At 54.1% G+C, this 141,365-nt stretch overlaps 2 protein-coding genes and 1 long non-coding RNA gene across 3 annotated transcripts; all 3 read right to left on the reverse strand.

Moving 5' to 3' along the window:
* Positions 1 to 2,342: 2,342 nt before the first annotated feature.
* On the reverse strand, positions 2,343 to 10,821 carry LOC117004524. Its single transcript, XR_004419633.1, has 3 exons — positions 8,273 to 10,821; positions 7,702 to 7,805; positions 2,343 to 4,108 (listed from the first exon to the last, which is right to left on the reverse strand). It is a non-coding gene; the product is annotated as an uncharacterized LOC117004524 (long non-coding RNA).
* A 436-nt stretch (positions 10,822 to 11,257) lies between these two features.
* Positions 11,258 to 19,243, reverse strand: AAR2 (AAR2 splicing factor). Its single transcript, XM_033075117.2, has 3 exons — positions 18,443 to 19,243; positions 16,683 to 16,912; positions 11,258 to 14,159 (listed from the first exon to the last, which is right to left on the reverse strand). The coding sequence occupies exons 1-3, from the start codon at positions 19,188 to 19,190 to the stop codon at positions 13,995 to 13,997; spliced, it is 1,143 nt and encodes a 380-aa protein (XP_032931008.1). The 5' UTR covers positions 19,191 to 19,243; the 3' UTR covers positions 11,258 to 13,994.
* Positions 19,244 to 20,516: 1,273 nt separating this feature from the next.
* EPB41L1 (erythrocyte membrane protein band 4.1 like 1) lies at positions 20,517 to 83,518 on the reverse strand. The gene is given in 24 exon segments (XM_033074961.1): positions 20,517 to 23,434; positions 25,155 to 25,271; positions 26,150 to 26,230; positions 27,047 to 27,142; positions 28,030 to 28,092; positions 28,269 to 28,349; positions 28,736 to 28,828; positions 30,202 to 30,600; positions 40,512 to 40,703; positions 42,388 to 42,423; positions 42,909 to 43,057; positions 43,424 to 43,599; positions 43,750 to 43,847; positions 44,512 to 44,664; positions 44,903 to 44,993; positions 45,083 to 45,116; positions 45,119 to 45,297; positions 45,457 to 45,532; positions 46,207 to 46,249; positions 46,327 to 46,431; positions 48,529 to 48,693; positions 49,257 to 49,447; positions 75,866 to 75,915; positions 83,433 to 83,518. Coding segments are annotated over 22 exon segments (2,610 nt in total). The 5' UTR covers positions 49,431 to 49,447; positions 75,866 to 75,915; positions 83,433 to 83,518; the 3' UTR covers positions 20,517 to 23,425.
* Between the last annotated feature and the right edge of the window lie 57,847 nt (positions 83,519 to 141,365).

The following is a 141,365-nucleotide window of genomic DNA, read 5'->3' on the forward strand; positions in this document are numbered from 1 at the left end:
TGGCTTCAATCATCATCCCAAGAGTGCAGGGCTCCTCCAGGAGCAGCTTCGGGCATTGCTGTGAGAGAATGGAAAATCCACCAGATGCTGTCCAGGCAGGATGGAAGGAAATCAGAACCACTCCAGGAAAGGTCCCCTCAAGGAAATGCTCCTCCTGTTGTCCTCTCCATGAGCTCTCCTTGCGTGGAAGGACATGAGAAGAGTTATTTCTGAAGTCTTCACTGCACGTGGCTCCTGCACTGCCTGAGGCCTCTGCTGCCCACCAAGGGGGCACAAGGAAGCACCAGTGCCCCATTTTCTGCCAGGAGGTGCTGAGACATCTGGGGACATCCAGCCTAGCCCTTTCCACCTGCTGTCCTTCCTCATGCCAGACACGACCTGCCTTGCCTCCCCCAAATCTCACTGCTCACACAGGTCCCCATCTTACCTCACCCCCTCATACATCCCCCAAAACTTCCTTCTTCGTGTCTTCTTGCTGAATCCCAGCATTTGCATTCCATCTGCTCAAACCTGCTCCTGACCCATGTCTTGATGCCACGGGCCACCTTTCGCACCTGGGAAGAGCGAGGCACTGCTCTCATCCCCAGGTCTGCAGGGGCTCAGTGCTCTCCTGGAAATCCCACTTGGTGTTTGCTTGGGCTGCCAGTGCCACACAGGGACGCCAAAGCTGTGTTATAAATTACTCACCAAAATCAGGTGGGTCAATCAATAAGGCAATTTATTACTTGTCGATAAGGAACAGGTGAGCAGTGCTGGGGACATAGGGAGTCTGCGATGTGCCAACACGTCTGTCCTACCCCTGGTCACTGCCCCATTTCTAGGCAGTCTCTGGTGGGCTGTGACATGCCCACCATGCTGGGGTACAAGTTTGAGCAAGCCTGAACATGTTAGCCAGCACTCAAGCAGCAGTGGGTACAACGCCCCACCAGGTCTGGACAAGGCTCGAGCATTCTCAGGTTACCCTCCTAGCAAGCCGGTAACAGCAGGGACAAGTTTGTTTCTGTTCCTACAAGCCCACATTTCCTTAGAGGTAAAAAATGGATACAATTCATGATTATAGTGGCAAAGTAAAAAAAATACATAAAATCAAAAAGTACAGCAAAGTGATTTTAACAAATATAATGAAATCATTATATTTTCCTGTGTTTCATGTCCATGCTTTACTTTGAATTCAGTATTCTTGTTTATATTGATCTCATGGTGTATTTCTATAATGACACGAATCACTATGTAACATCTCACAGCTGGGAAGGAGCAAAATACTTCCAGCACCTCCTGAGCCCTTGGTCCCTCCAAGTCCTCAGCACCTCCACACATTCATACTGCAGCGAGCCAGGTCTGATTTGTGCCTCCATCCCCGGTTTGCTTCCATGGGTTCTCCAGGACAGAAGGCTCTTCTGCTGATGCTGTGACACCGTGCTGGTCACACCTCTGTGCCTCATCACACAGGACAGGCTCTTGTAACATGTCCTGGGCCAGCTCTCTGCAGCCACCACACCCCGCAGGGGCCCGAGGACAAGGGCAGGTGCCTCGGGCACCTGCACACACCCACTGCCTTTCCCTTTGGGTCAGGAGGCACAGAAAGCTCAGAGCTCTCTGCATTTCCCCACTGCTCCACAGCAGCAGGACAGGCCGGGATAAGCACCAGAGGGAGAAACCAGGGAAGTGGGGAGGAGGAGAAACAGCTTGGAAACCTGGGCACAGACACAGGGGATGAGTGCACAGCAGCTGGATCCTGTTCCTGGTTCCCTCAGCCCCACTCCCTGCAGGACAAGTGCAGCCGCTGCTGCCATCACCTGATGGCCACAAGCCTTTGTCAGGAGCAGCACAGTGAGGGCTGAGCAGCTCCTGTCCCAGCAGCCAGGCTGGGTGCGGCCAGCCCTGTCACACCCTGAACCAAGCCCAGCTCTGTGCCTGGGAGCAGTGTGATTGCCGGGACACCTGGGGACACCCAGCCCCGCCCTTTCCACCTGCTCTGCACACCTGGGGACACCCAGCCCCACCCTTTCCACCTGCTCTACACACCTGGGGACACCCAGCCCTGCCCTTTCCACCTGCTCTGCACACCTGGGCTGCAGCCAGAGGCCCCGCGTTAGCAGCAGCCCTGGAGCTTTTCCCAGGGATTCCTCTCTCCATCCTCTCCCCTCTGAGGGGCACTGCGAGGAACCAGGGGGAGAACCTGAGCCCAAACCCCCCTATCTGCCCGGGACCCTCAGCTGTGTGATTCACACACTGGAGCTGCCCTTTCTGAGCACCTTGGGCTGCACACGCAGCTCTGAGGGACCCTCCTGGGGGCACAGGTAAAGCCACCAAAAGATGCGTTCACTGTGTTGGAAAATATAGCAAGTTTAAATGGTTTTATTTTATAGCTTCAGTCAGGTTTGTTCACCTTTGCCCGAGGGGAAGGGAATTGAAGTTTCTTTTCAGGGGGCTGTTCCTCCAGGTGGGGTCGGATGAGTTTAACATCTCAACAGACTGAGAGCAGCACAGAAGATACACAAAAGATAATGACCATCAACAACCACTAACAACCATTAACTCCAAACATCACCCCTGGCATGGTCGGGAGATACCCGGTCTGGGAGAAGAGAGAGAAGAAAACCAAGAATGAGAACCTAATTAATATCAAAAGTGAAGAGATTGTAACCAATAGGAAACTGAATACTGAAAACTGTGCAACATGGGACCAGTGTACATTGAACTATGCATTTTGCTGGGTTTTGACCATGTAAGTACCTGAAAAATCTAGTAAAATTCAAGAGTGATGGAATTATTTTCTCTGCACACCTGGGCAATGTGTGGATGAAATTACGTTTTGTACATCCTGGCCAGAACAACATCCTGGCCAGAATAAAGTAATGCCTTGATCCTCTTACATTGAAAATGTTGTTGAAGAATTTTGGTTTTCCCACAGTTTTGGTGACAACTGGGTAGTGACCATGAAAAAAAATTGATTTACTGCCGGCACACAACAAAACCTTCCTTCTCCTAGTCCTCAGGTGTGGGGAGGCTGATGATCTGAGTCTCACGAGACCTGGATGTGGACCCCTACCACAATCAGAGCAGTTGTCTTGTCTTTTGAAGTAGCAATAAATGTTTTTCCACTGAAGAAGGAAAGGGAGAGGAAGAAAAAAAAAAGTAAATCAAAGGTAGTTTTTCCCTTGAGAGTTTAAAAGAATCTTTGCAGGGAACAGTGGATAATAAGGAAGGTGGAACATCTTTCGCTAATGCAGGAGAGCTCTTGACCTACCCGATTCTGCTGAGGAATGAAACGAGTGAGAGCCCCAGAAGGAACATTAGATACACTGGTTATCGGTCTTGTTAAGAAATTCAGTCCATTAAATGAGCCACTTGGGCAGTGAGAAGTTCCAGCAGTGCTGAACATGCAGAGCCCTCCCCAGCGAGCTGGTGCTAATGAAATAAAGCATTCGAGGCCCCAGTGAGCAGGCAGCACAGCTGGGTGACGTGTTTCACTGCTCCCTGCTGCACTGACTCACAGGCAAGGCCTCTCACAAGTCTGTGGAGCTCAGCAGATTCTCAGGTGATGCTTTTCAAATCGTGAAGTGGCTGTCTGAAAAACAAAACAAAAATACCTCCAGACAGGAGACTGTGCTTCACACAAAATGAAAAATCAAGCCCAAGGGGCCACCCAGCAATTCTGCCTGACTGCTCTCCTGTCCCAAGGTTTGCCAGCTCATGCCTTCACCATCCCTTCCTGCCTAGATGCCAGGAATTTACTCCAGGGACATTTATGGATGTCACAGAAGTGGTCAGGCAGTGCTGTGGCAAGACCTGTGTCACTGCCCTGGCCTGGAGCAGGGGATCCCATGATATGGGAGGTGTGTGAGCAGCTCTCATCACTCTGCAGGGCGCAAGAACTTACCCAGAGAAGGATTTCAGCACTGAGTGAATACATCTTAATGTGGCCCAATAAAATCCTCCACTGAACCTTCTTAAAGGAAAATTCCCCTTCTGTCAGTGGGAGCTCTGCCTGGAGGGAGCAGCTGACCCAAAATGAGATTCTTGCAGGGCTGGAGGCTGCAAAGGCTGCCCTGGTGCTCCCCAGATCAGGCAATCCTGGGGTCTGGAGCAGCCAGCCCCTGCCACACTGGAAAAAACAAAGTGCAGTCTTTGGAATATTTAAAGGTTTAATAATGGATAAAAAGTTACACTATCCAGTGCTGGGGTGTTTGGCAATCTGCCAAAAATACAGCCTTAGCTTAAAACAATGTTCTTATGTACAGTAATTTCACGATTATAAGCTGCACTGAGTGTAAGCCGCACTTCTGGGTGCCAGCAACTTTTCCTTCTTTGTCCATACATAAGCCGCACCTGATTATAAAGCCGTCCGTTCCAATACAGAGTGTGATAAAAGGTATCTGTTCTATCACCATCTGTTGAGGGTGGGGACAGTGATCCTTACCTCAACAGCAGATATTCTGCTAATGGGCCATCCATTGAAACCAGGCGGGGAAGTGTTCTTTATCTTTTCACAACCCATCCTTCCCCCAGCGAGTCATTTTCTGCTCATGGCCACTGAGTCCCACTGTGGGACTGATAAAATTATTGCATCCCATTGGGAGTTGCTCCAGCCAGGGGGAAGAGCCCAACATTTCTTACCAAGATAAAAACAGAGGTTTTGGGACACTAAGGGAGCCCCTTTCTCCACTGGACTCCAGAGGAAAACCGGATTTCTCCACATCACCACTGGACCTTTAGAGGGAAACTGCACCTTGTACAGGAGCACTGCTCCAACTGAGCCACATCTGTCACTGCAGGAGGATGCAGCCACCATTTAATGGGACTGCTACCAACACCCTGCCTGACGGGGTTTCAGGTTGTACTCTGACTTTGTCAGGGTTTGGAGTTTGTTTCTTTGTAGTGCTGTATTTCTATTTTGATTTCCCTAGAAAAGAACTGTTATTCCTAATTCCTATATTTTTGCCTGAAAGCCTCTTGATTTCAAAATTATAATAATTTGGAGGGAGGGGGTTTACATTCTCCATTTCAAGGAGAAGTTCCTGCCTTTCTCAGCAGACACCTGTCCTCCAAACTAAAACAGAAACTTTTCATTCTTCGTCCATATATAAGCCGCACCTGATTATAAGCCGCACTTTGGGTTCGGACCAAAATTTTAGTCAAAATGGTGCGGCTTATAATTGTGCAATTACTTACTTCTATATTACATGGGTTAACGCATATTCATGAGTGTTTATAGATACTCAAACATTTTTGTGAGTTTAGATGCTCCAGAAGCTTTTTCTTTGGTTTTAACCTTTGACTTTTCTGCATGCCATCCTGTGGATTAAATCAGTCTATTTTATTTCTTCTCAAAGCTCCCTTCTGTTGTTTCTACACCTCTTGATAATGGAAAGTCAGTAATTTTTTTCTCTTGGTGTCCTGGTTTTTGTCACTGTTACCATTCAGATAAGATAGTTCACAAATGTGAGAAACAGCATAGCTATTTTACACTATTATTTGATTTAGTTACACAAATAATAGCATTTTAACATTGCACAGTTTCTCTTTTAATATTATGCCAATGTCTAAAATACAATATATATATATATTTATCACACTACTATTTATGCAAGCTATATGGTACATACATAAACTGACAGATTACACTATACCAAAAAGTCATAAAAAGGAAGTACAAATCGAAATCTTTGTGGTTAAGAATAACAATTATATTATAATAATTATTATTATTAATAATTAATAAATAAATTTCTGCATTAGGCTAATACAGAAATGTGAAAGCCAATACTAAACTGTAATTTCTAACACACACCAGGAGGAATTGGGGCAGGTGGGGAGCACCAGCTCCCAGCTGGGGTGCCCAGGACAGCTCAGGGCCTGTCCAGTGCTGGGCCATGAGGCAGCACTTTCAGGATAACCCTGGCATAACTATTCCTTGGAATGGCTGCAGCAGGGCTATCTCCTGCCAGCTGTGCCAGCCAGGCATGAAGATTCCCTGTGTGAAAAACAAAGTTCGCTCTTTAGAATTTTTAGAAATTTAATAAGGGATAAAAGGGACAGTTTCCAGCATTGAGGTTAACTGTAACACTATATATAACACTATAAACTATAACACACCCTTAACTCTAACTACTCTTCTTATATACTCTCATTGCTTTGGTCAAATGCATATTAATGAAGGTTATACATATTCAAACCTTCCTTTGAGTTTACATGTTCTGGGAATTCTTTATCTTAGTTTGACCCTGACCTCATCTTCTTGGAGCAGGAGCTACAATGCAGATGTGAATTAGAGAGTCTTGTATTTTATTTCCTCACAAGGCCCCTGCTCTGTGGTTTGACAGTTATTGATAGTTGAGGGTTAGTGGATTCTTCCTTGTGCTTTTACTATTATTTGTCTGGTTCTTTTCAACGTTACCTTATCATACAGATGTTAATTTTTACAAATATGTACTTTTGATCAACATTAGCTATTTCATTGTCAGTTAGTTATAAAAATGTAAGCATGTAATTTACATAATCTCTATTTTAATATTATTCAAAGGCTAAGCTATAATATATTTATCACATTTCTATTTATATAAGCTATATGGAACATATAAAAGCTGACAGATTATACTACATCTAAAAGCAGTTACAAGGGTTTACAAAGTATACTATCTCCAAATCGTTATGATTAATAATAACTTGTAAAAGCTAATACATAAATGCAAAAGCCAATATTTATATCGGCGTTTATAACACCTGCAGCCGAGTGCTGAACACATCCGCTGCCAAAGCTGTGAGGATGGAGCCACCCAGAGGTGCCTCTCCTGCCCTGACACCCTGCTCGGCACAGCAGCAGCTTTCCCTCTCTGCAGCGAGCATTTGCCCCTGCCGGCCACATTTTAACAGCAAAGCTGGATTTGAAACCCCTGAGGATGCTGCTTATGGGACCCCTCCCCAAAAACGCAGCACAAGCATCCCCTCGCTCCCAGCACACAAGGAAAGGTATTTATGGGGAAGCAGTAAGAACTCCCACCATTAATAGGCCTGCTCCTGGAACATTTAACTCAGGAGTTTCTAGCCAGGACAGGGAAGGGGTGAGCAAATTGCACAAGGAAGGCAGAGTGCCACAGGGAATTCCTGTGCTGACTGGGGATCTTAACGATCAACCACCTTCCACTATCCCAGGTTGTTCCAAGCCCTGTTCAACCTGGCCTGGGACACTTGCAAGGATCCAGGGGCAGCCACAGCTGCTCTGGGCTGCTGTGCCAGGGCCTCAGCACCCTCACAGGGAACAACTCCTTCCCAATATTCCATCTAACCCTGCCCTCTGGCAGTGGGAAGCCATTGTCCCTTGTCCTGCCAGTACATGCCTTTGTTTAAACAAAGATGTCATTAAAAAAACCCAAAAACCCCACCCAAAAACAACAAACCAAACAAAAAACAAACAAAACCCACCCCAAACAAACAAAAAACCAAAAACAAAACAGAGAAAAAAAAATCTTCACAGGATGAAACAGGTCAGATTCTCAAGGAAATTCCTGTCCTCCAGAGATCCTTTCCCAACAGATATGGCCACCTTTTTTCTTGCTTAAGTGGAAAAAGAACCCCCAATTCTGTTCAGTCAAAAGAAACAGCTCTTGTGCATCATCTGAAACCTCTGCAAATCCACATCTGCTGGGAAGGGATGTCTTTTCCAAACCCAGCTTTTCAAGAATGATATCCTTGACATACCTCTTTTCCAAACCTCTCCAGTCTCCTGTGTGCCCACAGCTATGGCTGGGTTAAGCTTTCCCAGATGCTCCAGGCTCTTCCTTGCACTTCCAGCTGCTCCTTAGCTGAGGGAGAAATCAGGGATTTTTGAATAAAAAACAATGACAACTTGCTTTTATTTTATTTTATTTATTGAGAAGCTTGAAACTTGCTTTTGTATTTACTATAATGTATAAAAACCACTCTTTGTGTTGCTCTCCCCCAAAACCTGTGCAGGCACAGCCATCACAGCTGGGGGGGTGGTGGGGGGAGAAGCAGCTTTTGCTATTAAAATTGAACAAATGTGGCTAAACTTGCCTTTGGGGAACGAAAAATTACTAAAAATGCTGAAACCTTTAGCATAGGATAGATAGGGATAGCTAGGGAGCCCAACACATGCCATGGGCAACCAGTGCCCCCCAACCTCCAGCCCAAGGCATTTGAGGGGCTCCAGGCTCCCTTTCCTCATCTTCCCACTCTTCACTATCCCTCCTTTACAAATACCAGCTGATTTCCTGAGTTATTTAATGGCTGTGGTGGGAAGAGACCTCACCTTTGCAGGTAGACACGGCGAGCACATTGCAGAGGGGCACTGGTGGGGCATTCCCACCTGCAGGCACCTTCCTCCTGTCCACTCAGCCTTGCCTGGCCCTGTGGGGGAAACATCCCAGGGTTATGGTTTCACGGCTCTCAAGACTGGGAGATGTGCCAGCAGCCCTGTTAAACATTCCCAGTTTGTTCCAGGCAGGAGGCACAGCCCTGGCATGGAAGGGAGCCTGGTTCCCCTTCCAAGGCCTGGCAGGGGCTACGGCTCAGGGTTTTTGGGTCCCCATCCATGGCTCCCTCGAGCTTAGAGTGGCCAAGGGCTGCTGGAACCCCAGCTGAGCTCCATGGGCAGTGGGAGGTGCCAGCCCTGCAGGATGCTGGACAGTAGGAGCGAGACCAGGGAACCCAGAGCAGCGGCTCCATGGATTTTTCATCCTGTTAATTAACCCGTATGGGGTTTATGTGCTTGGAGGCTGCCTTGCAACTCAAAAGCGCTGTCCTAATGAGGTAGTCAATGCCTCCCAGGCTCTCTGGAGCACCCCCTGTCCCTGCTCCAGCTTCACCCTAGTTTGTGTCACACTTGTCTCCACGGGACAGCTCCCAAATCCCAGTGCGGAGCAGGACAGGAGGGTCTGGAGGAGAGCAGGAGTGGCTGTGGAATAGCTTAGCACTGCAGGAAGGAATGGCCAAAGACAACACATCCTTTTTCCAGGACCAGGGCTACCCAATATGCCACTGTGGCTCTATTTGACAATTAACAGCAGTACCAGGAGTAAATTATTTCCTTTCTCAGAGACAGGGATCAAGGCGCTGCTCCACTCCATCTTTTTCCATGTTCCAGGAGCTGGGTGCCAGCCAGTCCATCTGCAGCAGCTGGGGCAGCTCATGTCCAGCTGCCAAAGCAGTAGCAGATACAAAAGTGGTGTGTGTCTAAGAGACCCTGGAAAACCTTTCCCTCCTGGGAGTTGTTGGAGGCACAAACGGATTTCTATTGTGTTACTACTGGAGAAAAAATAAGGGTACAATAATAATAAACACCAGAAAAACCTAATAAAACTAGAAAAATACTGGAACTGAACCACAGTGGACAGAGACATGCAGAGTTGCCACAGCAAAACACTGAGCAAAGAACAGAAATTCCCCATCAAAAGAAAGCCCCAAGGAAGAGTTGCTGGTTAAAAAAAAATTAACCCTGAGCTGACTTCAAAAGCACAGCACCACCAAGCTTTCTACACCTTCCCCTCTTCACCTTCAGTTTGCTTTTAGAGAGCAAGAACTTCCCTGGCTCACATCTGAGACCAATCAGTGCTGCTGAGGGCTGCACAAACCCAGCCTGGGCTGCAGAACTACACCAGGAGTGATTCCCAGTGCCACAGTGGAATCACAGGCACCAATCCACCCCAAAAGAGAAGTGGTCTGGCTGCTGCCTCGGCAGTGGGCAGGGGATGCTGGAAGTACCAGGGAAGTGACCATCAGAGCAAAATGTATAATTTCTCTTCCCAATACTAAAAGGGAATTTTTTTCCTGCCATACTGCGACAGGAGGGCAGCTCCCTAAAGCCCCAGGCAGCACATTGCTCATGTTCAGATTTGCAGAGTGGGTGAAAGAAAAAGCAATCTGTGGTGTGGTGAAGGACAACCCAGAGGCCCCACACCAGGAAACCGTCCCTGAGACTGAAAACTCTGGTTTGTCCAACACCAGTGAGCCTGTGGGGGCAGGCAGAAGGGATGGAAGAGCAGTTTGGGGGTTGGGTACCCTCGCTCTGCACAGTGACTGCGTGGGGGAGGGGTACCCTACTCACGCCCCTGCTGATTCCCACAGGATTACTCTCACCTGGGCTAAGCAGGGCTTTGTTCCAGCCCAGCCTGCAGGGAAGCACTGCTCAGGGAAGTCTGACCCCTGGCACAGCCCTGCCAGCTGGACAGTTCTCCCCAAGAGGAGGTGGATGGAGCTCATGCCTCAGTGCCCCTGCACAGTGCTCCTGATCCAACCCAGCACAGAACCAGAGCTGCAAACACATGCCAAATTCCACTTCATTGGCTTGCACAGTGAATAACATTAATCTCAGCTGGAGGAAGGGGCAGCCTTACCATCCCCTAAGGCCTTTGGGAGGGCAAGAAATTATTTCTCTGTTCCATGTTGCCACTTATACACACCCTCCTTCCTGCTGACTCCCACTCTTTCACCACCCCCAAATTTATATCCCCACCTTGTAAACATCCAACATGCCTCCTACATGCCTGCTTTTCCCTCAGTGTGCAGTGGGATCACATAAAGCAGTTGGATTCTGAGCACCTCCACCCGCATTTAGCTGAAGCTTTGCTGCTTGTCTCCTACCCTGCAGAAAGACAGTGGCCCCATGGCCTGGCTCCTCCTCAACTGTTTAGTGGTCTAGTAAGAGGTAATAGAGAGAAAAGGAGATATAAGGGGGCTTATAAAGAGGGACAGGGACATTTTGTAAGGTCAGATAGTGACAAGAACAAGGGGAGTGGCTTCCCACTGCCAGGGGACAGGGTTAGATGGGATATTGGGATGGAATTGTTCTCTGTGAGGGTGGTGAAGCCCTGACACAGGGTGCCCAGAGCAGCTGTGGCTGCCCCTGGATTCCTGGCAGTGTCCAAGGCCATGATGGATGACGCTTGGAGCAGCCTGGGGTATTGGAAGGGGAACAGGACACAGGATGGTCTGTAAGGTCCCTTCCAGCCCAAACAATTCAGGATTCTATAATTAGCTGTCCCTACTACAACCTTGCAAAAAGAAAAAAACCACCACAATGGAAGTACAATTACAGCAATTTTACGAGTATAAGGCGCACTTCTGGGTGTCGGCAATTTTTCGTACTTTGTCCATATATAAGGCGCACTTTCGTTCGCAGTGAAGATCCATGTGCAGCTTTCACAAAATTGCCAATTAGTAACAGAACCGCAGGGACGCTGGGTTTATCGGCAGGTGCCGACCTTTTTTCCAAGCGAAAAAAGATACAGACAATAGCTGCGGCAGTGCACCCTGCAAGCTTTATTTACAAGCGAAGAAAGATACAAACAATACCTGTGACCATGCACCCTGGAAGCATTATATCCAAGGGGAAAAAGATATGAACAATAGTAATTTTGCAAGCATTTCCAAAGGATCCACGTTGCCTTTAAACAGCCACATGGCCGCTCAGCTGCACAAGACTGAAAACACCGAAAAAAACAGAGTAATATCACTCATTTTGATCAAACTTTTAAACAGCTTCCTTTTTCATTCGGCCTCATCTTCCATGAAACCTTCGAACTCTTTGTCCTCCGTATCGGGAATCAGCAGTTGGGCAATGGCGGCATCCAGCAAACCCGAACCAGTATCGCCCGTATCTTCATCCTGAGAGTCATCTGTTTCGGTGCTCTTGATCCCGTCACTGGTCAGTCCAGGAATGACGTCGGCCCTCACGAACCCTCGGATGATAGCTGTGGCGGATGCTTTACGCCAGGCATCCAGCATCCACTGGCACACAGTAGCATAACTTGCTTGGCGCAGCCTCCTGGTGTGTAGGAATGCTCTCCTTCCACCATCCAGTTTTCCCTCAGAAGTTGCAGTTTCGCCTTGAAGGAACGAATAACGCTTATGTCCAGTGGCTGCACTTCTTTGGCCAAACCACCTGGTATTACAGCCTGCTCCAAGTTCATCTTTTTCACCATGGCTTTCACGCTTTCGGTTTTGTGGGCATGCATGGAATCAAAAATCAGCAGTGCCGGCAACGGATGAAAGAAGCCATCCGGTCTGCGAGCATGAACTTCTGTTAGCCAAGTCCTCATCACCTGTTTGTTCATCCAGCCTTTTGGATTCACTCCAACAAATATTCCATCTGGAAATTTTTCTTTAGGCAATGCTTTTCTTTTAAAGATTACCAGTGGGTGTAATTTCTGCCCATTTGACAAAATGCCAAGGACGACTGTAAAGGACGTCTTTTTGTTCCCTGGAAGTGCCCATTCTCTCCACGGTTCGCGGCATATCGAGCGTGAGGGGGACTTCATCCATGTTGATTATGCAATATGGCTGTATATTTTTTTCAGAGATCTTGCTTTTGCAGTAACTCCAGAAGGTGGTTAACTTTTCCTCATAATCTGCCGGCAACTGCTGAGAAACTGTCGTTCTTGTACGGACAGAGAGCTGCCGTTGTTTCATGAAACGGAAGCACCAAGAAGGTCATGCTTTAAATTCTTCAATATGCAATTCATTTGCAATTGTTTTGGCTTGTATCCGAACGGTGACAGTTGATAAGCTTCAGCCAGCTGCCCTTTGCTCAGAGATCCAGCAGTCAAGTCTGTCTTCCAGCCCTGGCCACCTTGCTTTGCTGCCATGAAAACTCTTTTTTGTCTTTCTTGTAAGACAAAGTTTGTCTTCCTGCATTCTCCATTTGGTACCATGGATTCATTAATGCTGAATTCTCTAGCTGCAGATCTATTCCCATGTTCTTTTGCATAGTTGATTGCTTTCAATTTAAACTCTGCATTGTAACCAAATCTCCTTTGTGCAGCCATTTCGGAGTAACTCACCCCGTTAACACCCCCCGCCCCACCGGTAATGCCATCATCCACAGGCAGGCAAGAAGCTTTTCTCTGATTGGTTTATCATCTGAACAACGGAAGCTAATAGATTTCAACCCATTTTTGCTCGGGACAGGAGTGGCGCGGATATCAGGTAAGGGCAAATCTCTGAACTTTGTCCATATATTGGATGCTCGGGGGTACAGGGTGCACCTCCGGGTTCAGGCCAAAATTTTAGTCAAAAGGGAGCACCTTATATGCGTGAAATTACTGTACATTCTCTTAGCTGCTAAAAGTGCAGTTCATCATGGGAACCTGACTATTACAAACTGTTAATTTTCAGTCACTGTTTTTGAGCAAAAACATAGGATTTCCAATTATAACAAAGCAGAGGATCCAGTTCATGTGGAAATCTGATCCTTTATCTCATGCTGGCTCTGCTCTTTAACACCTGGGTGACTACAGTCCAGTAACTATTTCCTGTCACCAAAGTGTTCACTTTCTTTTACACCAGGCAAAATAGTGTCAGCAGTAAATACAAAAGGGTTTAACACAATGGGAGGAACAGAAATGAGACACTGAGGTATTGGGTGAATGAAATTAGAGGAATTTTGCTGTGGCTTTAAGCCACCTACCCAACATTTAAATCACAGTGAGCATCCCACACAGCAGTGCATCAGTTATGGTCACACCAGTACAACATGAGCCCAGGAAGAGCTGAACTTCAGTTCACAATCTGGTTTGAGCTGCCAAAACCACTCCATGGGCTTTACAGCCCTGAACCACATATGCTCTCCAAGCAAGGCATCACCTCCAAGCCAGCAGGACAGGGGAGCAAGGACGCAGAGGACAGCTGAGTGCAGGAGGATTGTGGCAGTGTTAGATTTAGAGTTAAAATCCATGATATCAGAACTTTTAAAACTTTAATGATTCTGTGACTTTGTATGTGGTTTGTGTTCTAGGAGGAGATGCTACAGAAGGGCTGGGAAAACTCCAAGGCATCCAAAGCAGCCACATTGCAACACTCAAACTCCTCCAACACCTCTGGTCTCCTCACAAAGCTCAGCATCCACCTGAGTTTATCATGTGCTTCTCCAGGAGCAGAAAGAGGATCAGCTTCAGAAACAGCCTTTAAGAAGCTGGCAAGGCTGGAGAAGAGAAGGGTCATTTTAGAAGCTGTTTGCTCCTAAGGGGGCCTTTAGCTCAGTCTACCTGCACACCCTCAGGCAGCTGGACCACCACAGGGGCACAGTCATCAGGCTCTGCCTCAAAGTCCCACTTGAATTTCTTTGTCAGATGAGCCTTGAACTTCTCAGCCTTTTTCCTCAGAGTCTCATTCACAGCAGAGCTGCACGTGCAGAACAGTACCTGAAACAAAGAGCAGAGGCCAGGGAGAGTTCAGACATGGCACCAGCTGGGCATCTCCTCCCTACAGAGACACCAGGGAGCACCAGGAGAGAGCCAGGTTAGGATCTACCACCCCAGGACTACTCCAGCTTTGGGGGGACCCAACCGAAGCCCACACCTCTCACCTCACAGCCCAAACCCATCCTGCCTTCACACCCCGGAGTGTAGCACCAGAAATATCTGCACTCAGGCAAGAATTTTCATCTGAAGCCAGAGTGTGTTTGTAACTGAATTTGTACTGATGAATTCTGAAATATGCCAACATGTGAGCAAAGGAAAACATCTTGATAGAAGGAATTACAAAAAAGACCTCAAATAATAGTAGGCAAATTTCCAGCAAATCTCCAAAAGGCCAGTGGATGACTGCACCCCTCATGTCCAAGGGTAGATATCTCCCCAAGTATTTTTGTAAAATGGCATTAGCAAGACTTTAGGTTGCAGAGGAAACTTAATGAATATACCTTGAATGTCACAGAGGAATGGGGGCTCTCTGGAAAAAGTCCCAGTTATGCCCAGCACAGCTATTCCCTTGTGCACAGGGTGCTGAAGTCTGAAGGAGCCTCTGCCTTTCATCCCCAAACACAAACCTATTAAGGTGTCACAAATTCCCAACCTCTGCTAGCACCTCAGAGGGAAAGCATCTGTATGTTATTAACAGGGCACTGAGCCCCAGAGACCAGTTTCCGTCAGCCTGGTTCTGCTCCTCCTGAACTTGTGATCCACAACTAATTGCCATAAAAAGAGATCTCCTCTGGGGAAAATGCAGCCTCTTCTTTGGGGGAGACCTACTGAAAGCCAGGTAAAAACACTGACAATGAGCAGCAAAGCTTGCTGCTTTGTAGATGAACATTTGCCTTTTCCTTGCTCATTCTACTAGAAAACTGCCTCTTTCTAACAGAACTCTTACACAGCAATGCTGCTGGTAGGGAAAAAATATTAGAAGATTATACTTCCCATTCTTCTCAATGAACTGCACATTAAATTAGCTATTTCACCAAGTTGTTTTTTTTTCTTAAGCACTGGTAGGGCTGCAAAGACACTGGTGGCTGTGCTGTGCTTTTCTCACCTTGGATCAAATTCCAAAAATGAAGTTGCTGCTTCCAGAGCTGTGCAAGAGCCACACAGGCAATGCCCTCCCCCACAGTTCTAAGCATCTGCCCACAGCCAGTTGAGGCAGAGAATTCTGATGTCTGTGCATAAAGTGAGGGGTAAGGCAAGGCCCAGAGCTTTCCTGGCACCAATTCAGGGAAATCCCATGGGAGCAGAGAAATTGAGAACCCTGAGTGAGGAAGGGCTCAGTTTGCAAGGCTTTTCTTTGTCACTGGGAATGTGGTGACTCCTGCTGAGGCTTAAGGGTGATCCTTAATTGAGCTGGGGGTGACCCAGCTCCTACTGAGGAAATAAAACAGAGACTGACAAAGCCCAGGGGTGGACAAGACTCAGGCAGCCAGAACCAACAATATGGATTTCCCAAATTCCCCTCAGGAGGAAAGAATTGCTGGTTGCCATATTCTGGGTACTGCTGGGAACTGACAGCACTGCTCTGAGCATGCTGCAAACACAACTGGGCTGTCCAGTCCTGTAATGGGATAGATAAAATCTACCAACAGAAATAAAATATAAATTGAAACCCTCCTGAGACTTGTAAGAATCACAACTGAAAAATCTAAAAGCCACTTGATTAAAGCAATGCTTCCCAAAACATTTTACCCAGCAATTAAACTCAAATACCTCCACCCTCCCCAAAACTGCAGCAAGAACTTGGGGTTAACAAGGAGAGGAATGGAAATGCTCCCTGGGAAAGGAGAGGGCACCAAACTCTGAGAGCACCTGTAGCACAACTGCCCAGAACTTCTTGCAGGGCTGGTTCCCACTGTTCAGCTTTATCAGTGTGGCTGATTTGGGCTTTTTTTTTGTAAACTAAGCGATTTTGCTGCACTGCCAGCACGGTCACCATCAGTGGAGTAACTGGTTTCACTGGGGCTGAGCCACAGATCTGCCCCCACTTGTCTCAGCAGAAGCAGCATCCTTTGCATTTTGGAATAACCATAAATTCCCTCTGGATAAGAACCTCACTACAGGAAATCCTCAGCTGTGCTAAGGAATGGAAAAGCTTCTTAAGCACTATCACTGCCCCTGGCTCAATCTGGTTGTGCTGCAGCTTCCCTGCATACTAAGCAAAACATTTAAAAAATCATCATCAGTCCTTCATGTTAAAGTTTTTTGTGTTGTCTTTTTAAGAATGAACAGCATTTGGAAATATTAAACCATGATACCATGCTGCACTAGCCCAGCCTCTCCTGTAGCTGTTGAGCTGAATTCCTTGCTGAAAAACAGAGGGGAAAAAGTAAAAGTAAATCTCTGTGTGCTTAGACAGGCTCTCATCTCCTATGCAGCTTAATTCCTTTGGCAGCTTCTCCCCAAATTTGATGGGTGCCCTCCCTCCCACTCCCATTTCCCAGGGAACAACCACCACAAACACACCTGTAAGGTGCTGGTTAAAAAGTTGTCTTGGGAGACAATGTCCACAAAAAAATCTGCTGGGATTTCGTTGAGCTGGTGATACAGCACAGAAATGAGGTTGATATAGAGGTCCTGGTACTTCCCTATGGCCTCCTCTGAGCGGCACAGGATGTTCAGGAGTCTTTTCCAGTGCTCAAAGGCATCGTACACATTCCCAATCAGGAAGCAGATGAAGGCAAACTGCAACTCAGCTGTGTGGGTTCAGAGAAGGGAAACAAAGCAAAGCACGTAATACTAAACAGATATCCTGGGAATGTGTCCTCCCCAAAGCTCTGTAAATAATTTCTAAACCCTGGTTTGGCTTTTGCAAAGTGCATTCATACCTCAGATACTGACTCTGTGCTGCTCGTCAGCTGGAGCAAAGCAAAGCAAAATGGGGCAGGTCAAGTGTAACTGTGATTATCAGCACTGCAGAGGGACTTTACAGACAGCAAATAACACTAAACAACAGACCCAAACATCAAGCCAGACACTGCTGTTATTCTGAGAGTTCAGCCTGCCTGTGCTGAGTGTCCAGCAGCACATGGGACTGCAAACACCGCTGTCCTGAAATTCTGGGAGAGGCCAGCAGTACATCAATGGGTGTGTCTGCCTTGTTGAATTAAGAGCCACGGTTCATCACACTAGATGCTTGGCATCAACTGTTTTGCCACCATTCCCTAAGGTAATTTGTTCTCTACATCCTGTAGTTGTCTTTGGTAATTCTGACAAAGAATAAATTGTATAACATTAGGGTACAAAAAATGGAAAAAGAGACAAACAAAGGCTTATTCCAAGCCTGGGTTCCAACTGGGAAGCTGGGAGGGCTTCTCCTTCCATTCTGCAACAAAACAAAACCAAGCTCCAGGACCTCCACAGACTCAGCATTTATTGGTATCACAGGTTGCAAACCAGGTTGGGGAGCAGCTAAGCTCCGGGAGGTCGGGTGTCTCCCCAGCAGGGCTGGCACAGACCCGACACTGCCACTGTCACCAGCAGCACAAGGAGCTCACAGGGAGCTGGGGCAGGGAGGGACCAGGCACTGAAGCAGAACCATCAGCTGGGAGCGCACATCCCCTACCCAACCAAACAGGAACAAGGGGCTGAGGGTACCCATCACCACCTGATGCTCCCAGGACTCTGTAAGATGTGTCCTCAAGAGCTTCACTGAACAGGTAAAGTACCACCAACCAGGGCCACCCGTGACCACTGCTTTTGACTTCATCTGGGGCAATCTGGGCTGAAGCACCACGTTCCCATACCAGAGAGTCATGGAACAGAATTATAAAATATCCTGAGTCGGGAGGCACCCACAAGATCACCCAGCCCGACCCCTGGACCTGCACAGACACCCCACTCCTGGAGCTCTGGCAGCCTCTGGGGCTCCCTGGGGAGCCTGGGCAGTGCCCAGCACCTCTGGGGAAAGAACCTTTTCCTAACACCCAACCTGAATTTTCCGTGACAGCTCCAGCCGTTCCCTCGGGTGCTGTCTCTGGTCACACGGAACAGAGATCGCAGCCGTCCCTCGGGAGGAGCTGCAGCCCCCTCGAAGCTTCGGCCTCAGTCTCCTCCAGGCAATGGGAACAGCCCCTACGGCTGCTAAAAACCCCACAAACTTCTGTCCTGCACTGAGGAGACCCTCAGGTGTGCAGGGAAGCGACCCGGGTTCTCCCCCTGAGCCGTGTCTTTGCCCAGAAACGACATTTTCCCCAGAAATGCCATTTTCCGCGGGCGGTGCTCACCGAGCAGACCCAGCGGCCGGCCGGGGTAGCGCTGCTCCATCACCTGCTGCAGGGCGTAGCTCAGATCCATGCTGTGCCGGGTGATCTCCTCGGGGCTGGCTCCGGCGGGGAAGGCCTGCCGGGGCAGCTCGGAGAAGCGGATCTGGGTGCCGGCCCGCGGCCGCATACGGGGCAGCCGGGCCAGGCCCTCGGCATAGCTGCGGCACTCGGCGCCCAGTGGCGGCCGGCACTGCCCGGCGCGGTCTCGCGTGTGCCGCCCCGCCGCCTCGGGAAGCACCTCGGCGAAAGCGCAGATCTGGCCGCTCTCGGGCTGCAGCTCCTCGGCCGCCGCCTCGCTGATGAAGTTGCTCAGCGACACCCACTTCTTCAGCGTCTCGTAGGGGTAGGGCCCCAGGAAGGGGTCCAGCTCCCGCAGGCGGTCCCGCAGCCCCTCGCCCTGCTCGGGTGGCTCAGGCCGCACGGCCTCGCCCGCGGGGTCCCAGCGCAGAACCCGCACCTCGCGGCGCCGCAGGCTGAGGAAGCGGCCGGAGCGCGGCCCCGCGTCCCGCCCGCCGGTGCCGGCCGCGCTGCAGTGGACGAAGTGCAGCCCCGGCGGCACCATCTTCACGCCGCGGAACCGCGGCCCCACGGCCCACGCGCTGTAGTCGATGCCGAACTCGGTACCCTCGGGCACGTCCAGCACCACCACGGCCGCGCCCTCGAAGAAGAGCTGCCGGGCCAGCTCCGGGTCCGTCTGGGGGCCCGCCATGGCCGGACCACGGCAGCCGGTCGGAAGGGCCCTGGCCGGATATCCGGGCCGGCGCTTCCGGGCACGAAGGCGGGAGGAGCGTGCAGGCCGCCCGGACCTGCCCGACAGCGGGGAGAGGCTGGGCTGGGCTCCCCGGTCCCCTGGGCACAGCGGGCACTGCCTCCCGGTCGTTCTCGCTCGGTCCCCGTCCCCACCGCCCGTCCCTGGCTCCCAGCCCGGCGCTGCTCTCCTTTCCCTCTCCATGGCTGGCGGCTGCTCCCTGCAGCCCGATTGTCCCCAAAGCCGGTCCTCAGTCCCCCAGCTGCCTACCATTCCCCTGGGGCCTCCGTGCTCCTCCCCCCCCCCCCCCCCCCCCCCATCCCCCACAGCGGGACAGACGGACAAGAGCCGTGCCTGGGACTGATGGACCGAGAGGCTCCCCGGGACAGACATCTCATTGCGGCATACAGACCCCTAGGCAGGACAGACACTGTCACAGCACCACGTCTTCCTTCCCAGGACAAGAGAAGAGAGTCGGGGTCCCCAGAGAGGGGCAGTTCCCGTCACCTCCCTGCATCCTGAGCGTTCTCACAACCACCTTCTGGCCCCGCCGTGCATCCGAGGCTCAGCCCCTGCCACGGGAAGCCGCTCCCGGCTCCACCAGCCCCAGTTTCCGACCTGGCAACATCTTCATCTGCCCTTGGTGGGGTGAGATCCCATATGCAGAGCTGCCGCCAGCTCTGGGGTCTGCAGCACTGCAGGGATGTGGAGATGTTGGAACTAGTCCAGAGGTGGCCGTGGAGATGCTCCCAGGCCTGGAGCCCTTCTGCTCTGGGACAGGCTGGGGGAGCTCAGGACCTGGAAGAGAGAAGGCTCCAGGGAGAGCTCGGAGCACCTTCCAGTGCCTAAAGGGGTTCCAGAAGAGCTGGAGAGGGACTGGGGATAAGGGTCTGGAATGCTAGGACAAGGGGAAACAGCTTCCCACTGCCAGAGGGCAGGGTAAAGGGGATATTGGGAGGGAATTGCTCCATGTGAGGATGCTGAGGCCCTGGCACATGGTGCCCAGAGCACCCATGGCTGCTCCTGGATCCCTGGAAGTGTCCAAGGCCAGGTTGGATGGGGCTTGGTGCACCCTGGTCTAGTCAGAGGTGTCCCTGTCTGTGGCAGGGGATGGAATAGGATGAGATTTATATTCCCTTCTAGCCCAAACCATTCTGGGATTCCATGATTTCTATGATCTTCTCTTTAGGCAAAGCCTGTTATTTCCATATGCAGTGCTCATGTTGCAAGATTCTCCCTTCATGTCCCTATCCTCTCAGCAGGACAGAGTTCACTGAGGTCCCAGGCTGATTTAGCATCAAACACATTTATTTCACTTTTATTGAATACAAGAACAGTGAGCACACACGCATACACCACCAAGCACTGAAAAGGAGTATGACCAAAGGGGGAGAGGGAGAACAAGGGAAGAGAAAAGGAGAGTTAGTGAAGGAACAACAGGGTGTTGCAGTTGGTTGGTAAGGTGCTTCTCAAATAAAAATAAATATTTTTATTATTATTATTATTATTGTTACTGTTACTGTTATTATTACTCATGCTATCGCAGGCCAGGTTCAGAATGAATTTGTGGGATTGGGTAAAAACAGGCACTCATGTCTCCCACCCCTTTCCACAGAAAAGGCCCCTGGAAGAAAACAAGCAGTGGCTAGCTATCCAAAACGGAGTGTGGTGATGGACAGACTGGGGCTGAGCAGCAGAAAGCCACACCTTGCCAGGAGAACAAGCAGTGAGCATTTTTTCTTTCCTTTTTTTTTCTTTTCTCTTTTTTATTTAAGAATAAAAGAAGTTTTGGACACTGCCACCCATGAACACACTGCGGGAGCCAGGGGCTACTCACTGCAAACGGAACTCACGGCAGCCCAAGCGCACAGGGAGCCCAACTCTGTAAGCTGCTCAATCCCACAGGAACCTTCGCTCCCCAGACTGTGCACAATGCCCAAAGCAGCTCTGCAGGGGCACAGTGGCCTCGAGTGGGCTGTGGAGGTGCCCAATCCAGGTGGGCTCCCCCAGCTCTGAACTGTGACTGGTACTGGTGAATGCCAGCATGGCGGGCAGGCGCTGGTCCTCCACCACCCTGGCAGTGCCACTACTGGGCATGGCTGGCTTGGGTGCATTGGAAAACAAATGAGAGAAAAGGAGCCTCTTTGCAACTGCCTTAAATGCTGTTAGTTTGGGGCTGGGCTCTCTGAAGATGCGTGGCTGCAAGCTGGGGATTGGCACAGGCAGCAGCCCCTGTGCTCTTGCCTCCATGCCTGCAGGACAAATCTCCCCTGTCAGGAGAACAGACTCACTGATGAGCAACTGGTGAGTAACTGCCAGGGAGCAACTCCCTCCTGGGATAGTGAAGATGGGAGCAGGGTCTGCCCACGGCATCCTCATGGCTCAGGTGCTCTTGCTTGGGCATCCTGCAAGCCCCAGCAGGGCCTGGCAGAACGCACCTGGTCCTGGGCACAGGCTATGTCAGGGATGGGAGACTGAAGGCAAAATGGTGCAGAATCATGGGCCCTTCTGTTTCTGCAGGAGCTAGAGATGATTCCCAGAAGGAAACCCATTTCTTTCTTTTCCTTTCTGGTTTTGGTTTCGAGCCTACCCGAACTGCCTGGTTCACAGTGTACGGGGCCCTGGGCTTGGCCCACAATCCCCTTCCAAAGGCAGCCCTGGAGGGAGCCTGTGGCTGAAGGCCGAGCTGGGAGCAGCTCCACTGAGGCCTCCTGGGCTCTCCTATGCAGCCTGGGATGCTGGAGAAACTCTGCAGGGATGGACACAGCACAGTCCCTCCACTGCCCATCCCTAGGCAGGTCGAGGGAGCACTGCCATGGCCCTGCCAGCGCTGTCCCTGGGTAGTGGAGGAGGCAGGGCACAAACAGCCCCTCTACCTTTGACCCTACTACAAAACTCAAGCACCTCCATTACTGGGATCCAGAAACAAAGCACACCCACCCCGCCCCCAGGCACGGCTGTGCTGGCTGCAGGGGAGCCCGAGCCCTGCGGCTCCTACCTTGCTCCCAGCTGATCCTGTGGCTCTGGGAGCTGGAAGCTCATCCTGCCTACAGCTGTTGGAGCTGGAGCCTTCTGTGTCCTCCAGGTGACTGCTGCCCCTCCAAATCTCACCACCAGCACACGCTGCAGATCAGCCAGCGGCACATTCCTGTCCCTTGCCTTCTCCCCTTCCCCCCAACCAGCAGCAGCCAAAACCTTTCCCATTCCCTTCTTACAGGACTCAAGAGTCCCACGTGTGATCTAAGAGTGTCCTAGTACACCAACCACAGTCAATCCAAGAGTTAATAATTTAAAGATGTCGGCATCATCTGTACTAGCACTGTTGAATTATTTCAGCATTGTTCCCTCCCTCCCCCTCCATTATATAGAATAATATACAGAACTGAAATGCACATCCATATGAAGCCCCACAGGCTGCTCGTTAGAGATGAGAAACCATGTACATATCATTTGCTTTGTCTGAAATGAAACCCATTCCTAAATACCTTCAGAGAACAAGAGGTTTGACAAGTGCACAGAGAAGATAAGGAAGGGAAGGGGAAGAGTTAACAGAACCCCCAAAAAATGCAAAAAACCAGCATGGAATGAGGAGAAGGGCGAAACGACACTTGTGAATTGGAAAATAACTCTAAGGTCATAACTTGAATGCTTTTCTCTCTTCTTTCCAGAGGTGGGGAATGGTTTTGCTTCTGCTTGTGGTTTTTTAGTTCGGTTTGCTTACTTGCTTTGTTGCAAAGCAGTTTTCCTTTCCATTCAGTGTGCAACAAATGAACTCATGATTGTGTGTCCTTTCATGTAACATGCAAGATGGTGGCTTATTGTATTGTTACCAAGATTATTGTAATTATTATGACTTTTTTAATCTGATTTGATCACCAATCCAGGAAATTCTTCAATTTATCTGCAGAGGGTTGGCTTTGTTTGTTGGTGGTATTGTTTGCTATTTGTTTCCAGCATATAGCAGCAGTGCAAGGATGCATTTTGTTTCCTGTTTATATATATATATATATATATATATGTATGTATGTATATATATATATAATATATTTGCTATTCCTTTTTTTAAAAATTTTTGTCTCTTGCCATGAACATTGCAGCCAGGATGTCTATGTCTTGCTGACAAATCCAGCATGAAGGCTCCTTCTTCCCTGTTCTCCAGGTTGGAATACAGATGTTGACTTCCAGGAACATGTTGGTCAAGATTCCTGTGCAAGGCAAACGGGAAGGACCAAGTCATGGAGTGCCAATGCATGGAGGCCCCTCTTTGGATGAGGGCACTGGATAGAAACTTTGCAAACACTTGGGGCCACAGTTTGCATTTAGAGTAATTTCATGATTATAAGCCGCACCGTTTTGACTAAAATTTTGCTCCCAACCCGGAAGTGTGGCTTACACTCAGGAGCGGCTTATATATGAACAAATGTCGGAAATTTCCTAACCCAGAAGTCCGAGCCCACAGCAGACCCGAGCCGAGCCGGAGCTCGCCTGGCCCTGGGTGGTGGGGCAGCGGTGGTGCAGCAGCAGCAGTGCTGTCTGGCCCTGGGGATCGCAGTAGCGCAGTGGCGGCTGCTCAGCCCCAGGGATTGTGGCGGCGGCAGCGCTGCCTGGCCTGGGAAGCATGGCGGCGCCCCCTGGCTGGGGATGCCGCACCCCCGCTTCCCGGCGGCAGCGGCCGGGCATGTTGCTCCCCTGCTTCCCGGCGGCAGCGGCGAGTGGGGCCGGGGCCGCTCCCTGGCAGCTGCCCCGAGCGGGGCCGAGCCAGTAAACCCCATGATCACGCAATTCTGTTACTAATTGGCAACTTTGTGAAAGTTGCACGCGGATCCTCGCTGCAAAAAAAAGTGCAGCTTATAATCCGGTGTGGCTTATTTATGGACAAAGAATGAAAAGTTGCCGACACCCGGAGGTGTGGCTTATAATCAGGTGTGGCTTGTAATCGTGAAATTACTGTAATTAGCAGGAGCTCTGGTAATTAGCAGGAATTCAGGCACTGGGCTGGTGTCGGTGCATGAAGGACGTGAGGTGGAGTTGCTGTTCCTTCACTTTAAGCCATTCAACTAAAACTGGGTGGATCCTATGGGATGCAGGAAAGTCTGGACTTGTCTGCACTGTGGGACAGGACAAGGCAGCTCCATAAGCCTCTCCTGACCTTCCCAGCTGCATTGCTGGTCACTTTTCCAGGCTTAAAAGCTGCCAATCAAAACCTTCATATGATAAAGAAACAGAAAATCCCAGCTCTGAGTAGCCTCTTGAAATGCACCTGCAGCCTGGCTGCTGCCAGAGCTCCCAAAACTGTTCCCTCTCCTCTCCATCTCTGTCCCCACTGCTCCCACACAGGGGTCTGATGGCTTTGCAGTTTCTGCCTGACAGGGAGGAATGGGGTCAAATAGGGGCTTTAGGGTGGGGCAGGACTCTCCAAGCCCCAGAGAAGTGTCTGGGACTGTGACAGCTTTGGGGTGTCTTCAGGGAGGTACAAACATGTGCTGCTGCCTACACCTGTGTGTGTATAAAAATCTCAACTTGGGGATCCGAGCAGGACTGAAAAACTGTATGGTTTTTGTAAAGAAATTATCATTTTTGCCAACATTGGTCTGATACTTTGACTCTGCAGAGCCACAAAACTGAGGTTTGTGGTTCTGAAACCACAAACCTGAGGTTCCTTCATTCCCTCCCCATCCCAGGGAAACAAGCAAGTCTTTTCCTTTTTACATCAAATGCCTCTGAGCCGTGTGCTGAGCAGGACAGCAGAGTGACATCCACAGCATTGTTTTTGGTGGCATGGTAGTGGCTTCCTAATCACAACCAGGCACTGGCATCCAGAGCCACCATGCCAACACCTGTGGCTGGGGGGGACCAGAGACTGTGACTTGTTCCACCCCCATTACCCAGGAGGTGTAAATCACACCTGGCAGCTTCTCCACTTACCTGAGGTTTCTTGTCCCTTTCCTCTGGAGAGGGCTCTGTTTCTCTGTACACCACAGCTTTGGTTACCAGCATGTCAGGGTGCTGGAGTTTTGCCTCTTTGATTGCTAAAGCCAGTGCCTAGAAAGCAGACGGGTGAAAGAGAGCATTTATCCTCCCTCTCCTGCAATCAGGTACCCTGACTGCAGCCAGAAAGCAGCTGAGTAGGATTCCAGGGAGCAGAGTAGGATTCCAGGAGGATAGCAATGTAGGGGTTCAGAGCAGAACCCAGAGCAGCCTGGCAGAAGGGGCTGGAGCCCAGCATGGGACCCAGCATGATTGGGAATTCATCCATGACTGGGAGCCCTCATGTGCTGCATTTCTCTGCTGTTTTTCTGTACAGATGTGCTACTTAAACCTGGGCAAAGGAAAACACTAGAAAAATTTACAGGAATTAGCCAATTCCTTACTATAATTCTAAAAGATCATTTTAGAGCTTTTTAATTACTTTATCTCTTTATTTTTCTTTTCTTAAGTAACCAATCCCAAAAAGCGAGGCCACAGGAAAATGACCTTGTGGCCCTAAAAACTCCTGTCAGTGTTTATTTCATCACAGAAGTGTGCGACTTCTTGTCCTCTGACATTGAGGAAGAGGCAAAACACCATCACCTGGAGAGAGACTCAGCTTGTAGTGAGATTGTGCTGGAAGAGAGAGGTGACCTGGGTCACTTTGGAGTATTTCAGCAGAGAAAGGGCACCTAGAAATGTATTTATGACCATAAAAAAGTGATGCCATCACTCTGTTCTGCACTGGGATGTGACCTTTGCCACAGCTTCACGGTGGGAGATGGCCTGAGGATCACTGCACCCATGGGAACCTGCCCTGCTGGACAGGTCTGGGGTCTTGGAGGTCAGTTTTTGGACAAAAGAGGTAAACAGGTTCAGCCAAAAGTAGAAACATGCAGTACTGCATTCAGGGACAGCCAGAACTGGGCAAAGGCAGGGCATCCTGCTCCTACCTGGTCCTGGTCCACATCTTCATCTCCTGTGATGATGATGCGCTTCTCTATCCGGGTCTCGGAGAACCCCCCTTTCACAGTCTGTGTGAGGAGAAGGAGAGCTCTCACCCCGTCCCAGCAGCAGGGGAAACCTGCCACGGGAGCAGGAACAGCACCAGCATCCCCTCAGAACTTCCCTGTAATTCAGCAGAGCTCCCACTGCCCTTGACTCAGGGAGAAGTGCGACACACAGCAGCCCACAGTGGGGGAGAAGAGCTGGGGGCAGGTACCAAGCACCCTCTCCAGCTGCTCAGCTCCCTCACAGAGCTGCTGCTGTCTTTACAGAATCACAGAATCACTCAGTCTGGCTAAGTTCTCTGAGATCACCAAGCCCAACTGTTCCCCAACACAGCTAAGCATGTCCCCAGGTGCCACAGCTACACATCTTTGAAACCCCTCCAAGGATGGGATGCCACCACTGCCCTGGGCAGCCTGTGCCAATGCCTGACCACCCTTTCTGTGAGGAAATTCTCCCTAATATCCAATTTAAACCTTCCCTGGTACAACTTGAGGCCATTTCCTCTCATCCTGTTCCTTGTTCCCTGGAAGAAGAGCATGTATTAAACTAGGGATGCAAAGGCCATGGGTAAGACCCTCTGCTTCAGCCTTCTCTCCTTTGTTTCCCACCCCTGGCCTGCCCCTGACTGAATGCACACCCTGCTGTGGTCACACCTGGCTGGATGGGACAGGCAGCGCCCAGCGCACAGAGGACCCTGTGGGATCACCATTCCCTTGGGATAGCACACTGCTCTTGGCTTGTTGCAAGGAGAGGGGCCCTTTCTGTTGTACCAAGCACAATATAAATCTACCCATCCCCTAATTCCAGTGGCCCTCAGGAACCCCTGGGGGTGCTGTCACCTTGGTAACGTGGGTGGTGGTGGAAGTGGAGAGCGTTTCTGCAGTGGCACTGAATATGCTGGTGAGCACCTCCTTCCCAGTGGAGCTGCCAGAGATCTGCAGGACACAAGCAGGGCACTCAGGGTGACATCATGGGGGAGCCCCCAGCCCAGCTCCCAGTGAGCCAGCACCTTCCCACTGGGATGCACCCACTCAGCCCAGCACGGGAGGGGAGAGCATGGCAAGGGAAAAAGGCACAGAGTTGTGCTTCCAACTGCAGCAAGGGCTTGGGAGGACAGGGGGTTTCCACAGGTATCCCAGGCCCAGAGCTGCTGGAAAGGGCCTCTGCAGGGTACAGATGGTCTCAGGGCTGCTTTTGGCTCTTCCCCACCCACACCCAGGCCCACTCCAGCACAGAGGTCTCAGGCTGCCTCTGTCTCTGTCCATCCCACTGTGCATGCCAAGGGCTGGGAGGGCTGGGAAGGCTGGGAAGGAAGGCTGGAAAGAATCCCCAGCCCCAGTGCCAGCTCTGCTCTCCCTGCAGCACAAAGGGATGACCCTGGGGCAGCACCTGGTGTTTGGCCAGGCTGGATTCCATGAAAACAAGGGGCTGGAGTAAGAGATCCCTTTCCAGAGGAAGGGCTGTGCTGGGCACAATGTTTGGTGGCCATCACCTCCACTGGAGTCAGGAGAGTTTGTGGGTAGCCTTCGGTGACCCCACAGGACACCCAGGGTTAAATGCATCTCAGCCCACTCCACCAGGGACTGGGGTATTTTTGTGAATTACCCTCCTCAGGCTCAAAGTATGGATCTGGCATAGGAAAAAGCCCACAGGTAGGGTCCTTCTGAGCATCCTTCTGCCCTTCCCAGTACTAACACATCAGCCATTTGCCAGTACTGGGAACACAGCAGGGGGCCCAGTGGGACCAATCCCACCCACTCCCAGCCTCATAGGGTTGCCTTCCCCAACTTGGCCTGCCTGGTGGCACCACGTCCCCCCTCACCGGTGACAGGGAGCGAAGGTCTGTGGTGGGAGCGGCCCCTTTGCCAGCCTTGGTGCCATGATCCTGAAAGAAGAGCAGATGGGCACGTTGGCTCATATTGGCATGGGGCAAATGTGGCAGGTGTCACCCTCCAAAGACACCCCCGGTGGTGCAGGGTCCCCCCAGCACAGGTGGCCCTGGTCACTCCAGCTGGAGCATAGGGACCACAGGAACCACCCTCGAGGGCTAGCCCTGCTTACTGAGGTCACCAGCGCTGTCTCTGTGGTGCCAGCCTGGGCAGTGGCGGTGCTGTCCCTGCTGCCTGGGGTACCTCCGTCCACCTGCCAGGGCAAAGGAAACTAGGTGAGCCTGGAGGTGCCACCAGGGAGTGAGTGACACTTGCAGGGACAGTGTGGCCATATCCCTGCTGTCAGAGGAAGCCAGAGAGGGCTGTGAGGCCACTGACAGTTGGTGGCTGTAACTCACTATAGATGTTCCTGTGTGGAGCATGGCCGGTAGGGCCAGGAGCACTCAGACAATATCTCTAGTTGGGCTTTAGTTTGTGTTTTGGGGACTTCAGCAAGCCAAGGGTGAGCAGAGGCCCCCAACCACCCCACAAAGCCCCCACCCTCCCAGTGCTGCTGCCAGGGACAGGCTTTGGTGGGCTAAGGCTTTGGGGAGCTTCAGGGCTCAGCCTCTTCGGGGCTTTGGGGAGCCACCATGTCACCTGGGCCATGTCTGTGGTGCTGACCCGATACGGAGTGGAGCTTTCTGCTTCGGGCTTCTTCACAGTCACAGTGTCTGCTTTTGGGGCTGAAGGCTGCAGGAGAAACAGCAGAGAGTCAGCAGAGCCAGGCCCTGGGGCACAATGTCAACAGCCCTGAGTGCCCTGAGTGCCAACAGCCCTGTCTGTGGCACAGTACTGGAAAGAGATGACCTTTAAGGTTCTTTTCAACCCCGCTACTCTGATTCTGTGCTCCTTGTGCACCAGCCCCTGGCAGAGCATCCCTGCCCCACTCCTCTGCAGGTGCCACACACACGATGTCCTGTGAATGTTACACTGAGTCCTACTGTTGCCCTGGGCAGATGGGTACAAGCACAGTGCCCTGTGACCCACACACCCCAAATCAGGCCTGTTGCTCTGTTTCTGGGATTTTTTTGATAGATTTATAGACACTGTGGATAAGGACAAACTGTTCTTCAAAAGCCAAGTGAGACCCACCAAACCAGCTTCACGCATGTGCTGCAGCCATTTTGTGACCTGCACCAGCTCCTGATGGCTCTGGGTACACCCAGGGTGTGAAAGCCTCAGGGGAATAGACAGAGGCTGCCAGCACTGACCTGCTGGAGGAAACTGCAGCTGCCAAGGGCTCCTGCAGAGGCTTCACCAGTGTTCAGTATTCCCGAGCCAACAGCCCCCTGTCCACACTGGCCCTAGTGTGGATCCCCCATGGCCACAGCACTGGACACTTCACACCAGGGTTTCCACGTTGGCTCAGAGACAGCTCCCCCTAATTCTGCAGCTCTTTCCTGGCTTTAGGTCTGGAATAACCTCAGCAGCTCTGGCCAGCACTGGGGACTTACCTGCAGGGCTGGAGGCTGCCCTGGGTGGCTGGGCTGGAAATGGCCCTGGCCCAGCCAGAGACAAGGCCACGTGGAGCTGGGGCTCGTTCTGCTGTTTCATCCCTGTGCGTGCCCTCAGCCCCACACACATGCACATGCAATTTTGTTAGCCCTGGTATGATCCCTCCCAGCATACAGTGACCCTCCATGAGCTCTATGGTGGCTCCACGAGGCCAATCCCTCCCAGCCCCGGCTTGACCAGAGAGGTTAGTGGGCAGCACATGGCTCTGCACTACACAGATCAGTCAGGGGTCATGCAGGACACGAGGACAGTTCCCATGGTTAGTGCCACGTGCCCTCCCTGCAGTGCACATGCTGCCGTGGACTGAGGGTGGGGCAGCCACACGCAGGGACCGAGAGGTGACTTCTCCTGGTTAGCAGATGCACGAAGCACGTAACAGAGCCATGCACCACAAACACAGCATGGCATGCACTGGTCAGAAATGGGGGGTGGCAGCCAGCATGCTCCCCAAAACCAGCCGGAGCGCACACCCGCCTGGCAACGGCGGCACAAGGACACAGAGGCACGATGGCACCGGGACGGTCCCAGCAAATGGTGTCCCTGTGTACCTCTGGCTGGGAGACATCTGGGCTGGGCTGGGAGACTTTATCCCTGCCTTTGACATCCTCTTCCAGTCCAGGAACTACTTTGTCAGTGTGCTGGAAGGAAACCAGGCCTTCATCTTCTGTTTCGCTCTTGTCCTTGTCCAGCTCAGGCAGGCTCCGGGAGATGTCCTCAAAGGCTGTGCCGTGGAAGTCCCCAATGACGGTGAAGTCCACCTCTGCTTCCAGGCTGGAAGTCGAGCTGACTGTGATGCTGGAGCACTTGCGCTCGATGGCCAGGTGGTTGTCCTTAAGGAAGACTGAGTCCTTCTCCTGGTCAGGTTCCTCGTCGCCAGTGTCGCTCTCAGGGGCCCTGTGCCGGGGCGGTTTCACCCTCTCCTCAGGGCCCTCCCTCATGCCCGCTCTCTGAAGGAGACACAATCGTGGAGAGACGGGGCCCCATGAGCACCACAGGGCAGTGCCGGGGGGACATGGCAGGAGAAGGAGGAAAAGGAAGGCTGCAGCAAACATCACAGAGTAGAGTCAAACACAACTTAAGCATGGAGACCGAAACCTTTCTGACAGCAGCGGCTTTGCTGGGGGACAGAAGGTGACTCAATTGGATTGTGCCAAAAGTTTGTTGGCAATGAATCATCTCAAAAAGGCTTGGTCAGACATAAAAAACTCGGCCAGCTTGGAGGCACTTCAGTGCACTGGTGGAAGCAGATGGATGCAAAACAATGGGTCTGATAGGAGACATTCAGAAAGAGCTCAGATGCAGGGCTATCGAATGCCAGTGAGTCAAAAAAAAAAAACAAGAGAAAGAAAGAGAGAAGAATTTGAAGGAAAAAGGCCCATCAGCCAGGCACAGTGAGGGAGAAGCAAAGGAGGGTGCCAATTCCACTCAGGAGGAGAGAGCCAATTCCACTGAGCAACCTGTGGAGCATCACCCTGGGAGGAGGTCCAGCCCAACAGCTGGCCCGCGGTGATTCTGCCCCACTGACACCACCTGCCCCTCCAGAGGCCTCAGGCGGGTCTCACAGTGACCTGGTCAGTGTAATTGACAGGATGGCCAGAGCCAAGGGATGACCTCCCTCCATCCACTCTTCTCCAGACACGGACATACCTCTCAACTCTGCCATCGGAGGGGACATGTTCCATCGCCACACTTTGCCATGAAGCCATGGGAAATCTAGACCCAGTTGCCCCTTAGGAACAGCTCTAAGCACACCGATGCCAGAAGAAACCCCACCTCCTGGCCTCTGCTCCCAGCGTTTGTAGCTAGGGCCATCACCCCAGGGCTGGGCCGGACTGTGCCGGCATACCCCTCCCACGGCACTCTGGGAGGTTGAGAGGTATGGGCAAAACACAGGGTGTCCAGCAGCTGCAAGGAACACGCCCGCAGACACGTGTTGGGGTGTGTATCTGACCAATACATACAGAGAGCCCTGCAAGGGGAGCAGAAGGGCAGCACAGCCCTGGCTGCAGGGCGAGCGCTCACGCTGCCAGGAGAAGCACTTAGCAAAACAGCACTGAGACCTGTGAGACTACTGGAACAGCAGCCTTTACATTCTCTTCTTTCAGGCTGGATTTTACTGATGGGTCATATAAATCCTTTTCTTCCCCACTTGGTTCCTGAGATTTGCTCTGGATTAGAGAAAAGGGTTAGTCGGAAGGAAATGAACTCTGCAGGAGCTGCTCTAGCGCTCACAAGAGCGAGGAAAGCTAGCACCCCATCAGCTGGCCACCAGCTTGCTGAAGGCAGGGCAGAGTGGGAGCTAAGCAAGAAGGGGCATCAACCAACGTAGGAAATGCAGGGGCGAAGCTGAAAGCGTGGGCACACCGCTGCTGGGGCTGCATGTCCGTGACAGTCTCAGCTCCTCCAGCCACCCCCCACCGGTGCCCTCTCCTGCTCCCGGCCACGGAGCTCGGGTGCCCTCCTGGGTTCAGTGAGTGGCATTCTCCAGGGAGCCAAAATGTTGGGGGGGGGCGCAAAACAAAAGCTGATGAACCGACTGGGCAGCGGCTGCGCATGCAGCCAGTGAAGCCTGACCACACACACAGACAGAGAGGACAGGGATGCAAAGCGCCTGCTTGCCAGTCAATGGATGTGTGAGGAGCCACTGGACACGGGCAGAGCCACAGAACATGCGCACGAATGTCCCGTCTGGACGGTTCAGTGGTTACCACGGCCTCGGCCAGCGTGAGCTCGCAGCCGGAGTCGGGCGAGGCCAGGTCAGCACTGTCTTCTTCGTGCTCAGGTTTAGCAGAGACATGTTCCTTCGGGGACTGAGGCTGGCAGGTGTCTCCTGAACCAGGCCCTTGCCCAAGGGCCAAGCATCCCACACTGGCCACAGGTCCCACTGCAGGGGGTGAGGTGAGGCCAGTGCTCAAAGGCACGTCCTGTGCCACATTTGTCTTCCCTATGGCTATCACTGATGTCTCAGCTTCAGGCACATGCTCCTGTCCCTCCTGGGCCACCCTTCGCTCTACTTCGCTGTGTTCAAACATCTTGATCTTGGAGGCCACGGAGGTTTCCCTGTAGCTCTTGCTGTCCTGCTGGTTTCCTGTGGCCACAGTAGCGTCTCCATGCTCCTGGGACACAGCTCCTGCCAGCCCAGCCATGCACACCGGCACCCCAGGCTCTGCTGGATGTGTACCACCACCTGATTGCCCTGCCTTGCCTTCGTGTGCCACGGCAGAGAGCTGGGATGCCTTGCTTCCTTGGCACAATCCTGCTGTAGGGGACTGGAAGTGTGGGACATCAGCAGCTACTCTGGGAGGAGACTCATCCTGCAGTGGCTGCCCTGGAGCCAGGTCACTGTCCCTGTTGCTTTCTGCGACTGTCTGGCTCCCACCCTGCACATCTTGTCCCACACTGAACTCTGAGTCCCAGCGTGGCTCTTGTGCTTTGGGATCTGCAGTGTGGAGGGGCAAGTCCCTCACAATTGTCTCAGTCTGGTGTTCTGCTTCTTCTCCCTTGGGGGACAGCTCAGCCATGCCAAGGCTTTTGTCATGGGACACTTCTTCCATCTCAGAGCCTCCATCTCTGATCGACTTCCCTGACCCTGAGTCCTGGAAGAGCTCTTTGATCATGGACTTCTTCTCCTGCAGAGGCTCTTCAATGGCAGGGACATTGTTCTGTGCTGTGTCTATATCCTGCGCCACCTCCCTGATGGCCAGGTCTCTAACCTGGATTGACTCTACTGCAGTGTCTATGCTTTGAGGTGGTTCTCCTGTAACAGGACTTGTCCCCTGATGGGGTTTCCATGAGGCAAATCCCCCATTTTGGGATTCTTCTTCAGCTTCAGGATCGGTGCCCATGGGTAGTGCCACCTCCATGGAGGGGCTCACATCCTTGGGCATGGCCACCCCTCTGGTGCCCATGGACAGCTCTGTGCCCAGAGGCTCCATACCCGGAGATGGATCCGCAGGGACTGGGCTGGGTTTCTGGGGAAGGGGTGGAGGGACAGGAGCACTGGCTTTGTCCCCATTCAGTCCCATGGTGTGAGTGTGGCCCTGCTGAGACCCAGCTGATAATGGAGGAGATTTGGGCTCTATCTCTTCCATCTGAAGAACCACTCTGGTACTTTCCTCCCTGTCACTGTCTGCTCCAACCCTTCCCGAGAGCCCCTGCAGTGCTGGGCAGATGTCTGGGGACTGTGCTGGGCTCCCTCTGTGTTCCTCAGCACAGGGGCCATCCCCTGCCAGGCCACATGGCTTCAAGCCTGCCACTGAGCTCTGCAGCTCCGTCTCCTCTGGTCCCACCTCCTGGGAACACAGTAGGGCTTCACTTCCCATGGCTGCTCCTCCAGGCATCCCAGCACCAGGTGCTTTCTCTGGCTGCAGGGACAGTTCTTCCCACCCCGAGAGGGGACGTCCCCCCAGGCTGGTCCCATTATAGCCAATCCCAAGTGGCTCCGGTGCTCCCGTGGGTTTTCCAGACACTGTCCTGTGTTGGTGACTTGCTGAGGAGAAGGGTTGGAACTCCTCTGCTACAGGTGCCATACTCCTGGATCCCTCCCTGGATGTGTTTACTGGGGCTTCTGGTCTCTCCTCCAAGCCAAGCCACCCACCAGTGTCCAAGATCAGGTGTGTTTTACTGTCCTTCTCCTCCCCCTCTGGATCTCCTAAGTAAATGATCCTCTGGGTTGCAGAAGTCTCTGAGCTGTCGTCGCCAGCCTTCACTTTAATCTTCAGGAGCTCTGGGGCCATGGCTGGCACTCTGGCCTCCTGTTTCCTGGAGGCTATGGAAGCACGTTCCTTGGAGAGCACCTCACATTCTCCCTGGGAAGACTCTGACTCCAAAATCTTAGTCCTTTGCCTCTCTTCAAGCTGCTGACAGGGCTTGGGCAGCCCATGCTCCCTGTTGGCTGCATCTTTGCCTGGCTCTTGGGGCTCCCCCTTGGTGCTCTCGGTGGGCGGATGTGCCGCCCCTGGGCTGGACTCACCCCTGCTTTCCTTCTCATAGAGCTCATCCTCCCACACAGACTCAAAATCCTCGGGACTAGCAATCATTTTGGCTCTCTTCCTCGTTTCCAAGGCTTCAGCTGCCGGCTCTTCCTGGCCTGCCATGTCCTTGGCTTTCCCTACCATCACCTCCACTTTCATCAGGCTCCCATTTGTGCTCCCCTCCGAGGTCCCTGCACGTGCTTCTTCTGTCTTGGCTCTCAGAGTTTTCCTCAGAGCTACAGCTTCCAGCCTAGGGGCTTCTCTCTCTATAAATACCCAGTGCTCCGAGCCCTGTATTACAATTGGAGCAAGAAGAGTTAAATGCATCAGACACCCTGGCCCCGACTGCCGCTGGCATGAGTGGCACAGCTGGTCTGCCTGGCACAGGGCTGGATACGTCATTGTCATCATCATCATCATCACTGTCATTATTATTATTATTATTATTATTACTATTATTATTACTATTGTTCTTATCAAGGCCGGAATTGAGGCTCTGTACAAAGAGCCTGGCAGCTCATTGATAGAGAGAGGGATTGGAAATAAGGGGCTGATGCCCTACTGGGGACTGAGCCAGTGTCCTCTCTGGGGACAGGGCTTTGCCCTGGGTGGTGGCTCCCTGACACACCTGCAATACCTGGGCCTTTCTTGCTGGCACAGAGTGGGAATGGAGCTCCCAGCAGACACACGAACAGCCACTGGGGTGTCTCGGAGGCAGGGGAACACAGCTGGGTGCCCCCTTGTTTGCAGTTAGCTTTGGCAATTTCCAGGGCTGAGATTCCATTGGAATCAAGTCCCTGGGTTTTGGGTAGCTTCACTCTCAGCTTCATACAGGTGCCCTAAGAATTTGTCAGACTGACAAGAACACGAACAGGGAAAGAAACCACCTGAAGCCATCAGCAAGGCTCTGTCCCTTTCCTACCAGATGCTGCAGCTTAGATTCCCCCAAAGGCCATCCCTCCTTTCCAGCTAATCAGGGACATCTCCTCAGAACCCAGCCATGCTGAAACCAAGGGTTTCAGAAACTGTCACCTGTAAAAGGTTTCTTGTGAAGTGTAAAAGACCACGGGCTCAGTAGCAGGACCAAGCAAAGGCCACAGAGCATCCTGCAGCACGGCCACAGCGGGAATGTCACCATGCTGCTAGCAGGGGACACCAGGTCACTGCTGCCAGGGACACCTTGTACATCCACGTGCTCATCCTGCACGTCAGCTAAAGGACTCACGAGGGCCAAGAACAAAGCACTGCTAAAATCCAGTCACTTTTTGGAACAGCAGGTAGGAAATAACTCACAGGAAAGAGTTCCAGAACATCTGCACCATGAAGCAGCTCAGCCACCCCATGTGTGGCAGCACATGAGGAGGGCAGTGCTGGGGCTCCCTGTGGGGCTGGCACTGCTCATGGCACAGACTGCTTGGGCACAGCTTGCAGCAGGGGCAAGGATGGCCCTTGAGGGCACCAGGATGCACTCCAGCCCCAGGGAGGGGGCTGCCTGTCTGCTCCTCCTCCTACCAGGAACAGTGATCCATGGAAATGTGAGCCTTGCCCTGCGCAGGGGCCAGGGGAATGTTTGGAGCAGTTGCACCCAAAATGCAAACCTAGTGACTGATACTGGAGAAGGGGAAACGGGCTAGAGGGGAACAGACCCAGAGAGAGGGAAGGAAAGATAGTATTAGAGGAGAGAAAGAAAGGAGGAAAACCAATTACCAGTGGAAGAGCTCCCACAAGGAAATGAGAAGCCAGTGAAAGCCTCCAGCAGAAAAATGCCATTCCCAGTTGCTGCTTTCCCTGCCAGGTGCCAAAAGAAGCAGAGCTCCCTCAGCATAGTGCTGCAGGCCCTGCCCCTGCCCTCACTGCAGTGCTCTGCCTAACTCTGCCAAGATTCCCTTTGCCCCCAAAATCCTCAGGAGCCTGCAGGGAAGCACCTGGGGGCTATGCTGGGATACAGCCCTTGGCACCCCAAGAGAATAACCCACCCCTAAGGGCAGGGAGGTACTAGGTCCTTGCAGTGCCAGGACATCCACAAGGATGAGCAGCAAGGGCCAGAGGGATGCTTAGCAGGGACTCTGCCCTGGCCAGGCAGCCCCACTGAGCAGTAGGGTCTGACCCTCAGTGCCCTCCAGCAGGAGCCTCTCCCATAGCCCCTTACCCTGCACCAGCTGCTCTCCAGCTTCCTTCCTCCATACCTGCCTCCAGCTTTTGTTCCTTCCCAGTCCATGGAAATGGGAACAGAGCCCATCAGTGCCTGCCAGGAGCAGTGGCTGCACCAGGGTTGTTCCCAGTTGGGTTTACATCACCCCAAGCTGGGAAGCTCACTGGTTGCTGGGCAGCCCAGGCTGGTGTCTGGCATCCATTCCCTCAGCACTGCTCCTTCAGCTCAGCAGCCACACTCAGCCAGGACACCCCTCACTTTCCTGAGGGTGGAGCACCTTTTCTCCTGCTCCTGCCCTGCTGTCCCACTGCTGAACCCATTCTCAGCCAGGACAGGGATGGACAGGTTGTGGACACATATACAAATTTCCTCAGTAAAGCTCTCTCATCCCTCTTCTCTGGCTGCAAACCAGCGTTCCAGAGGAGACCTTCCCTGAGCAAAGGGAATGAGTTTCTTCAGGCCCCTCCCCTGAGTTAAGGCCCAAGATAAATTGTAGATTAAATTAAATTGTAGATTAAAAAGTATGACCCCTGGCACATGCTCATCCATGACAGGACCTCTTCACCGGTCAGGAAAACCCCAAAGCTTCAGATTTATTTCCAAACCAGCTTCTTCCTTCTCCTCAGACTCATGAGATGAGCACAGCCCAGCTTAAGGGACATCCAGCTCCTCCTTGGTGTGAACTCTGCTCTGGAGGGCTCAGTGCCAGCTCCAGCCACAGCTCAGGGAGTCCTTGTGTCTCCAGAGCCCGAGGGCTCTGGGGGACACTTGGAGCAAATCTCTGGGTACTGGGGCACATCCCCCAGGGAAGCAGGGAGTTCATGAGCTTTGGAGGTCAGTAGACTGGAGGATGCCTCCAAAAGGGATGATGCTGGGAAGGTTCTGTCCAGAGACCAGCCTGGACCTCCTGATGGATGACTTTCACGCTTCCCTGCCCTCCTTCCCTCCCTATGCATCTTCTCTTGGGACAGGAGCAACTGGAGAGGCTATTCCCACTGCAGCTTAGGCAACACAAGAGACAAAAAGGAAAGAGGATAACAGGGAGCAGAGACAGCCTCTGCCCCTGCCAGTGGAGGCCACAACCTCAGAGAGCCCAGGGCATGTGGGAGGCTTCCCCCCTGGGCATCCTTAGTGCCCCTGGTGCTCTTCTCTGCTCTGAAGGAGACAGCTCATCTGAGAGGAAAGCACAGCTTCAGGTAAGGATAATGACGGAACAAGATGTTGGGACAAAACAGCGAGCTGGAGAGGCTCCTGGCACTGCCTGGCCCAGCATTCCTGTCCTCTAGCAGAGGTGGGGACAGAGGCTGGAAATGACAGACCACCCAACCTCAGCGGGCCTGAAGCCCATGGGCACTAGGTGACCTTCTGTCAGTGATGAGAGCTCCAGGCTCTGCACATTTGCTGTCCTTGTGCCATCACCCCCTTGGGGCCATGAATTTCTCATGGAGACCACAGGCTCTGGCCTGTGGGAATATGTGGGGACATGTCAGGGCTGAGTCTCAGTCACAGAAGCCTGGAGAGAAACCACTAGTGAGGCCACCTTAGCACCTGCACCCCAGCTCAGGCTGGGCACACCAAGGGCAAGACTGACTCCAAAGATGTGTGTGCACCTCACACCTGCTGTTTCTGTACTCCAGCTCAGAAATACTGGGATTGTGCTAACATGGACCAGGAGATGCTGCTGCTCTGTTGAAGGTTCCATATCGTTGCTGAAGTGCAGGCTGTGCCCAAGCCCTCCCTGATCCCTACTTTGCCTTCTGGGGATTGCTTCAGCCAGCCCAGGTTCAGGCTCCTATCCGTGCTAGTGACTTCTGCATGGACCAAGGGACATCCACGTGGAGCAAGAGTGTGCCCAGCCTGTTCTCCATTCCTCTGCCTCTCTGGGCTGCTCAGGCAGGACAAGCGTCCCAGCACTGCATGTCCCTAGGGCCAACCATGCCAGAACCAAGGCTCAAACCCCAGCCTACCTCTGCTCAGTGAAGGCACCACTCTAGGCTGTCCCCTCCCCTGAGCTAAACCTGCAGTTTAGGGGTGCTGAGAGCACAAACTCCTCACCCTGATGGAGCGTAACCTGGCTGTGCACAGGTGTGGGTTCAAGGATGTCTCCAAGGATCCCCTTTGTCAGGGTGCCTGGGCCTAGGGAACTCCAGCTGCAATCAGAACAGCCTGAGGCTGCTGGAGCAGCCACCCAGGTGTCCAGGCCATTGGGTCACCCCTGCCTTGGGACCCTCAGTACTGGGCTCCAGCACAGCCCCACACCAGCACTCGGAGCTCTCTCCAGAAACACAACTCAGAGTCCAGCAGGAACAGCCAGGGGAGAGGTTTCATCAACACCCCTGTCCTGGGAGGGGTCCTGCCTATCACCAGAAAGGGGACCCACCCAGGGGTAGCTCTGCTCAGAGGGCACAAGACTCCTCAGCAGGCTGGGGAGCCTATGGGTGAGAGTGAGGGGTGGGGGATAAGGGGATGGTGACAACCTCAGGAGAGGAGACAAGGCTTTTCTGCGTGAAAGACTCCATGCTTAGGGAAGCTCCATGCTCAGATGCAAAATCGTCTAAGGTGTCCTCTTCCATCGTCTGTGCCAGCATGGAAACCCCAGCACCCACGGGGAAGAGAGAGAGAGGGAGACAGAGACAGAGAGACAAAGAGAGAGAGAGAGAGAAAGAGAGAGAAAGGGAGAATTTGAGAAGGAATGAAGGAACAAAGGGCGGGCAGGTGGGTGAGCGGATGGATGAATGGATGGAAGGATGGATAGATGGACAGAGGTCACAGCTGTGCCAGCTCCATTCACATCTCTGCACCTGATATAGTCCATGGCGAAAGCAATGTGGGGGAAAGCCCCTCTTCCTCTTCCAGCCAAACACTTGGTGAGGGCCACAGCCCCCCCCTGCAGCCCTGATCTCTGGGCAGTGCTGGGGCCCAGTGGGAACACGGGCACATCCCAAATTCCCTGCAGAGCTTGTGCCCTCTTCATGGCAGGGGGCAGCCAGGGCAGAGCAGCCCCATGCATGGCACCCATCCTCCTGGAGCCATGTCCCCTGCTGCGGGCACAGCTCAGAGCTCCCACAAGGGGACAGCAGGCAGTGAGGGTCCCTGGCAGGGACAGGGCGTCCAGGCTGGCAGGGGGACACTCTTGTCACATGCTGCTTGCACCGAGTTCAGCAGGGCTCCAGGCCACAGAGCCCAGCTGTGCCATATCCACACCCATCCAGCACCGGGGGGCTCTGTCCTGGCAACCTCAATACAGCGCTCTCCTGTTGCCCCCATGGTCCCAGTGCAAAGCCAGTGTGCAGAATGCCCAGAAGGATGTGGTTGTGGAATGCCAGCGTGGCATCACTCATCTTCCATCTCCTCCCACCACCCAAGTAACATTGCTGAGAGCACCACAGGGCACCCCCACACAGGGGCACTGGTCCTGCTCTGCTGGGGACACCCTTGGGCAGCAGCTGCGGCTGGCACTGCCTCACACGCTGCTCCTGAGAAGAGTGAGCAAAACCCCACCCCAATGGGCCACCAGAGCACTAAAACACCTCCAGACAAGGGCTGTTCAGTCTCCTGCAGTGCCCAGGGAGACCCCCTCCCAGCAGTGAAAAAGGGTTCAAAAACCTAGAAACAACACCCCTGTCCCTAGAATGGTCACTCACATTGTGCTCCCCTCAGGGCAGCACAGGACCTGAAGGACTCCTCCCTAAAACAACCTGATCCTCTCTGGAAGAAAAGCAGCAGAACGAACCTCAGTGGCCTTTTCAGGGGTTCCCTTTGGTGTTTCATCCTCGTGCTTGGGTGAGGAAGAGGCTGGTGAGGAAGGCAGCCTCCTATCCCGGTCCCTGTGAACCAGTTTGCTGTTGGGTTCCTTCAGGGTCCGCTTCAGCTCATTGATGCTGGCCTGATGCTTCAGCAAAACATCCTCTGGTTTGTCTAAAAACTTGGGAAGGAGAGAAGAAGACAGCGATGGTTAAAGGAGCAGCCCAGTTGAAAGGCATGAGCAGGGGCAGCAGGAGGGTTGGAATTCTCAGGAGCCAAATGACGAGTGTAATGGAGCACCATGGTCCCTCTCACTGTAGGTGGGGGAGCAGCTCTTTGTCTGCAGGCAGCAGCACAAGGGCAGCAAGGGGCCGAACATGTGTGGCAGGTGAAGGGCACGGCATGGCCTGGTGGCATCTCCAGGATCTTGTGTCCTCCTGACTGGGGACAAGCTAAAGCTTCCTGGAGGGGAGAGGTGGGCTCTTCCTTGGGATCAGCAAGGAATGGGGCTCTGCTGGAAACACCAGCAGCCTGTGCTGTTGTCTGGTGCCAGGCACAAAGGGAGCCCAGGCTCTGTCTCAGAAAGGCAGGCAAGTGGCATTTCCAGCAGAAAAAAAGTGGTGGAGGTCCAGGGTTGGGCAGCAATGTCCAGCATGCATCCAGGCTTGGATCCCTGTGGACCAGCTTCAGGTGGGGCGGGGCTAATGTGGAGAGAGGATAGCTCAGAGTGCTCAGGGGAGAGGGGTCACGTATCAGAGCGTGGCTCGGTGAGGGTACAGGCGCCGGGGTGGCCCCCTGGTCCCGCCGCAGAGGTGGGCAAACCGGCTCGCAGGAGGAACCTGACTTCTGCCTCCTACCAAACCCAAAGCTCTCCTGACATCCAAAAGGAGGCCCCCAAACACCTCCTCGGCAACAAAGCAGAGACCCATGAGAGTCCCAGGAAAAGCCCCACCATTTTCCAAGATGCTGAAGGCTCAGCAGATCTCAGGAAAGCTCCCGCCCTGGCCTCGCATGTCCGAGCTGAGGGGGTTCAGGTGTGCCCACCTCTGGGCTGGGCGCAGCACATGCACATGCAGCGGGCAAGCAATGAGGCAGGTCGGGGTTGGGGCTGGTGCCCACCCCCGGTGGGGCTGCACAGGGAGCCTGGGTGCTGCCTGTGTGGACAACCCCATCCCCTGGCTGTGCTTGCTCCCATTGGCAGCTCCAGCTGGGATCTCTGCTCACAGAGGAGATCCCTCAGGGAGCAGCCCTGGATTTGAGGCCAGGCCTAATCATTCCTCATGGGGCCAGGACAGGCACAGTTTGTGCAGGGAGGGCTCAGCCTCCCTCTCTGCTCAGCCCCTCTCAGGGTGGGCAGGCACAGGGCTGGTGTCAGTGTTGGTCCCCCCAGGCAGCTCAGAGCCTCTCGGCCCCTGTGGGGTGAGATGGCAGCCACAGTGCTTGGAGAGCCCCAGCCCAGCTCTCAGGGGGCTGCAGGAGAGCTGGGCAGTGGGGGGAGGAGGCAGTTTGGGTCAGGCAGGAGCAGAGCGTGGGTTGGGTGCCAGCAGAACGATGGGACCATGTCCACAGGAGACACAAGGTGAGGACATGGCGGGGTCAGGAACATGAGCAGAAGCCAGGTCATCCCAATGGACCAGGGGCTCTCCTGCCCTTGCTCACAGGCACGATCAGAACCACCCTACTTAGTGGGATAGAAGATGCCACAGCTGATCCCCAGCTGTCTATTCCTCGGGCTCCTCCAACGCCCAACCCCCAGCCCGGTGCATCTTGTATTCCAGTAAATAGGGTGACAGACGGACTTGTTCTGGGAAGGATGGACAATATGATGCACCAATGAGGACTAAGATACTCCAGAGACAGAATACCTCCTGCTTGTGCCTGGGGGTTGTTTCGTGCTCCGGCTGGCAGCAAAGAGAGGGTTAAAAGTAACCAGCAGGGTCAGTTGAGGGCACTTGTCACAAACACCACAGTTAAGTTGATAGGCTGGTAGGGACCCCACCTCCCCTCCCAGCATGGGGCTGAAATGGGCTAGGACAGCCCAGGGACCAGGGCAGGAGGGGGTGGGCTGTGCCCAGGCAGCGCTGGGCACTGATGCACTCAGCCCGTCCCCATCACCACCCCTGTCCCAGAACTGGGCTGCTCCCAAGTCCAGCCCTGCCTGTGAATGAGTCTTGAGACCATCTGGAAGGCTCTGGGGAATCCAACTAAAGCTGAACCCCTGCCACAGCCCCACTTCCACCAGTGGGGCCAAGAGCCTGAGCCACAGCTGACACTGACAGGGCTGCAGTAACCCTACCCCGAGGTGAGCCTTCCTGCCTGTGCCCAAGCCCTGCCTGTTTACCCCTACCCCTCCACCCCCACCCTCTTCTGCCCACCTCAGCTGTACCTTCAGCTCCTTGATCTTCGTTGGGGTGGTCACCTCCTCATCCTCCGTCTCAGAGCGTCTCCTGCTGCCAAACTCACCATCCTCATCTTGCTTCTCACCCTCAGGCCCGGCATCGTGGTTCTCACTCACAGAGGCTGGGCGCGAGAACTCTGCCCAGGAGGGACAGCCGGGTCACCCCAGCCTTTCCACCCTGCCCCTGTCCCACCCCCCTGTCCCTGCCAGCTCTGACAGCCAGGCCACCCCTGCCCCAGACCCCTGCTCCTGCCCCAGCCCCCCTGCCCCTGCCCCACTGCCCCTGGTGGTCTCAGGGGTCCCAAGGCACAGGGGAGGGAGCGATGTTCCCCTGAGCTGCCTGACCCCAGCTCTACCGTGTCCCATGCACAGTCTGAGCTACCCCTTGGGGTGGGGACAGCCTTCAGAAGGAAGCTTGATGCTGCTGTGACCCTGCCCAGCCAAGGGGCATCTTCCCCTCTTCCTGCAGGTAGAGCAGTGTCCCCTGTCACAGGGGGCCGTACCTCCATCCAGGCTGCGGGACATGGTGTAGCGTTTGCTGGAGGAGCGCTCAAAGAAGGGTGCGGGGCGGTCGATGAGGGCGCTGGCCTGACGTGTCTGTGCCTGCGTGCGCCCGCTGTACCGAAACTTGGAGCCCATCACCAGGAAGCCCTTGGGGGGTGGCTCTGGGGACACCAGCCTAGGGGTCACAGCATGAGAGGGTGTCAGCGAGCCCCAGTCAGGCCCCCTGGCACTGCACTCCCCCATGTGCATCCACTGCAGCACAAGCAGGAACATGTCTGCCACCCAGGAAAGGAGGCCTGGAGAAGGCCTAGGGAAGGTTTCTCACCTGAAGAAAGTGTGGTGCTCTATGCAGACCTTCCAGAGCCGCTTGGCTGAGCGGTGGTTGGGCAGCTTGAAGCCAATGGTGCTCTCAAACTGTTCGTACTTGGGGGAGACAGAGACAGGCTGTTAAAGGCATATCCTGCCCTGGGGGACATGCCAGGACCTTGCCAAGGTCCTCAGGTTCCTCTGGCAGAAGCTGTGACCATGCAAAAGACCCTCAAAAATCTTCAAATTCATGCTGGGATGGTCCATACCCAGTACCATGCCCAGCAGGGTGATGGGATACACCCCACACTTCTGGCCTAAGCACTTTCCTCAGCTGTAAATGACTTTTCAGTGCAAGATAAATGTCCTCAAGAAACAAAAAGCTTTTACATCTGTTTTGGTCTGAGGGCATCACTCCCGGGTGTGCTGTCCTTGCCCTCCAGCCTGCTGGAACATGTGGGTGGAAATGCATTCTCCCACCATAAATGAGTGAAAACCTTGTGAAGATGTGACAAAAACGGCCCTCAACCCCCACTACTGGGCAAGCTCCCTATACTAGCAGGGTCACAGTGTCTGTGAGGGATGGGACCCTAGGGTCCCTCAGCTGCTGAAGTCACGAGAGAACATGAAAGAAAATCCATGTCACAGGAAATGTGTTCTCTTGGCCAGCATGGTCATAAACATGCGATCCTTGGAGCAGAGGCTGGAGCCAGGTGAGGAAATCCTCACCATCAGCCTCAATCCCTCAGGACATGGGGCTGCACCGGCACCTGGCACCCACCTCCCCTGGGCGGATCTTGATGTAGAAGTTGCTCCTCTTGTAGGAAATCTTGAGGATCTTGGGCCAGGCGAAGCGGTTGATGCGCAGCCGGTCCCTGTAGATGAGGAGGCCATTGGCGCACACGCCCAGCATGATGTCGATGCCCTCTGAGTCCTGGAGGAGGCATGGGGACAGGAAGGGACAGGTCAGCAGCTTGGCAAAAGCCAGCCTGGGCAGCAGGGCCACATCCTTCCTGCAGAGTGTTGCAGGGCCCTGGCTGGCAGAGGGAACACTGATCTCTGGAGCTTCTCTGGTGCTACCCAAAGGCATGCCAGGAGCCTTCCCTGTGGGAGGAAGGTGGGCAGGAGCAGGCTGGCAAGGGGCAGCACTCTGGCAGCCCCCAGCCCCGTACCTTGGCATGGTGCAGGTCCACCCCGTACATGGAGAGCTTCTTGGCATTCTCCAGGAAGTGGATCTCTGCTTCCCCAGGGGTCATTCCCCTGCAGGGAGACAGAGAGGGTGACACGTGGCTGGGCGCCCCAAGGGCATGGGGCAGCTGTGCTGTGCTGTCTCCCCCCCTCGGGGCTCACCGTAGGTCTTGTGCAGCTCCATGATGCGCTCCTCAGCTCCCGTGTCTGGTTGGGGGCAAAGCGCAGCTCACTCACATAATTGCCCACGTGCTCCTCGGTGTCATGGTCACCCAGCTCAGCCTGCACGGCGTAGGAGCCCAGCAGGGCATGGGTGACGAAGGAGCAGGGCAAGCGCCCTGTGATGATGTCAGCACGGAGCTGCAGGCACAGGTAGTATCTGCAGGGGCACACAGTCAGAGTGGGGCAGGGGAACAGGCTGGGGTTCCCCAAGAAGGAATCTGGTGCCCCCCAGGGCAGGCTGAGGATCTTCAGGAAGAAGACTTGTGCACCCCTCAGCAGTCTGGGGCTCCCTGGGAAGGAGGCCTGTGGTCCTCACCTGGTGATGTCCTCTGTGAGCTGGGCAGGGTCTGGAGGGTAGAACTTCACAGTGAAGGCAAAGTTCCAGGGTCCGCCTGGGGAGAGGAGAGAGCAGTTCAGGACAGCACCCATGGGGCTGCACACAGGGCACAGGAGCATCCATGTGTCCACTGAGGATCCTGCTGCTCCCTCCAATCCTTGAACAGGGCAGGGACAAGGGGGCTCCAGAGGCTGCCAGGGGCACAGCCCTTGGGACTCCAGCACAACTTGCTGAGTCCTCCCCAAAGAGCTGGGGACAGCAAAGCATCACAACTTGCAGGAAGCCACAAGCTCAGTGCCCCATCCAAAGCCTCCTGTGTCCCAGAAGGTGACACCTTGGGCAACAGCCCTTCTGCCATACCAGCAAGGCAACACCATGGCAAATGTGCCCCAGGATCTGTCCCAGCAAGGTCCCCTCACTCTCCCCACAATCCCCGTCCCCGCTGCACGTGGCAGGAGTTGCCCAGAGTGGCACCAAGTCTCAGCCAGCTCTCCAGTGGCACAGACGGGGTCCTTTGTCCCCCTGCCTCTCACGAGTAAGAGAAAAGGTGGATAACGAGCAGCTGAACAAGCAACAGTGTCCCTGTCCCGAGGCCAGCTGCCAAAGGTCCCCTCCATCCAGGGCAGGTGAGGAGGTGACCTGCCACAGGACAGCCACACTGAACCATCCAGTAACCCCATGGGACACCCCATGGGACACCCATGGCTGAGAACCTTCCCAGGCACTTACTGCGGATCTGCTTCTTGATCTCCTTGGAGGGGTCCAGCCAGTTCTGCAATGAGGAGACAGCAGGTCAGGAGGGCCCCCACCTTGGAGGGGGTGGCTTGCAGAGGGGCCCCCCGTGCTTACCTTCTGGCTGTCTGAATCACAGAACGTGAGGCCAAAGTAGTCCTTCTCCAGGAGGTTGAGGTGCTCGCACACCATGTCAAAGAGCACCTGGCCTCGGGCATGTTTCTGTGGGAAACATGGACAGGCTGATGGTCAGCTGGCCCCTTGGGCTCCTGGACACCCTCCAGGTAACCACCAAACACCAATAAACACCAAAACCATGCTCTCACCCAGCATGGGCTTCACCACAGCCCAGCCTTGCAGCCCCAGAATCACCTGTGTTTTCCTAAAGTGGTGCCAAAGGGTGTCCTGGGCTGCAGAGATGAGGTACCACTGTGGGGACACCCAGGTCCCAGGGCTGCAGGGATGGGCCCCTGGTGCCAGTGGTGGCTGGATCCCCAAGCACAGCATAACAAGAGCCACCAGGAGCTAGTGGAGTGATGGAGAGCACCCTTGGTATCAAAGAATCCCAGAATGGTTTGGGCAGGAAGGGACCTTAAAGATTGTCCAGTTCCACCTCTCTGCCATGGGGAGACACTTTCCACCAGACCAGGCTGCTCCAAGTCCCATCCAACCTGGCCTTGACTTCAGGTATGCTTATTAAATTCCCTTGAATTTTCCTTCATTACCAGTCACACCAAGGGCCAGGCTTACTAATGGCTGTGGAAGAACAGCCCTTCCCAAGTGTACATGTCCCCTATATCCAGCCTGGCAGCTCCCATCTCTCCTCTCCAGCATTTCCAGCAGGTGCCTCCAGGACAGCAACCCAGGGCACCAAGCAGCACACTGTGGACTCCTGCTGTCCTCCAAAGCTTTTCCAGCAGCTGCCATCACTCTTCCTGGGTCTCCTCCCACCTTCTGACCTGGGTTTGAAGGCAGGAGCTCAACCCTGGCATGTGCTGGGGTGTCACACTGAACAATTTTACTCCCCTGTTGGATTTTTACTGAATTAAGGTTTAATTAAAGCACATGGACAAGGCACAACTATTCCAACAGGGTCTGCCAGAAAGGAAAAAGAAATGCGGCACCACCATTCCTACCCCAAACCCTTTCCCCTGTGTTCCAGGTGGCTTTTTTAAAGAACAGCTGACTGCATCCTTGGGTGACATGGTGAGGGGCATTGCTCTGCTCTGCTCTGCCAGCACCTGGGACCTGAGATTCTTCTGCCATCCCAGTTTGGTTGGCCAATGCTCTGGGGAAAGCCATGGAAAGGATGACTCTGCCAGGGCTCGTGAGCCCCTAGGATGCTCTGCTCCTTTCCTTCTCAGGAATATTTTCATCCTGGTGCCAAACCATCTTTCCACAGCTTTGCGACCAATTTTACTGCTGAAGTGACAGCCAGGGCTTCTGGAGCACAGGGACCAAAGCCTTGCTCCTGTGTCATGGGCAGGGGCCAGACCCCCCAGCCAGCCTTGGGGTGCTCCCTGCTCCTACCCTTCCTCCGTTCATCAGTCCCAGGCAGTCAAGACCTGGGGCAGGCTGCACCCACCAGATCTGCTCTATGCTGCCAGCAAACACCCGGTGCCACTGGGTGGCTAGAGCCAGGGCAAAGGCCTCAGATCCCTGAGGTTCAGGCTCCTGAACAACCTCAGTTTTTCATTTCCAAGCAAAATTGTGAGTCCTGAAAAATGTCCCTTCCTCCCTCCCAGCTCATGGTGAGGGTTGGAGCAGCACTGCCTTCCTAGCATGGGAACAGGAGACAGCAGCAAGTGCTGGAGATGGGAACAGGGGTTCCTGGGATGTCCTTCTGCTCCCTGCTGCCTTGCTCCCCTGGCAGGTCCACCAGAACCTTCCACAAACACCAGCCCCAACTCCTGAGTCTATCCTGGGTGCTCCCCACCTGTCCTGGAAGAGAGAGGTGCCTGTGTTGATGGTGGCCGAAGCAGCCCTGCAGCATCTCGCAGTGCTCAGGTGGCCACTGCCAGGTGTGTGTCCCCTCCGTCCCACCCTGCAGCCACTGACAGGTGCCTGAACAGCCAGGCAGAGCTCTATCCCCAACCATTAAGTTTCTGACTTAGGCCCTGTTTTCTCTTATGAGTAGCTGCCAAATTTGTTTTCACTGCAAGGGTCTTTCTTTCCGGATTTCTAACTAATTTTGAAATTTCAGCTTTAATGGCTATTTCCATGGGTATTTCTCTGGAAGAGTCCTGTCCTTGAGGATCCTCTGGAGTGGGCAGGGTCCCTTCCTTGGGGCCAGCACAGGCCCCCAAAGCTGGGACTCACCTCCACCTCGCACTCGTACTCGGACGCATCAAGCAGGGTCACCCTGCACAGGGCACTCTTCACTTTCTTGGTGGTTTTCTGGGGTGATTTCTGGGTCTTGCTGGGAGTTGTTTTGTCAGAGAGTCCATCGGTCTCACTGTAGTCCTTATCCTCCATGTCTGTACCCTGGAGCAGGGACACACAGAGGGTTACCTGGCACCGCTGTCAGAGGCACACACGGGCAGAGGGGGAAGGCTCTGCACAGCAAAGCAGGGCAGCTGGGGAGGGGCAGTTCCACCAGCCCACACTGCCAGCATAGCCGAGTTCCCTGGAAAACGGACAGCTGGGGTCAGTTCAGCACCCAAATCCTCCCTGCCCAAGCAGCAGCTCAGCTCCCCAGCAGCTCCACGGCCAACACCGGCTGCAGCCGGGGCTCCCAGCCCGGCCTGGCCAGCTCAGCTGGGGACATGGCACCACTGCCCAAGCTCTCCCGGTGCCCGCCGGCAGGGCCATTCCCCGCTGGCACCACACAGCTCCCACAGGCCTATCCTGCCTGCCAGGAGCTGTTCGAGCAGCAGGGGCAGCGGCAGAGCCCCCCCAGCCCCGCCTCAGGAGCTCCTCTCGGGGATGTGCCCCGAGGGCCGTGCCCGCCTCACTGCGCTCCCCACCACGGCCAGCAGCGAACGATGGCACGTCCCCCCCATCCTGTGCTGCTGTCCCCTCTCACGGCCCCGGCCCTCACCACTCACCGGCTCCATGTTTCGGGTGTCGGGCTGTGCCCCGATCTTCTCATGGGGGTCGGTGTCACGTCCGGCGGGGCTGGGCGCGGCCGTGGGGCCCTGGGCCGCCGCCTCCAGCTGCTGCTGCGGAGCCTCTTCCTGAGCGTTCCTCACCTCAGAGCCGGGGCCTGTCTCCGTTGTCATGACCGCCGGTCACCGCGCTGGTCACCGCACCCGGGGGAGAGACACGAACTGTCACAGGGGCGGGGGTTGCTGCCCGGAGCCCCGGCTGCGATGCCCTGGCTACTCGGGGAGGCTAGGACAGGCTTGGATCACAGGCCTGCCTCACACGGATCCACTGCCAGAGTCTGACTCCCTGTCCACTGACAAATGCACTGCCAGAGCCCAAATGCCTGTCCACTCACAGATCCACTGCCAGACTGACTCCCTGTCTGTGCCATGAGGTGGCTTTGCAAGGGGTGATGGCAGCAGCACAGGACACCAAGATTTCATACTCTGAGCTGGAGGACAAGAGCCAGCAGTGGGGAGGGACACCAGTGACGGGGACCCACCATGGACAGGGGCTCACCACGGGCAAGGGCACAGGCTCATGCCCCATCTCTGCAGAGCAGTGGGGCTGCCCTGACCTGCTGCTCCACACCCCTGCACCAGCTGGAACCTCCACTTGGGGTTTTCTAGGAGTGAGAGGAAAAGCCAGGCTGTGAGTCAGGAGAAAGGCTGCACTGACACAGGAAATGGCAAACAGGGACAGCTCCACAGCTTGCATCCGGGCTGACTGGTTTGCTCCCCTCTGGCCACCCCAGCAGCAGCAGGACGCTGGGTTCCCACGGCCAGCCTGGGACCCTGTGGATTCCTGCCTCCAGCCCCAGCTGCCTGAAAAAACAAACCCAGGGCCAGGAACAGGGACTTTCCATGCTGGGATGCTCAGCATTGTGTTTTTGGAACCTTTTATGCCCAACGGAGCATGGGCTAGCAAGGTGTCCCAGGAGGGTCCATACTCCACAGGTCATAGAGCACCCTTTGACCATCACCCACTCTCCACTCAGGCTGCTCAGGTCCTGCCAGCTCCCACCAGGCCATGTCCAGCTGTGCAGCATCTGCTGGCATCATCATCCCCGAGTCTGACAGCTGTGGCTGCACAAGGTGACTCAGTTGGAACATCTGTGACCCTGTGGTCACATCACCTACCCTTCCCACAGAGCAGCCCCACCAGGAGCCCTGGGCATTGCTTGCAGATCCTGTTCCAATTCCAAACTCTGCTGTGGGCAGGGACACCTTCCACTATCCCAGGTTGCTCCAAGCCCTGCCCAACCTGGCCTTGGACACTCACAGGGATCCAGGGACAGCCACAGCTTCTCTGGCCAACCTGTGCCAGGGCCTCAGCACCCTTATAGGGAAAAAACTTCTCTCTGGTATCCCATCTAACCCTGACCTCTGGCAGTGGGAAGCCATTCCCCCTTGTCCTGGCGCTCCATCCCGTGCCCCAGTCCTTCTCCAGTTCTCCTGGAGCCCCTTTAGGCACTGGAAGGGGCTCTGAGGTCTCCCTGGAGCCTTCTCTTCTCCAGGTGAACACCCCCAGCTCTCCCAGCCTGTCCCAGAGGTGAGGGGCTACAGCCCTTGGAGCGTCTTTGTGGCCTCCTCTGGACTCACTCCAGCAGCTGCACATCCTTCTTCTGTTGGGTCCCCAGAGCTGGAGGCAGCTCTGCAGGTGGGGTCTCACCTGAGTGGGTAGAGGGGCAGAATCCCCCCCTCACCTCTGCCCACACTGTGGGATCAGCCCAGCCCAGTTTTTGGGCTGCCAGTGCCTATGGCCAGGTTGCATCCATTTTGTCACCACCAGCACCCCCAAGTCCTGTCACACCCAGCCCCCAGCCTGTGCTGGTACTGGAGCTGTCCTGGGCCAGTTGCAGTGTAGGAGACTGTATGAGGCTGTAAGAGGTGATGGTGGGCTGGATGGTTGGGACAAGCAGAGAGGTCTCCATAGGCTGGTCTTTGAACTTTGGGTTTATTGCAAAAGCGCATGGGTAAAGAGGGCCCTGCCAGCAGCTGCCAGTCGCAGCTCAGAGCAGGACAGAAAGAGAGTGGGGGGTAGTAAGAGTTTAGAGGGCTACAAGTTGTAAGAGGTAAGAGGGTGGTAAGAGAGGGAAGTAAGAGGTAAGAGAAAGCTAAGAGTAGGAACTAAGAGCAAGAAGTAAGAGAGCGAGTTTCCCGTTGCAATACAATAAATCTTCTTCTGTGCTGAATATTCTAATTTCCACTAACCAACCTAATACAAGATACAAATCTTATAGCATTTACATTACCATACTGTGTTACACTTTAAACTACTCTTTGGACCCCTTCTGCCAAGCTAGCAGGGTCTTCTCTGACCTTTGGACCTGCACTCCAGCAGAAGGCATTGTTCAATCAGAGGGGGATTACTTTCAGCCAGCCATCCTATTGTCTTCTAGTTATTTAGTAACTAAGGTTTGGTATCTCAAAAATATCTTTCATTTCAATCTCGCTTATGGTTTCCATATTCTCAGAATCTTTTGCTAGGCAATCATATTTATAGGGTTTTCCTGATTCATCTTTCCCAACATTGCAGGACCTTGCACTTGGACTGGTTGAACTTCCTGAGGTTCATATAAGCCCCCTACTCCAGCTTGAATGCCCCAGGACCCTCTGGATGGCCCATCCCTGGTGGATCCACTGCACTGCTCAGGCTCAGCTCAGTGTCACCCCCAGATTGTTACAAATAAACCCATTCCACACCGCAGCTCCTGTCCCACTGCTGCCCTTCAGGTGTCCTTAGCAGTGGGAAGACGTGAAACCTTCCCAGGAAAATGACTAAAACTGGCTCTGGGGGTGGAGGGAATGGAGAGGAGGTGACGGACAAGACAGGGAGTCAAGCCTACGCCTTCCGCCGGATTTGCAGCCAGGAGATCCTGGGAACATTACCCTCCTGTGCCTGTGCTGGCTGTGTGGTCACCACAGAGGCCTCAGCTCACACCCAAAGGCCCAGGATTTCATCCCCTTGTCCCAGGGCCACATTCTTCTGGCCATGACAGGCTGGACAACCCCCTCTGTGCAGCATCAGCTCCTCCTGACAGACTTCACTGCTCGGCCAAGGTCACCAGGAGCTTTCAGAGGTCACCAGTGGTTTGTTTTTTCCACAGAGGAAATAGGGCTGCTGTTTTTCCATTGCAAATTCAAGCTCGCTCCCAGCCCCTGTGTGGATCATTCCCAAGAACTTCCGCTTGCATCTCAGTGTGTGAATTTTTAATCAACGTGAAATCTCTAAAATGACAACTCATCACTTTGGGCCAAAAACATGCTGACTTTTTCACTTGACATTTCTAAACTTTCTTCCAAACTACTTTTTCCCTGCAGTGATCCCTGAGGAAATGAGGGCTTTTTTTAAGGGTAGTCAGCTGGGAATTCATCCCACCTCACTTCTGCACCTTGAGCTCCAGTTCAAACCTTTTGCTGATGGATAGAGCCTGATCCCAGGTGGCAGAGCTTTCCTAAGGGAGCCTGGCAAATCCTCAGGGACTATGTCCCTGCTCCCAGGGCAGGGAATCCCTCAGTCTCTGGCCTTGCAGCCATGCTGGGGAGGCTCTGGTCCCTACACAGGGTCATTGCTGGGGACCAAGAGCTGTTTGAGGGAGCCAGGGCTGGCAGGGGCAGCAGCCCTGGGCACGGCCCCACTGCAGCTGAGCCCTGCAGCTGCACAGCCCTGACAGAGGGACCGCACTGGCACTGCCATGCTCCTGGGCACAGCCACAAGGGCTGCATTCAGGAGCTGTTCCCAGCCTGCCCTGGGGCTGTCTGGGGAGGCTGGGGCTCCAGCACTGCCACTCACCCTGGTGCTGCTTCAACCAAGGCTCAGCCCCAGCCTAGCAGCACCAAGCCCCTGGGGACATTGGAACCTGCAGTGGGATGCTGACACCCTTCCTAGCAGCCTGGTTACCTGCACTCACCTGTACTTGGGGCTGTAGGAGAAGGACACCGAAGCCCACATGACCCCCAGCACTCTCTGTGCCCGGCTGGGGATGCTCAGCACCTTGGGGACACCTGCAGGCTCTGCAGGAACCTGAGCAGCACTAATGGTGCAACCTGTCCCAGCCCCTTGTCCCTCTTTTTTTTCCATGGCCTTTCCCAGGGCCCTCAAGAGCTGCAGAATGAGATGTGGCTCCGGGAGCAGCTCTGCTGTGGGCAGGGCTGTTCCTGATGGGAGGGGGCAGCACAGCACACGCAGGGAGCAGCAGCCATGGAGCCCTGCCCATCCCACAGCACCTTCCCTGGGCAAACTCAGCTCCTACTGCCCTAGCAGAGACCCCAGAGTGGAGGCCACGGGTTCAGAAAGGACACAGGTCCCAGAGTGCTGCCAAAGGGACAATTTCACTGAAATATCTGCTGTCACAAACCTGTAAAAGAGGTTTACACCACAACTGCAGTGACCTTGGTGGAGTTCTAAAAGTTCTTTCTTTCTAAATACTTTGTACAGCAGGAGCAGGACCCCATCCCACTGGGCACCAGCCTTCCCAGCATCCAGCCTTGCTTCTGCCTGTCCCACTGGAGAAAATCCCGTGATGAGGCTGTCGGAGGCAGTGGGCACAGAACCCCAGACCCTGCCCTGTGCAGGGCAGTGGCCAAAGGGCTACTCCTGGCACCCACAGGCCCTGGTGCCCCATGCCTAGTTTTCAGCAATGGCAAGTTTTCAGCACAAGCCCAGTTTCCAGGGCTGACTCACTCCTGCTGCAGCTGGAGCCCAGGGCCAGGGAACGTTCTCCTCAGGGGAGAGGGCTGGAACTGAATGGAGTTCCAGGCTACCGAAACAGGCATGTGGGAATGGTGACTGCAAAGGAAGCCTTAGCAGGATCAGAGGCAGACCTGCTTGTCATGCCTGGAATCTCCTCCCATCATTTCCCTGCCTGCTCCTCCTCCCCTTGGTGTTTTCCTCCTCCTTCCCCTTCAAGCCAGAACGTGGATTTCCCAGATGCTTTGCCCCAGTACATCCCAACTCCAGCCTCTGCAGTGCTCCTCTCCCAGAGCCTTCCCTTCCCTGGAGCCTGTTGTCCCCCTCCCCTGCCCAGCCACTCCTGGCTGCTGGGCTGGTTTCCAAGGCTGAGCATCCCCCTTTTCTCCTGGGCTCCTCCTTACACCACTCACTCCCTGTGGAGGCTCTGCCCATCCATGAGGTTTCACCTCCAGAGCATCTCGGTCACAGCAGGCAGCAGCCCTTGCTGAGTGCCCAAACGGGGCTCCAGTGGGGAGCACAGAGATGGGTGACAACGCAGCGACCTCCTCCCTCACCCCTGTCAAGGACCCGTGGGGCTGGTGGTGGCAGCAGAGCCCCCATCAATCACACTGTGGCATGGGGGGACAGATGCTGCCACAGAGACACTTGGACATGGGGAGCACCCTGCAGGGGTTGGCAGTGACTGCATGGCACTGGGCAGGGAGGCAGGTACCTGCCAGCCCCCAGGCAGAACGTAGATGCTTACCAGGGCAGTGGCACCCAGCCCTCAAACCAGGCAGGGCTGAGCTGGCAGTGGTCAGGAGCATAGGCAGTGCCTTGCAGCCATCCTGTAAACGAGGGGAGCCCAGAAGGGAGTCTTGGGAATCCTCCAGGGACACAGAAACAGCAAGCAAGGAAAGTAGCCTCAAAGCCCTGGCAGCACACAGCACCCTGAGCCCCAGTGCCACCCTTGGGGCCCAGTGCCACCTCTGGGACTTCACCCCCTGGCACAGGACACAAAAATCCCCAAACTGCAGGGCCAGAGAATCATATGAGCTGTTTATGGTGAAGGGGGGGATCAGAAACACAGGGGATCTCCTGCTCTTGCAGACTGAGCCCTGATCTCCTCAGGGGGGACTGACAGGGGCAGAGATCTGCAGTGTCCCGAGCTGTAAAAGTGCCTCGTCACAGAGTCATAGAACCGTCAAGTTTGGAAAAGAGCTCTAAGACCAAGTCCAAGTGCCCCCATCGCCCCCAGGCTCCAGGAGCCGCATCCCCCCCAGCCGTCCCCAGGCAGCCGCTGCTGGCTAAAGTCCAGGGCAGCGGCGGTAGCAGCAGTAGCAGCAGCAGCAGCAACAGCAGCAGCAGCAGCAGCAGCAGCAATAGCAGCAGCAGGGCCGAGCATCCTGCGGTGGCCGGGGGGCCCTACCTGGGTGCCAGCTCCCCTTGGCTCCGGCGCGGCTCATCCCGCCGGGCTGGCGCTGCGTCCGAGGCAGCGCTTTCTGCAGAGCCGCCTCTTCCCACGCCCCGCGCACTGACGGATGGGTGGATGGATATGCGCTGCAGCCGCAGCCGGGATGGGATGGGATGGGATGGGATGGGATGGGATGGGATGGGATGGGATGGGATGGGATGGCATGGCATGGCATGGCATGGCATGGCATGGCATGGCATGGCATGGCATGGCATGGGAGCTGGCAGTGGCAGCTGGGAGCGGGGCTGCCCTCCCGGGCGTCCCCCTGGGATGCCGGTGCCGGCCCCATCGCCCCCTGTCCCCGCAAACACCTGACTCATGCCGGGCCGGGCGCTCCTGCCGGGACCCTTCCCTGCCCACGCCCGGCGGGGAAGGAGAGCCCGGCTGCACATCTTTATGCTAAGGTAACCTGGCACTGCCCTGCCCTGCAGTGGGTCCCGGGACAGCAAATACTGTGCTGCCATCAAAACCCAGCACCCCGCTTGCCCACACTGGCCCGAGCTGTCCCAGCAGCGGCGGCTGGACAGAGGCTCTTTCATCAGCCGTGGCCAGGGTGAAGTGCCAAGCGTGACACTCGGCACATCCCTGGCTCCACGCGTCCCCTGCTCGTCTCCTGCTTCCCAGACTCGTCCCCCTCTGTCGAGTTCCACAGAGCAAACACGGGGGGGACACTCTGCCCCATAAAGCAGCAGGGGGGTTCCTGCACTGACCCTGCTGGGCAGAGGGACAGCTCCTGCTGTCAGCAGGTGCTGGGGACAGCCAGAGCACAGGTGGGATCCCGGGGGGCAGGCAGGGGCTGGGGTGCCCTGGCCAGGTGTGGGCAGCCTGTTGGCAGCAGCAGTGCCCAGGCAGAACCCACCAGCACACACATCTGGCTGATGGAAGTCCTAGGCATGCCGAGCCATCAGAAAGCCAAGGGGACAAAGCACAGGTCTGGGGACTTGCTGGGAGACCCCCATCAGGCTCTGGCTGTTGGGATACAGGCAGTCATTGTGGGGTGACCACACTGGATGCAAGAGAAACCCAGGCTGCCCAGCTGCTCATCAGTATGAGCTCCTCAAGTGGTACCCATGGGTTGGGATACTCACAGACTGTTCCCCCAGCCAAGAACATCAGCCCTGGGGACACCAGACAGGCAGGGAAGGGGTCTTAGCCCCCAGAGCCCTCCCTCCAAGCCCTCCCCGAGGCTGGGCATCTCCTGAGCCACTGGACTGGGACAACCCAGGGAATCCCATTCTGATACACAGAGGCCTGCAGCCAGGGAGAACCAGTAATTCCACACTTCCTGGTAAACTCATACTCCTCCAAAATCCTTGTCTAGTCTGCACCCCAACCCAACACTTCAGCAGTGCAATCCCCACCATTCAGGCAGGCCAAGGGGGCCTGCAGCTCCCCCAGACCCTGCAGCCCCGATGGGAGCACGCACCTTGCCTAGGCAGCCTCAGCATCCCTGATAGCTCTTCAGGCTCTGAATCTCCCCCTTTCCCAACTATCCAGGAGGGTGTAGCCACAGAGGTTTGGGGCTGGGGACTACCAGTTCTTGGCTGTTCAGCACTGGTCAGGGCTGGTGTCACCCAAAAGCAGAGTTCATGGGTGGCTCCATTAGGTAGCCTGGGGAAAACAAGGGCAGGAAGGCTCTTCTCTCCATCCCTGGCAGAAAGCAATAATGGACCTAGAGAAAGGCGCTCAGGCTCTGGCCAGGCTTGCCACTGCATCCACTACCCACTAACTGCAGAGGGGCCTGTGGAAATTCTTGGCTCCAAAAATCTTGGAAAGAGTGGTCTGGCACTGGCACAGGCTTCCCAGGGCAGTGGCGGAATCACCATCCCTGGGGGAATTTAAAGGACATACAAATGTGGCACTTTGGGGACACAGGTGAGTGGTAGCCTTGCAAGTGCAGGGTTAAGGGTTGGACTTTCCAAATTCAATGGTTCCATGACTGGTGAGACTCCCAGGGTGCACAAGGACTGGGGAGACCTGAACAGCTACAAGTTTCAAAGGGGGTCCTGCTGGCACTTGGGTCTTGTGGCATCAGCACCTTCACTGTGGCCAGGGAGGGCCCCACTATGCCACTGTGCCCTGCTGAACCCCTGCACACTGCCCAGGCCAGAGGCCACTGCATTGTGCTCGAGAAGTGGATCACAGGCAGTATGAGGCTGGAGGCACCTCTGGAGGTCACCTTGCCCAGCCCCTGCTCCACCAGGGCCACCCAGAGCCAGCTGTCCAGGATGTGTCCACGTGGCTTTTGAGTCTCTCCAGCCATGGAGAGAGACTCCACCACCTCCCTGGGCACCTGCCCCAGTGCTCGGCCACCCTCCAGTGCAGAAGTGTCTCCTGAGCTCAGAGGGCCCCTCCTGTGTGTCACTTTGTGCCCTGAGGCTGTCCCTGGGCACTGCTGAGCACAGCCTGGCCCCATCCTCTTGGCACTCCATGGACAAGCTCCCACCTTTCTTCTCTAAGGACAGGCAAATGAACTCCTTGGGCTGGCACAGGCCAACTCAGGCAGTGCTTTGGAGGGGGAGGTAAAGCCCAGGAGGCCTTCATGTGTGTTACAGCGCAGGGATGGGGCCAGCAGAAGGACATCAGCCACAGTGCCACAGCCAAACTGGCCATGGTGACAACAGGCTCAGCAAATTCCTGAGTCATCCCATGGAGGTGGGTCTGGGCCTGATCCTGCACCTCCTCATCCACCAAGAAACCACATCAAGATGCCTCGTGAGGGGAGGAGCAGTTTGGGGGCCCACAGGTGCTCCTCCTGCCCCAAAAGTGCTGGCCAAGCAAGCACTGAGCCTAACTCCTGCACAGACAGTGCTGTTGTAGAGTCCTCCCTTGCTCCTGCTGACCCCACGGCACTATTTCTTCACATCCCCATGATCCCATATGGCACAGGAAGGAATTGCCTCCATCCTCACATCCCTGTGATCCCACATGGCACAGGAGAACATTGCCTGCATCCCCCACTGTCACCTGGAGCATGATTTGGTGACTCAGGCAGGGATGCAGAGCCAGCTCCCTCGGACCACAGTGGGACACAGCTCAAGTCCTGGAAGAGGTCAGGGCTGAACTGGGCTTTGGTTTCAGTTCAGGGTCTCAGGAAGCCCTTAGATCCCAGCAGAGGATGCTGTGGGGGTGGAGAGGCACTGGTCTCATCCCTGCACCATCACCCTGGCAAAGCTGCCAGCCATCCTTTTGGAGGCATTTGGGAACCTGGAGGAAGGCAGAGAGCTGCTGATAGAGCCTCTGACTTCAAGTACCAACATGTCCCTCATTAATTTGGTAGCAATAAAGCTGGGGTGATGGATGGGAGGGCTGGCATATCCAATCCCTGCTGTGCTGGAAAGGCTGGAAAATCGACTGAAAATTACGACCTGAACTAGCCCTGGGCACATTCGTCCATGGACATTGTGACATGCCCACACGGAAGGAGGAAAGAGTTGGGGACACTGCTGGAAGGTGCTGCCCTGAGCAGAGGAAGGGCTGGCACAGCCCAGGGCCAGCAGTGGGAATGTGGACTGGGCCCTGCTCAGAGTTGGCTCTCAGGCACAGGGCACGATGGGGTCCTCGTGGGGAACCAGACTGGCCAAGAGCTGCTGCACTGGCCTCGTGCTGGGGAAAAGGACTGTCCTCCCCGTATTCCCTCTCTGAGCTCACCCAATCTTGACACTGGAAACTGAGGCATGTGGGGCTCAGTCACAGCAAGGCACCCTTTCTGGCCCTCCCACAGGTGAGGGATGCTGGTATTTGGGACCAGCCTCATCCTATACCCAGCTGCCATCTCAGGCCATTGACAGAGAACCACCCCATCAACCCTTGAAGTGCAGGTGAGGGCTCATCATTCCCTGTAACCTCCAGCCATCAGAGGGACCCACAGGCACCCCAGTCACTGGGAGACACTGTCCCTACACTGTCTCTGCTGCCCTCCCCAGGGTGAGCAGGAGAAGGGAGGATTTGGGGGGCCAGGAGCTCTGGCATGGCACAGCTGATCCACGGCCACACCAGTCTTTTCCCAAAACATCCCACTTGAACCACTTGTCCTTGTCAATGTCTGCTCAGCTCTGTCCTCAGCACCTACCTCAGAGCACCCACTGGAGGGGCTACTATTTGAATATTTGTGGGTTTTGTGCCCAGTTCTCCATTTTCGGGATGTCTGACTCACACTTTCTGAACACCTGCAGCCACCAGCGCAGGTTTCCCTCTGGTTCTTCCCCACCTGACCCTCTCCCAGCCATGTTTGTCCCAGAGAGGGGACCCTGTGGCTGCTCAGCCATGAGCTCCATTTCCACCACTGACAGACTGAAACAGGACCAGAAAAACCCCACAGTGTCCCCAAATGAGACTAATTAACACAAGCCTGTGCAACACAGGCCCCCTGCCCATGCCAGGATTCCACACCACACTAAGGAACAAGGGCAGGGCCACTGACTCATGGGATCCACCAGGACAGGAACACCAGGGAGTAGCCTGGACTTGGGGAGGACCCACAGCTCCACGGAGAATCTGTAGGGTAGATAAGAAACCCTCTGCTATCCATGGAAACATCCCCCTGGTACCCACAGGGGATCCCAGGATGCTGCAGGGAAGGACACAGCCTCTCTGTGGGTGCCCAGCCATGGGAAGTAAAGAGGATTTTTAGCTTTTGCCAAGGCAAGGGTAGGTCAGAGGCCCTGGAGGTGCTCAGGCCTCACATGCAATTATCAAAGATAAGAAACAAATGTTTTCAAGGGAAGGGATGCAAGAGGGATCAGAGTGGGGAGAAGAGAGTACGAGTGAGCTTGGAGCTGCAGCAGGGTGGGGAGCAGCATATGGGCTCCTTTGTCAGCTCTGGCCTTCCCAGAGTAGCTCCTTGTGTAGGGTGAACCTCAAAGGCACAGAGGAGAGGCTACCAGCCCTCTCCACCTTCCATGGAGGAGACAGGCAGGGGACAGGCCATGCCACCAAGCCTGGAGGGGCAGGAGTGGACCTGTCCCATGCCCACCTCCATGAGCCCCACATGCTCCCAGCCCCCCATGAGCTCCCCACATCCCCCAGGAGCTGGGACCCCTCAGCTTCAGTGCCACTGCATGTGAGAACTGCTCACAGCCCATCCTGGGGAAGGGCTTTACTCCCATTCCCTCCTGCTTAACACCCTTCAGATGTTCCTGCTTGTCTCTGAGCAGCGACCAGTCCTGCTCAGGCTGCTTTCCCTGCCTGCTTGCAGTTCAGGGTGTATTTATAATGTGTGGTTTGTCCACATTAATGCAGTGTCACCACCACACACCCTGAGCCCTTCTGCACAAACTCCAAAGCACCAAAGTGCCCAGCCCTGCCCACAGCACCCAGCCCTGAACCTGAGTGTTTGAAACTCTGTCCTGAGTTCTACAGCACACGTGTGGCTTAGCTGGGCTCCAGCTGCTGCAGGGAAACTGGAACTTGGAAATTTCCATCCTCTGAAGCATCTCACAGATACACAAAAGGACTAAAAGAGTGTCAAAGGAGATTGAACAGAAGCCAGGAATAGCATCCAGGAAGGACCTTAGCCAGACATTCCCCTTGAGCTGGTCCACAGCAGCCTTGGCAGAGATGGATGGCAAGAAGTTCAGCCTGGAACAACCTTTCTCACCTGGCTTTGACTCTACTAAGAAAACATACCTTCAGTCTCACTTCTGTACTTCTTTACAGCAACAGCATTTGTGTCCCCCACAAAGCTAAGGAGAATCCTTTGGCATCCAAGTGCTCAGACACGACGAACACCCAAACCAAGAACTCCTCAATGACTTGCAAAATGCAACCAAAAATCTCCCACTATCAGGATTCAGCGTGGCACAGGGCACCTGCTCTGCAGAAATCCTTTAGAAGGAAAGCAGAGGCTGGAAAGCACCAGCCTGGTTGCGCACCGAGGACGCAGAACAGGCTTTGATCCCCCTCTGAGCTACAGCACCGAGGATGGGCCAACCCCTGAGAGGATTGTAGCTGTGTGCAGTTCTTAGGGCTCCAGGTGAGGGTATCTGAGCCCAGAAAGGACACAGAAAGACAGCCAAGTAAGATTTTTGAAGCATGTGCTTGGGTTAGTTCAGAACAGCGTAATGGATTTCAGCCTGGAAAAAATAAGGTTCTGGGAAGGGGGTAGAGCCCTTTCCAGTCCCTGAAGGGACTCCAGGAGAGCTGGAGAGGGACTTGGGACAAAGGGTCTGGAGGGAGGGCTTCCCACTGCCAGAGGACAAGGTTAGATGTGATACTGGGAAGGAATTGTTCCCTGGGAGGGTGGTGAGGCACTGGCACAGAGTGCCCAGAGAAGCTGTGGCTGCCCCTGGATCCCTGGAAATGTCCAAGGACAGGCTGGACAGGGCTTGGAGCACCGTGGGAGAGTGGAAGGTGCCCCTGCCCATGGCAGGTGGTAAAATGAGATGGGCTTTAATGTCCCTCTAACCCAAACCATTCTGATATTCTGTGATTTACAGTTGTGCCAGATGTGCTGGAGCTCCCTTGGCAGGCAGAGCACATCTCCCCAGCTCAGAGCTGCTGTACCTGGCAGCCAGGGTTGGGAAGCACTGATAAGATGAGAGAAAACATCTTGTGTGGCTCCTCCCATGCTGCCCTCCTTGCAGCCCATGAATCCCTGTGCTGCAGCAGCCCTGGCTGTCTCACACCCTGCTGTGAATCACCAGCACCACCGGTGGCTGCCAGAGCTGAGCCAGGTTCCATGCGGCTGTCCCTCCTCCGGGGCTCCCTGTACCCCCACCATGCCTCCAGAGGTGCTTTAACCCACTCAGCTTAGCACAGGGAGCATCTCCATCCATCCCTGCAAGCCTCGAGCAGCCTGTGCTGGAGAGGAGGAGGGGGATAGGGCTCCTATTCAGGGCCACAGGGATGCCCTGCAGGCTGAAGCCCAGGTGCTCTGGAGCCAGGCTAGCAGAGCTGGGGCTGTTCATCTGAAGAGAAGGCTCCAGGGAGACCTCAGGGCCCCTTCCAGGACCTAAGGGCACTGGGAACAGAGAGAGAGAGAGAGACTTTTTACATGGAGAGAGAATGATAGGACAAGAGGGAACCATTCCAAACTAAAACAAGAGAGATTTAGATCAGTTGTTAGGAAGAAATTCTTCCCTTGAGGGTGGTGAGGCCCTGGAACGCCAGGCAAGCTGTGACTGCCCCTTGTTCCCTGGAAGTGTCCCAGGCCAGGTTGGACAGGGCTTGGAGCAATCTGGGATAACAGAAGGTGTCCCTGCCCATGGCAGGGGGTGGGACAGGATGAGCTTTATGGTCCCTTCGAACCCAAACAAGTCTGGGATTCCAAAACTCCTCTCCTGCACCCCCTCCTGTACCAGGGCTTTATCCTCCTCAGCTTATAGAGTTGTTCTCCGTCTCAGCAAACTTCCCTCCAGATCTGGGCTGTTCTCCCTCTCTTGCACAGCCAGGGCAAAGATCCTTCTGCCTTTTCACTTACTGAAACTCTGCAGCTCCCCACCATCCCCAGGCTCTGTGACCCCTCCATGGATCAGCCCTGCAGAGACCCAGAGGCAGTTGACAGCTCAGTGCTACACAGAGAAGCCAACAGCCCTGGCCAGTCACAGGGCCAGTCCCACACGCTCGGTTCTTCCTCCTGCCTCTGGGGTCTTAGCTGCTCCCCAAGGGAACAGACCCTGCTGCCTGCAGCTGGTTTCACCGTGGGGTTCACTTCTCCTCTCTACCTGGATCCTGCAGGTCCTTGTTAGCTGGCACAGCACAGCTTTGTGATCACAACACTGAAATTTGCTCTCTGGTGCAAAACTTTCTCACCCCTCATCCCTGCACACTTCTCTCAATCCCCCTCTCCGTGTTCTGTCAGGGTTCCTCAGGTCAGTCACACAGATGGGTATTTTAGCCTCCAAGTCTTTACCCAATCACAGTCTCTCCTGGTGTTTTCCATTTACAGTAAAGCAGTTCCCTGCTGGCCTTGCAGCACAGCCCACAGGCACCTCGATTCCTGCATGAGCAGAGGGACACTGGGGTGCTGGGAGAGGCTTTGCTCCTCCCCTGCCACTGCCACCCACCTCATCCCATCCTCCCACGAGGTGCCTACGGGCATTGTCCCTCTGTTCCTCACCCTACACATCCATCCCTGTCCCCAGATCTGTGCAGGGTCACGGCCACACTGCTCCAATCCCCTCCCAGCCCCTGGCCAGGAGTTTGGAAGGATGTCAGAACAGAGGAGCACAGCAGGATGGTTCTGAGCTCAAAAACATGGCACTGGCAACATGAAGGGCAGTGCCAGCATTTCCTCTTCACCTCAGATGCCTTGGTTCCCAGCCTGGTTTCCCACCAGCCTGGAGAAAAGGAGGCTCAGGAGGGACCTTCTGGCTCTGCACAACTCCCTGACAGGAGGGGACAGTGGTGGGGGTGGGGTTGGGCTCTGCTCCCAGGGAACAGAGATGAGAGGAGAGGAAAAGGCCTTAAGTTGCACCAGCAGAGTTTTAGATTGGATATTTTGGAAGATTTCTTCACTGAAAGGGTTGTCAGGATTGGAAGGGACTGTCCAGGCAGGTGGTGGAGTCCCCCTCCCTAAAGGTGGCCAAGATACAACTGGATGTGGCACTCAGTGCTACAGTTTAGTTGACAAGGTGGTGATCAGTCACAGGTTGGAGTCGATAATCATGAAGGTCTTTTCCAACCTCAATGATTCTGCAGTTCAGGAAAGGAATAGCCAAGAGCTAAGAACCTGCTGTTGGAGGAAATCACCATGGACTGACCATGGGAGGCTGCTCCCACGGAACCTGCTAGGACACGTCCACTGCTGTTCCCTCTGGCACAGATGACAGGTCCAGCCCAGAGCCTGCCTGGCCAGGGAGGGCAGGAAGGGCTCCTCCAGGCTGGCTGGACTGGTCCCTTCCTGGGGACAGGCCCTGTAGGGCTTTGCTGGTGACTTCAGACACCTTTGTCCAGACAGGTGGGTGCTGTCCTGCCCCGATCCAGCCTGGCAAGCTCAGGGCTGGGGCTGGTGTGCTCAGCTCCACTGAGCTGACCTGGAGTTCCCCAGGGATGCTGAGCCAGGGAAAAGGAGCCAAGCCCAGGCTGAGGCACCACTGAAGCAGATAGAGCAGCCAGTGGCTCATCATCGACACAGAGTGTGACAGCCAGGCTGGAGCTGCCAAGTGAAGAATTGGGTCAAGTGGGGAAAAATAGGAGAGCAAAGGTAGTAAGGGTGGGATGATCTCATGGGAACACCCTCATGTGAAAGCAGTGATCCTGTGTGACACCTCCACAAGCCTCACGATCCAGCACCCGAAAGGAGCTCATGGCGTGCGGCTCTCCCACCTCCCTGCTCTCCTGCAGCCAGCCCAGCCTTCACTGACACGTGTTGAATGTGTGTTTGGTCAATAATAGATTTCCATGATGTCAACAGCTGCCAGGAGCCCAGACTGAGCCAGGCAGTGTGGAGATATTTGACCCTGCTGACAAGCAGCAAAGGGCTCCCCTCCACAGCTCTGTCCTCCCCTGGCATCATGGCCTGCAGGGGACAGGCAGGGACCTCCTGTCCATGCTGCCAGCTCCTGATCTGGAGTTAATAAAACAGCCTGATCTTATTCTGCAGAACTACACCCTGCAAGACAAGATCAGCATCCCTGTGGCTCCAGAGGCCACAGGTCAAAAATGAGCCATGAGAAAGTTGTGGGGGAGGGGGTGTGGGGGGGTGGGAAGAAGCCACCAAATTGATAAGGAGTCATCCCTCAAGCCAGGCTGGAGTCAGGCAGTGATGGCAGCTCACCATGACAACTGCCAGTGCCGAGCAACTGGGGCAGAGCCCATCCTGAGAGACCAAACCCTCCTTCTAGCCCTGGCCTCAATCCTTCTGGCACCAGGAAAAACCAGGGAAGAGGAGCATGCTCTCTGCTGCATTCCAGGGGAAGGGCTGAGATGCCTCCTCCGAGCCTGCCAGGATGCAAAGACAGTGTCTCCCTGCTCTCCCTCGCACAGCAGGACGTGACCCTTCTGCCAGACGTGGGAAATTTGGGGCCACTTAAAACAAGGTTTCACTCCTACCCTTTTGAGTGACACCTTCCAGCTGAGTAAATAAGTGCAGGAATTAGTTGCTCTGCCCCCTCAGAAGCCAAGAAACACCTTCCACTGCCCCATTAAGGCTCAAATGAAGATGTCCCAGCTGGTGGGGGGGAGAGCCGTGGGTCAGCCCATGCAAGCACCTCTCCAGATGGAGGCACAGCCCAGACACTAGGGAGCAGAGAGAGGGAAGAGCCAGTAGACTCTGCAGCCCCCAGTACCCTCTGGTTTCTCTCCCACTGGAGCAGGATGGGATCAGCAGCAGCACACAGCCATCATGTACCACCACTGAGCCCTGGTGTCACAGCAACATCCTCGGGGCATCCACATCCTGCCTGCTCAGTGCTCTGGGGACTTTCCTGCTTTCCTTGGCATTCAAGGGTCCCTCCCATCCACAAAATCCAAGCCCTGTTGATACCCTCAGTCATGCCAGGGCCTTGGCTGCACCTGCCCAGCAGCTGCACAGTCCCACAGCTCATGGAAGTGACACGGGGGTGATGCTCTTCCAGAGCTCTCCAGCTCCAACCCAATTCTCTTACTTCCCCCGGGAGAGCCACTCAGCAGCACAAGCAGAAGTTTCTCTCTGTCACCAGTAGTGAAAAATCCTCTGCTCCCAGGCAGAGGCTTGGCTCCTGGAGCCATCCCTGCTGCTCACCAACCCCTTCCCTGACTGGGGACAGCTGTCACATAGCACCTTCCTGCCACCACAGCCACACCAGCCTGCAGGCTTACAGGGATCCCAAAACTCAGCCCAGAGCACAGGACCCCATGAGTGTGGCACTTGGGAGCAATGGGTGCAGCAAGGACAGATCCTTGTGGCAGGATCCTCAGCAAACCAGGCATTATTCCCTGTGCCTGCACAGCCATCCCCATCCCACTGTCTGATCCCTGCCCACTGCTCCAGGGAAGAGCCCAGGGGTCTGGAAGTCCACTGGGGCTTCCTGCACAGCCAAAGGCAGCCCAGCTTGTCCCGTCCACCAGTCCAGGCAGGCCCATAAAGCCAGGAATGTGCCTCTTCCAGGGAAACATCAACCTTTCAAAGACATGGCTTGCACAGTCAGCAGAGTTGGGAAGGCACCAGGAGTGGAGGGAGGAAATTAATGATCCAATGGCACAGCTGGGGCTTTCAGCTCTTGCAGCAAAATCCAGCAAGGAGCACTGGCTGGACAGGAGAAGGCTGGCGAGAAAGCAGGTGCTCAGCACTCAGCACACAACATCCTCCAGTGCCATGGCACACGATGGCACCCTGGGGAGGCACTGAAGTGCTAAAGCCACCCACAGAACATCCTCCCCTTCTTCCAGGCAGACAGGGAAGGCTTCTTCCCACCTGCAGGATGTCACCTGTGCCAAATACCCTCCCACTGCCTTACCAGCACCCACCCTTGAGAAGGGCACAAATAAACAGGAGCCAAGGCCACAACGTACCCAGGCAGGGTTGGTGCCACCCTAAGGGACACCCAGTGCTCCTGTGCCAGCCTGAGTGTCCCTGTCACAAAACAGCTGGTCACAAAACCCTCCAGCCTAAGGAGGACCCAAGAAAGCCAGGCTCCCCGGGTACAACTGTCCCAGAGGGGAATGCTGCTCCTGCAGCATTCCACAGCCAGCCCACCCCACACCCAGCCCCCAGCTCAGCCTTGGGGCTCCCCTCTTTTGGCCCTGCTTCCCAGAGCCAGGCAGGGAAGTAGTGCTGAGGTTGGAAACCCAAGCAAAAGGGTCAACAGAGCTTCAAGACATCTGCCTTCCCCGGGGAAGGCTGTGGGTGATCTTGGGCAGAGAAACCTCAAATCAGGGTTTAGTGATGCCCAGGGACACCCTGGGGTGCTCTCCTGCCCCAGGACAGGGTGGTGTGGGCAGCAGGAACTCCCACTGAGCTGACTGAGAGGATGTGGGAATGCAGGAGCAGGCAGGCAGGGTTCAGGGAGGGATGCAGGCAGGGATGCGCTGGGAGCAGTACCCAGGAAGCTCCACCTCTGCCAGTTGCTTAGCGACCAGCATCCCACAGGAGCCACTGCGCCTGCATGGCCCTGCTGCAGAGCCTGGCAGCACAGGGGAGCCCGGGAACCGCCCAGGAACCGGCCCTGTGCCTGCCAGCCTCCCCTTTCCACTGGAGCACTGCGATGGCTCCATTGGGATGTGCTCCTCTGCATCCCGAGCTGCAGCCACAGCTCAGCCCCACCTCGGCTCAAAGGCCTCCCAGGAAACGGAGCAGCACCTTCAGATGAGACCCTCCCACCCCAGGTCCAGCTGCTGCCTCCAGAAACTGATAAATGCTTTGTAGGGATAGGAAAGGACACCTGGAAACACTTTCTTCACATCTGAGCCCATCTCAAGAGTGAGTCCAGCTGACTGGAATTCCAGAATGGTTTGAGTTGGAAGGGATCTTAAAAATCTCATCCAGTGCCACCCCTGTCCTGGGCAGGGACACCTTCCACTACTCCAGGGTGCTCCAAGCACTGTCCGCCCTGGCCTTGGAGACACTTCCAGAGATCTAGGGGCAGCCACAGTTTCTCTGGATGTTCCCTCACAGGGAACAATTCCCTCTCAATATCCCATCTAACTCTGTCCTCTGCCAGTGGGAAGCCATTCTCCTTGTCCTCTCCCTCCAGGCCCTTGTCCCAAGTCCCTCTCCAGTGCTCCTGGAGCCCCTCTAGGCAGTGGAAGGGGCTCTAAGGCCTCTCTGGAGGTTTCTCCAGACGGAACACCCCCAGCCAGCAGAGGCCAACATCCTTCCAAACACCTCAAAATTCATTTCCGCGGAAGAAAATGCTACAAGTTCACAGAAGATGAGCAGATCTGTGAGTGAAACAGGCAGGAGTTCAATGAAGAGAATTGCTCTTGCAAATGTCTTTTTGGGCCCTGCCTGCAATTTATGCTGCTGTTCATCTCCCTTCTGAGGGAAGACACATTATCTGGCTGGAAAGAGAAGTGGGAAACTGATGTATTAACCATGGAAAATAGACCAATTAACAGCTGGAAAACAGACCTTTGGGGGCTTCCCTAAATTATCCCCAGCACTGGTGTTTCTAGCAGAGCTCTGACCTCTCACAGATCAGAGGAAGATAGTAAACCCAAGCTTTCCCTTTGACTTGGCACCCAAAAATCTGACTGATCACCAGTGCTGCAGGAAATCAGTGTACCCACCAGCACGTGGAGGCTTCCACGAGTTTCCCACTCTGGCACTGCCCCCTTGGACCTGGCACTGCACCCTGGGTACTAAAAGAGCCCAGGAGAGCTGCAGCTGGCTGCTCCCCCAAGTCCTCAGCTCCCCTCAACCCCCAGCCACAGCACCCATACCTGTTGGCATATGGAGGTGTTGGGGCACAGCATCCCACACTGGCTCACCCACCAGCAGCAGCAAATCCTAAGGCTTTTCAGGGAAATGGAGGAGAATATCATAGGTGGGTTATTTTGGGGTTTTTTTTTAAGATACGGTAAGGAGATATTTTTTGCAACAAAATGCCTGTTGCTAGAAGGGTTTTAAACCAAAAGAAACATCCCCAAAAATCCATTCCTCCCAGAGCACAGGTTCACCAAGGCTCAGGGGGCTGATCACAGGCCTCACTAAGGCCAGGGCAGCCCACAGGAGCCCACAAGGCTGCTCTGCCAAAGCCTACGAGGGACAGCTGGCACTAGCTTCTGCCAGACACCAAGGTGCTGACACCTCTCCAAGCACTGCGCTGATCCAGGCCTGACACCACAAACAATGCCACTGCTTGGGATTTATTCCATTTGCTTTGTATCACTCCCAAAGACAAAGCTAAAACACCTTTTTTGCCCCTGTTGAGCTGCCAGTTCAGTGTGACTCAGCCCTGTGCAGCAGCAGCACCCAGAGCTCTGCTCCCACCCCCGACCCTGCTGCCCACGCTGTGCCCCCCAAACCCAGGTGTGCCACCAGCTCTGCCACTCTGTGTGAGCCCTGGCATTGATCCCTGCCCTGTTCTGCACTCTAGCAGCAGCAGAAAGCAGGGAGCTGAGTCACTGCAGCACGGCACAGCCCCAGTCCCACCTGCAGCTGCACCAACCATTCTAGGGCTGGCTCTGACACCATGCACAGAGCCCTCAGCTCCTGCTGCAGAGCTGCTCCAGCCCCTGGCCCCACCCAGCTCCCTCCAAGGCCTCACTGCATGGAGGGACCCCCATACCAGCCCCCTCCCAGGCACAAGGACCACACGGCAGCCCCCGCCCAGGCACAGGGCAGACATTTTCTGGAAAGCAAATATTGCTGCTTTTCCCTCGCTCTCCCCCAGCCCTTCCATTTTACCTCCTGGACAAACCTGAGCACAGGAGTTGTTTTTCCTTGCGGTTTAATCTCTCCCCAGCTCCCAGAGGATGTTTGCTCAGCGCCTGCAGAAGCTCAGCTACCTTTGATGTGTCTCAAATTCTACCCCCAGGCAGGTGACAAGTATTCAGGGAACTTGGACAATTAAATGACAAGAGAAGGAAGGGCTACAGGAAAAGCTTAAAAAATAATAATAAATAAATAAAGGGGAAACAAAAAGCAAACCTGAGGACAGCCTCCCCACCACACCCATGGGCAGAGCCCGAGGGAGACAGAGCCAGAGAGAACCACCAGAGCCTCCTGCTCTGAGAGGAGGGTCCCAATCCAGGCAGCTGAGCCCTACCCTGGGAACAGGGATCTCACTGTCACAGGTGGTCGGTCCCCACCACAGCAAATCTCAACACAGCAATTCTAGGAGGTGTCCAGGAGGTCCTGCACTGTACAGCAGCCCTGTCTGTCCCAGCCAGCCTAAGCTGGCCATGTGCTTTTGCTCACTAGTCCCTGTTCACCCCTTGGGGACCTGAAGGTGCTCTGTGACCAGTCCTTTCTAGAAGAGAAGAGAAGAGAAGAGAAGGCTGGACTTTCCAAGAGTCCAGGAGTTCCAAGTTCCCATCTTGGTCACCAGGGGAATGAGCTGAGTGGTGGCAAGGCACCTGCCCCCCCAGACAGCATCACCCTACTGGCAGTGGCACAAGGGACACACCTGGAGGTGCCTCTGGAACGTGGGCCCTGCTCCATGCCAGAAGCACCCACAGCCACCCAACCCTTCCCAGCCTGCCTGACCCAGGGCAGCCACAGCCACCAGGAGCCACTAAGGAGGGAGCTCACAGCACCAAGGCCTCTGGGCACACACACGGCTCACAACTGTCCCCTGCAACAGCCCCAGGGACTGTCACCAGGGCTGTCCCTGGTGGCAGCAGAAGGGTGACACAATCCTCCCAGCAGCCACATCCCACGGCTCTGTCTCCTCGGCAACCCGGGTACCTTCTCACTCAAAGCTGAGCAGGCTTGTACACAACAGCTGAATCCAGAGTAGAATTAGGGCAGCCTTCTCCTCCCCTCATCCTCCCGAATTCATCCAGCCCCAAATTTCCATCCAAAATCCATCCTGAAGCACAATGTCACAGTGAGGAATGGGAGGTGCAGCCCCCCCCACCCCTACACTGGTGGCTGTACTGGCCAACACTGGGATTTGGCCTGGGGGAAGGTGGGACCTGTGGAGCAGGTGCACTGACAACAGCATGCACATGGCAGCTGGACAGGTGACACCAGTGGCAACGAGACCCAGCCTCCCACTCCATCCAGCAAGCCCAGTGGCCTGAGGCTCTAAAAGCTTCTCCTCAGTGCAGAGCTCCCTCCAATGCCCCACCAACCCTCCAGTATCCCACCAAGTGTCCTGCCTGCTGCACAGGGGGTCCCATAATAAAGGAAAGAACAGCAAGGGCTGTGGGAAATGGGCTGGAAGAAGCCAGAGAGGTGCTGGTGGAAGATGATGCCCCAGAGCACACTTGCACCAGGGCAGGTGCTCTCCTGAACATCATCCAGCCTCTGCTGTTCCTCTGGGAGCAAGTCCTGCAGATCCTCAACCACACTGGGCCTGCTCACATGCTGCCCACAGCTCTATATCCCCTGGGCCCTGCTGTGCCAGGAAAGCTGTTCAAACACCAGTCCCAGGTGGAAAATCCTTCTCGGCAGGGATCTGAGAGCAGACAGCTCTTTCTCTGCAGCCAGCCCCACAGGGATCCCCAGTGCAGCAAGGCAGGAGCCCAGCCCAGCCCTTCCAGGCCAGGAGGGGTGAGGAGGGTGGGACACAAGGTGAGCACAGCTCTCCATCACCTGCCCAGGGCTTGGCTGAGCACAGGGCCATGGGAGCAGCAAAGCTGCATCTTCCCAGGAAAGCTCCAGCCCCTGGTGCTTGAGCACACAGCCTTGCCTGCCAAAGGAGGGGCAGGATCCTAGTGTGGCTCTGGGTAAAGGAGGCTCCAGCAGCCAGGCACAGACATGGCTGGGCACCCCAGCCTGCCCGGCCATGACTCAGCACAGGGGAAGCCCAGCTCTGAGTGTTGTGATGCACAAGAGGTTAAAGGCTCAGCCAAGGCAAGCAGGGCTTTGGCCAGCAGCCAGCCTTTCCCAAGAGTTTGAGGGAGCTGGCAGCTCCCCCAGCCTTCAGGGCCCACATTGCCACATACCACAAACCTGTTTGCTCAGCCCAAGCAGCTGGGATGGCACAGAGCAAGCCTCGTTGACCAAGGCATGTCTTGCAGTCAGGATGGGCCCCAAATCAAGAGGAAAGTGCAGCAGCAGCCCCAGGGCAGGGCAGGGCCAGGCAGGGACTGCCCTGGTACCCACAGGCTGCACTGACAGCTCCCACCGGCTGTGCGCCAGGGCTGCGCCAGGGCTGCCAGCCCTGCCAGGGTCCTGCTGTGGTGAAGGGTGGGAGGCAGGAACACAGAATAGCCTCATCCCCCCAACCACTCTGTAAAACAGCCCAATAGCTTTTCTTGGGCCAAAAGAGATCTGTGCAGTGCCCTGGGCCAATTCCTCCCATAAGGAATCCTGAGGGGGCACCTCAGCAGCTGCTCCATGCTCACCTAAGCCTTGCAGGCATTAAAAACTGCCTGTGAGCAGAGCTATGGGACTGAACCCCCCCCAGTGACACATCCCGACAGCCCCAGGGCTCTGCCTGGGGGATGGAGCAACCCTGCCAGGAGCTGGCCCTGCCCTGCTGATCCCCTGTGCAGGAATGGGGAGTGATTGTCCAAAAGGTGCCACAGCCAAGCCAGTCCAGACAGGGTGCAGGACCACCAGCACTGAAGCCATCCCTTCCCTCCCACAGGGACAGCACCAGAGCACAGCCCTGGAATGTTCTGATGCAGCAGAATTCCTTTGGGGAGGGAGACTGAGCCACATGCTGTGATGGCAGTAGCCAGTGCCCTGGGAAGCCAGTTCAGAATACACTGCCCACTGTGGAGTACCAGCAAGGCACTTGGGCTGCACTCCAGGAGCAAGGGTGCTGCAGCTCTTGTGGAACACCCCTCACCAGGGAATGCTCTTCCCCTGTCAGTGACTGGCAGAGAGCTGCTCCCATCCTTCCTCCTGCCTGCAGAGGAAGGCAGAGACCATGGGTTCAGCTGCCTTGTGCTGGGATGTGGCAGCCAGGGAAGATCAGCTGCTCGCTGGGCAAGAACAACACAGGGCCAGACACCCCGGGAAACAGTGGGCTGGAAGAGGAGAGGAGTTCAAGGAGGGGAACTGCAGAGCAAGGGAAGCCACCAAAAGGAGCCAGTCATGGCACAGGTTCAGCCCTGCCTTCTTCCCATCTTCTCTTTCCGTCCAATGGAAGGACCACTCTCCCCACCATCATCATCCTCTGCTCTGCAGCCCCACAAGGGCCCTGTCAGGGTCTAAAGTGGTGATAAAATGTCATTTTCCCCAAGGTAATGGTGATTCCTTGTGCACCACTTGGAGGAAGATGAGGTAGTTCAGTTGAAAGGGACCTACAGGCCAACTGATGGATGACCTTTAAGCAAGCTCGTCCAGAATCATCCAACCCCAGAAGCCAGGAGGTGGGATCCAGCACCAGCTGTGAGGGAGCTGCTGGAATCCAGGGACAAGAGAAGCTCATTGCACAGTCCCTGTGCCACAACCTAAGTGTCACCAGTCCTTCCTGAAGCATCTCCCTAGGCACACAGCCACTGGCCCAGGCTGTGCTGGCAAGGATCTGCTTGCCCAGACCTGCGGGAGAGCTGGGACCTACAGGGGATGGGCAAAGGCTGAGAGAGCCTGCCCAGAGTGCAGGACACAGAGCAGCTCTGCTGCAGCTGCCCCATTCCCAGCACCCATGAGATACAAGGGGCAACTGTGACACCAGAGATCCCCAGCCCTGGGCCAGAGCCCCCAGCTGCACCTGGGCCATCACAGCCACCAGCAAGGGCAAGGGGCTGGCTGGGTACCAGGGGTCACCATGGGGATGGCACATGTCCTCCTGCTCCTCATGCCACCCCAGCATGGTGCAAACAGGGATTTACACCCCATGCAGGGGCAGAGCTTCCCGGGGGCATTGCCCAGGAGCAGAACACTCCCAGGGGTACCCAGGTACAGAGCCCAGGGCACCCTGAGCCCACCCTTGGGGGACACTGAGGCCATGCAGAAGCACATGAAATCCACATTAAATCCACCACTCATGTTGGGCCTGCAGCTCTGCCTCGACCAGCTCTGGATGGATCACCCCGCTCCCAAGCTCCCGAGCACATGAAGGCAGGATGAGAATCCCTGCCCCTCTCCTGGTTCTCTCTACAGACCTGCACCCCCGGGCACGGGTGGAGTTGGCATCTTGCAAAGTTCCTGGAGGAGGAGGACTGGTGAGAAACTGGTCATAAAACATGGAGACCTGCCCTGCTGCCAGCCAGAGCCAGCTCTAGCCCCAAGCAGCAGCCATCCATCAGAGCAGCCCACCACAGCCCTCAGCAGGGACTTGGATCCCCTGCCCACATCCACACAGTCATGGAATATCCTGAGCATGAAGGGACTCACAAGGATCATCCAGTCCAACCCCTGGCCCTGCAAAAGACACCCCAAAAATCCCACCCCATGCCTGGGAGCATTTTCTGAATGTTCCTGGAGCTCTGGCAGTCTTGAGGCTGTGACCACTCCCTGAGGAGCCTGGGCAGTGTCCAGCACCCTCTGGGTGTGGAACCTCTGGATAAAGAACCTGCACCCATTGCCTTGTGTGGGCAGGAGCCAAACCTCGTGGGCAGCACGGTCTGAGCCCTGTAGTGCACACTGTCACACACTTGTCACCTGGGGAAGAGTCAGGACAGCAGGGTGCAGCTATGGAGCTCCTCATCCCAATTTTCATATAAGGACATTGTCCTCCCACCTCAGCCCAGGGTGAGGGTTTTGTTGCAGCTCTGCCCAGGCTCACCTCACTCTGCAGGTCAGAGAGCCAAAGCAGAAGCAGGACCTTGTCCCCCTGCCATCCTCAGCCCTCACCAGTTGCTGGAAGTAGCTCACACCTGGTTTCACATGGATGTCACCGTGCTGTGCAGTGGGGCTCTGGAATAAAGCAGTCCAACCAACTAGAGGCACCCTGGGATCCCTGAAGAGGCTTGGACCACAAGTCCTCAACTCTTTCAAGCATCACAGCAACTGAATTCTGCAGCTAAGACCTCTCCTGTGCTTTGCCCCTAGCTGCCCGGCCGTGCCAACCAGGACGCACCTCAGGCCGGCTGTGCCCCACCCCCTGAGCCCTGGGCAGGGATCCACAGCCAGCAAAACACCACAGCTGGTTTGCAGACATCTGCCTTCCTCAGATCCTCTACACACACGAGACCACGGGAACCCAGAGTGGGGAAAGCCAGCACTGAGCCTGAGACCCCAAACCCGCTCTGTCAGAGCACAGGCACTCGGGCAGCATTTCCAGATGCCTCACTGCCCTGGCAAAGTTGCCAGAACTGATGCCTGGAAAGGCTGACCTGAAACAGAGACTAAACTGAGCAAAAGGAATAAAATAGGTATTTATTAAAAGGATACACCTTGGGCAGTGCAAGAGCCTGGCCAGGGCCACACCCAAGTGAAATCCAAGATGGATTCTGGTCACACTTTTATAAATTTGGGTTCATCCTCACATTGGGGTCAATTGTCCAACCACAGCCCCAGGCTATGAAGTCTCAGCCCCCTGGCTTGCCCCCTTCCCTTAGCCATTGTTTATGCTTTTTGGGTACTGGCTTTCCTGGATTCTCCAGCTGGGAAGGGATTGTTTTGTCTACCCTGTGAAGAGAACTTACTAACACCTAATATGAAGTTTCAAAGCTACACACCAAGGAGCAGAGTCTGAAAAATATAAAAGCTAAAACCCAAAGCATCACTGTAGGAACCTTTCTCTTGGCAAAGGGGCTGCTGCCCAAGCCCCAGCTAAACCAGGAAGCACTCCCAACACAAAGAAAGCCCCAACAAGCCCAAGCCCAGCAGTTCAGTGTTTTGGTGGGAGCAGGCCAGATTCCCAGGGGCTCCTGGCAGACAAGCCTCTCCCTGCAGCACCCCTCTGTGCTGAGCAACCTTTTCTGAGTTGCAAAACCCACTCAACCTCATGTGGCATGTGAAAAGGAGAACAAAAGCTTTTAGGATAAACTCACGCTGCTTCCAGGGGCTGCTCTCAGCGCTCAGTTTGGGCACAATTTACAACCTGCAAAGAAGAAATCAGATTTGGTTAAAAAGAAGGGAAAAGTCCTTCCTAGAGATGATGGCAAGCACTCAGGACAGCTACAGCTGTCACCAGAGGGTGCTTGCCTGGCTCCAGTGCTGTGTTGGGATTCCATACAAATCTCCCTGCTGGAAATGGGAGCTGTGGATTGCTTTAGACGTCGCTTTGCTCTACTGATGTGCAGCCAGCCCCGCTCCTTCCTGGAGAACAGCAAATATTTACTATGGCAGCACCACAGAGTCCACACACCTCCAAGTGCCACCAGATTCCCTGGGCATGGCCTAAGGTCTCCTTTCAGCCATTTGTGCCACCCCTTTGTCACCCATGCCCATGGCTCAAGGGCAGCATCTGCTCAGCAGGGCTTTGGTTGTGGGCAGTGGAGCCAGACCCCAGAGCCAGTCCCACTCCCCAGCCATGGCAGCTGCAGCTCGGCAGGAGCAAAACCAGCAGTAGGGACAGCAGGAACAGCCCCAGCATGGACAGCATTACAGAGCCTCTTTTTACATGACAATTGCACCCTCCTTCTCCCACCTAAGGAGAGAGAAGGATCTGCCCAGCAACACCACAGTGTCACAGAGGAGGAAGCATGGTCTGGCACAGCAGGGATACCTCCCACTTTTCCAAGGGTTAATTTTCAAACATCTTTGGACAGGCAAGGCCCAGCTTCCCCCTAGGCAGAAGCAAAGCAGGCCTATGCAAAGCTCCCTCCTCTGCCATGGATTCAGCAAAATCCTTTCACACTCCACAAGCAAACATCAACTGTGTGCAGCCAGCAGCCCGCCCTGAGCAACACCAACCCACAGCAGCTTGCCCAAGAGGCGCAGAAGCGGCTCAGCTTTTCTTCTGGACCCAGCCAGAAAACCTGATGCAATAAGGCTGTGAGCTTCAGCACCTCCAAGGAAACAAACCCACCTTTGAGCTGGTGATCTGCATGAGAGATAAGGTCAAGAGGAGGGGGTCTCAGGTGCCACCTGCATGGCCCTTTCCTGTGTCTGTCCCCCAGGGGAAGCACGGATGTAACCGTGTGCTGGTTCTGGGTGCACTCCTGTACATGCCTGCCCAGTGGGCACAGATTCCTTCCCAGCCATGTGGTTTTACTGGCTCAGCTGTCCTGGGATGTGGGGAGCAGGGCCGAGTGGTCACGCAGGGCACCCCTGTGCCCAGCTCCAGTGCTGGGGATGCCCACAGCCCTGGGTCCCCCCACCCACAGGCACCATAGGGCCATTGTCACTGTCAGGGCCTGAGCACTGGAGCTGCATGTGTATCCCAGTGTGACTGTCCACAGACTCAGGGATGCCACTGGTGTGTGGGGGCTGCTGTCCCATGCCAGTACCTACATGCCCACACTACTCCATCCCAGAGCCCAGACAAACCTCCCTCTCCTTCACCTGCCTCCTCTTCTCATGGAGATGCCCCTGCTCAGAGGCTCAGGAGCCAGAGAAGACCTATGAGAAGGGCTCTGTCTCTCCAGCAGGACACATGAGTGCCCCAACAGGCTGAGCTGATCCATGGACTGGGCTCCACCAGCAGACACTGGTCACATAGGGGATCTGTGGGATTCTCTCCCTGCTTCAGCGCAGCTTCCATGGCCCTATTTGCTCTCTGTTGAGCCCAATGATTTCTGTGGGGACTCCACGTTGCTTCCAGGTTTGTGTAGTCAGGTTTCTTTCATCCCAGCTCAAGAGGGGTTGATTGATGCCTGGCAGGGATGGGCAGGCAGGTGCGAGAGCAGCCAGACCCCGAAGGAGGGGTATGGCACCAGTGGCCCCAGCAACCAGGGCTCCCAGGGCTGCACCCTGCTCCTGCTGCGAGGGAGGGTGGAGGATGCAGCCATCACAGGCAGGGCAGTGGCACTTGGTACTGCCAAACAAAGCCCCTGCACTGCCCATGAGCCTCAGACCGTCTCTCCTGCCCTGTGAGGGGCTGCTGTGCAGGCTCTGAGCCACGGCCATTTTGGAATGTGAGACACTGCATCAATTAGGATCATATTAATGAGGTGTTCCGAGAATACTGGCAGTGGGAGCAAGGTCTCCCCCAACCCTGCTCGCTTCTACCCACAAACAGCAGCTCCCCAGAGCAGGAAACCATGCCAGACTGCAACCCGGCCTGCTGCCACACCAAGCTGCTATGGACAGCATCTCAGGCACAGACACTGCCCCAGGCTCACAAACATCCCACAGTGACCCCATTGTCACCACCTCACCAAGATGACAAGCAGGAATTGACTCATTCCATAAAGTCCTAGAATGGTTTGGGTTGGAAAGGACCTCAAAGCCCATCTTGTTCTATGGGCAGGGACACCTTCCACTAGACCAAGTCCCATCTAGGCTGGCCTTGCAGAGATGTTATGCTACCATGGCCACCGTGCCCTACAGGTAGGAAGCATTCCTTGGCTCCCCGAAGAACAGCAAATTTGCAGAGGTAACAGTCCCTGCTGTACAGACCCAAGGGATGTGCAGACCCAAGCCAGATTAGCCCTCATAGGAGGTTTCTCTTGCTCTGGCCAGTTCACTCCACAGGACCTTCATCTATCAGGACTTGAGTGAAACTCCCAAAAGGAAATACTGCTGAGAATTTGGGCTGGAATTTTCCCCTGCCAAAGTTCACCATCAACATGTAACAGTGGTCTGTATCCTTGTCAGAAATGGCACCTTCCCACAGTGAGCAGCAGCCCCAGCTGTCCAATCACTCCTCTCCCACCTGGAGCCCTTTGCCACATTTCTCCCAGCATCAGCAGAGCCCCAAAGCTCTGTCAGGTGCCATGACCTCCTGCCAGTACAGACATTGCCAGACCCAGAGCACACTTCATTACAGCATCCAGCTGCTTCCCTCATGCACATAGCATTGCTTCCCACAGGATCACTGAGAAAAAAACCCTGCGGGACCCTCAAGCCCTCCATGTGTGCCCACCTGGGGACAGTCCGGTCGGGATGCGCCGGGGGAGGATGCGAGGGGCTGGTCCATCCCCCGCCTCGGCCCCGCCAGGATGCCTCGGGCTGGCGCTCGCCCCAGCCAGGCCGATTAGCTGATTACAAAGAGGAATGTGTCATTTCAAACACACAATCAGATTTCCCGGCCCTTCTGCCCATAACAAAATGTCTCGTGAAATGGCTCATTCTGTTCTCCCATAGAAATGTGTTTCCCTTCAAAAGCCTGATATGAGGAGAGGAGGGGGGAAAAAAAGGAAAAGACAAAGCTAAAAATATCATCCAAAAGATACCATGACAGCAACAGATTCACAGGAAAATGAGGTGGGAAGGGGGCTGTGAATGTGTTAAGATCCTGTTTAATCTCTCCCCAGCCACCTAAAAAACGCACCGAAGGCAGGAAGATACCTTAGCATTTCCTTTGTGCGAGAGCTGACTCCACCCTGTATTTTCCTCTCCATCTGATGCTCGGGAAAGGAGAGCAGCAGACATCGCTGCTGCCAGGCAGCGAGGGGCCCCGGCAGTGGGTTAGTAGGAGCAGAGGGAGGAAGGAGCCTGTGGGAGGAACCTGGCAGCAGGGCTGGACTGAGAATCTCCATTCAGCATCGCCTCAGACGCAGGATGCGCTTCACACTGGCGCAGCACCTGCTCCTGCTTCCCACCCCAGCTCCTGCCACGCATCCCAGGAGGGCTCGGGGACAGCAAGATCCAGCCAGGTGGTCCCAGGGTCCGGTTACAGCCGCTGGGGAGCGGGCTGGGCACTGAAAGGGGGATGGAGCAGGTCCCGACCTGCGGCCACATTGCACTGCCACAAAGAGGCCAAGTGGCCGACTGAAACTGCTGACCTGCTGGCAGCCACAGATCTGCAGCTTCAGCCTCATTTGTCTCGTGTTCTGAGCACAATGGGGTCAGCCCAGCGTGCCCCTGGCGCTGTGATCCTGCCAGCCCGGGGTACTGAGCAGCTGCTCCGGCCACGGCAGCTCCTGATGAGCAGACCCTGCCCAGGGCACAGCTGAGCCCCCAGGGAGCCAGCAGCGCCCTACAGAGCACAGGACACAGACCAGCAGCAGGAGATGGAAAGAAAATCCTCTTCCAGAGATTTTTCATCCAGATTTTAAAGCTCTGTCTGCTGCTGCCATTCCTGGGGAGGGTGCATGGGTGGGCTCAGGGGTGTGCACACACCAGGACACTGACAGCTCTGAGCTGCATCCAGAGCCCCTCAGCTGTGTACTGGGACAAGCAGACACTTGGACAATTTGGATCAAATCACCCATCCAGGGCTCTGGGATGTCTGTCCCATTCCACACAGTCCCATCACTCCCTGCCCAGTGCAAGGAAAGCAAACCTTGACTCCTGTCCCAGTCGTACCAAACTTCAGCCCAACAGCTCTTCTTAGGATTGGATGTTAGGGAGAAATCCTTCCCTGTGAGGGGCCTGGGCGGGGAGGCCCTGGCACAGGCTGCCCAGAGAAGCTGAGGTTGGAAGTGTCCAAGACCAGCTTGGATGGGGCTTGGAGCAACCTGGGATAGCAGAAGGTGTCCCTGCCCATGGTAGAAGGGCTGGAATGAACTGAACATTAAAGTCCTTTCCAACCCCAACCCATGATTCTATGGCTCCACACATCCCCAAACAGTTCATCCCCTTGGAGCAAGGCAGGGGAGGGAGCAGCTGTCATCCAAGACAAGGGACATGCATGGGGCCTGGGCCCAGAACCCTACTCTGCATCAGGAACATACTGTGTGGACAGGAGAACTGCTGCACAACACAACTCCTTCCAGGCTCCAGGGGCAGCACAAGCTCACAGAGTCTTTGAGTCCAGGCTCAAACCACATCCCCCTGCAGCAGAGTGAGGGCCAGCCCCACTGCTCAGCACCACAGACCTGCACAGGCTGTGAGAAACCCAAACCTGCTGACTCAGAGCCACTGACTGCTCTAATGAGAACAATGAGCCACGCAGCCATGGCTGTCACAGCCCCAGCACATTTTTAGGTGCCGTGCGAGAGTCAGGTATTTGTGGTGAGGCTGCACAAGTTTCCCTTCGCAGGAGCTCACAGAATCTAGCGACTGCCACCGTTCTGTGTTTCTCCTTTGGCAGAGGGAGCTTCAGGCTCAGCTCAGACCTCCAAGTGACAGGCACCACAGGAGAGTCTACTACACTGGGCCCTGGAGCCACCCACGCCGCTCTGGCGGAGCCCAGCCCTGCTGAGCCCATTTCCTTGCACGCACACGCTCCCCATCGTGTCCCAGCTGCCTCTCAGTGCCCCAGCACCATGCCCAGGCAGCAGGAAAACAGCCCAAGTGCACAGCCAAAGAGAATTAAGGCAAAGGACACTCCAGTGATGTCTGTGAGTCTGAGCAGGAAGCTGGGAGCAAGGCCGGGAACAGCCAAGCCCACCCCCTGCCCTTTAACCGACAGGTCATTCTCAGCAGTTTCCTAATTTAGAAACCCTAATTAGTTATGGGAAAGATTTCTTCTGTTAGGGACAGAATTAGTCAGGCACCTGACCGGTCTGTGTGTGTCTGGGAGCCTCCCGAAGGAAAGCAGAAGTCTCCAGTGGTTCTGGAGCAAGGGGAAGGCAGGCAGGACGCTGGAACCCCCTGCGGGACAAGGGCTCCGTGCTGCCAGCAGAAAGCCTTCATGTAATTCTGTAAATCAGCAAGGGATCCAGCTCCTCACCAGGACCAAGGTCATCACCCAGAGTTTAACTGGAAGCTCAGCTGCCTGGGGGAAGAAAAAGACTTTCCCCATTCTGTGCTGCAGTGACTTCTTCAGCCAAGCCAGCCACCCCTCCTGGCCCCAAAGACATCAGGTGCCAGGAGACACTTACCCTGCAAGGTTGGGGTGGTAGTGGCAACCATGGCAGCAGCCCAGAGAAGGTGGCCCAGCACAGTCTGTGTCTCTACTGCACAAGGAAGGCACCAAAACCTTCTCCCTCTGAACACCAGGAACATTCATACCTTTAGCTCAGAAATGCCATACTGGACTTCAAAAACTATTCCTAGATCCTTCTTCTCGACCAAAACATCTTCTCTAAGAGTTCTAGAGAATGCTCACATCTCAAAAATTGATAAACATTCAAAAATTCTAGGCACAACATCCACAAGGAGCTAAAACATCAGGGGAAAAAACTGCTCCTGCCAAAAGTAGCCAAACACAGGCTCAGCACCCCACAGCCCTGCCCAAGGCTCAGCTTGGGAACAGCTGCATTGAGGAAAACAATCCCCATGGCACAGGGACAGTGGGAAGAGGAGAGGAGATGGGAACCGTCCCCTCCCAGAGGGGCTCAGAGCCCACAGGAGACAGCTGCACTCTGGTCCTTGACTCCACACATAGAGGCCACCCCTGGGTAAGGAGGAGAGTTCGGCACCTGCCACAGCTTCCAGAACGTGCCCTGCATCCCTGCAGGCAGCAGAGACAGCTCCTCATGGATAGCATGGCTCCCAGCACCCCTGGGAGCCCCAGGACGGGCTCTGTGCCTGCCAAGCCAGACTCTAAACCAACACCATTAAAGAACCATTAATTCCCTTCTTGTAAGGACCGTCACCCAAAGCCAGGCAGCCTTCCCTCAGCTCTGAACTCAGCCGATGGCAACAAGGACATGCAGCTGAAGGCCACCAGAGCTGCTCTCCAGCCATGGGCCAAGGGGCCTGACACAGCCAGAGCCCTCCCGTGGATGTGGAGACCCACAAGGAACAGACCAGAGTAACAACGTGCTTCCCACAGCTCGAGCAAAAATCCCTTTGGACAAGTGTGAGACAAGCATGAGAAAGCTGGAGGGAAAGTGCCAGCTAGGGGCAGGAAGGAGACGGATGCATGGGCTGGTCTCCCTGGGGATGCTGGAGAAGCCACACCTCATACACAGCAGTGGAGAAGGGGCTGATCAGGAGTCACCTCACACCAGCCACAGCTGAATGGAGCACAGCTTTGCCATCGCCTACAGCACACATAGACTGCCCAGCCAGCACACCCAGACCTTTGTTTGCCCACAGGAGGGTCCCCACCGAGACAGGCTGAAGGCCGGCACACCGGAGGGAACAATACCCCGGGAAACAGCCGGAGAAACAGTGATGGGATGCAAAACTACCGATGGGGAAAGGGCCACGCAGGTCCTCTAGTACAATCTCCCGGGTAACCAGTCTATGGAGAAAATGCTGAGCTCAAGGATACCTCCAGAGCCCACCTCCTGCCATATGACAGTACTCCAAAAATAACCACAGAAATATGCGAGGACCCATTCCAAGTTGTTCCTGGCTCTCTTCACATTCTCCCTCTAATGTAAATCGTCACCCTCAAATCACAGCCCAGCAGTTCAGTGTGTTGCCGCAGCTCGGGGCTACGGGTCCCCAGGGCTGCGGATGCCGGGGGTCGCCTCCTCCCGGCCGCAGGACGCGGCTGCCGCCGCCGCCTCCCCTCGCTCCGCCGAGCCCGGACCCCACGGGGACCCGGGACGCGGAGCGGGATGCGCCGCTGCCGGCCAGGGAAGCCCGGCTCGGGGCAGCTTTCCCGGCGCCGCCCTGCCCGCCTCTCCCTCGCAGGCGCCGCGCAGCACCTGGGCCCGCCCGGCCGCTCACCTCGGCTCTGCCCGCTCGGCTCGGCTTGGCTCCGTTCCGCCGCCGTGTGCCGGGCGCGGCCGCCGCCGCTGCCCGTCCGTGCCCGCTCCTGCCCCGCCGTGCGGCGGGCGCGGCGCAGCGCGGGGCGGACCGCGCGCGGTGCGGTGCGGCGCTGCGGAGGGGCGGGCCCGCTCGGCCCCGCACCGCCCCGCACGGCCCAGCACCGCCCGCACCGCCCCCGCCGCCAGAGCCACCCGCGCCGGGGCTCCTTCCGTCTCCGCGCACCGAGGGCCCCGCGGGTGTTCCCGCGCACGTCCCGTGCCCGCGGCCACGGGCGGGCTCCCGCGGAGGCACCCGGTACTTTCAGTCTCCTCCCCCAGGGCCCCATCCCTGCTGAGCCTCTTCTGTCCACCCCATGCAGGACATGCGACGCGTCCTGCAGCTCCCAGAGGAGCCCGGCCCTTCCGGAGCATCCTGTGCTGTCCACTCGCGGGGTTTGGGGGGCACACCTGTGAGCCAGGCCCGGGAGATGTCCACATCAGCAGCTGATCAGACTTGCGTATTTTGGGGGTGTCAGGGCAAGCAGCCCTCCCCCCCTCCCCCCCCCCCCCATTCCCCAGGAGATGCAGATGGAAAGGACAGGCTATTGCTCTTCAAAATACGCATGCACCCACAAACACGAATGCGTGGGGTGCATGGGCACACTTGGATGCACAGCGGTGATGCACTGAGGGCACAGGGATGCACTGGATGCACAGCAGGGGTGCACTGGATCCACAGGGATGCACTGGATCCACAGGGATCCACTGGATCCAGAGGGATTCTCTGGATGCACAGCAGGGATGCAGTGACCACTCTGCTCTCAGTGTAACCCCTGAGGAGTATGGGGCTGGCTCTCACAGACAGGAACAGGGAGGCTCTACTCTCAGCCCTCTCTGCCCCCGCATCTGGCAGACACTGAGCAGTGAAGGCTGGAGGGAAGTGCCAGCCCAGCAGCAGGTCTGGTTTCCCCATTCCCAGAGCCTGTGGTGGCTCTCAGCTCAGTACCCAGTGCCCTCTGCTCATGTGCACCGTGCAGGACCTCGTGCCCTGACTGCCCTGCAGGGCCTGGCTTTGCTCCCTTACCTGGTGGCACAGCTGCCCTCAGTGACTCTCCTGGTGTGAGGACAGAAAAGGCCTCCAGCAGTGTTAGGAAAGCCAGGGGACCCTTCCCAGCAGGGAGGTCCAACCTGGCTGCCTCTGCATGTCCTCTGAGCAGGCAGTCAGAGTGTGTCAGCACATGGCCACCTGTCTGGCAGCACTGGGTGCCAGTGCTCTGTGCCAGCCTCCTCTGGATGCTCCTGCTCAGCCTCCTCCCCACCAGTCCCAGGGAAAGCTGCAGTTCTCAGTGCCACGGGGAACCTGACCCCTCAGCACCACAGGCTGGGCTGGAGCACTGGAATGAGGCAGGCTTTGTTTCAATGCTTTAGAAAGTGCCTCCTTTATTAGCCACACTGAGGCTTTTCCCCTGACAAACCACATACCAGCAGAGAGTACCAGGAACAAAATGAGGCTGCATGGTCCAATGGTTCAAGCCAAGGCAGTGATGCCAGCAGAATTGTGGGCTCTAATCCCCTGCTGAGCTGTTGACTCACTGTACAAACTCAGGCAGGTCCTGCCGCTTTGTGCCGTGGAGAAGCCCAGCTGGAAAGTTGGGTAAATAGCAGGAACCTCTTGGAAAAAAGAAACACTCCACTGCATGGGAGCCAACTTGAGGGAGGGCATTCATTTACAAATAAATATTCCAGCTGGCTGCTGAGGTCCCTGTGCAGGCACAGTTTTCCTTTCCAACCTTCCACTGCTGCACATCCTTAAGGGACAGTGCTGAAGAGGTGATTTGCCTGATTCTGGGGTGGCTGCCCTGCAAGGGACAGCATTTGCTGCAAGGGACACAACTGGTGTGAATTTGTAGGGAATTTATACAGCAGAAAAGCTGCACTGTGTTGTTGAAAAAAATAATTGCAGTTTTGTGCAAGCTGCTGTGACTGTCTGCATTCATCTTTCAGGGATGTTTTCCCTTTCGAAGGAAAAACAATGATGGCTGCTCAGAGAGTTCTGCCACACTGCAGAGGAAAACCTGGGAAATGTAAATGTTAATTCACCCTTTTCAGTGAATTTGGGTCAGATAAGTCAGCAGGTGACTGCACTGGCAGTCTGACTGAGCACAGATATACTTAATGCCACTGCCCCCTTGGGATGTAACCTCCCCTTTGGGGAGCCAAGGAGCTGGAAGAAGAACATGTGGAATAGATTTCCCCGTGAATCCTTCGCTCCTCTTCTCACACTGGTGCAATCAACTCAGTCTTTCTTCCCCTGACCAGCAAGCTGAAGCCTAAAACTCTCCAACAGTCCTGAAGGCATGGAGAATGCAGCCACTACTCAGCTGCTGAGCTGCCCTTCTGCCTGTCCATTGTCCAGTGCCAACCCCGCTTTTCCATGGGGGCATAAGGGAAACCTTGGAGCTTCCTGCAGCATCAGTGTGAACAGAGGGACCTGTGAGCCCTGGGGAGCTCCATGGGAAAAACTCCTTCTTTTGAGTGAGGTAATTTTTGCAACCCAAGTGAGGATGTCCTGACCAGATTCCCATTGTCCAGCAGAATCAATCTGAAGCAACACAAAAAGCACAAAGAAATGAGGACTGGCATAAATTGCAAAGGTCTGGCAGATGTTTCATGGTCCAATGTTAGGACAGATTTGGGCATCAGGCTTTTGCCAGATTTTTAGCAGCCAAGGGAGACATCCTGGGCTGCATCAAAAGGGGAGTGGGCAGCAGGAGAGGGGGAGATTCTGCTCTCTGCCCCGTTCAGATGAGATCTCATCTGCAGAGCTGCCTCCAGCCCTGGGTCCAACATCAGAAGGATGTGGAGCTGCTGGAGTGAGTCAAGAGAGGCCAAAGAGATGCTGCAAGGGTTGGAGCCCCTCTGCTCTGAGCCGTGCTGAGAGAGCTGGGAATATTTCAACTGAAGAGAAGGCTTCAGGGAGACCTTGTAGCCCCTTCCAGTGTTTTAGGCTTATAAAAATGAGAGAGAGCAGCTTTTTACACAGGCAGATGGTGACATGCCAAGGGGGAATGGTTTTAAGAGAGCAGATGTTTTGATTGGTTGTTAGGAAGAAAATGTTCCCTGTGAGGGTGGGGAGGCCCTGGTACAGGGTGCCCAGAGCAGCTGTGGCTGCCCCTGGATCCCTGTGAGTCCAAGGCCAGGCCGGACAAAGCTTGGAGCACTCTGGGATAGTGGAAGGTGTTCCTAGCCATGGCAGGGGTTGGAACTGGCTGGTCTTCGAGGTCCCTTCCAACCCAAACCAGTCTGGGTCTATGGCTTTATCTCTTTGAGAGCCTACAAGCTCTTTCATTCCAGGAAATTTTCCCCTCTCAATTTACTTCTGCAGTGACTCTGGCCTGGCTTTATGGGAAGGAAAGCAAAGAGGATCAGCATATCCTCCAGCAGTGCCTCTGGAATGTATTTCTACATGGAAACCTGCTCTTCGTTGAAGGAGACAGATTAGAGGGGTGCAGCTTGGGAAACAAATCCAGGGTGCAGCTGTGGAAACAAATCTCCTGTAAGGAGGAGCACCTTGGAGCTTTTGGAGCTCTACATTTCAAGCCCAGAGAAAGCCATTAGTCAGCCCTCACAAGCCCAGTGTTGAGAAGGTTCATCTCTAGCCACCAGCCAGTAAGGATGGTCCATGGCACTGACAGACACAGGGATGCAGCAAGAGCTGCAGGAGGGCTGTGTTGAGGTGCAGGAGGCTCTGCCTGGCACAGGGGATAGAGCTTGGGCTTTAAGGCTCTGCAGAGAAGCTGGGGTCACCCAAAGCCTTTATTCCCTAAATCCCAGCAGCACGGAAGAAGGGGTGTGCATGTCTGTACCTTTTGGGAGGAGGTTATTTTGGGAATCCCTGCCTGAGCTGCTGCTGGTGCTGATGCTCTGCGATAACAACCTTTCATGCCTCTTGCTTGTTTATGTAGGGCATGAAAAGGCTCTTTGTGCAGCTTGGGGAGCTGGCTGCCAGCTGGGATCAGTGAGACGCTCCCTGTGTGCTCCTCGGCTCCAACCCCTTCAGCAAAACCCGCACAGGAGGCTTTAGGGTGCACATGAGCAGGGATTGGCACCCCACAGAAGAAGGGGCACAGGCGCTGCAGCTCCTGGGCACTTCCTGCTCTTCACACCTTTGGGTGGCAGGAATGCTGGGGAACTCAGGCAAGTGTTTCCACCCAAAGAAAACATTTTCAGCTCTTGATGCCATGTTCTTCCAGGCTGTTTGAGTGGGATCCCAAGCTCAAATAAGTCTCTGGGACAGATGTCATCAGGGACTGTCACCAGATCTGGTAATCAAGCCCTTATTATCCCTGCATGTCTGGAGCCCTGAAGTCTCAGGGGTTGAGCAGACATGCCATTGCCTTCATCCTTTGCTTCCCAAGGGTTCCCAAGGACCTTCTCCCAAATGTTGCCAGTGCCTGGCCTTCAGACAGTTGGTATACTGTAGATAGTTTTGCACATGGTGGAAAATAGGACTAAAGGGGCAGGAAATGCATTTTTATTAATTAATCAAAGAGATTAATGACCTGTGTCACAGTTAGGACACATCCCACCTGCTGTCTTGCAGGTAGGAGAACAGCAGTGGGAAGCCTTGGAGCACCCCTGGGACACTGGGAGGAAGGAATATTTGCTCCTAAGACCGAGGGCAGGGTGTGCGGTACCTGATGCCACCTAACACACTGCAGCCAGGTACAAAGAGAGCATTGGTGCTGTAGCACAGCTGGGGGCAGGAGAGAGGGACAATATTGGCCACAGGTTCCCACTGTGGAGTGGGGTGTGAGGGGCATGAGGAAGGGCTGGGCAGGTCCTGCTGCAGCAGCAGCTCCAGCCCTGGTGAGGGTCCTGAGCCCACTGGATCTCCTTCCTCCTTCGCCAGATTTGCTGCACTGAGCAGCTGGATGGAGCCCTGGGCATCCCTGCAGGGCAGCAGTGCCAGCCTGTGGAAGGAGGTCAAGCCTCTACCCCAGGCACAGCAATGGGATATCTTGTGTCTTCCCATCCTGAGGCTGACAGGAAAGTGCATTTCTCCTGAGGGAGCCCCTGGCACAGGTCTGCCATGCTGTGATTCAAGGGAAGGCTCTAACAGCTTAATTAACTGCCAGCTTGGAGATGGTAGGGTCTGAGCAAAGACGAGGGACACCAGTCTGTCCCCCTGAGAGCAGTTGAGCATCCCCAGCTGAAGAGGGGCAGGGACAGATGGAGAACAAGGTGTGAAGAGAGAAGTGGATGTGGTAACATTTGCTCCTTTAACCGACCCTGCCAATGTCACCCTTCTGGGTAACATCTCATCCTCTTGCACAGCTCCTGCATCCCTCATGACCTGCTGAGAAGGATGCTCCTCAATACTGCCTGTCCTGCATCCCTCAGCTCCTGGGAGCCCCAGAGGAGGTTTCAGTACCAATTACAGCAGGAACCCCAGGACATCCCCCTCCCGACCTGGGGGGATTGCACCAGCAGAAAGTGGCATTTCTCCCCAAGAATCTGACTTTGTCCTGCATAACCTTTCCTGCTGCCCAAGCTCTTCCTTCTCAGTGCAAACATCTTGAGATTGTATGGATTTTTCTATTAAGAGTCACAGGCATGAAGTGAATGCCTAAAAGAAAAAAAAACCAAAAAAACCCCAAACCAAAACAAAAAAAAACCCCAGCAAAAACAAAACCAGAAACATCTGCCGTGGATTTGAGATATTCAAGATGACCAGATACCGCCCACAGTATCCCGGCACATGGAGCCAGGTGATCTAACACTACTGGGCACACAGCACCAGAGGTGCCATCCCTGAAGTGTCCAAAAGGCATGGGAATGTGGGGACATGGTTTAGTGGTGAGCACAGTGGTGCTGGTCAGTTGGACTTGACAATTTTGTAGTCTTTTCCAACCTCAGTGACTCAGTGGTAAAATAAAAGGCAGGAAAATTGGAAAGCTGAAAGGGTGGAAGATAAATCAAGGGAGGGTAAAGAATGATCAGAGGGTTTGCTTAGATGGAAAAGTCCCCAAGCCATGTGGAACTACTGCATCCTGTACAGCCAAGCCTGGAGAACTGTCCCCCAAAGTCGCACGGGGCTGGTGGCTAAGCTGACCCGTGGGGGGACACTCAGCTGAGGAGTGATGGTCACCTGGCCACAGCCTGAAGACGTTAATGACCTCCACTCCACCAGCAGCAACCCAGTCATCGTTTAGCTCTAATTACCAGCCTAATTACCGGGTCTTGCTGCACGTGTCAGGTTACAGAGTGCTCACAGGAGCCTCTTCCTACGCTGGGTCCCCTGGCTCCCACACACCTCTGTGGGCACTCTCCTGGGGAAACCCAGTGAGCTGGAGCTCACTCTGCTGCTGCCAGGCAGGCTCCTCTGCCTCAGGGACCTCTTTCACCTTCATATCTGATGACTGTGTTTGTGGGCTTAAGACACACTTGAAACTCAGTTTCATAAAGGGAGGATTTGGGATTGCTGTAGGAAGAACAATATGTCTTTTCCTAAGGGTCCCCAGCAGTTTGTGCTTCCTACCTGGGTTCCATACCTGGGGAAGAGGTGGGGACAACTCCCTTCTCTGCTGATCCAGAGAGGCAGAGAAGTTGTAGGGGTGTGGATCACAACCTGGAGGCTCCTTCCAGTATCTTCAAGGCAATCAGTGGTTATTGTGGTCACAGTATGGTTCAGTGAGGTACAATGTGGTTCCAATCCCTTCCTGGGATGTCTTCTGAATGAAGGGAATCCAGGAAAATTCTGGATACAGCAAGGGCTGAGTGAGGGTTGTGCTGCAAGGATTTGCCAGGTACAAGAAACACTCCAGTCTGGAATCAGCAAAGGCTGAATAGCTTACAAAAACCTCTGCTAAAGCTACATTGGTGCTAAACTCTCTGGACTGAGGTCTGGATGTTGCCATGGTACTCCTGGGTTGGGATGCAGGATTTACATGGTTCCCGTCTGTCACCAAATATCCCAGAGAACATCAGAAATTCATCCTGAGACTGGGCAGAAACAGATCTCAGTGTCCCAAGTGGAGCTATAGGGTGGGCCAGCCTTCCCTGAATGCAAAAAAAAGCCTGGTCTCCTGTGTTTTCCCAAGAGCCCCTATCCCACATCCTATCAGTGGGGCAGGCAGGGCAGGGCGCAGGCAGGGTATGGGCAGAGGCAGGGCAGGCAGTCTCCTCAATGGACACCTGTCTCACTCCCCTCTCAGTCCCAGGTAGTCTCAGATTTTGAGCACCTCCTGCTCTGTCCCAGCCTTCTGCAGTGGCAGCCTTTGGCCCCTGTCTGATGGAAACTGGAGCTCTGCAGCTCCTAGGACAGAGGAGCCTCTCCCCAAGAGCCAGGCAGCAGGAGGGACACCAGGGAGCCCTGAATCAGCCAGATCCAAACCCAGCTGGATCGGTGCTTCAGCTGTCACTGCCAGGGAACCTGCAGGTGCCAAAGCAGGAGCTATTCCTGCTCCCTCCATGCCTGCTGCACCTGGAGCAGGCAGGGCAGATGCTGATGGCTGGCTGGCCCCTGGCACTACTCTCCACCCTGCCCTCCTGCCAGTCCCTTCCCAGCTGCCTCCAGCCCTGGGGGAAGGCCCCGGTCCTGCCCTTTCCAAGGGACTTGTCTTTCTCAGCCTGATGGGATGTCCTGCTCTGGGACACAGGGTTTGTTCTGAAATGGCCTAACCCTGATGGGAGCTGAGCCTGGGGCAGTTCATCCTACCTTCCTGCTTCAAGTGCCTGGGAAGGTGTGGCAGGACTGTCCCTCACTGCTGGCCATGCTGGCCATGAGCATCTGGCAGCATGGGGAAAGTTAATAGGAAAAGCCTGAGCCAGTATTGCTAAATTACAGCCATCTCTTCCAGAGAGGGTTCACAGCCAACCTCCCAGTGAGAGGCTTGTGGTTGGGTGCCCATCACTGACTCTGCCCCACTGCTGTCTGTGCCTGTGGGCAGGAGGGCAGCACAGGGATCAAACCCCAGCCCAGCCCTTGCTACCTCATTCGAGGTTTCCCTGCTACCTGGCAATTCTGTAGCAAGGCAAGCCTGGGATGGATAACATGAACAGGACAAAAGATACAAAGAGGCTCTTTCTCCCAGGGTTTTCCTCGGTTTATTTCTTCATAGCTTCCTGGGGGCAAAGAGGAAGTTTCCCAAAGTCTGGGGTCTTTTCTAGGGTCAGGAAAGGGGAGGGGAAACTTGGCCTCCTGCCAATAGGATAACAGAGGGGTCAGTCCATAGACTTACAGGGGTAACAGGAATCAAAGGACATACCGTTCTTAATACATCTTAGGTACAGAGTTACAACAAGCCCTGTTGCATCAGCAGGATCCACAGGCAGGATGCAGCAGGGAGCTCTGTACCTTCAGGGGTCCCTGAGCCATGGGGTTCCTGGCATGGTGCTGGGGCTGGCACAGAGCTGTGCCATTGTCTTCATCCCAGACCTCCCTGAGCCCAGCCTGGAGGTGCCCCTCGGTGTGAACCTGGATAAGCTCTGCTCCCTGCTCTCCCCAAGCCCAGCCCCCCCAGCCCCTGGCAGGATGCTCTTGGATGCCCCAGGGCTGTGCTGAGCCCTCTCTCCTGCAGCCTTGGCCTGAGATATGTCTCCCTGTGGGGCCCAGTCCCACAAGCAGCACAAGAAAGGAGAGGCCAGGTCCTCAGCGAGGTTCCAGTGAGGACACAAGACCTGTGGCCTCCCCCCACAAATGTCATGGGACAAGAGGAGCATCTGCACAGGTCAGCCACCCCACTGAGACATGGGAACATGAGCCCACAGCTGAGCTGAGGAGAGAAGGCAAGGCTGGGGAAACAAACCCTGTTCTGTCCCAGATTCCTGCTTCCCTGGGCTCCGAGCAACATCCACTGCAGCCTCTGGCATGAGCTGCCCCTGACCTCGTGGCCCTGGGGATGCCAGGGCTCAGCTCCTACATGCTGTGAGAGTCCTTCCAGTGCTCCACAGCCAATTTCCCTGGCCCAGGCGCCCTGGCAGGGGCACACAGTGAGATCCCAGCCTTGTTACTGCTCATCACGTACAGGGTCATGAATAATATTTGGAAAATAAAGATCTGTGCAGAGATCCCTGCCAGGGATGTTCAACACCCAGCTGGAGCCTCTCCCAGAAGCACAGGACCAGGCTTGATGGTGGGGGCCTCTTTTCAGGGTGTTTATTTGTGGTGCTGAGACCTCCAGCCCCCTGCCAGCTTAAGCTGATGCTGGTCCAGAAGTGAGGAGGAGGGAAGACGCCTCAGTTCTGGTGGAGCAGTTCACCAGTGCACTTGCTCTGCTCACTGGCTACAGCTCCTGTGGTCACTGTGGTCCTGTCTGAGCCCTTGCAGACAGTGCAGGGCTCACCAAAGCTCCCCCAGCCCCACAGGATGGCAGCTGGGCACAACAGAGCAGGGGTCTGAGGGGAAGGACTGCAGCCACGGAGCCTTTGGTGCTGGCAGAAACCAAGGGGCCACAGGCCCTTGGCACAGGGTCCACTAGGAAAGGCTCTGAACCTCTCCTGACCCCTGGTGCTGCCTCAAAAGCCTCGGGTGAAGGGCTGGGACTGCTCAGGGCTGGGGTGGCCACAGACACCCCAGGCTCAGGGACACTCCAGGTAGACACTTTGGGAGGGATGTGGATACTCAGCACCTGTGTGGGTCAGGAGCTCTCTGGTCACAGTTCTGAGGTGGTGGAGCCTGGAGAGGAGCTCTGAGGGCTCTGCTGCAGCCAGGGGCACAAGGACCACCAGCTAATGCTGATGTTAGCTGGGTGCTTTTGGGACGTGCTCTTGTCTTCCACAGTGACACAGCTGAAGATCCCCAGTGCCAATGGCCAATGGGTGCAGGGGAGCCACTCCATCCTGTGCATATCTCCCCAGCAAAACCACTGTTTGAGGGATGTCCTCATCCCCTGGGATGTATCCTGTGAGTAACCCAGCCCAGAGAGGTCCTGGCTTAGGGCCTCAGCATCCTCAACACCTGTGCTTGGCCTGTCCTTGAGGGAACTGTGCCCTTTCTCCAGGCCTGAGGTCAGGGAGCTGATGGGCAGTGGTCATCAGGAGTGGGCTGCCAGGCTGCCACTGGAGGTGCTCATGTGGACAGCTCCAGATGAGTCCTGGAGCAGACAGAAGCACCAGCAGAGAGCCAGGGATTTGCTCCTGGCCCAAACCACTCAGCCTGGCTTGTGGCAGCCCTGGAAAATTCATCCTGACCCCTCAGTATTAGTGCTTTGCCTATAAGGCACATGTCCAGCCCCTACCCACCTTCCAGGGCCCAGTGTCCTGTGGGCAGCTGTGACAGTGCCCTGACCTGGCTGGTCACAGGGGCACTGACCCTCACAGGTCACCCAGAGAAGAACAGCTCTGGCTGATGCCCTCCTGCAGCACCATCTGGCTCATCACTGCCCCATTCCAGAGCTGGCACTGCTCCCCAGCCCCTGCAGCTCTGCAGACACATGGATGGTTTTGGCCACAGCAGAAAGGTCAGTGCCTGCTGCTGCAGAAGGCAGCTGGGGAGCTGGGGAAATGTGCTGAGGCCAGGACTGAGCTTTGCCATGCTGCAGGGGATGTAGCAGGCTGGAAAATGCTCCTTATGACTGGAAAATGTATCTGTCAGCAGAGAATACCCTGGGACAGCCATGGTGACACCCCAGCAGCCCACACGGCCCACACCTGTGCTGCACAAGGCCCCAGGAATGCGTGAGCCCACCTAGACCTGACACCCTGGAAGGGACATTTTCTGGAAAAAGCTCTTTGCAGGCATCCTTAGAAATACCACTGGGAATGCCAAGCCTTGAACACCAGCCCCAGATGGCAGAGGAGCAGAGCCAGGTCCTGCCACCTGCTCCTGCTGGCCTAGAAAGCAGATGGGTCAGAAGGGCTGGTAAGACCCCACCCTTCAGGCAGATGTGCGACAGCGTGTCCTGGGATTCCTCAGAACCCCTCCCAGCGCCTGAAGAAAGCTGGTGAGGGACTGGGGATGAGGATCTGAAGTGACAGGACAAGGGAATGGCTTCTCACTGCCAGAGGGCAGGGTTAGATGGGATATTGGCAGTGAGGGTGCAGAGGCCCTGGCACAGGGTGCCCAGAGCAGCTGTGGCTGCCCCTGGATCCCTGGGAGTGTCCAAGGCCAGGCTGGACATTGGGCCTTAGAGTAACCTGGTCTAGTGGAAGGTGTCCCTGCCCATGGCAGGGGATGGCACTGGATGGGTTCAAGGTCCCTTCCAACCCAAACCATTTCATGCCTCTGTGATTCCATGGGAGAACAGGGCCAAATTTCTGACATTTTGGTGCTGATTTATCCTCCAAAGCCAGAATTTCCTTCTCAAAGTGCTGTTAGGATTGGCAGCCATGATCTATGGAAACCTCTGCTGTCTCTCAGCTGCAGAAGGTGGATGCTCTCTACCTGCGTGAGCTCTTTGTGCCTGTAATTGCTGGGATAAAGATGAACACTTCATTTCTATTAAGGAAAGATTTTAGGACCAAAATTAGCATTATCATCTCCTATCAAATGCTGATAACACCCTTTCCCAGGCCAGCCTTTTTCCATGACAAGGCTCTGAGCAGCAAAGCAGCAGCTCCCTGCTGTCACATTTGCAGCCCAGGCCCTGCAGCCCAAGAGCAGCTCAAAGGAACTGAAATCAGCTGGAAAATGACTTTCAACCAGCCTTGCTAAATTGCCATGAAAATTTAACAACCCAAGCGCAAACCTCCTTTGCCTGTTTGCTTTTTCCACCATGGCACAGACGATGGGAATTAAGTGCTATTTTTACACCCCAGCCAAGCCCAAAGGGACACAGCTCTGGGCCCTGCTGCTGTCACCCAAGAGCAACACCAGCCTCTCTGCTCGTGGCTTTCAGGTCACCATGTGTCAATGACTTGTCCACAGAATCACAGAATCATGGAATGGTTTGGGTGGGAAGGGTCTTTAAGGACCCTTTTCTAGTTCCAGCCCCCTGACATGGGCCACCAATGGCCACCACTGAAACACACCCAGGGCTTGTGTCCTTCCCCTTGGCTCTGTTACCAGCAGAACCTGACCCTCTTCCAAACACCTGAACTGCTGGGCAGCAGTTCTGCTTCTGGAGACATCAAGTGGAAAGCTTGTGACCCCCAGCCCACTGTCACAGCACCATCTGCCTGTGCACTGTGGGAATTTGAAACCATGCAAAGGACTTGAGGCTATCTGAGTACACCAGAGTGCCAGCCTTGCTCCCACTCCCTCTGCCCCTGGAGAAGGAGACAGCTGGAATTTTGATTTCCAGCTCAATGGAGTCCTTTTCCTGAGGACAAACAGCGAGGTCCCTGCAGGATCCCCCATCCTCAGCTACACCTGAACTCCACCAACCCAAGCTTCTCCACCTCAGTTGCTAGAGCTTGAGAGGCTTCATTTAAAGTCCAGTGTTTTGGAAATGCACTCCCATAAGAAACACATTACCAGGCAGTTGTGCATACTCTGTTTGATTGGATGTTACTGAAAATTCATTTGTGGGTTTGAGATGCTGTGTAAGGGATGGGCAACCTGGGCTGGAGAAAGGTGTCCTTGCCCATGGCAGGGGTGGAACAAGATGGTCTCTAAGGTCCTTTCCAACCCAAATCATTCTGTTATAATTCTGTCCATGATTCTGTCCTCTAAGTGAACCTGGCCCCTCTTCTGCCCTGTGTCACAGCTGTTGCTGGAGCTGCCCCTGCACTGGCCGGGCATCTGCAAAGTGGGCACTGGTTCTATCTGCCACAGAGAGTTCTCCAGATACCAAATGGCCCTCTTGGTTTTTCTTTAACCAGGAGGTGAATGTTGAAGGGCTCCGTGTTTGCCAGGAGGAAAACTCCTGGAGGTTAACCATTAACTGGCACCTGGTAGAGGAGGAAAGGAACAGCCTAGGAGGCTGGAAGCTCTTGGCCTGTATGTAAATCCCATTTACCTGGTCAGGCTCTGGCACTGGAAGGGAGACAGGCAGATTTTGTGAGGCTGAGCATGCAGAGGACTCTCCAGAGAAGGCAGAAGGAGGTGGGGAGGGTGGGCACATGCTCACAGGTCTCAACCCCAGCCCTGCCTCCCAAGGCACCTTGGGGAACATGCACCAGGGAATATTTCTGGTCTTGGGGACTTTCACTGCAGGGCCTCCCACATCCATGGATATCACAAGATGGGATTTCCTGACTCTTCACTCTCCAGGTGATGCAGCTGTGAAACCCCAGCTGCAGCCCCAGCAGGGCCAGGGCAGGAGAGGAGCTGTCATAGCAGGTCCCAGGCCAGTTCAGTGGCCCTGGTCTGGTCTCTGATGGATGTTCACATGTGCTACTGTGCAAAAAGGGAATTCAGGGATGTGGGAGAGGGCATTTGGGGTACACACTAACTCTGAGGCCAAAAGCCTGGCTCTGAGAGGGCTGGGGCCAGGGCCAGGACATGGCTGGCCTCTGCTTGGGCAGAGACTGAGCACATTGTTGGAGAGGAAGAGCAGCCCCAACCCATGTGGTTGCCACAGCCTGTGTGCTATAAAAATGGATAAAGATGGCAGAATATGGCCAAGAGAGTCCACTGAGATAGTCCAAGTTTAAATATTCAGGTTGAAACAGTAAAACTTCCTGAAAGGTCATGGCCAAGAACTCAGTGCTCCAGCAGGGATGGTTCCACCAAAGCCTTGGTGCACAGCTGGTGATGGAAAAGCAGTGGCTGCAATGGTGCCTGGAGGTCATAGCATGGCTTTGGGAGAGCAGGACATGGTCAGGTGCTCCTTGGGGAACACTCACCACCTCTGCATCAGCCTGGACAAGCCAGCAGGGATTCTGATGCTTTGCACAGACCAGGGCATCATGCTCACAGGGCCTTGTAAAACTACAGGAAAGAGCCAGTTTGCCCCAAAACACCAGCCTCAGCACCCACATGAGCATGAATACGTGGAGATGGTCCTTGGGAAGGAGCAGACTTTGCCAGACCCCAGTGGCTGATCTGAGGGTCTCTGCAGAACTGAGCAGCTCCCTGCACTGGGAGAGCTTCAGAGCCCAGTGATCCCTGGGCTTGCAGTGCCCTGCTGAGAGCAGAGCTTTGTTCCCAGAACCCACAGGCTGCTGGAAAACCCTTTGCATGCTCCCATAGCCAGCAGCCCTTAGGGACACCCACCCTCACCAGAACTCCCTCCCCACCACACTCATCCAAAGCTTTTGCCAGGGGGCCCCCGGGCTGGCTCACGAGGATGGATGGGCACAGGTTGCACGGAATGGTGTGTCTGGTACCCTGCAGACCCAGCAGATGCCCTGGGCATGGTGGTTACTCCCACGGAGATGTCCATCGGGAGCATTCAGCCCCTGGCACTGCCTCTCCGGGAGGGTTGCACGCCCAGAGCCGCTGTCCCAGCCGGGCACAGGGCCTGGGGACATACTTCCGTGCCCGTGGAAAGGGAATAGGGACAGCCAACACCGCCCCGTGCCACCCCCGAAGGCGGGGCTCGGATAGGATGCAGCCCCTAGCTCCGCTCCTGTCCTGCATGGAGGCAGGAAAGCGATTGAAATGGAAATGCCGTGCTGCTGAATTAAAGAGCTGGTGTGAGACAGAATGGGAATAAAGAGGGAGAGACTAGAAAGGAGGAGGAGCACAGCTGGAGGGATGGGGAAGATGAAAGATGCAGGAGGAGTGCAGCAGAAAAGGGATGACGCAGGAGATGCAAAACAGAAGCGGAGAGACGGGAGAGGAGAAGCTGAAGTGGCAGAGGGAATGTATCACAAAGGGGACAACCGGAGTCCATGAAGCTGATTTTCCCATTCAGTGGCACAGCTCACCAGAACAGCTTCCACCCTCTGGCACAGGGAAAAGACCTCCCTTCCGCAGGGCAGGAGGTAGCAGGTCCTGGGGAGGGGGCCAGGAGCCCCCACTGCCTCCCCTCTTCCCTCCTCCCCTCGGGGTGGCTCTGCCCAGCCCTCCCCTGGCTGCCCTGCTTCATCAGGGATGTCTCCCCGGGAACCTCAGCACAGTGGGGTCCCTCCAGGGTACCTGGCAGCCCAGAGCAGCTGGGACTGCAAGGAGCTTTGCAACACCTAGATCCCAGACAGCCTTTGATGAATCATCGTGTGGCACAAGGAAAATCTCCTTGCAATATCAAAATCCTCTCTAAATCTCTCTAGATGCAAATTAAGCCAATTACTGAAAAAACACCCTTGGTAGATCTCAGAATAAATGATCACTAATCTCTTTCTAGTGGGTTTTTTTTTTTTTTATTTGTTGGGGTGTTTTTTTTTGTTTTTGTTTTGTGGGTTTTTTTTTTTTTTTTTGCATTTTAGAAGGCAGTTCTCATATCCCTGCCCAGGCTTCACTCTACCAGACCCAGATTTGATTTGTTCTTCCCCTTCTTGCAGCTCATGTTTTTCAAACTTCTAACCTAAGCTTGTCACCATCTCCTCTGGACTTTGACCTGTTTGCTTCCTGCTCCTTGAGACGACCAGCACAAATATCCAGCTGAAATTCCCCCCAAGCCAAGCAGAGCAGCACTGGGGCTGTCCTTTGTTGTGGCTGCCCCTTATTGTGGCTGCCCCTGGATCTCTGGAAGCGTCCAAGGCCAGGCTGGACAGGGCTTGAAGCAACCTGTGCTAGTGGATGGTCCCTGTCCATGGCAGGGTGTCTTGGGTTACAATACAGAGTGTGATAAAAGGTATCTATTCTATCACCATCTGTTGAGGGTGGGAGCAGTGATCCTTATCTCCGTGGGAGATACTCTGCTAATGGGCCATCCACTGAAACCAGGTGGGGCATTGTTCTTTATCTTTTCACAACCCATCCTTCCTCCAGCCAGTCATTTTCTCCTAATGGCCCATTGAGTCCCACTGTGTGACTGATAAAATTACTGCATCCCATTGGGAGTTGCTCTAGCCAGCGGGAAGAGCCCAGCATTTCTTACCAAGATAAAACAGAGGTTTTGGGACACTAAGGGAGCCCCTTTCTCCACTGGGCTCCAGAGGAAAACCGGATTTCTCCACATCATCACTGGACCTTTAGAGGGAAACTGCACCTTCTACAGGAGCACTGCTCCAACTGAGCCACATCTGTCACTGCAGGAGGATGCAGCCACCATTTAATGGGACTGCTACCAACACCCTGCTGTTAGGATGTCAGGTTGTACTCTGACTTTGTCAGGGCTTGGGGTTTGTTCCTTTGTAGTACTGTATTTCTATTTTTATTTCCCTAGTAAAGAACTGTTATTCCTAATTCCCATATCTTTGCCTGAGAGCTGTTTGATTTCAAAATTATAATAATTTGGAAGGAGGGCATTTACATTCTCCATTTCAAAGAGAGGCTCCTGCCTTTCTTAGCAGACACCTGTCCTCCAAACTAGGGCACAGGGGATGGAACAAGATGAGCTTTATGGTTCCTCCCAACCCAAACCATCCCATTGTTCTATCTCTGCTTTACAGGGATTGCCTCACTGGCCATGCCCAGCTTCTACTGAGTTTGCCCTGGCAGCAGAAGGTGCCCAGCCAGACCACAGTGCCCAGCAGTGGCACTAGTCCCCAGCTAGCCTTCCTGCAAGAGTCTGGTGCATTGCAGGACACCTGCTTTGCATTTGTCTTTACTGAACTGCATGTTACCAATTCCGAGACATTTCTCAGCAGTTGGGTTTTATTTTACATTCTGCTCATGTCCTTTGAAGTACTTGCAGCCCTTTGTGATCTGTTTTTAATTCAGCATTTTATAAGCATGATCACTGTTCCATTACCCTGTGGTTAATGAAAATATTGACCAGGACCTGCCCCAGGACAGACCTGGCAGGACCTCACTGACCACAGCTGCCCGGGCTGGCAGCACCTGAATAGCCCCACCCTCCAGTCTTTAACCACCTGGGATTGTGGCCCCATCAACTGTACTTCCTGAGGAGCATTCCCACAGGACATTCCAAACATCCATGGCAGCCAGGACATATCATATCTACTGCTTCCTGTTTCCAGCCGGGCTAAATCTTCAGCAGTGATGGACATTGGATTGGTTCCATGTGTTGTGTGATTGGCAAATCCCTGTTGTCTATTCCTGATCTTGTATTATCCTTGAGAGGTTTAACATATGCCATGTAAGAATTCCTTCCTGCATCTCTTCAGGCATCAAAGCCAGGATGCCCGTGGATTTCCCTACTCCCTTTTAACGGCACAGGCTATGCTTCCCCCTGCTTCCACTCCATGAGGACCTCACCTGTGCCTGTGTTTTCTGAGGTCAGAGATGACTGTGACATGCTCCATCATATATGCCAAGGTAAACTTTATTAGATTTTGACAATTTGAATATTCCCACACTCAATTCTTCTCCATTATTCTGTTCTTGCTCCTTTTGTTGTCAACTGTAATCTGGTTAGAGTGAACACTTCTGTAAATATTTAAAGCTCAAAGGTGCTGAACAGTTCAGCCATCTCATATATCATCTGGCATTCCCTTCTCTGTCCCACTGCCTTTCCTAGACAGACAGATTTATGTTTTCATACGCTCATCCATCTAGGCAGAACTAAATTCTTCCTTAGTCTGCTTGATTTTCCGCTCTGTATTCCTTGCTCTACGTTCATCTTCACACACCCATCCTTGATGTATAGAAACTCTGCACTATTTCCTTTTTCCAGGTTCTCCCTTTTCCTGACATACCTGGTCTATGCTGTCTCACTGAGCCCCTGTGATGTTCTGCTCCCAGGGGACGTTCCCAGCTCTTCCCTGTTGCCCCCATTGCTGCTGGCATTTGTCTGTGTCCTTCTCAGGTGTCAGGAGTCTTCACCATGCTCTCTCCTTCAGCTCTGTTCAGGCTCTATGCACCCTCCCATTCTTCCTGAAGGCTTTTATTAAATTTTCTTATTTCTCCCTCTTGCTTTTTTTTGTCATCAGTCCTTCCAAATAGGACATAAACTTCTCCTCACTGGGCAGGGTCCTTGGATGCACTTTCATTCTTCATCAAACAATCCTGTTCTGTCAGTTGTGCTGGGAAGGGAACTGAGCCTGAGCCTCCCTCCTGCATCTCTTCCACACGTGGATGAATTTATAGAAGCCCAGACTGGTTTGGGTTGGAAGGGACGAGTGCCATCCCGTGCCATGGGCAGGGACACCTTCCACTATCCCAGGTTACTCCAGCCCCATCCAGTCTGGTCTTGGACACTTCCAGGGATCCAGGGACAGCCACAGCTGCTCTGAGCACCCTGTGCCAGGGCCTCTGCATCCTCACAGGGAACAATTCCTTCCCAATATCCCATCCAACCCTGCCCTTTGCCAGTGGAAGCCATTACCTGTGTCCTGTCCCTCCATCCCTTGTCTCCAGTCCTTCTCCTGCTCCCCTGGAACCCCTTCAGGGCCCTGGAAGGGGTTCTGAGGTCTCCCTGGAGCCTTCTGTTGTGCAGTGTGAACACCCCAGCTCTCTCAACCTTTCATTTTCCCCAGCAGGGATGTGCCTGGAGCTCAGGGAATGGCCACACAGAGGGGCACAAAACCTTTTGGGAGCACAGAATCCTCACCGCTGTGTGGAGCAGAGTGGGAGTGGGCAGCCAGGGGTGTCCAGGAGCAGTGAAGGCTTGAAGCTGAGAAGAGGCACATTCTTCTTCTCCCACAGAACTTCCTGCACACAATTCATCCACATTCCAAACAGGGAAATGCCAGATCTTTTCATTAAGTGGAACACTGGAAGGAACACGCAAGAAGTGTCACTTCTGGAGAAGGAAAGCGGGTGGGGGGTTCTGGTGTGCAATCAACAAGGTGTTGTCAGGATGGGAAGAGTTGCTGGATCTTGACAGGCAGATCCCAAGCACTTAATATGTGTCAGGTTTAAAGTGACACTTGTGTGTCTCTGGTGCTGTGCTGCCTTCCCAGTGCCAGGAATCATCAGCTCCCTCCTGAAGGCATCTCCTGGTCCATGGATGTGCCAAGGAGAGTGTCAGAGATGCCAGGCTGAGCTGTGGCCAGCAGGGATGTGGCAGCTAGGATGTGGCAGAGCAGAGAGGAGCTCCCAGGCTCTGCAGGAGCTCCCCAGCCCTTGGTAGGGTAACAGCAAGGTCAGGGATGCTGGGAAGCACTGGGGCAAATCCTCTCTGGGAGATCCAGCAGTTTGGCAGGAATTGCTCCTGCAGGCCATGCCAAGCTGTTGCTCCTCCTCAGGGATTGTTATCCTTTGGATTTGTGCATGAGCAAATATTGCTCCTGTGGCTGCCATGCCAGGTTTGAAGTGATGTTGTACACGAGGGTGTGAAATCTATCTGGCACAGGGAAGTATCCCCATGTGCTCCCTGGGTGGCCCCCAGAGCCTCTGGCTGCTGGCATTTGTTGCTGGAACATCCTCCCTACCTGAGAGGGACCCTGGGGAGTGTCTGAGGCAGTCTCCCAGGCTGGTGGGCAGTGCGAGATCAGGAAGGAGTGGTCATGATGGTGCAAGGATCTGATCCGTCCTGGAGCCTCCACATGCCAGTGATGCTGCCTACAGCCTGCTTGGGTCAGCGGGCAGAACTGGGGGAAAAGGCAGTGTCATCAGTGTCAGGGAGCAAGTTTGGCCTTCCCCTGGTAAGGGCCCCCTTGGCACAGGGGGTGGTTCTGCTCTGTGACATCCTTCATTTTCCAGAGGCAGCAGCAGAGCTTGCAGGGGAGCAGCAGGCAGGGAAGGGCAGCTAGCCAGCAGTGATTGATGCTCTTCAGCCACAGCAGGCACGGACAGAATGCTGCCCCTGGGCTGCAGCCCTGCTCTCCCACGGGCTTGAAGCAGCAGTGAGGGCTCAGGGGATGGACTGGGCCCTGAGTCAGTGCCCTGGTCCCACGGAGGCACAGCTGATGGAGAAGGGAACCCCCCTCTTCTCCCTGGCAGTGGGGTTGTGCTGGGGCTGAGGGGGCTGCCAGGGGCTCTGGGCTGGGGTGTCCTGGGAGCTGTGCAGCACTGGGCTGTGGGTGAGGGGGCTCAGCCTGGATGTGCTCTGTGCTGGCAGGAGCTCTGTGCCCGTCTCTCGAGGGCTGGAGCCGTGGGTGGGAGCCCCGGGGCTGTTAGAGCCAGCGCCTGCTCTTTTGCAGGTGGTGATGCCTTTTTGTGTTCTGACATGATTGCAGCAGCGTAGCAACACTGACGAGGTTTTTTTTGACAGTGCTTCCTGCTTATGCTGATGGCTCTCCACCCCCTCACTGCAGATGATTTAGGCTGCATGGATCTGGGCATGATGCTTGGGAGGAATCCCTGGAAGTGCTGCACTCTGCCTACCAGGCCAGCCCTGCCCTTCTTGCTGGGTCCACCTGGACTCTCTGCTCCAGCACAAAGAGAGGTTTCCACAGCTGCCTTGACACCCAGAGGAATGACCATGTTGTTGCTCAAAACACTTTCTGGGTTCCTCTCTCTCCTTGCTGCCCCCAGCCCTGGTGCTGGTCAGCACTGCCCTGTCCACAGGCTAAGCTGGCTCTGGGTGTGTGCTCAGCCCATGTGCCTGCTAGTGCTGGAGTAACCCAGCACAGAAGTTTCCTCAGGGCTGTTAAAATTCCTTTCAGGATACCAGGTAATTGCCTGTTCCGTCAAGGCACCCTGATGCACCCTGGTCCTGGGGAAAAAGGGGCTATGAGCAAAGTCTGCTCATGGCACCAGCCCAGTGATGCAGCACTGATGACTGGTCTCCCACAGCCAGAACCTCTGGCACCTGGGCACAGCGTGGGAGGCTGCCCAAACAGAGTGGGATGTATTTTCTGCTCCCCAGTAAATGCCTGGGGGGATATGGGGCAGTAGGAAACCAACTGCAACACTCCTCAGGCAGACTCTTGCAGGCTGCACAGTGCAGGTGCCATTCCTGGCTGATCCCTGTCCCATGGAAGTTGATAGAACCACAACAGAGGGGCAGGGGGAAGGTGTCCCCTGGGGAGTGGGGCAAGGGGAAGGGCACTGCTCATGTAGGGCTCTGGGAAGGAGGTGCCAGGTGATGCCAGAGAGCTGCTCACTGGTCCAGCCTGGCCTGCACATTCAGGTCTTTGGGTTTTGGGGACACTTAAGGCTGGGGATGCAGCTCCAGCCTACTTCCAGGTGAGTGAGTCAGGAGCTGTGATGGCAGCTGAGTCATTCCCCCTGCAGACTCCTCTCCAGACCCATTCTGGGCAGCGGTGACAACCAGGGACAGATGTCAGCACAGCTGAGACATCTGAAGAGAGGTGACACTGCGAGGATGGGCAGGATGACAGGAGGCTTGTCAGCCCTCCCCAGCTCATCTCTGTGCTGCCATCCCTCATCTCACACCTCCCCACTTTGCCAGTGCCTCCCGGGATGCATAGGCTGGGTCTCCACACGGACGCTGCAGCCACTCCCCACCTGGAGAGCTCCTGTGAGAGCCTGGTCAGGCTGGTGACACAACATCTGCTGCACATGACATCTGTCTCAGCAGGACCAGGAATGGGGGATGCGCCTCAGCAGAGCCTTGCCAAGAAGATGTGCCAGCTGCGGGACTTGGCAGGGTTATGAAAACGGGTGAAGATCTGGGTTATGAAAGTGGTAAAGCAGAATCTGGCCAAAAGCTTGTCTGCTGCAAAGTTCAAAAATTCAGGCTAAAATCGTAAAATCAAAGAGTATCCCGAGTTGGAACAGACCCACAGGGATCATTGAATCCGACTCCTGGTCCTGCCCAGGGCATCCTAACAATCCTGCCCTGTGCCTGGGTGCGTTGTTCCTCATCTCATGAGGAAATGAAGAGCTTGGGTGGAGTGAAGCAGCAAATACTGGGGGGTTCCACTTAGTACCCAGCGTATGAACTTTTGATCCTGGAAGAAGCAGAAAGCTGTTCCCAGATCCAACCGAAATCTGTAAATGGGATGCAGAGTCAGAATTGAGGTTGTGTGAGTGTTGGCACCTCCACACATCTCTGGGGATGTAGGACTCTGCTTCCAGGAACCTGAACCTGCTTTTCTCAAGACTCCTGCACCCACACACGATGCTGTCCTTCCTGTGTCTCTTCCAGATTTACGAGGTTCCTGTTGATCCCTGCTGCTTCCTCTCTCACCGCTCCCTCCAATCCTCCCTGGAGCTCCTGGGGTTAACACAGAAATAACAAACGCACCATTTGCTTGTGATTTCTGTGGGTTTAGTGTTTAAGCATTTGTTCTATGTGGTGTCTCCTAGTTTGAGTTGCACTTAGCAGTCTTGGTGGTAAGATAAAAAAATCTGTATGTGGGATTTTCTAAGTTTAGAGAAACCCAAACATTACGAGACATGAAAGACAGGCTGAGAGAAGCGCTGGGTCCCTTGGCTGGAGGCCTCTGTGCTCAGATCCTCTTCTGCTTCCTTTCCTTACCATCTTCCAGCATATCCTGCTTCTTCTCCTGTTCCCACCTCAGTTTCCCATTCATCCCCTCCCTCCTTGGTTCTTTGGTTTTCCTCTCACAAGTCTGGCCTGAGCTGACAGCTGAGGGCAGAGAAGAAAAGGTAAATATCAACCTTGTTCTTGGATCAAAGTAGGGTTTCCTAATGCCCTGAGGACAGACAGGGCTGTTTCCTTAGAAATCTGGATCCTCCCTCCTTGCTCCAGTATCTCCAAGAACTGCAGGCTCCTGCTGCCCCTCCCGAGGCACCCCTGCCCCTGGCTCCTGTTCCCACTGCTGCTCCCAGCAAACCCCCTGGGAGACTCAGCAGCCACCAGCCCTTCCTGGACTACAGTGGTTGGAAGCTGCAGGTATCCCGAAGTCCCAGCACCCTGAGGGCCCTCTGTTTCTCTCTGTGTGTCCCATTCTCTCCCTCAGGTCCCTTCCCACAGCCAAGCACTGGAACACCTCCATGGTTTCTCCCGTGGAAGGAGGAACCACCTCCTCCTCCTCCTCACCTTCTCTCCATACCCTGGTCTCTGCACCACCTATTTTGGAAGCCCAGTGGTACATCAGTGGTGGAGCCAACTTTTAGAGAATCAAAGCTTTCCCAAGTCGCTGAGGTCATGGCATGTGATGGTACAAACATGCAGGAGCCTTTGGTGAAGTCCAGCAGAAGCTGGGATAAATTCCTCTGGATCTGAGAAGCCAGGCAGGTTCTGCAGGGTGTGGTTGCTCAAGAACTTGTTTGAGATACCCTGACCTGCAAGGAAGAGCAGGAAAAGCTGTACTTTGGTGTGCCTTCTACCCTCAGCACCAGGTTGAGACAGGACAGAGACAGCAGGACACCTCCATGGGGCTGAGGAAAACCACAGAGCGTGTGGGAAGCCTGGAGTTTTATAACCCACCAAGGCTAGGACCGGGGAGGACTGGAGAGGGATACACAGGCGCTGTCCCCTGTCCCCTGCACCATGCAAGGGGTGATGCAGGCTGGGAGCACCCCCAGTCTCAAAGGTTTGGTGGTGCCCAGTTCGGGTCTCAGCCTCATATGCAGAATAGGCACCACCCAGACACTGTGAAGCACCTCATTAAAACTCATTAAGGTGTATCCATCTCCTGTGAACCAGGGTATTGCCCTGAACACACCTGTTCTCCCAGCCTGGCTCCATAGCAGGGGTGCCCCAGCCCTTGGAGGATCTTTGTGGTGCTTCCTCTTTTTTCCCCTGTGCCAGGAGCCTGCTCAGCCATCCCTCATCCATCAGCCTGTGCCACTCAGAGTGGGGGCGGAGAGGGAGCGCAGATGGCACAGGGAAAACAGCAACACACACAATCTGGCCAGGGAGAGCTGCTGGGAAGCAGAGCCCTCAGGAAAGCGGAGCAGAGTGGGAAGGGCAGGTGCACACCAGAGGAAGGGCAGGGATGGTCCCCAGCTCACAGGACACCTTTCTGATATTGGCTCTCAGCTCCCCAGCCCCTCCAGAGGGTCTGGCTGTGATAAGGTTGTTGTGTTCCAGCCCAGAGATTTGTGCTGCCTCAGTTTGTAAAACTGAGGCTGAGTCCCCAGCTCACTTCCCCATCTGTAGTTTGGGATCTCCACCAGGAAAACAGGGCAGGAGACGCAACTCTGCCTCTCTTTAAAATCTATTCTAAGCTGTGCAAACCCTGCATATTCACAGCCTGTGTTCTAAAGGGAGAAGCACTGGGGAGTTCCTCTTCCCAGGGCTGTGTCCCAAAGCAGGTGCTGAGTGTCCCTGGGCAGGGGTCACATTTCCAGCTGGAATACTGGGAACGTGCAGCATCCTCAGCAGAAAGCTTCAGCCTCCTCAGAGAAGGCAATCTCTGGCAGAAAATCACAGGCACTCCAGGAGCGCACATGCTGTTTGGAGCGTGGCCATGTCAAAGCAGCTATCAAAGCTGTCAGAAAACAGGGAAGAGTTAAATGGGAGACATGGATGAGAGTCCAGAGGGAGAGGGAAAACTGAGGGAGAGTACCAGATGTTGGATGTCAGAGCTCCTGTGCAGGGGGAGGCGCAGTGACACAGCCAGACAGGGACTGGGAGCGGCTGGGAAGCTCCAGCTGGGAGCCAGGAGGTGCCAGGCCGAGGGCTGGCTGGGCCCCTTTGTTCCCTTGGCACTTAGCCATGTTTTTAATGACCCTTGCTAGTTTTTTTCTATAACTCCCTGTGTCATTTCATAGATGGGGAGGATGCCCTTGGTGAGAAACCAAGGAGAGGAAGCTGTCCTTAGTGTGAGCAGGAACACGTGGAGCTCTGCCCTGGGATGGATAATGAACCAGGGAAGTGAATCTGGGCTAGAAAGCAAAGTGATGTGGGGGACAGAGTCCCGTGTGTCCCCTGCAGAGACCTGGACTGGGAAGCAGAACACGAAGCTTTCTTCTGACAGCTGGAAGGAGAGTCCTGCTTGCTGCCATGGACTTCCCAGGAGAAGTCCCTGGTACCAGCTGGAGGGCAGCACAGCACAGCACATTAGCTATTCTGGGGGCTTCTGAAACACTCTGGAAACAATTTCCTGGCACAGGTGGTCAAGAAGACAAAGAAGGGAAATGCTCTGATATATCCGATACCTAAAAACTTAGAAGAACTGTGAAGGATGAGGGGCAACCTTGGCTGGAGAGATCATGGCATGGTGGAGTTCAGAGTCCCAAGATAAGGGAGCAGAGTAAACAGCAGGATCACAAACCTGGGCTGAGGAGAGCAGACTTCAGCCTCTTGAGGGATCTGCTTGGAAGAGTCCCACAGGATGCAGTCCTGGAGAGAAAAGGTGTCCAGGAGACACAGTTCATTTTCAAAGATCAACTCCTCCACTCCACCCTGACAAGCAGGAACCAAGCAAAGGCAGCAGGGAATTGAACAAGGAATACAAGGACACAATGTGAATACAAATCCAGGTGTGCTGGGATGGGGTCAGGACACCCAAAGTCCTCCTAGAGCTGGGTCTGGCAGGGAACAAGAAAGGCAGCAAGAAAGGCTTCTACAGCTACACCAGTGGCTGTGAAGGACATGGAGGGACAGAAGCACCTCTCCTGTGGGGAAAGCTGAGGGACCTGGGACTTCTCAGCCTGAAGCAGAGCAGGCTTGGGAGGGATCTTATTAATGGATATAAATAGCTGTAGCTGAGTGCAAAGGGGACAAAGTCAGGCTTTTTCCAATGGTGCCCAGCACGAGGACAGAATTCTGGCAAGAGACACAAACTGAAATACAGAAAATCCTTCCCAAACAAGAGCCATTTTATTGTGAGGTGGCTGAACACAGAGAGTTGCTCAGAGGGCTTGCAGAACACCCATCACTGGAGCTGCTCAAAGCCCAGCTGGAGATGGCCCTGATCAACCTGCTCCTCTTGGCTGTGCTTTGGGCAGGAGTTTGAATCATGGAATCATTAAGGTTGGAAAAGCCCTTTAATTGAGCCTAACCAGTACCACAGCACTGCCAAGGTTACTGCTAACCCATCTCCCCAAGTGCCACATCCACAGGGTTGTTAAATCCCTCTGGGAATGGTGACTCCACCACTGTCCTGGGCAGCTGTGCCAGTGCCTGGACACTCTTCCTGTGAAGAAAGTTTTTGTACTAAAGAGTTCCAGCATTGCCTTCCAACCTCAGCAGTCCCATGGATCTTTATTGAATTGAGTGATTGTTTAATATCAGCAGACACATAAAGAAAGGGCTCTGGATCCCTATGCAAGAGGCCACACTGCTGGAGGTGTTCCCAGCTGCAGGTTCCATTCCTTCAGCTCTGCTCATCCATGGCTGTGCTGTGCAAGATCCAACTCCAGCCTCCCCTGGAGAATGGATCTGTGTCCTGCTGCCAGCACAGACCCAGCCCAGCATTACTACCAGCCCCAGGCTGTGCCATCCCAGCCATGCTACCAGCCCCAAGCTGTGCCATCCCAGCCAGGACACTCCTGCCAGCCCCAGGCTGTGCCATCCCAGCCATGCTACCAGCCCCAAGCTGTGCCATCCCAGCCAGGACACTCCTGCCAGCCCCAGGCTGTGCCATCCCAGCCATGCTGCCAGCCCCAAGCTGTGCTATCCCAGCCAGGACACTCCTGCCAGCCCCAGGCTGTGCCATCCCAGCCAGGACACCCCCCCCGCCACAGGAGCCCCCCTGTCGCACCTGCAGTAGCAGTAGTTTCTAAAGGCTTATTGTGAGGTCTTAGGTTGCCGTCAGCTGAGCAACTCAGGGATTGTTTTCCCTTTCTCTTCCTGCCCCAAGGCCCATTTTTTAGGATTAATTGCCCCCAGAACACCCCAGTGAGGTTCAAGTGGTGTGGAGGGAGCCCAGCTCAGATCTATCATACAAGTAACTTGTGTTGGATTAAAACAGTGGAAGTGTTGACCTGAATCATGCTCAGAGCTGTGGTGTGGAAGGAACAGGGTGTTGTGAGAAAGGCAGGACAGCTGAGGAGCAGGGCATGGTGCCAGCAGGGAGGGAAAGGGACTCTGATACCTCTGTGCACTCCCAGTTGGAGAGATCAGTCCTGGGAAGCTGCTCTGAGGCTTGGGAGTGACCCTGCCCTGGGCAGGGAGATGGGCTAATGCTGCACTGACACAGCAAAGACACCATGGATGGAAGTGAAAAAAACCCACAGTTAAGCCAGGCCAGGTGTGCCAGAGCTCCAGGCTGAGAGAAGAGGAAATGTAGAGGTCCATAAAAGAACATGGAAAAAGCCAGATCCATCTTAAAAGAGGGCAAAGGAAGTTAACTGCAGTCATTAAGGGGAATACTGACAAGAGAAACAGGGCACTTTGTCCTCTTTTGGTTTAATTTCTGCTCATACCAGAGTTTAAATCAACACCCCATCATCCCCTTGTGCCCCACCACGGTGGAGAGGGGAAACTGAGGTGCAGCAAGGGGCTGATGCAAACATTATTCTCCGCCTCCTGTGAACAGGGCTGCCTACAAAGCCTGGGCACTCAGGGGGCAGCAGAAGCAGCTCTGTTATATTTAGGATGATCCTAAATCCCTGCAGAGCTCTGCACCTGCCAAGGTCCCTCCTGTGCAGATAAAGGGGTGTGTCCCAGCCCAGGATGGGGAGCATCTCACTCTCCTGCTGCCCTGGGCACAGTGGTTGGGAGACTAAAACCAGCATCCAGCTGTGATCAGAACATCCTGATACTTAAAAACTTGGAAGAGCTCTTAAATCCATAATTTTAACAGCCTTACAGAGTTTTCTGAGCTGCTGCTTTCTCAGCTGGCTCTCCAAAGGCACTGCCTTGGGCCCCAGGCACGTGTGTAGCAAGGCTGCAATCATAGTGCTCCCAGCCTTCAAGAGTTCCCAAGTCAGAGTCCAAGCTCTCAAAACCACCAGTTATTTTGAACAGAGAAGCCTGAGGACCTTTTTAATTCCTCTTCTCATTTCTAAGAGTGCCCTTTTCAATCACCCCAGAAGTTCAAGAGCACAAGCACTGGAGTCTTTTGCTAAGGAAAAGCCCTCAAGATGAAGTTAAGTTCTCTGTTTCTGTGGAAAAACTCAGACATCATCAGATGGAGATGTGGCTCTTGCCCTTCCTTGCCTGGAATTTCACCTGTGTTGACAACTGACCCAGCACTGGGTTTGAGAGATGACATTGTGATAAATCCCCTCTCCTGTGCAAGTCCAGCAGGAGCTGAGTTGCACCAAGACCCCTGTCAGCTGCATTCCAAGAGCTGGGCAAAGCAGTTCAGCAGGTCAGCTTGGAAGAATAACTGCCTTTGGCAGCATCTCATAAATCTGGATAAGGGATCACGGGCTCCCCTTTATGTGGAGGGCTGTGAATCCCTCACCAGTCCCAGTGATGTGCCAGAGGAGCACGCGCTGTGCACAGAAACAGCTCCAATATCAAAATCAACAGCCAGCAGCCTGGAATTCATGAATTTTGCATCCTTGGGGCTCTCAAGCTCAGGAAAAAATATAAAGGTAATGCCCTCATATGAGGGCTGAGAAGTTCAGGGTGCACTGAGAATAATCCATATGACAGGGAAACTTTCATCCTAAGCCCAGGTGAGGAAGTGGCTCCCAAGGACTGGCCATGCTACTGAGTGAAGCCAGTGGTCCCACACAGAGGGCAGTGCCCAGGGCACAGGGTGACAATGCTCAGGGGCCATTTCAGCTCTGCAGTGCAGCTGAGAAGTGCAAACACCATCCCCTCTACTTGAAGCGGGGTGATGAAGAGGAAGGAAGGACCACACCTGGTTTGCCTTTTTTTGGGTTGAATTCTTTCCTAAGTCAGAAGCTGGATGTAACAGTAGAAGACTGGAGTGTTCATTTTGCAGTGAAATGGGGTAAATTTTGCCATGTTGAAGGCAGTGCACAAAATCCCAGTGACAGAAGTGCTCATTGAGAGGGCTGGGTTAAGGAGGTGCTGTGCATTAAAGGGCTTGAGAGGATAAGCTGCTCTGAAAAGCCAAGTGTTGCTTGTATTCCCTCTGCTTCCCCAGGCAGCAGGATTGTCATCAGTAGCTGTGTTTGTGCTTGTCCTCCACTGACTGATTCCTGTGCTGCTCATGGCTCCAGGCTGGATGCAGATTTCCCCCAGCAGCTCATGTGGTGTGGCCACAGCTTCCCCTGGAGCAGCTGGGGATGGTCAGTGCCAGCATCCTGTCCCTGGGCTCTCCAGGCCAGGAACCAGAGCTGTGCTGGGGCTCTGGGGAGCTCCATTCATGCTCCTCTCCCAGCAGAATCCGTGGGAAGAGGAGCCTGGGCAGCAGCTGGAGCTTCCCCTCCCCTGCCTCAGGGTGCCAGCACCCTTTCATCTCCCAGGGCTTACATTCCCATTGGAAAGGGGCCTCTGCAGGTGGCAGCAGGGTTAAAGCAATACTCAGTTTCCCTGTGCCCAGGCTGCTCTCCAGAGCTTTTCTGTGCCCCTGCCTGGGTGTCAGGCAGGCAATTTGCAGATGCATGAGCAGGCAGAGAGCTGCCAGCACCACAGCCTTGCTAGCTCTGTGCAGGGAACACTGCCTCTGGAAAAACCAGGGCACCTCCAGCCTGCCCCCCGGGCCCAGCAGGGGCTGCAGGAATGCAGGTTTTGCCCTATGCTTCAGACCCAGTACTCCAGCATGGGTCTCTCCTGGGAAGCACTGCTGGCTGTGTTGGAGACCTGAGCCTCTGAAAAATGCCTGGGGAGAGCTCATCCAGAGGAAAAGCTGAGGCAGGAGTGAAGTGACTTGGCCAAGGGATGCCTTGAACCTCATACCAGTGTTCCAAATAATGTGTAGATGTGGCTCTTAGGGAGATGGGTTAGTGGTGGACCTGTCAATGCTGGGTTAATGGTTGGACTCCATCATCTTAAAGGGCTTTTCCAACTTTAATGATTCCATGATTTGTTGGGGTTTAAGTTCCTTTCTGGCCAGCTCCCCCAAAACACAACCCCTGACAGTCAGCATTAGGCACACTGCAGCAGAGCTCCCCTCAGCCTGGCCCCAGCGCTCTCCTTCCTGGCAGGTGAGAGGAAAGGAATCCCTGAGAGCCCTGGAAAAGACCAAACATGATAAGCAAATCTTGGTTTTGATGATGTGGGGTTTGCTATGTTTTCCTTCTCTCTCAGTGTGGAGGGATTAGCATCACCAAATGAGAGACCTGCCAAGGCCTTCCAGCCCAGTCGTGAGCTAACTTACAGCCAGGATGATTTCAGACACACCAGGATCTCTCTGCAACACCCTCAAAAAAATTATGCAAAAAGAGGGACAGGAAGAAGCTGCTGTCAAAGTGTTTGTTGCATAAAGAGTGGCTCCCTTCTGACACTGCCAGATCCCCACAGCCATGTCCCCATGTCACCTGGGAGTGCTGCCAGCAGGATGGTATTCCCACAGCTCCTCACAGCCTGCCAGGCACGCACAGGGCAGGGCCCCGCATGGCCCCTGCCCCGGCACCCTGGGGGGACACGTGCCACGTGGCAGGATGGCTCAGGACACAGAAAACACAACTTGGAGCTCTGGGAATGAGCTGTCTGGGGTCTCTGAACACTGTGCTTTATCCTCAGCTGCTACAGGAACTCTTTTCCCAGGGATCCTGATCCCATCTCCCAGGGCTCTCAGCACCTTTCCAACCTGCCTCTGCCATGGCAAGGTGTAGGGGGCAATATTTTGGGTGAAGGCCAAGCTCTTCAGCAGCCTCAAGGAACAGAATCCTGGAATGGCTTGGGTGAGAAGGGATCTTACAGATCATCCCATTCTAGCCCCTGCCATGGACAGGGACACTTTCCACTGTCCCAGGTTGCTCCAAGCCCTGTTCAACTTTGCCATGGACACTCCCAGGGATGGGGCAGCCACAGCTTCTCTGGGCACTCTGCACCAGGGCTACCCTCCTAGGGAAGAATTTCTCTCCAGTATCCACTCTAAGTCTCTTTGAGTTTAAAGCCACCCACCCTGTGCCGTAGGGCAGCTCCAGCTGGGATCAGGAGCCCTGCAGGGAGCAGTGCAGGCTGGCAGTGCTGTTCCTCCCTGGGGCCACAGACACCCATGGTGGGACAAGCTCTGGGCAGGGCTGCAACTGGGATTGCTGCAGGGATCAGGGAGATCCCACAGCACAAAATGGGAATTGCTCTGAGTGTCCAGGGGTAGGCAGGAGCTGGGGTTTCTCCTTCCCCTTCTCCCTTGGCTCCTCTCAGAGCTGACTGGGAGGCCATGCTCCTGCAGGTGTCATGTCCCCACACACATGGCACACAGGGCTACTGGGGCTTTTCTGTGCCAGCTGAATTTGTCAGGATAGGGCACCAAAGGCTCATTTCCTGCTGTGAAGAGCAGGAGCATTGCCTGATATGTGGAGCTGCACCGGGATGGGGAGAGGCAATCCCAGCTGTGCAAGGGCAGGGACCATGAGCAGGGACAGAGGTGGGTGGTCTAGGGGTGAGGGCAGAGGTGGATGCCCGCTCTGCCCATGGCTGTGCCCCTCCAGCTGCAGGACAACAGGATAACCACCAGGCTGGGGCATCCTGCCAACACCAGAGCAAGGTCAGTAATCTTTGCTCCCAGCTGTGGAATTACCCAGACATCTGCTGGGAAATGAGGGCCAGTCCAAGTGCTCAGAGCCTCCAAGCCCCTTTTTGTCTGCCCCTACCCATTCTCAGAGCTGCCGGTTGCCAGAAGCAAAGGCAGCCTCGTGAGTGCTGTGACACAGGTTAATCCTTCTCCTTTCTTTTCTCCTTTCCCTTCCTTCAGCATCCACCCTTTCTGGTGTCCTCGCAGCCCTAAGAAACTGTAAGATTTCCAGTGCAGCAATACTCATACAAACCCCAGCTGGCTCCCTCAGATTTGGGACAGGCTCTGGGCTTCTCCAGAGGCTTCCAGGGATTTCCCTGCTCTCACTGTTTGCAGCCCCTTGGCTCAAACAAAGGCAAGACTCATTGTCCCTGTTTTACAGAGGTCCCCAAACATCTAGGTCCCTAAACTGAATCTGGCTGCAGTCTCCCAGTCTGCCTCTGCATCAGTGTCAGAAAAACCTGGCACACCCCAGCTGGAATTGTACCTGGCCAAAGCAAAGCAGTGATTGAAGGTGCTCAGATCCATCATCCTGAGCCCATCCCTGCAGGGACCAGCCCCTCTGAGGGCCACACTAAATGCTGAGGGCTTAGGAGAGAGTTCAGGCAGGAAAGAAATCAATAAATTGTCATTTTAAAAGCAAGTCACAGTGGGAGAAATTTCCTCATCATTTGGGCCCTGTAGGACACAAAAGACATCGAGGGGCTCGAGTGTATCCAGAGAGGGGCTGGAGTGTATCCAGAGAAGGGAATGGAGCTGGGGAATGGTCTGGAGCACCAGGAGTGTCTGAGAGAGATGGGAAAGGGGCTCAGCCTGGAGAAAAGGAGCCTCAGGTGGGATCTTCTCACTCTCCACAACTCCCTGACAGGAGGGGACAGCGGGGATTTGAGGTGGGGGTGGGGGGGGGGGGGTGGCGGTCAGGTTCTGCTCCCAGGGAACGGGGACAGGACAAAGGGAAATGGCCTCAAGCTGTACCAGGGGAGATTCAGATTGGACATCAGGAGGAATTTCTTCATGGAAAGAGTGGTCAGCCACTGGCCAGTCACAGTTCCTGGAAGTGTTCAAAAGCTGTGTGGATGTGACACTTGGGGACATGGTTGGGTGGTGGGCTTGGCAGGGCTGGGTTAATGTCTGGACTCATAGATCTCAGAGGGCTTTTTCAACCAAAATGATCCTATGAGTTACTCAGGACTTGGTGCCTTAGGTGAGGTGCTCCCAGAGTTCCAAATTGGTAGGTGGATGATGACCTCTCTCCAAGGAGTTGCACAGCTTCCCTTCCCTTCCCTTCCCTTCCCTTCCCTTCCCTTCCCTTCCCTTCCCTTCCCTTCCCTTCCCTTCCCTTCCCTTCCCTTCCCTTCCCTTCCCTTCCCTTCCCTTCCCTTCCCTTCCCTTCCCTTCCCTTCCCTTCCCTTCCCTTCCCTTCCCTTCCCTTCCCTTCCCTTCCCTTCCCTTCCCTTCCCTTCCCTTCCCTTCCCTTCCCTTCCCTTCCCTTCCCTTCCCTTCCCTTCCCTTCCCTTCCTCCCTTCCTCCCTTCCCTTCCCTCTTGCCAAGCTGAGCCGGGATCGTGACACCAAAATACGGTCCTTATGTCCAAGTTCCTGTGTTCCTATCAAAGGAGAAAGGCTCTTTGTTGCCGAGGAGGGAAGCTGCTAATGAAGGCTCTAATTAGCGTGTCTGGAGCGGGAGGGGGAGCAGGAGTCACTCAGCTCTTCCCAAAGCCCCCGGCAGTACCGGGAACGTGGAGGGAACTCGGGCTCCCTTTGGTGTGACAATCTCCGCACTCAGCAGAGATGCAAACCCACGCAGAGGGGCTGAGGAGAGCCGGGCAGGCACGGGAAGGGCTGGAACACCACTGCCACCCTGGCAGAGCTCGGATTCCCTCCCCGGAGGGCAGAGACCTGTCCTGGCACCCGGGGCTGCTCCTCCAGCCCTCACCACCACTGTCCACTTTCCTGCCACCTCCGGACACGATGGACACCGGAGACGACGGGGTGAACACCTGCCACGAGGCCCGGCAGCTGCGGAGAGCCTGCTAAGAACTTTGTGGAACTGCCTGAACAAGAGGATTGTCACCCAGACAGGATAAACACAACATCCAACCTGTGCACAGGGATCAGTCACAGTCACCCCTGGAAACCACACAAAGAAAAGCCCAGATGTTTCCCACCCAGAGCCCCTGGAGAGAAGGAAGCAGGACCACCATTTTCCAGAAAATTCTAACATTTTGAAATTCTTCCAAAGGTGTATGGGTAAAAGGGGGAAGAAATGGCACATTCGTATTTTCATCCCAAAAAAATCATTTTGGAAGTGTGTATCCTAAAAAAGTTGGTACTTTTTGTTCTGATACTTTAAAATGCTACACCATTATATAATTCACAATAGAAAATATGCTCTTGGAATAAAAATGTCCTTGAAAGGAAGAATTTTGAAAGAACTTTTCTCAAAAGCAGAAGTCACTGACATGGACAATTCATAGTCTGATTTCAGTGAAACATGTTCCAGAGAAATGTGCTGGAGGAAGGTATTCACTTCCCCTGTGTGAGCTGGGCTATCTCAGCTTGAGGTGGCTTGGGAAGTCTCCTGTGCCCTGAGTGAGGGGGAACTGCACTGTGCTCCCTGCAGCTGTGCCATTCCTTCATTTTTCATATGATTCTTCCCAAACCAACCACTTCTACCTGCACAGCATGGGAGGGGCCTTTTGGTCTCATTGCAATGTAAGAAACACCAGAGGAAAGGGGCTCCAGCTCATGGGGGAAGTGGTGAGAGGAGATTACAGACCATGGAATATCCTGAGTGGGAAGGGACCTACAGGAGCTCCGGGCCCTGCACAGACACCCCCAGAACCCCACCCTGAGCATCCCTGGCAGCGCTGTCCTGGAGCTCCTGGAGCTCTGGCAGCCTCAGGGCCATGCCCGTTCCCTGGGGAGCCTGGGCAGTGCCAGCACCCTCTGGGGAACAACCTCTCCTGATCTCCAACATAAATCCCCTGACACAGCTGCAGCCATTCCTTCCAGTCTGTCCCTGGTCACATGGGACAATGGCTTGAGACAGAGGGACAACAGAGTTTGAGGTTGCCTGGCAGCAGCAGCAGTGACAGCAGCGACAGAAGCAGTGGCAGCAGCGGCACTGGTGGCAGTAGTGACAGTTACATCAGCTGCCACAGCTCCTGGTCAGCAAAGCAGGTTTGGAAAAGAGTGACATTAATTTCTTCCATATGCTCATGCAAATAAAGAAGCAAATTTGGACTTCTGTGAGCATTAAATGAGCCTCACTATACCTGCCAGGGGAGGAAGAGCAAAGGATTGGGGGGGCTGTGTATGAGGGGAGCAGTGCAGGGGAGGGGGTGCGTGGGCAATGTCCATGAGAAGATGCTGGGCATGAGGAGCCAGCTGCCCTGGCACTCTGAGTGCATCTCTCCCATGTCCCCATCCCCAGCACCGGTGTACCCACTGCTCCTCTACCCTGGGGAGGGAGGGAGGGAACAGCAGGCAAACACTGCAGGATGGGACAGGCCCACCCTGTTTTTTCCAGCACCAAGAAACGGGCAGGTTTGCTTCTCTTCATTCTCCAGTAAAATGCTGAGAGGCTTGTGGCTCTTTCAGGAACAGGGAATGAGGGATTCCTGCCCTCACAGGCAGCGACCAGCCAGGGCTCCACTGGGCACAGGAATCACCATGGGCACCCCAGCACATGAGCACTGGCCTGGTAGAACATAAAGAAACAGCAAATCCTATAGCTACACACCCTAAACCTCAGCTCCAGGGTGTCTTAAAGGCTTGGAGACAGCAGAAAGGAGAAAACTGGTGCTTGCCACTGTGATCCTTTTCTAAATTGTGTCATATATCTGGGTATTACAAATGTTTTACTAACCCTGGAAGTGTTCATCAAACCCTGGAAGTGGTCAAAAGGCCTGTGGATGGGGATTCTGGGGACATGATTTAGTGGTGAACACCAGCAGTGGTGGGTTAGTGGTCAGACTGATTGTCTTAGAGGTCTTTCAAAACTGAATGATCCATGATTCTATATTTGAACCAATTACATTTTCACTTTTCTCCTGACATCTGACTCAGAATTTGAGAAAATGTAATACTGGCACCACTGGAGAAGAAATATGATGTGAAGATAATTTTTAGGTTCCAAAGGAGCTGCTTCGAATGGCTGTGATTTTTGCTTTCAGCCAGTGTGAAGAGCCGGACTTACACCTTTTGTTAAATAATGCATCTGGGATAAACGCCTGGGTTGCAGGGAGAGGGCTGGCACACAGTCCTGCCCCCTTACACCCCTGCTCAAATGGTATTGACTGCCTTCCAGGGGATTACAAGCCAGGAGTGGGCTTTGTCCTGGCTCCTGCACAGCCCAAGATGTCCATTATTCTCCATGAGAGTTGCTCTGCAGATGGAGCTTTGTGTTATTCCATGCAAATAATTTTCCATCAGGCAGTACCTGCTGCTCATAGCACTGAATTGAACACTCGACTGATGGACATGGCCATTATCTGAGACACCTGAAACATGGCCAAAAAAAGCAAGAAATAGAAGAGCCAGAGGGCAGGATGGCTCAGCATAGAAGCATCCCTGGCTGTCACCTCTGTCCCTCCACTGGCAGAGACCCCAGAGCCCAGTGCTGACAATGATTGTCACACCTCATCAGGTGGCACCAGGAATGCTGTGGCTTGGTGGTCCTGCCCACCCTAGCACCTGCCAGGCTCCCCCAACAGGATTTAAACATGACACTAACTTGCCAATTCTCACAGAAATCAGTCCCCAAACCACCTTACTTAGGATTCAACACAAGAAAACAAGTCAATGTCGACGGACACCTCAGGTTTTGTGTCCCCCTTAACAGTGCTGACTGAAAGGGAACATTCAGCTGCTGCCAGCAGCCCCTGGGGAGTGTGGGTTTAACAGCAGGGTCATGCTGATGTTGGCAGGTGAAACAGCTCCCATCATCTGGCTGCCTTGGGAAAAACCCAGAGCTGGCTCTCAGCATGAGCTGTGCTGGTAAAGGGAGAGCAGCCATGGGCAGGGTGTGTGTGCCAGGGCTGGCGAGATGCCTGGGAACAGGCCATCAGCCAGGACAGTCCCTAGCCCCCTTCCCCCTGATGTCACCCACTCTGCTTATCTCTGCGTGGGCAGCACAGCCCACTGCCCCTCCAAGAGGCGGGGTGGTGTCCCTCACACAGCAGTTCCCAGGTGCTGGGAGCAGGCCAGGATATGTCTCTGGGATGTGGAAGGAGCTGAAATTCCTGCTCCCCATCACAGCATCCCCCCGGCACAGCCACCCAGGGGCCACACTTTCCCTTGCCACTGCACAGGGCTGCCAGTGGCCATGAGCCCCCGATCCCAATGTCCCATTGTGAGCCCCCTGTGTCCCATGCCAGCACACCCACAGAGCGCTGTGCTTTCCATTAGCTTCTCTCAGTTCCCTGTGGCACGGCAGGAGCTGCAGAGCTCTTTCCCTGTGCACCCTGTGCAGGGCAACAAAACCCCAAAGAGCTGGAGAAAATGGCTGGAGGGCCAGGCTGGGATGCCATGGCCATTCCCAGGGATGGACAAGGGCCCCGAGGTCTGTTTGAGCACTGCGGTCATGGGGCTGCCCAGCCATGTAGCGATGGATGGGACACAGAGCCATGTCTCGGTGCCATTAGGAAGGCAGAGTTTAAGGGAAGGTAAAGGGTGCAATGAGGAAATTGGGGTTAGCCTCATCAACTGGTGGGTATCATGTATTAAAAATTCTGATGAGCGCTCTGCCCATAAGGATATTTGCTGTGATTTGCATGCAATCCCACAAGCCTCAGTGAGATGAGATGCAGTGTCTTTGCCTCACACTCCCTTAGCAACCCATGAACTGAGGAGAAGGGACTGTCCACTTTGCAGGAACAGAGACAGGGAGTGCTCCTGATTTTTAAGGAAAGCTGCTGAGCTACTTCAACCTTGAGCAGCTGGAAGGGCTCACACAGACAGGATGATCTCCTGGAGCACAGGTGTGATAAGGATCAGCTGAGGGAACTAGGAAAGGGGCTGAGCCTGAGAAAAGGAGGCTCGGGGGAATCTTCTGGCTCTGCACAACTCCAGCCAGGTGGAGGTCAGGCTCTGCTCCCGGGGAACAGGGACAAGAGGAGAAGAAATGGCCTCAAGTGCCAGAGGGGCTGTTAGATTGGGATATTAGGGAAAATTTCTTCATTGGAAGAGTGATCAAGAATTGGAACAGACTGTGGAGCCACCATGACTGGAAATGTTTAAAAAAATATCTGTATGTGGCACTTGGAGAGACGGTTTAATGGTGGGTTTGGCAGTGCTGGGTTAGTGGTTGGGCTTGATGTTCTTGGAGGACTTTTCCAAGGTAAATGATTCTGTGAGAGAAAAAGAAGTGCACAACAAGCCCCCAGGAGCATCTCTCTGTGGGGCATCACAACAAGCACTGACCACCAGCAGCAATGACTGGACACCACTCTCAGGCACATGGTGGGATTGTTGGGAAGTCTGTGCAGAGCCAGGAATTGGAGTTGATGATCCCTGTGGGACCCCTCCAGCCCAGGATATCCTATGATTCTCACTCTCACCTCAGCACCTTCCTGTACAGACACCTTGGGGCAGGAGCTCAGTGGCTGGGACATGGCTGTGGCTGCTGGGAGTGAACGGCAAGGACAGCTCTGGGCCACCTGCCCAGGCAGGGAGGGAGCCCCTCTCACCCTGGGCAGCAGCTGCAGCCGTAAACCCCTCAACCCTTATTTTGTGTTGAGGACAAAAGCCATCAACAAAGTCCTAATTAAAAAACAACCACCAAGCAAAAAGCACAGCTAATTGCTTTTTGACTGCAGAACAAAAGCCGCTCATCTGCCTAATTACACTGTGAAAATGAGAAGAATTTAAACAGGAATTATAAGTAATCACAGAAGCAAAGAGAAGAGTGAATGCCTATGGAAACCTGGATGCAGGGCTGAGCACAAAGAAGGCAGCAGCTAGAAGAGGGGGTTGACAAGGAAAGTATTTAAGGCTCATTATATTGAGCTAATTGGCTGCTCCTCAAGTACCTCCCTGTTCAGGCACTCCAAGCACCTTGTGCATCCTGGTGAATGGAAGCTTCCCAGTATCCCAGAGGAGTCCTATGGGTCAAAGTCATGGTCTCTGACAGGTGAGGAAACACGGGAGTCACTCTCCCACTGAGGCCACCAACCCTTATTGCTGTCCCCACTCAGACACAAACACACTTCTCCCCCCTCCTCTGAAACACAGCTGGATGCTCTGCAGGGAAGGAGACCATGCAAGGTCTTCTGAGAGCAGAGCTTCCCCATGGTGGGATGCTAAAGGGGTCTGCAAAGGTCAGGTTCACAGAATAGCATGAGTTGGAAGGGACCCACATCAAATCCAGCTTCTGGCCCTGCACATAACACCCCAACAATCCCCCCATGTGCCTGAGAGCATTTTCCAAATGCTCTTTGGACTCTGGCTGGTTCCTGTCTGGGCAAAGTGATGGAGAGCCCTGAGGAGAGCCTGAGCCCTGCACTCAGCTCCTCCCAAGCCCAGGCTGTGCAGTGGCCTGCTGGGCTTGGAGAGAAGAAGGTGGGGAAAGGAAAAAGTAATTTTGTTCTGAGAATAATCAGTGGGGCAGAAACAGGAGGAGGAAATCAGGTTACGTGGAAAATCTCAGGGGTCCTCACTGGAAAAGCAAGTCCTGTTCACCCGAGGCCTGCATGGAGACAGCGGTCGGGAAAGCTGGAAACAGTCAAATTAATGTTTCCTTAGAGGTAATTAACCTGCAGAGCTTACTGTGGGGGAGGGTGGTCCTTGCATCAAGTACCAGGATGACTCCCTGTCCTCTCAAAGGCCCTGGACTCCACTGGGACAGATGGGTACCAGGACAGCAGGGACACAAAGGGCACATTGGGGTAGGAAGTTTTGCTTTCTGCTGGTGGAAGCAGAAGAGTGTGACAGCCTGTGGAACAGGCAGGACAGGAGGAGCCTTGGCATGGGCCAGCCTGGCTCAGTCCCCTCTTCCACTGCACCTCTGGATGCAGCTGCAGAGCCCCGCAGGGTCAGGCCGAGGCCACGCAGGAGCTGGGTCAGGAAGGGCTCAGGGGGAACCTGAACCCTGCTCAGGTCCAAGCCAGACCCAGATCCAGCATGAACCACAATATTTAATCCTGTTACTCCCACCTGCAGTGGAGGCCAGGAGACTGCTCTGCTCTGCTCTGAAACGCTGCATGTGAATCAATAGCTCATTTCTTACCAGAGGGACTGGGTGGGGGGGGGGAGGGACCAGCAGCAGGAGGAAATCGAAGCAAATCGAAATGACACAGCTGATGCCTGAGCCCCCCCCACAGCAGCAGCTGCAGGTCAGAGCAGCCCAGGCTCTGCCACACCACTGTCAGACTTGGAGGTGCTGAGACATGTGAGAGCCGAGCCAAAAACCTTTTGTCACCAAGGTTTGTCAGCATAGCTTTGTGTTCCAGCTGACCAGCAGAGTGGAATCTGGGCTTTCACCCCACACTGAAGACACCACCTGAGGCCACCAACCCACCAGGGATAGACTTTGCCCTGGAGACAATGTCCTGGCATTCTGCACCAACAGAGGAATCATGGAATGGTTTGGGTTGGAAGGACATTACAGACCACCCAGTCCCACCCCCTGCCATGGGCAGGGACACCTTCCACTAGCCCAGGTTGCTCCAGGCCCCATCCAGCCTGGCCTTGAGACTTACAAGGATGAGGCAGCCACAGGTTCTCTGGGTAACGTGTGCCAGGGCCTCAGCAACCTCACAGGGAGGAATTTCTTCCTAGCATCTCATCTGAATCTCTCCTTTTTTACTTTAAAACCCTTCCTTCCTATCACTATCAGCCTGTGTAAAAAGTCTTCCTGGTGCAGGACAGTGCATCTATAAGCTACAAACTCCTTTGTGCACAGAATCACAGAATCATTAAGGCTGGAAAGGACCTTTAAGTCAAAGTCCAAACCTTAACCCAGCACTGCCCAGGTCCCAAGTGCCACATCCACATGCCTTTGGAACACTTCCAGGGATGGAGACTCCACCACTGCCCTGGACAGCTGTGCCTGTGCCACTCTTTCAGTCAGTGGCAGCTTTTGGAAATCCTGACCTACCTGGCTATGTCAGGATACCTCTGTGGTGGCAAAAAAACCAGAAAGATTTGAAGGCAATCATCTGAACCATCTGCCACCCCCAAAATCCCATGCAATGCTCTATTTGCCTTCAGTCCTCAGCAGAAGGCAGATGACCTGGAGAAGAATGACCAACACAGGAAGTCAAGTCTCTCTTGCCCCCAGGCTTGATGTGGCTCTGGACACAGGAGAAGCACATCTGGGATTGTCTCAAGGGAAAGATACTCGAATGCAGGAGGGGTGCCCATGAGAAGAAATGTATGTTTTTCTCTTGAACAGGTTTTTCTACAGAGGAAAGCCTTGTCCATCCTAATCTGCCCCTCCTTCTTCCTGCTGCCCCAGACTCTGGGATTTGGGTTTACCTTGGGCAGCAGCAATGCTCTTTCTCATATTCCTTGGAAACATTCTTCTGCCTCAGCAAACCAGCCCTGGTTTACATAAGCAACTTCAGGGATATTTGCAGGGGGCAGAGGCACTTGAGCAGGCAGGAGGTGTGTTTTGTAAGACTGCACACTCTGCAGGGCGCTGGGGATGCGGCTGCCAAGCGAGAGCCAGAGCTTCAGTCTCACTGCTGGTGTGGGCACTTCCAGGTCCTTTTTGTCAGAGAGAAGACCAAGGAACAAGGGATGGAATCCTCCTTGCCAGCTTGTAGCTATACAGGATGGCTCTGCTGACAGGGGAGAGTCTGGCAGCAAGAACACAGAGGCTGTCACAACCCCAAAACTTCACGGTCTGTCTGACACCTGGTAGGAGCATTTATCCACAGATTGTGGAGCTCAGTAGCCAGAGCCAGAAGGGAATTGCCAGTATCAATCCTCCTTGTTCAAGCATTTTTATTCAGTACAGTATCTCCTTCTTCATCCCTTCCCTCAGCCCTCCCTCCTGCCAAACCTCCCACATGTTCAGGCAGCACTGTAGCTGCTAGATTGGAGACACCTTCCAAGAAGAATCATAGAAGATTTGTAGAAGAATCACAGAATCCCAGAATTGTTTGAGTTGGAAGCAACCTTACAGAGCATTCCACCTCCCTGTCATGGGCAGTGACACCTTCCACTACCTCAGGTTGCTCCAAGCCCCATCCAGCCTGCCCATGAACACTTCCAGGGATCCAGAGGCAGCCACAGGTACTCTGGGCACCCTGTGCCAGGGCCTCACCTCCCTTATAGAGAACAATTCTCTCCCAATATCCCATCCATCCATGCCCTTTGGCAGTGGGAAGCCATTCCCTGCGTCCTGTCTCTCCATCCCTTGTCCCAAGTCCCTCTCCAGCTCTCCTGGAGCTCCTTTAGGCACTGGAAGGGGCTCTGAGCCCTCCACAGAGCCTTCTTTTGTTCAGGCTGAACAGGCACAATTCTTTCACCCTCAAGAACCCTGTAGCACTTGTGCTCACCATGCACACACCTGCAGCTGTGACGGGATCTCAGGGGAGCAGCTTGAATCTGTCTGGTTTATCAAACAACTCATATAAAATCTTTGCTATGTTTCATTTGACCCTGATGCAGAAAGCCTGGAAGGAGCTCTGGGTTCCAAAGGCTTCAGACCCGGGAGTGGTAGTGGCAGAATATTTAATGGTTATGGGACTGGTTACATTGGTCATGGGATGCTGATGGATTCCAGCACTCATGTCACCTGGGATCAGCCTCAGTTAATGTGTGTAGACCTCTTGTCAGACCTTATTCCAGACAAATCATAGGAACCAGATCAACCCCATCCCTGGAAGTGTCCAGGACCAGGCTGGATGGGATTTGGAGCAACCTGGACTAGTGGGAGGTGTCCCTGCCCACAATAGGGGGTGGAATGAGATGAGCTTTAAGGTCCTTCCAATCCAAATCATTCTGGGATTCTATGATTCCATGAATCCTGGACACTTTGGCATCGGGCTGGCCCAGGACTCCTCCTAGGGAGATGCTGCGCAATGCTGGGGGCTTTGGAAACTGGACCTGTGATGTTCTGGGCCTCGTGCAGCATTTGTACCACGGGGTGCTCCTGCTGACCTGGGAACCTGCTGAGCTGGTTCAGCTGTGCTGAACCATTGCACTGGTAAATCCTGTCCCCCACTAGCTTTACTGTGCTCTCAAAAGTAGAGAAATGTAGTGGAAGAAGCAAGGACTTCTTGAGCAGTGACTGTAAAATAGGTTGTTGTTTGACCTCAGGGGTCAAAGCATCCCCCTCCTGCACTGACAGAGGATAAATATATCTAGGCCAGCCCTCATGGCTGTTCACCCAACCTGTTCCCCAGCCCCTGTGGTTAATGGGCTCCAGAAGGCTGGAATGTGAAATGTTTGGAGCCTGCAGCTCTGACCAGGGTCTGTGAGCTGGGTGCTGTGGGCTGTGGCCAGGCTGCTCCAGGCACATTCCTCTGAAATATAGTCCCTGTAATTCAGGAGTCAACAGGGAGCTGGTGCTGGTGGGGGGGGGGCAGTTTGCTCTTGTGTATGGGATGACTGAATTTCAGGGCTATAGAAACAGGATTTGCTGCCAAGATAAGGCAAAAGCCTGGTGGATCATTTGCCTGGATGAAGTCAGATGTGATCCCACAGCAGAGGTGAAGAGAAGATTCAATTCCTGCTTATCTTCCAAACACTGCTCTTTCTGCACATCCTGGACTAGCTTGAAAATCTCTGTGCTTTTAAGGAGGCCTGTGGCAGTTGCTGAGCAAGAAATCCTGCAGTAGCAACCATCTGAACTCCATGGAAGAGATGCCTGCACCAAGCCCTTCAGCCCCTTGCCCTGTCAAAGTCCTTCCTACTCTCCCCTACTCCTGGGATCCCCCTCACACCATCCCACTGCAGCCTGGGGTTTATTGTGTTTGCATCTGCCTCTTTGCATTATAGATTTGGCCTTTGTCTTTGTTATTTGTGTCTCCAATTCTTCCCTTACCAAGTACATCAGTCGCTATGGAAACGATTATTTCCTCAGGATGAGTAATCTTCATGACAACCCTGAAAACAGCAAAAAGTCAGTGCATATGCTGCACCTTCTACTTAATTCAGTGAGTTGTTAATTAGCTCTTCCCTTCAAAGGGATCAAAACCTCTTCCACCAATGATCTGCAGGGAAAAAGAAGGAGTTTTGACTGGCTGCTTTGATCATTTTGTGCTAACTTGGCATGAATTGGAGAAACCCAACAGACAGCTGCTGGAGCAGTAACCACCATCCAGCCGCTCCGTGCAGGAGGACCAGAGAACATAAGCTGGATGTAGGAAGCTGCCAGTAACTCACAGCATCAGTACCTGAACCACTGAGCAAAGCAGAAATCTGGTGGAGTCCCCACACTATGGAGCTGACAAAATCACTGCACCACAGCTGCGGGGTGCAGGATCCCCCCACCAGTGTCCCCAGGCGGGCAAGAGGCCAGTGGCACCTCGCTTGTACCACCATGGTGTGGCCAGCAGGGCCAGGACAGTGCCAGCCTCCAGTACTGGGCACTGCTGAGGTCACACATCAAATCCTGTGTCCAATTCTGGGATCCTCACAAAGAGAGAGACATTGAGGGGCTGGAGCATGCCCAGGAAAGGCAACGGGGTTGGGGAAGGGGCTGGAGCACCAGAACCGGCTGAGGGGCTCAGCCTGGAGAAAAGGAGGCTCAGGAGGGCCCTTCAGGCTCTGCACAACTCCCTGACTGGAGAGGGCAGCCAGGGCAGGGGTCAGGCTCTGCTCCCAGGGAACAGGGACAGGATGAGAAGAAATGGCCTTTACTTGTGGCAGAAGAAGGTTAAGATTGGATATTTCAGATATTTTCCTCACAGAAAGGGTGCTCAGGCACTGGCACAGTTGCCCAGGGCAGTGCTGAAGTCACCATCCCTGGTGACATCAAAAGCTGTGTGGATGTGGTACTTGGGGACATGGGTTAGTGGTGGCTTGACAGTGCTGGGGAGAGGGTTGGACTGGATGATCTGAGAGGGCTTTTCTGACCTTTGCGATTCCCCGTGAAATAAAAAGGAACTCTGTAGCAGGGCCCCATGAGCATCTCCATGGGGTACCACAGGCAGTAGTGATTGCTCCAGCAGGGACAGCGCTGGCTCTACCAGGTCTGTTTGCAATATCCCAAGGCTTGATTAAAGAGCTTAGGCTCTCACAGGGTGTCTGATGGCACAGCCGGGGCTGGCCCCTGTGCCAGGACGCAGCCCAGACCCCTGAGGCACCCAAGTGCTGCTCCTCACACAGGGCTGCAAGGCTGAGCGGGTGAGCTGGCCCTGGCTACTGCAAGCTCAGTGAGAATTGTACTTCAACTAAGTTCTAGAAGAATCCAGGGATGAGAGGCAAGACAGAGCCTGAGCAGGGCATCTCCTCCCTTTTGGAGGAAGAGGCTCAGGTCAGGATGCCCCAGAAGAGAGCTTGGCTGGCTCCTCAAGGGCTGCTGGATGAGAGGTGCAGGCGAACACTGCCAGATCTCTGGTAAGAGCTGATGGCACAGGGCCAGGCTCACATCAGCAACCACAAAAGCTCTTTGGTGTGGAAATGAACAGGCAAAAAGATGACTGGGAAGACTACCCCAATCCCAAACCAGTCCAAAATAAGTTGGTGTCTCCAGTGATCCATCCACAGGAATAAACCCATGAAAATCACCTGACCATGATCAGCCAGGCTCTGCAGGCTGCACCACTGAGGATGGAATATGTGAATGGGATGGGACAAACTGAGCTGTGCTTTATTTCTCTTTGTCTCTACCCAAGGAAAATGTACTGCAGCTCAAATAATGGCCCAGCAATTAATACCTCCTGCTCTCTCCATTTGCCTCATCCCAGCAGTGACTGGCACTGACATTTTGGAGGGTTGGGGCAGCACTACGCTCCCTGCCACCTTCCCTGGGAGCACCTCCCACCCCAGCACTCCATACTCCTGGTCCATCCACTTGGCTGCAAAGGCAGCCACTGCTCCCAGAACCTGCAGGACCTTGGGCTGCCACCTCTGGGATCTTCCTTCCCGCTCTGTGGAGAGCCCATGGGATGGTGGGGTGCTGCCTGCAGCCCAACACTGCACTTGGGCACTGCCAGGTCCCAGGGGTGGCAGCTTTTGAGGTGAGCAAAGAGCTTCCCTGAGTCACTGCACTCAGACAGAGGCAGGCCAAACAATGTATTTTCCATCCCCACCCCCCGCCCCGCCCCGGCACTGCAGCATTATTAGAAGGGGCTGATGTCTCCAGATCGATCAGCAGGAGCAGGAAACGTCATGTGCAGACAGGCAGATTGCTTCTTCATGTTTCTGAATGAGGCATTTTGCATGTCAGGTGTCACCTCTGGACTGAACTTCACCCCTGTGCTCACCTCAGGGGTCTCTTACCCTGTAGAGGACACATGGCACAGGCACAGGGGCCAGGCCAGGCTCTGACTCACCTTCCCAAAGCTCTCCCTGTGCTGGAGCACAGGGAGATGCAGAGACCCTGCTCCAGGATTGCCTAAACAAACCCAGCTCTTCTACCCCCACCACCCCCACAAGCAGCTTGATGTGTTTTCATATTTAACACACCACTTCTCACCCTGCACACTCTGCTTTTCTCCCTACATCCCTGTATTCCCTGGCTGCACCCACCTGTGCTGTGGGTTTCCTTGCATTATGTCCTGGCCTAGGACATGCTTAGGTGCATCCTGGGAGGTTGGAATTTCTATAAGGATTTGAAGGCTTGCTTTCAGCTGGCCAAGTTGCTCCTAAACCTCAATGCTTCATTCCCAAGGTGGAAAACAAGACACTGGAGCAGCTTTTGGAAGTGGCTGGTGGGGCAATTCCCTGAAACAGATAGCAGCTCCTTCATAAGCTCATGCCTACCCCTGGTAGTCAGGCCTTCTCTGGGACTCTCGTGGTCACCCCCTGGCACTGCCCCTGCTGACAGGGCTGGGGGATGTCTTGCTCCAGGCTCAGCCCAGCTCCCTGCTGGAGCAGCATAAGATGAAGAAGGCAGTGGGAAATCCCTGCACATCACCCACAGCACCACACGTATAATAGATGGTGAGGTCACCACAGTGATAGCAGGATTCTTTCAAGATCCTGTGTGCCGTCTCACGGAAAATCTCAGATCCACACCCCATCCCAGGGAAACCCACTGATCTGCTGTCCCTCTGCACTGCTGTGCCCCCATCCAGGTGCCAAGAATGCAGCCAAATCCTGTGTCTTTACACCACATGGCAAATGCTACAGCCATGGGTTTTATTTTTCTATGGATATATTTCAGGTTTCACTGTATTAAAAAAAATATTACTAAATGACATCCAGACAATCTTTTTATTAAGACACCCAAATGTTCTTCCATCTGTGTTTGTACTAAGTGAAAACTAAGCCATTCTTATTAACAGGCTTGTCAGCAAGTCTTGGAAAAGGGTAAATTAAGCCATGAGTGCAAACCTCTTCTTAATAGGAGCATCTGTATTCTTCAAAATAGAAGGAAACTAAAAATTAACTCAGTAAAATCAGGGGCGAAGCAAATCAACAAACCACTCTGCAGTGGTTTTTCCTTCTTGAAAAAGTCCACAAACAGTTTGATCTGCTCTGTGTCAAAAGGTGCAAAACTCTTCTCCTTTCAGCACCTTCCACCCCAGCTGCTGTAAGCTCAGCCCAAAAGACAGCCCAGGTGTACCAGCAGTTACCTGCACTGGGGTCTTTCTTCCAGGCAAGTTGTGTGGGCTATTAAATCTCTCTTTCTTACTCATGGCACAGCCCAGAGATGTTCTGCTGGACTTACCAGGTCAATTTTGAAGTCTGGTCACATAAAGCTGTGGCAGAGAAAAATAAACTCAACACATCTTAATTCAAAGCCCGAAGACACAACCTTCACGGGAAGCAATTTGCACTGCTGAGAATAAATCTCCATCTCTGCTCATGTATAAAGATCTAAGAATAAATTATTTTATAATGTTTATCCTTGTGTGGAAGTCTTGTATCGTTTATTACATGCTCAGGATAAGCAGCTGAGCCCTGAGCTGCTCTCCTGACTGGACAAGAATGCTCTGAGGTCCTGCCAGGGTGAACGAATTACTCTTCCCCTCCCTGGGCAGTGAAGGGTCATTGCCTACAAGCCATTGGCTGAGCCCAGCCCCACTCCTGTCTGCCAGATCTCTCCAAGTGTCCCCCAGCACTGTCCCAGAGGGACATCACCTCACACACTGCACAGCTCCTGACAGCCTCTCCCCAGCCTCTGCTCTGCTCACCAGATCTCCTGGAGCTGAAGTTCCTCCAGATCCCGGGGCAGCAGGGTTCCACCCCCCTCCTTGGCTCCATCATGGTGCTCCAGCTGAAATCCTTGCTGGCATTTCAAGGAGAGCCTCCCACCCACGAGGGGGGAAGAGCTTATCATAGCCAATGGTCTGGGCACAGCCTCCACATCCCCTCAGCCCCACAATGTTGGGTTAATGGGTGGGCACCAGCAGGTCAGGAGTTCTGCTGCCAAGCCTTGACCCTCCACTTCATCCCAGAAAGACTTTTATTCCAGCTCCCACTACTGTAAACTCTGCCCCTTCCCCATGGTTGGGAAGGAATGCTGACAGGCTGCTTCAGAGAGGTGCTCAGCTCTTTGATCTTCTCCCAGAGAGATCAGCTCTTTGGATTTCCACCCATAAGGGTTTAGGTGTTATTAATACTGTTGTGAATGGAGTTTTTAATGCTAAATTATCTTCAGCTTGAGCCAAGGAGGCCAAATATCATGGGCAGCACAGAGAAGGACTCACAGGAAGGATTCACAGAAGTTAGGGAGGTTTTTTTTAAAAAATAAAGAAATCTGTGATTAATCTCCTTAATGCAAAGAGCATTTTCTGGGACGTCAGTTTAATGACTCAACATTTCTGCCACAATGTCACAAAGTCCCTCCACTCATCCAGCTCCTGGAGTCCAGGGAATTTCTGGCTTTTATTCAGAGTCAAAAGTGCTGAACCCCAGCAGAAGGCAAATAGCTGGAGAAGAGAATAGAAGTCCTCCAGGAAGGCATGCAAAGGCACTCAGCAAATTCCCATCTTCAGACCAGACTGAGGTCTTGGAGTCCCATCCCTACCGTCCTATGCCTATACGAGGCTCTCTGCAGCCTGAGTTCTCCCAATCCTGGCACCAGAGGGTTAGGAGAGTGCAGCACACAGGGACAGGGACAGAGCTGGGTGCAGCAGAGCCTGCAGGGGCTGGGCACTGATGGTCATCCTGGGCATGGCTCTGGCAGACATCAGGGATGGGCAGCAAGCACTGCTTGGGGCATCCCAGAGGCTGCTGCACCGCCCAAAATCCACGCCAAATGTCAGCCAGGCCTGACAGAGCAGATGGACAGAGGCTGGGAAACAGATGGAGAGAAGAGAATTTGGAGCTGATTTGAAAGGCCCCGAAGTGCTTCACTAGGAAAACACACATCCGGGCACGGACAGAGCAGACTGCAAAGGTGGGGAGGACAGGATGTGAGAGGAGCTACCACACACAGCCTGTTCCTGTCACCCATGGGGTCAAAGGACAGCCAGAGCTCCCAAGGAAGACCACACACCTTCATTCCCACTGGATGCAGATCCAGGTGGCAGCTTTCTCAACCAGCCACACACCCCAAGCAAATAAATCCAGGAGAGGCTGGGAGCCCCCATAACAACCCAGATTGCTCCTGGTGACTCCCTCACCTTAGGATTCCAGCCATCATCCCTGGTGTTATAAATGAGAAACAAAATTCTCAATTTTTAGCAAAATTTAGATTGCTTTATTTTATATAGACAGAGCAAAACAGCACTGGGGAGGCATGAGGGGTCACTGCCTACTCCATGCTCCATCTAATCTTCGTTTTCAGCTTCTTCTTATAGTGTGGTCTCTTGTGGTAATCAATAATTTTTGTTTTTTTCCTGTCATAATTTTGCCAGGCAAGAGTGGTGGCCGAAATAAACACCTGTGTAAAGTCTCTGGGAGTCAGTCTCATAGATAAGCATCTGGTCTTGGTAGATAAAACTGGCAGAAATCGGGAAGTTCTGGTCTTCATAGATAGGCAGTCATTGATAAAACAAAGGCAAAATCTATCTGACTATTGGAATGTCTGATTTTACAAACAGGTGGTAGATATAAATTATTTGGAAACATAATACTCGTAACAGGGGGATTTAAAACAGAATTATTTAATCACATTTTTCCTCTATCAAGTGTCACTTCAGACCTTAGTATTCTGGTTTATACAAACTTCAATACGTCTATGATTAACACGAATCTTTTATCAATTATCACACTGGTGAGGGCAATGCCAGGCTGGCGTTGTGTCTGTGCACTGCCTGTGCCTGGAGTGATGGCCAAGGCACAGCCCTGCATGTGCCCAGACCAGGGCTGTGCCCTGGGCCACGGCACCAGCAGCTCCTGGGCAGCTTGGCTGGCTCCTCTTCACCCCCTCCATCACCTCCCTGCCCACCTCCAGCACGTGCAGAGAGGGATGGGATCTGGGGGCAGCGGGGATGAAGTGGGAGCAATGGGAACAGGTTTGATGCCTGCGCTGGTTTCTACACCCCTCTGCTGGGCAGCTAGCACAATCGCTAAGCAATGTAGCAGGAACCCAGGAAGAAGACTAGTAGGAAAAAGAGTAAAACCCCAACATGTTTTTAAAATAAAAACGCCAGGGGGAAAAAACCAACTTATTTAAAATTCCCAATGTGGAAGATCACCACCAGCACTGTGGCCAAACAAACTGAAATCTGTGTGAACATCTCTTGGTCCAGCTCTGCCTGAGGGTAGAGGATTTATCCAAAACTTTCACCTGGAGACTCCGTGAAGGAAAAATAAGCTGGGAATCCTTACCTTGTGTCCTGGTTTAAGGGACAGTATTGCCAGAAAAAGAAAAAGGCAAGAGTTTTTTCCCCAAAATGGATAGTGAAAAAAAAAAAATTCCCTCCCTCCCAGTTTACTACAGTTTGGAAATTAAGGAATTCTCAGGCAAAAGGTATGGGTTTTGGAATAACAATTTTTTTACTGATATATCTACAAGACAAACAAGAACAACATCAGCTGTGAAAAGATCTGTGACAAAGCAGAACTGAGTCCTTTTGTCCGGTCAGGCCACACGGTCCTGGTGGAGCGGGGCGGAGTCACCTTCTCTCTTTTCTCAGTCGTGGGAACTGCAGGAGCAGGCAGGCGGCAGCGGCAGGGGGGTCCCAGGTGGGAGAAGGGTGAAGGGAAAGAAACCTCCACTCACCGTTTGCGTCCCGGTTCTCAGCGCTGTTCTCAGAGCAGGAAGCTGGAGCAGTGTCGGAGTGCAGGGCCTGGTTGCACCACGGAACAAGAAAAGAAGTTCTCTCCTCCGGGTTCGGCCGTAGAGCACGAGTGGCCCTTGGCAAGGACAAAGCAATTTACAGCTATTCATCCCCACCTCTCTCTTTTATCTTGAGTAATCAGAAACCAGGCAGTTGCCTGGCTAGGTTACTTTGACAAGCTAACGGAAAAAATTCTCTCCACTGAGGGAAAGAGTGAAAAAAATACTCCCCCAACCCCCAACACCTTGCTGTTACAGATATTGGATATCTAGACGACTTGCCTGGGATTCATGTAAAAAAAAAATCACTCCTCCTTAATATTCTTGTAAGGTAGCAGAGGCTGGGGGTTTGGGGTTTTGGATGCATCAGTTTTCAGTCTAAAACTCAGGCAGAGGTTTCCCATGTATTCTGTGACTTTTCTGTCATGGTTTAGTCTTAGCTGGCAGCTCAGTAGGACAGGGGAGAGAATCAAAAGCGAGAAAAAAACTCCTGGGTTGAGGTAAGGACAGTTAATAGGAAGTAAAAACCACATACACAAGTAAAACAAGCCAAGGAATTATTTCCCCACTTCCTGAGGGCAGGCTCGGCCATCCCTAGGACAGCCAGGCTCCATCATGGTAATATCACTGCTGGGGTGAGGAGTAGAACAGCCCCTGGCTGTGCCAGTCCTGTTCAACAATTAAAACATCCCTGTGTTATCAGGGCTGTTTTCAGCACAGCCCCATACCAGCTACTGGGAAGAAAATTCACTCCATCCCAGTCAACACAAGCACATTCCACCCCTTATTCCATACCATTTATATCATGCTCAGGTCCCACAGTATCCACATAACCTCTTTAACTACCAGCCCACTTCCCATCTTTTGATGGGAAGTCCCTATTCTTTGGACTGCTGTGTAGAATATCCATGAAATGTCCACAAATGTTCACAAAGTGAGCGTTAAGTTCATTTAGTCCATGCCTTTGGGCTCCATAGCCATGGTGGTCACTCAGGGCTGGAGAAGTGGTGTTTGTGGGGAGTTCCTGGGCACCAAACACAGCCAGGGTCAGGTCACTGCTGCCCTACAACTGCTTCTTGTGTAGTTCCTCCACTGGTTCAGGTGGTTCCTGCTGTAGTGATTCCCATATTCTGCAGTGAATTTTTCCCTCCTTCCCTGCCCCTGCTCCAGCTTGGATTTAATCACAGACTGCAGTCCCTTAGGGGTGTCCCTGGTCCAAGAGGAGCTTTATCTATGAGCCATAATCTCCACAGGAATTACAGTAATTTCATGATTATAAGCCGCACCATATTGACTAAAATTTTGGTCCGAACCCAAAGCGCGGCTTATAATCAGGTGCGGCTTATATATGGACAAAGAACAAAAAGTTGCTGTTTTAATTTGTAGGACAGGTGTCTGCTGAGAAAGGCAGGAACTTCTCTTTGAAATGGAGAATGTAAACCCCCTCCCTCCAAATTATTATAATTTTGAAATCAAACAGCTCTCAGGCAAAGATATGGGAATTAGGAATAACAGCACTTTTCTAGGGAAACTAAAATAGAAATACAGTACTACAAAGAAACAAACTCCAAACCCTGACAAAGTCAGAGTACAGCCTGACACCCCGTCAGGCAGGGTGTTGGTAGCAGTCCCATTAAATGGTGGCTGCATCCTCCTGCAGTGACAGATGTGGCTCAGTTGGAGCAGTGCTCCTGTACAAGGTGCAGTTTCCCTCTAAAGGTCCAGTGGTGATGTGGAGGAATCCAGTTTTCCTCTGGAGTCCAGTGGAGAAAGGGGCTACCTTAGTGTCCCAAAACCTCTGTTTTTATCTTGGTAAGAAATGTTGGGCTCTTCCCCCTGGCTGGAGCAACTTCCAATGGGATGAAGTAATTTTATCAGTTACACAGTGGGACTCAATGGGCCATTAGCAGAAAATGACTCACTGGAGCAAGGATGGGTTGTGAAAAGATAAAGAACAATGCCCAGCCTGGTTTCAATGGATGGCCCATTAGCAGAATATCTCCTGCAGAGATAAGGATCACTGCCCCCACCCTCAACAGATGGTGATAGAACAGATACCTTTTATCACACCCTATATTGTAATGTGCGACTTATAATCAGGTGTGGCTTATGTATGGACAAAGAATGAAAAGTTGCTGGCAGCCGGAAGTGCGGCTTTTACTCAGTGCGGCTTATAATCGTGAAATTACTGTACCTGCTGTGGCACAGACTTATCCAGAGCAACAGAGCTCAGAGTTGCACCTGCTCCAGCATGGCATTATTTGCAGCCACATTCCCTTTGGGAATGACCCTGCTCCAACACGGCCTCACCCCTGCCTTCATCCCTCTGTGCGTGCTAATCCATGGCCACACAGTCTCAGGCGCTCCAGCACGGCCTCATGCACAGCCATGGATGTTCAAAGTGTACCTGCTGCAGCATAGACTTTTCCCACAGAACCTCAGATGCCCTGAGTTGTTCGTTCTCCAGCATGGATTTATCCTTGGGTCACAATCCCTTTGGAGATACAGCTTTTGCAGGATGGACATGACCACTTCCAGGAGTACCTGCCTTGGTGTGCAGTTATCAACCAGTTCAGGGTATCCTGCTCCCATGTGGACTCATCCCCTGCTCCATGTCCCTTTAGGAGAGAACTTGCTCCTGCACAGGCTCATCCCAGATCCCAGTCCCTCTGACAGGAGCACACCTGGAGTCTCAGCCAGCACTGCATGGACACAGCAGCAGTGCCACACTTCCCTGGCTGTTATCCAGGTGTTCCCAGGCACAGCACAGTGAGGTGATCAGCACCACAGTCACCAGGGAATGCCAACAACTGCCACTAATCAACACAAGACTGCAATCTGACAGTGAGCTGAGCCCCCAGCAAGCACAGGAGCTGCCAATTAACAGCTCAACAGCACTCACATCTATAGATTTCACCCAGCACATTCCAATCAAACCTGTCACTATCTTGAATGCTTGGAGCCTCGCAGCAGGCACCCAAAAGGACTCTTGGGGGTTGCTACACACACAGGCAAAGCTAACCAAGGGATTAACTCCCCACTTCCCATGGGCAGGGAGGTGCTCAGCCAAGGCCAGGACAGCCAGGCATGGTAACAGGACAATCGTCACAACTCCAAATATCCCCCACTTCCTCCTTCTTCTCTGGCTTTACATTATGGTCTGGGATGTCCCTGGGATCAGCTGTGCTCATGTGTCCCCACTGTGGCCCCCTCCGCCCCCCAACTCCTTGTGCACTCCTCTTGCTGGAGGAGTGAGGAGCAGAGCAGCCCTGGCTGTGCCAGGCCTGCTCAGTAACTAAAACACGCCTGACTTATCAGGACTGTTTCTAACACAGATCCCAAGCACTGCATACTCCAGCTACTGTGAGGAGAATTAAACCCAGCCCAAAGCAGCACAATGTTATTAACCCAGCAGTGTGCCAGCTGGGTCTAGACACTCCACGGGGAGAGATCAACTGACTTGCTAAAGTACCCATCACAGAGGCTGAGATGACAGCCCTTTCATACAGTCCCCAAACAGAAGAAAATGACAAATTTGGATTCAGAGTGCAATTAGTGCTTTTTGTGGGTACAGGATTGATGGCATTCCTCCTGTGGCCTTCTCAGGGGCAGGCAGGACCTCCTGCCTCCTCTGCCTGGAGTACAGAGAGAATTTTGGCTGGAGTCTGTGACCATGTTGGAGATGCAATAAGCCCACAGAACATCAGCTGGTGCCACTGGGCAGAGGAACAAACACTTTGAGAACCCAAGGATACCCATTTCCCTCAGCATGTGTGAGCTCTAGCTGTACCAATACCCACTTTGAGCCATGCTGGGAGCCCCTGCTCACATGGAGGTACCATGGGGGAATGAATCCATTGGCAGAAGAGAGAGCAGGAGTCTGAGAGCCAGCACAGCCCATGTACATCAATGCTTGTCTGCTCTCCTGTTCTGGCCACTTCAAACACCAAGCCCAGAGGAGACCCACAAGGCCTATGAGGCCATTCCTTCACATTTTGCAAAGAAAACAGTGGGGAAAAGTCCCATCCCAGCAGTGCTGCACAGAAAAAGTCACAGTCAGTTCAGCAGCTCTCTACATATGTGTCAGAGGGTCCCATTCTGATCCAAACCCAGGAGTCAGAGACTAGGATGGCTCCCAAGGAGGTGCTAAGGCACAGCAGATGGATGGAGTTGGTAACATCACCCATGCCCCACCTGACTGAGAGGCAGTTTTAGTTTGTGCCATGCCTGGATACCAATAGCTTTTGGAGCATTCATATGTTAAAAGGGCAGTGGACTTAAAATCCTTAGGAATTGCAGCTGGAGAACTAAAAATCCATAGCTTTTCACCCATTTGAAGCTCACTGATTTGCCATGGCCTGTCTCTGAGATATCACTTCTTTGTCCCTTTGCTTTTCTGTCCTCATCCCATGGAAGATAACATTACCCCCTGCAATGCTCCCTGATTTTGGAGAATAAAAGCCATGTGCAAGAAGAAGGGACTCTTGTAGGCAGGGCCACCCTTTCAGGTGCTGCAGGGACAACTCCTGCTTTCTGCCCTCCCTCCATTCCCCACAAACACAAGGAAGATGAAGGTAAGATACCAAGGATGCTGGGTATGACCCCAACAGTGAAGCACCCATCTCCCAGGAACACTGAATTGAGTTGGGCCATTTTGCACATGAATCCTTCTGGTGTCAGTGCCTATGGGCTCCCCAAGAGGAGCTATGGGAAAATGGGAGGAAACTTGCCCATTTTGTCTCTGGAGCAGACCCCAGGTTCAGAACTGGGTTACCAGTCAGAGAAGTGTGATGAGAATGGGGTGATAGGAGAGGGAAATGCAACAGAAACAGCTGGCCATTTGACAGCAGTATCCTGAGACACCAGGATGTGGTCAACATCCTTGCACCACACAGCTAGTGAATAATAAATTCCTAATATGCAGACTGTTTTCATGAGCCACTTATATATGGCCATACCTGCTGCTGGCACAGCTGGAGAAAGAACATGAATTTCACACTGAGGGTTCCTCTGACAACAACTATAGGAAATAATCACAAGCCAAATATTAGCCCCCAACAAGACAGACAAATTACATTGATTTTTATATTTGACTAACAATAAAAGGCCTGTAGAAGGTTATCATAGCTCTGCTTCGTATGTCACAGATTAATTACAGATTCAAACCTTTGTACCGAGAGATCACAGCCTTTCACCCCTAGAAGGGAAAAAGATTAATGTAATTTCTTCTTCTGACACTCCTCCCTCCTTCCACTGTGGAAGAAACACCACCTACTTATCTGTCTTCATTTCTCTTAAGTGCCCAGGGAAAAGGAAGAAGGGCTTGAACTACAGAGTTGCAGGTTCCAGTTGTGCAGCTCCAGCTGATTTGGTGGATCAAACCATAAAACTCCCAGGTTTGGGGATTTATCCTGAGTCCCAGAAGCACACATCCCTCTGGGTGTGAGAAAAGCTGAGGGTTCAGGGCTGAGCCTGCTGTGTGCTCATAGGCGCGAGGAACAGGACTACCAATCAAGGGTGTAAAAATGACAGGGCACAACGAGAGAGGTCAGATATTGATCTGGAAGGATGGAGAAGATAATTAGATCTTATCTACATCTGCTTTGAGCAACCTCTACCAGCCTGTCTGGACTGTGGGAGAGATGAGGTTCACCTCTGGTCATTGTGTCACTGGTTTACATCCAGTTCTTGTCTTTCAGGATTTCTAACAGACCAAAAGAGAAGGAATAAGACAGCTCAAGGGTGAGGCCATCCTAATTACTGTAAAGGCTGGTTAGAAAGGTCCCTGAATGGCCTTGGCATAGGGGGGAGGTTTGGTTTTGCCATTCATCTTCTGGGCCCCAGGCTGGTCCTAATCCAGGACAAACGTGGGAGAAAGCTAGAGGAAGAATAAACAATGTGGAAAACCCATCGCTGTATATGGAAAACAAACACTGAAAAAAGGGCAGGGGATGTGAGACGGAAAGATTTGCAAATGGCTTGAGAGGGCACTGGAGGAAGATGTGGTACAAAGGGAGGAGGTACCTTGAAGACTCTTGATTCCTTCTCAAGGACAGAAATGGAAAAATAAAACAAAAGGATGAGATCCTAACATTAATCCTCCCTCCCTTTCCTTGTGGCCTCAGCAAACCTCACTCTGCTGCCACCTGCCAAGGGCCTTGAGATACTCCACAGGCAGCACATTATCAGGCCCCTTGAAGCCTCAAAGACACAACAGCCAGTGCTAGCATACCAGCATCCTGTGGGACATGTGACTCCTCATCCTGTGTGTCACATCCTCTGTATATTCCAAAGAACACATAGGGCCCAGGCACTGATGCTTTGGAGAAAGGGGCTCTGGCTGTGGAGGCTCAGGCCTGGCTGTGGAGCTGCTCTGGGGGCTGTGCTGGCCCAGCCCCAGGGAGGTGACTATGCTGAGATCCTGCTGGATCTGCTCACACATGAGCAGGAAGCAGGGAATGGTGACTCTTTCTCTCACTTAGCCACTCCCTGACCCAGCAAATGCATTCCTAGTGCCATTTGTCCCTTTCCTGATGTCTCACTCCAGCCTTGCTTTGTTGCTGACTGGTTTGGGGATTTTGTAACCTGATTTTGCTTTTGGGAGTGGATTTGTCAGGTTGTGTCATTACAGCAGAACCAATTCCCTCATGCACTTTTATTTGACGACCTGTAGTCCCGGAGTGGGCAGGGCCAAAGCTCAGCTCTCTGTGCGCACAAAAAGTGGCTGGGAAGCACGGGGCCTGTGATCATTCCCACTCTGCATGGCCCTGAGCTGAACAGGCTGCATTTCATCTACCTCCAGGGCACAGCACAGGGATGCTCTCCCTAGAAAAAGTGCTGATGTAAACACCAGCCAAGGGCTCAGAGGTTGTATGGATAGCACTTTTGCCATCAAGGATTTATTTTTCCCTGTTGGACCAGGGAAAGAAATTCCTTCTACTGAGAGGCAGAGTTGTTGAAAAGAGCATCATCACCCATGAGAGAGCAGGTTTTACGGGCTGTGAAAACAGCACTGAAGAGCAGATATTTGGAGCAAGGCAGTTCCTCAGGGCTCTGGTCTTGAAGAGAATCCACGTGCGGGAAAGCCCTTAAAAACAGCCTGAGTTTTCCTACTTATCCTTGAACTTTAGTCCAGACTTTCACACTGCCTTCACCAGGCACGGGATGGTTTAGCTGCACCTGTCTAACAGTGTTGTTTCCAGTGGATCTTACAGGCAGCTCCATAGATGCCAGCACAGACAGTTCCAGGTGAATGCCCCACCAAGGGTTTTTAAATTTGTGCCAGGGAGCCATATCCTGGGGAGAATGGGAGTGGAAAATCAGCTAACAGAATAACAGAATCCAGCTATGGTGGGGAGAGGAGTTTTAGGACTAGATACTACAACCTGCAGTTATCCCAAAGGAAACATAAATT

The sequence above is a fragment of the Catharus ustulatus genome, chromosome 17 (genome assembly GCF_009819885.2).
Source record: "Catharus ustulatus isolate bCatUst1 chromosome 17, bCatUst1.pri.v2, whole genome shotgun sequence".
NCBI lineage: Eukaryota > Metazoa > Chordata > Aves > Passeriformes > Turdidae > Catharus > Catharus ustulatus.

Coding starts and splice junctions, on each gene's coding strand:
- AAR2 (XM_033075117.2), bottom strand. CDS start 19,190: ATGGCGGGCCCCCAGACGGACCCGGAGCTGGCCCGGCAGCTCTTCTTC. Junction 16,913..18,442: donor CCGGCCGCTGGGTCTGCTCG/GTGAGCACCGCC, acceptor GAACCCACACAG/CTGAGTTGCAGTTTGCCTTC. Junction 14,160..16,682: donor TTTTAACCAGCACCTTACAG/GTGTGTTTGTGG, acceptor TCTTTGTTTCAG/GTACTGTTCTGCACGTGCAG.